The sequence below is a fragment of the Mauremys reevesii genome, linkage group 23 (assembly GCF_016161935.1).
Source record: "Mauremys reevesii isolate NIE-2019 linkage group 23, ASM1616193v1, whole genome shotgun sequence".
In the NCBI taxonomy this organism is placed as follows: domain Eukaryota; kingdom Metazoa; phylum Chordata; order Testudines; family Geoemydidae; genus Mauremys; species Mauremys reevesii.
The window spans coordinates 14966481-15109686 of record NC_052645.1 but is presented as its reverse complement, the minus strand read 5'-3'; the positions used below and the strand labels follow the sequence as shown (position 1 = coordinate 15109686).

Genomic DNA, 143206 nt, shown 5'->3' with positions numbered 1-143206 from the left:
CTCCTGCCTTCCTTGGACTCAATGGGAGTTCTGTGTGAGTAAAGACTTCAGGATTTGGTCCCCGCATGTCTTAGCCAAACCCAGCTTTCCTGCACTGCTGCAGCCGTCTGCCCGTCCCTTTCACCAGAGCTCTGCCATATTGAGCAGCTGAACTGTGTCAAAAGCCATTAAAAATGGTTCTAATTATAACCAGGAAGTTTTAAAGTGGGTGGGTGGAAAGGAATGCAGCAGATTAATTTAATAGCAGTTACCACAGCACAATAGTCCTTCAATTAAGAGTTCTGGGTGATTTCCCGCCTCCGTTAATAATAAATGTGACAAATCAGAATAGGCATTTACCTCATGAGATGTGTAGGCCTATCTAATTGCTGAAATCTTATACACAGAAATAGTAACTGAACGGGTAATTTTATAGGACAAAAATACTTAGCACTCATGTAACACTTGACAGGTCCAATAAAGGTCTTAGTATAAATCTATTGGGGAGATGCATCTGCTTAGACCAGATTTGAATTTGACTCTCTTGCTACAAAAAAACCTAGGAGTATAGGAATTGCCATTGTGGGCCCATCCAATCCAACATCCAACCTCCCACAGTTGCTAGTACCAGCTGCTCCAGAGGAAGGAGCAAGAAACCCGACAGTAGGTAGTTATGGGATAACCGCCCCCCAGAGAAAACTTCCTCCAGACCTCACTAGTTAGAGGTCATCTTAAACCCTGATGCAGGAGCATTTATAACCATTCCAGAATTCTTCTCTTTTTTTAATTTTTAACTGTATTGCTTTATTGTTTGAAGGGCTGATAAAATAGGGGAAGATTCTGATTTCAGTTACACTGGTATGAATCCAGAGTAACTCTGATTCTGTTCCCCCTTGCTGGAGGTTTACATTGCTGTAACTCTACAGGAGTTACTTCAGATTTACATTGATGTAGCCAAGACCAGAATCCAGCCCACGGCGTTAAAGTCCTTGTGCAATTAGCCAATTATTTCTGCGGGAAGCACGGATGGATTCCTACAGGATATTTAACAGGGCATGTCAGTGATGCTGCGTAGATAACTAATTGACCCGTCTCTTTCCTGACAGGCAGCACTACACTTTTATCTAACTGGGAAGTGCCGATGAAGTCGTGGAGGGTTTGGGGAGTGATTAATCCAGCTTGCTCTGCAATTAATCCATTCAGCCACATCACACGCTGCTTCTGAAGATGAAAACAGCCCACAAAAAAGAGTCACTGAACGGATGAGGATGGAGGGGGAGCACAGTGAATACTCCTCCTCAGGTAGACCGGAGATGACATGGGAATCCACCAGCCTTTTTCCTCTCTCCCGCTCTGTGAGCAGCTTGACGTGTATGTCTTGGGCGCAGCTCTATTTTTCCAGCACTACAGATGGCTCCTACCAGGTTGCTGCTTAACCCTGCCGGGTGAGTTTTAGAGGCATTTGATGAACAATCCTCTAGACGGCAGACGAATGGTGTAGGCAGCCATGTAGGGCCTGGTTTGCAAGAGAATTCAGCTCCCATTTCAGCCCCTAAATGAGGACAGATCTTCAATGTCCTCAGCTCTCAGGAGCTCCTGTTGTGACACCTAGGGACAGATTTTCAAGAGAACCCAGGAAGGACCCACAGTCAGAGCCGGATTTTCAAGGCAGCACAGTATGTTGGATGCTCGTTTGAAAAATCTGACCAAATTGTCCACCTGAAGTTCACTTCTTAAGTGGAGGGAAAACCTGACAACGTCCTGTTAGCAGGGGCCTGCAAAGGAGAAAAGGAATTGATCTTCTGCCCTTTTTGACATTCTGTTTGATGAATAAAGACAGTCTGTAAAGCTTTGGGTGGGTTGGTTTTTAAAGGTTTTTTTTGTTTTTTTTCCCCCTGCTTGTGTTTTACCCTAAAAATATCAAGCCTTGTTTTCCCTGCTTGCCCTGGAGGTCTCCTGAGAGAGCCAGAGACCTGGAGCAAGACCTTTGTCCAGCCATAAATGAAGGGCTGGGGGTGGGGGTCTGGAATCTTAAAGAAAATGTTCCCAGTGGCATAGCCACAATGGTGCAAGAGATTGGGGGGACTAACCAGACGGGACAAGATGAAGATTAAGGGGCAGATTCTATTCTTATTTACGCCAGTGAAGTCAATGGAGTTACGCCAGGGTTACCGCACTGTACGGGCCAGATCCAAAAGCCATTGAACGATCCCATTGACTTCAGGCCCTAGATGAGGGAAGAATTCAGCCTTATTATTTCACCTAGGGATACTCAGAAGCTAATATCTCGTCCTTTCACAGAGTTTAAAGCCAGAGGGGACCATTTGATTATCTAGCCATTCCATTTCAGCCAAATACCCCGCTGTTGTAGCCAATGGTTTCGGTCAGACTGAAGCACCAATGCCCACAGCCCCTGCGAAGGCAGGGGATTGATTAGGCAAGATATGCTCTGATGCCCCTAGCAGACAATCTCAGTTGCTCCCTCACTTCACACCCAGAGCCAACTGCTAGAGTCCCTACTCTGGTTTTACTCAGGAAAGAAAAAACGGTTTTGCCTGCGAAGATGGTTTCTGTGTTGAAATGCACCTCGACTGACAAACGCCAGGTGTTCTGACGTGAAAGCAGCCATTTCCTGAACACTGGCTAAGCCTGGAACAAAATAAGGAAACATTTCTACTAGATTTTGTGGCAGAACAGTGGGTAGAGAAATCACACGCTTCACCCTGCACCGTTCACGATCAGCTCGTCTACACTGGAAACCAGCATTGTGTTCGAACACGTTCATTCACATGATGTTAATCACACTTAGGGCAGGCCAAGAATGTTGTGCTTCACGTCCTGCCCGCTAGTTGTGGTTAGCGCTGGGGGTCCACACTTAAGTCATGTTTAGCGCTGTGTTAGTTAACGTGTTCTAACTAGGGCCGGGGGTTCTGGATTAATAGTTTATTCCATGGAAAATGTTGTTTTGGCCATTCACAAAAGGAGGTGGTGCTGCCCCCTACCCTCACCTCCAAAACCTTTAAGCCAGTGGTTATGACAGTCACCTAGGAGGTAGGAGACGCAGGTTTGAATCCCTGCTCTGGAACAGACCTGAAAAAATTCAGATTTGATTAAACCTGCACTGAATTTTATTTTTTTCAGAACTGCCATCGAATCAAAAAATTAGTTATTGACCCAGCTCTAGTTCTAACCCCCTGGAGACTTTCCCAGTAGAGACAAGCCCCTTGGACAGCACAACATGGATTTTGCTGTAACTTTAGTGTCTGTCACCACTGTATTACTCCAGTGCTACCCCAGGGTAAATCAGTCAGGAATCAGGTCCTGAGAGTTTACAAGTTGCTGAAACCCCAGGCTGTAATAACCTGTATCAGGCTTGATGCTTTTCTGTGGTGGGCAGTAAAATGCAGCCCACATTCCCCTGGAAAAGGCAGGTAAATGGCTCCATCTTTCCTCTTTGAGCTTCATAAAAGCTGGCAAACCTCAAGCCTGATTGCTGTGCAACCAAAAGGCAAGCTTGGTTTCTGGCATTCTTTCCCCGTGGTATTTAACCCACTGGAATGAGCCCCCCTGCATTCAAACAACTGGCCACCAAAAGCCAGCTTCGTATTGACTTTCTCCTCCCAAGTTCTTCGCACGCCTCATGAAGAGCTCAGAAAATCTCCAAGCTCCCTAATGCCTTATGGCCAGAGGTGGGCAAAAAATCCCACCCGTCAGGCTCTAATTGTGCAAACCCCAAACTCCGAGTCCTGGTGCAGTTCAGCTCTGAGATCCCTTTTATGCAACATCCTCCTCGACGGTCCAATCTGGTGCAGGGAAAGTCAGGTCCCAGCTTCTGTCCCCTCCAAATGAGGGTTTAACCTGACATCATCCCAAGCACATCCTACAGGTGCAGAGCAGCCTCAATCCCCACTGAAATCAGAGGGAGTCCAGGATGCTCCCCACCTGGCAGGATCAGGCCCTTCTCCTTTGCACCTTTCTCGTGGTCACTGGGACTCTAGATTTGCACCACTGTCTAGACAAGCACAGTGCAAGTCCTTTCCACGGGGATAACTGCTTTGCTTGAAGTATTTTAATGCCAGCTCAGATGGGGGCAGGGATCTGCTTTCTGCTGCACCGCAGAGCCTCCCAGAGGCTAGCACAGCGAGGTTCAGGTCCACGATCAAGGCTCCTGGGTGCTGTGATAATGCCAATAATAAAACAATACATCAATAAATAATAATAATAGAACCGACTGCATTTCCTGCTGCAGTTTCAGGCACCACCGAAAGAGGGGAAGAAAAACAAAACAAAAAGCCGTATTTTAACTTTCATTTTTCTTCTCAATTGAATTTTTCCCTCGGCGAGGGGAACCCTCTGGTCCCAAACACACACTCATGAGACTCCAGCTCTGCTGCAGTCAGGGAAGCACCTGGCTATTTCGAAATAGCCTTGGGCTCTTCGTCAGGCTGAGTCTGGTAGCTAGCTGGGAAGTTGGGGGGAGGCCGTTGGACGAGGGGAAAACCACTGAGAAACCAAACTCCGTCATTTAATGATGACAGAGGATACGGCGGCTGAGACAAGGAGACAAAAATACTGGGAAGAGAGACCAGAAGTGTCTTTAAAAAGAAAATGTGCGGCTTGTGGGAGGCGCAGAGCTGTTAGGAAGGAATCGGGAAGACACAAAACTCAAATCAAAGGCTTCTCTTTTCCCTGCTGTGCACATGTGAGCACGTACATACAGAAACCGGGGGCAGGGGAGGGCTGTGGGGGATTGTCAAGGGAGCAGGCATGACAGCGCCGGGAAATGAAATTTGCTATTTATCTGCAGATCAGGTACAGCGCAGGTAATCCCCAGCCCAGCCTCCCCCAGGCTGCCTCTCCAGCACGGGCCTGGCTGGAGGGACCCCTCCGAGATGCAAGAGGAGAGGTCAGGCTTCACGGTTATGGCTCATTTACTTCCAACGTGCAGGACAAAGGGACGTCTTCTTTGCTTCATCTACTTAAATCCCCAAAGTGCCTTGTCTGCTGTCCCTGTGGCTTATTTTTCCTGTCTGTTGCTTCCCTGTTGCTTTCACATCTCGCCATTGGCAGCGTATGTAAATGGCTATCCACCCTGTTCAGTGTACATCTCAACACAGAGCCAAGGGAGGGACATCTCGTGTCGGACCGAAAACCTGGTTTCAAATCTGCACCGAGGCAGAGTCGACAAACCATATTTTTTCCGTGTGCGCACATAACTCCTTACACGCACCTGTGCGTACGCAGCACGACAACATTAATGGCCGGTTTTTAAGGAAGACCTCCCACAACAGTCTCTGGTGCACTAGAATGGACACACCAGAATCAGGCCCTTCCTATCACTCCCTCGCCAGTGGACACTGAGGGGGTTCTTGGGTCAGAGAGTTTACAGTCTAAACAGACAAGACTGTCGAAGGGTGAACGAAAAGAAGTGCCCCCATTTTAACCCATCTATAAAAGGGAGAGAACATTTCCCTCTTTTACAGGGGCCTTAGGTGGATAAACTCCTGGACAGGAGTCAGGAGGAGATTTCCCTTGAGGGCAGGTATCCCCCAGGTGCCCACTGCAGTCTCTGTCGCCTTCCCCTGAAGGAGCTGGGGCTGGTAACTACTGGGGACAGGATAATAGCCTAGATGAATCCCTGTGGCTGATTTACTCTGGCAATTCCCACATTCTTAGTGTAGGGGAGGGGCTGTGCTTGGAGGCTGCAACCGCAGGAGCCAGAGAAGAACACAGGTAAATGCCAGACCCCATTTCTCCTCCCTGTTTGGAAACACTTGCCAATTAGAAGAAATTTAGCTTCTTTTTTAAAAAAAAAAGAGGTAACATGCCTGCCGATTACCAGCCCCCAGCTCTCCTTTAATATTTAATGACTGCTAAAGTGAGCTTCCCAAGCAGAAGGCAGCGGGAGGAGAGGCTAACACCAGGGTTACAAGAAAGCAATAATTGGACTGGAAGGCTCAATCTTGTGGCAACTAAAATGCCTTTTTTTTTTTTTTTTTTGCTACTTTCTCCCCTAGTTTCAGTAAAGTCTGGGCTGCGGCCTGGCGGGAAGATAAATCACATGATCTTAACCCCCAGGCAAGGGGCGGATTCCACACGGCCGTCATTAAACCCAGCCCTGCACCACCAAGAAACAAGACCCTGAAAAGTGGGCCCACCATACAACGTGTGTGGGCCTCCTCAGTGACCCATTGGTGTCACTTTGCCCAGCCACTCCCCACCCCACCACAAATTAGTCAATGTCTGAAAGATAGAGCCCCAGTGATGGGGGGGGGGGGTTACTCAATAACTCAAGGAGGACCCAGTTTCACATTTCAACAGCTGGCTCCCTCACACAAGCCGTATTTTGGGGAGGAAGGGGGTGATGTGCCCTCCCAATCCAGCACTGCTTTTCAGCCCCGGCACAGACAGCTCTGGGGGCTTGTCTAAAGTCTGAAGCTTTCCTGGGACTGCCCTACGGGTTTCAGCACAGCCCAGACGTACCCCGTCCCCGGCATCCGCCCTCTTGTAAGTGACACCGGATGCAAAGCAGTGGAGCATCAGGCCTATGTGCAGGGCCAGATGCTCAGCTGGCGTAAACCGGCAATGTTCCATCGACGGCAATGGAGGGTGGCCAGTGACGCATCTCCAAAATACTGGACATTCCGGTATTTCCAGGAGCAGCGTGGCCCCGCCCCTGCCAGTGTGACGTCACACGGTGCACACGAGGTCACACCACACAGAGGACGCCCCCTTGAAGAGTCCTTCGCCTCCACGCAGCATTACTTTGCACATAGAATGCGTGCACGGTCACACCAGCAGCTCGTGCCAGATTTTCACAATGGCATCCTCCGTGCGCAACACTGGACAAAACCACGTTCGGTTTTGTCTCATGACAAATGGCTAAAAACCGGATTGTCGGGCTTCAAACCGGACGAACGGCCTGCCTACTTCAATGGAGCTCTAGGGCTCTGGCCCTCAGGGCGGTGACCAGCATGGAAAAGCTCGGTGAAAGAAATGGGTTTTAAGGAGGGAATTGAAGGCAGCAGGCCTTCGGGTTAGTAAATCACTAGAGAGCCCGCTCTGCGTTTTCACACCAGAACAAGGCACCCTGAATGAAGGATAATGCTTCAAATTTAACTCTAGAGCAGGCTATTACAGACTGAACACGCCGGGCCCAATTCTCCTATCAAGCATCACCAGCATCATGTCAGGGGACTTGCTCTCGATTTACAGTGGGGTAAGAAGAGACTGCGGTCACTGAATAACCATGTACTTGTGGCACGTAGGTCAGCAAACTCTCCCCAGGTGCTAAAACAAAAGGAACCAAGGGGGAATTTCTGCTGCCCTTGAAGAATGCAGCGCTCTAAAGGTTGGTGCTGTAGAACTGTTTATTCCAACGGGCAAGCGGTTGGTACCTTTGAACATCCACATTTCTCCACAGACATAACAGAGACTGTGTCGTTCACGTCCATATAAATAGGGGCCACAGGATGCAAACGTTTATACAGGCAAGACCAGGGAAAGGTCTGAGATGGACAGAACTATTACACCATTCAGTCCCCCTGCAAACTCTCGGTACCATTCCCAGCAGACTGCGGATCAGAGGGTAATAGCAGGGATAATATACAACAGGACCAATTTGCCATTGCTCCGAACCTCCTGCAGTCATTTACACAGTGCCAGGAGGGTGGGACATGCTGATTTGGTGGCATGTCACTCCTACTTTGCCGTGGCATCAGTGATCACACGAGGTGCAAGGAACCAGAGAATAAGGCCCATCACCTCTAAGCTCACTGGTTACAATGGATGCCTTGAGTTCCTTTCCTCCAACACCATGCTGGACCCCTCTGGTCCAGTTCCCAGCCCCTCCACACACATGTATCCTCATAAAGAAAAAAACATCATTAGAAACAGTTAACGTCATTTCAAGGAAACATCCACGCATGCACATGAACCTTTCACAGCAAGGAAAATCCAGTGGGGGGCTTCTTCTGTAACACACCTGAACTCATTTACTAGCCATTTGCATTACAGTAGCACCTATAGTCCCCAGCCCCAGTCAGCACCCCCTGTGCTAGGTGCTGCACAAACATACAGTAACAGGCAGTCCCTGCCCCAAAGAGCTTACAGTCTCAATACACAAACCAGACACAAGGTGGGAGGAGAAACAGGCACAGAGAAGGGAAGTGATTTGCCCAAGGTCACAACAGCAGAGCAGTGGCAGGGGCAGGAATAGAAGCCAGGTCTCTGGATTCTCAGTCCGTTGGACCGCAGCGCTTCTCAACATTCATCCCTCTCACTGATAGACTGGTGAACTGTCCAAAGTGTCGTTTCTCTCCTAGGAAGAATGGAAGGCGGACGGGCATAGAATCATAGAATATTAGAGTTGGAAGAGACCTCAGGAGGTCATCTAGTCCAACTCCCTGCTCAAAGCAGGACCAATTCCCAACTAAATCATCCCAGCCAGGGCTTTGTCAAGCCTGACCTTAAAAACCTCAAAGGAAGGAGATTCCAACACCTCCCTAGGTAACCCATTCCAGTGCTTCACCACCCTCCTAGTGAAAAAGTTCTTCCTAATATCCAACCTAGACCTCCTCCACTGCAACTTGAGACCATTACTCTTCATTCTGTCATCTGCACCACTGAGAACAGCCGAGCTCCATCCTCTTTGGAACCCTCCTTCAGGTAGTTGAAGGCTACTATCAAATCCCACCTCACTCTTCTCTTCTGCAGACTAAATAAGCCCAGTTCCCTCAGCCTCTCCTTGTAAGTCATGTGCCCCAGCCCCCTAATAATTTTCATTGCCCTCCGCTGAACTTTCTCCAATTTATCCACATCTCTTCTGTAGTGGGGGGACCAAAACTGGACGCAGTACTCCAGGTGTGGCCTCACCAGTGCCGAATAGAGGAGAATAATCACTTCTCTCGATCTGCTGGCAATGCTCCTACTAATACAGCCCAATACGCCATTGGCCTTCTTGGCAACAAGGGCACCCTGCTGACTCATATCCAGCTTCTCATCCACTATAATCCCCAGGTCCTTTTCTGCAGAACTGCTGCTTAGCCAGGCATGAAGGCTGGGTGATGGGGAGGGATGTGGTGTGCGTAACATGTTCGTGCATATTTGTTTATTCAAAACTAAAAGCAAGGATGTTCAGCCAGCCACGGGCTTGTCTTTGCCGAACAGCCGCGTAACTTCACTCACACCACAACTGCCACCCGTCCCTACTCTCCTGTTTGGTTGCTCTTCCACTGCATTGGGGTGAAATTAGGCCCTGCTCCTATAATTTGTTGCTGGACTGCACTGGACTGTGGTGACTTCAGCGGGGATCCAGAAAGGGGCAGCAATTCTGCAATATATGGCAGGACTGGGGCCTGAGGCAGTAATCTCTTCCAGACAGTGACCTCGTGCAATTCACTGCAAGGCACCTCATGCAATTTGGGGTGCAGTAAGAACCACCACATAATAAGGCTTATCAGTATTCACAAAATTCCAGCAGCCTCACCATAATTTGCATAAGAGCTGTGGCATATGCAATATTTAACAGATGCCCAATGATGCTTTGGTACTTTAAAAAAAAAATGTGCACAGGAGGTAAACAGGGAGATTTATTATTTTATTTTACTTTTGTGGTTTCAGAGATAGTTTATGACACTGGCCTAATAACTCACAAACCAAAATCCACATTGATCCAAGGGAAATGTTACGTTATCCTTCCCCCATGCGCCTGGAGAGTTTGTTCCCCTCTCGCTCGTTTCCTGTGGCATGATGCCCCCAGCTGGGAGGGCCCAGTGGCTGCTCTCAGAGGGGAGGAAGTTTTGATCACATGGATTCCGTCAAGATTATTTAAAGATGGGGGGGGGGGTCCAGCTACACACTGACTGGGATTAAGGGCTATTTCCCAAGCCTGGGTTCTCAGACAATGACAAGATCATAAAAAATCTGAGGTGGAAAAAATGCAGATTAGGTCACGTCCAGTCTATTTCCCAACACCTGGATCCTTGATCTGCTCACAGCGCTGGAGTCTCTTGCTGTATTGTGTTGAACACTGAACTAATAAGAATGAGCAGACTGGGTCAAACCAGTGGTCCATCTAGCCCAGGATCCTGTCTTTAACATTGGCCAATGCCAGGTGCTTTACAGGGAATTAACAGAAAAAGGCAATTTCAAGTGATCCACCACCTGTAATCCAGTCCCAGCTTCTGGCAGCTGGAGGTTTAGGGACACCCGGAGCATAGGGCTGTGTCTCTGGCTAATAGCCATTGATGGACCTATCCTCCATGAATGTATGTCATTCTCTTTTGAACCCACTTATACTTTTGGCCTTCACAATATCCCCTGGCAATGAGTTCCACAGGTTGACAGTGCACTGTGTGAAGAAGTACTGCCTTATGTTTGTTTTAAACCCGCTGCCTACTCGACCCTTTTAAAATTAGGCACACTTCATGTCAGTGCCACCATCTGGCATCAGGATTTGTGGGGTTTGATCTCCTGCAGTTCCTTGTGTGTGGCACAATGACATTGTCACAACAGCATCCTCTACTCCTAAACCAAGCAAGGGTCACTGACGTAACCGGGAGTTTGTGGCTGCATTCAGAGCACAGGAAAGGCAAAGGAACTCAGGTTCCTAAGTCATCGAGTGCTTTTGAAAATGTTACCCAAGTTCCATTTCCTAAAGTCACCCAGGCATTTAGGGACCAGGGCCTCATTGACAGACAATGGGATTTAGGCTCTTAAATGACTTAGGTGCTTTAGAAAAATGTATCCTTTGCCCATCGTAGCACTAGAAATAGAGGGGGATAGTCAGAGCTTCTAAACAACTTCAGCAGCTGTCAATCGGAGCTGGGAATGCTCCCCACGCCTGAAAATCAGCCATCATTGCCTCGCTTTCTCTCCCATCTGCAAAACTTCCCTCCTTCCCTCGCGGGGTGTGGATTTTGAGGCTTAATTCATTCCCATTTGTAAAGTGCTTTGAGATGCTCAGATGGAAGGTGTTCTGTACAAGGACTAACACAGACATGGTCAGTGATTTCACGTGCCAGCTATAGCCGGATTCTCAGGTGGGCTTGGGTGGACACCCACAGCTTTCATTGGTTTCTGCTAGAATTGTGAGCGCTCAGCAGTTCTCAAAGCACTTCTGAGGGATTAGTATCAAACCGGGCACCCACACAGAGGGATTTTGGGGGGAAAAGGTTGGCTAAATGGGCCCAGTTCTGCTCTGAGTTACGCCAGTGTAAATCAGGAGTTACTGCATTGAAGAGAGAGCTATTCTGATTTATACTGGTATAAGCAAGAGAGGGACCAGACCCAGCCAGTTATCAGCATTCCATGACAAGATCTGGGCAGGAGGGAGGGGCAGAGGTAAATACATCCCCAGGTCTCTAATCTAAAGCTAAGCTAGTGTTTTTAAAGGGAAAAGACTCAGAACCTATCTACTTGGAAACTGAAACCTAATGACTAACTCAGTTGTAGTTCACACCTTTAGATATTTCGGGGTCAGACTGTGTGCGCGCACTGTTATTTCAGATTAAGAGTGTTCCATTTGATTTTACTGGATGTATTTAAACCCAAACAAACCATCTAAATTCAAACAAAGTGGGGCCTTCTTAACAAGGGATTCCACCCACAGAGATACACCCAAATAATTAAAGGTGTGAACCAAACGTGACTGAGTTATTTCAGATCCTGTTAGTGGTCAGACAGGCCTGCAGAGATGCACCTGTGATGAAAATGACCATCTTCTTCACCCACTCTTCCCCATGCTCTGAATCCTTTGATCGCCTCACTCAGGGGGAGAGACTGTGGGTCTGTCGGCCGCTGCTGTCTAGCACCAACATATTTCTGTGATATATACTGTAAATCTGCTTCATTTGAAATTCAGAGTTAATGACTTAGTCCCTCTTCTTCAGGAAACTCTGCGAGGTTCCGGCTTTTAAAGGAGAAGAATTTACCAGCCAGAAGATGACAAGTATTGCAAAGTATAATCCTGCTCTCAAACCACTTAAGTCTCCAAGAGAAATTTCAAGAATACCTTTAAAATGTCATAATTTATCAGCGGAGAGGGGGCTGGGATGGCCAAAGGGAGGTGCAAGGAAGAAGGAGTTGATCAAATCCAGGCTCTTTTGCTCACAGACAATTACGTATGAAAGACATACAGATGGGGCAAAAAGGGCTGGGGCTGCTTATTAGTTATTGGTCTTGTTATAATTTCTATGGTCCCATGGGCACAAGGTGCTTTTTAGGCATAAATAGAGAGAGACTGGGCCTGATTCTCCTCTCGCACTGCTGTGAGGGCCTGAAGTCAACAGATGTCTTTCCATTGACTTCAAGGGCTGTTGGGCTGGGCCCATAACTAGAAGCCAATGGAGTTACAAGATGGGAGTAAGTGAGGGACAAATCAGCCCTTATGAAACCAGTTTCTATTCTCATTTATACTGATGTAAATCCAGAGTAACTCCATGGCATCCAGTGTGGTAGTTCTGGATTTATAACATTGTAACTGAGATTAGAATTTGACCCTGTCCCTGTCCTAAAGAGTTTAAAATGTAAAGAAAGTTCTTTTGCAGGACCTTGCCTGTGTTTTATTTTGCCAACCCTTCAGGATTGTCCTGGAGTCTCCAGGAATTAAAGATTAATCTTTCATTAAATATTATGTCATGTGATGAAACCTCCAGGAATACCGCCAGCCAAAATTGGTGACTGTAGATGGTTCTGATCTGCTTTCTCCTAAAGTTGGGAGCAGTGGAGGGATGTTTGGATAAGCAGTTCTGGTTCTGGCCTGTAAACACCTCCGAGGCGATATGTGGATGCATTTTCCATTTCGTTCACCCACTCATTGCGAGCATCAAAGACGAAATGTTACCATCATCTGAACTATATGATCAGGGGCCTAATTTAATACAATTAGGATCATTGTTTGAGGGTTTGACCATTTAGCTGAAATTCAAAGCCAGCCCTAGAGTAATTTGGCTGTGGAGGAATTGATTTTGACCATCAGCACTTTCTCATTTTCAATAGAGTAAGAACTTAACCAGGTTAATTTCTGTTAAGCACATTACTCAGGTACTCTCTGCTCTCCAGTCCAATGATTATGTGTCTGAACTGAAAGATTATAATTGCAACCTAACAGGACACAAACGATAGTCTATGATTTAAAGAGATATTACCGAAAGAAAATCATCTTTTCTCCTACCTGGAATACTACCAAGCTTCACTTTTTTCCCCTGGAAATTTCCTTGTGATTAATGAGGGCAATGAGAGGAATAAAGGCCTGTAATAGATCTGATCTAATAGGTAAATATGCTGCTACTGGGTCTGGTAATTCTTGATTATCTTTCAACAGGCCAACAATTTTTCCACCTCCCAGGAGTTGCACCTCCTTACTCCAGGTCTGAATTTGGTCCCCGTGAGTTCAGGGGTCCGGTTCTCCTCTCGCTTACACTAATCCCAATGTAATTCTGATGGGGAGAGGAGAATCGGGCCCTATTTATTTAATGTCTGTAACCCTTCCGCCAGGTGGAGCCAACAGCAACAAGGGCCGGGTTCAGTATCTAGGGGTTCCTTTTCACAAAACCAGCTCGAGCCCCCACTTGTAATGCTGACAGACCCCAGTCAGCGGCAGACGCGTTCAAACCAGGGACCTCTGGAGCTTAGTGCATGAGCCTCTACTGCATGAGCTAAAAGCCAACTGGCTGTTCATTAAGGCTGTAGAGCAAACTCATTGAACTCTCTCTCTCTCTCTAAGTGGTCTCGGTGCCACTAGATGGGACAGAGCACCACACTTAGGAGGTGTGAGGCTTACATGTAAATGGTGAGGAACCCTGGAACCCTGGAAGCTACAGCGTTCTGCTAGGGAAGGCTGGGAAAATCTCTCCCCGACTTTGTCCCTTGCGAAGTCACTTACTGCGCTGCAAACGAAATGCTGAATGTTTCCATTCTGACTCTGTACGTTCTACACGAGGGCAGATGACTATGGAGGCCCTGGGAGCGGCACGCGGAGCTGGATTAAGGCGCAGACATTACAGACCCATACCTAGGCCCCAGCTCCTGGCGTTATGTGATTATGACCTCAGAGTCTCAGCTTGCACCTAAAAAAGAAACAAGTGTCTCGCCCTCACGTTTGTGAAGAAAAGCTTCGAAATGTCACCGAAGCTGTGACATCTTGCCGGAGTCTGCTGAGAGCCTGAAGCAAAGGGAGAACTTCCCCATGCGTGTCAATGCAGTGTTAACGCCCAAACCCACGGCTATGGAAGGCCCAGACAACTCCTGCCCAGGAGAGAATACGGTGGAGCAGAAAGTGACAAGTGTAACGAGTCCAGCTCTCAGCTACCCACGCAGGCAGATACCTCCGCAGCCAGAGTGTAAGTGCCTCTCTGCAGGGGGAGAGGGGGGACACGAATGCTCCTCAGAGAAGGAGGGGCCCTTGCTGTTGTTCCTGGAGGAACGAAAGAGGCCCCTTATCATTGCTTTTCTGGGAGGAGACGGGGGGGCCCTGCCACTCCATGTGGGGTGGCAGGGTCAGGGCGCAGGGATTGTGTGATGGTGCAGGAGTTGTGCTGTGATTGCCTAGGGTGCAGACTGCATTCATCCAGCCCTGACTGTACGTTAATTCCCGTTGTAATAACGATAATGTTCTTCCGCTAACAAAGCGCCTTTCCTCATGAGACAGGCGGGACCGCGACAGCCGTCGGACAGCACAGAGCAGCTCTAAGCGGCAGTGAAGAGCAGGAAGCGGGAAACGCTCCACCAGCGTCATCACGTGCTGGGGCCTTGTTAGATCTCACAGGGCCAATCTTTGGCTGGTGCTTCGGGAAGGGACGCCGATGATCCCGTAGACACCACTCTTCCCTCAGAGTCATGACCGGAGCAGTGCCCCAGTGTGGTGCCAAGGACCTTCCATGCAGCTAGAGGTTTTGGTCTTTACCATTTGTGGTCATTAAGGATCCCACGGCGCTTTCAGCAAGAGCAGGCTTGGTTACCTACAGCTTTACTCAAATTCCAACTTGGTTTCATTCTTCCTACCTGAGATTTGCCTGTAGTTTGAATTCGTGGGACCCTTCACTTCCTGTCCTAAACAGCTGAGTTGTTAAACACCGGGAGGTTTCACACCAGAGGTGACTGCACCGCGGTGTGCGAAGTGAACCCTGTATACACCCAGTTTACGTAGCTAGCAGGGGGAGCCTGAGGGCTCCATCTGGATTAAATGTGATATAATTATTGCTCGTGCTATTGTTACCTCCTTGCCAGAGCATTTTTCTTACCAAACTGCAAGCGGCGTGGGCAGAAATGCAGTCAGATTTTTTCCCTTTGGTGCAGTAGGCCCTGTAACCCAACCCACTAATTACCAGCACGGCTCAAAACAGGCCAAGTTCATTTCTGAGCTAACCCACCACATATCAAAAGCTCTTTGCTCCCAGTCAAGATTCATCCTCTCCAAAGGTCTCCCATGTGACGTGTGCACCTTCACACATCAGTTTCACCCACGGGGGCTACCCACAGAGCCCACTGCTTGCTGTAAAAGGCCTGGCTTCACGGTGACCAAATATAAATCACCCTTTATGCACGTCACACACACAAACACACACACCATGCCAGTCACAGCAATGTTGGCCTGATGAGGCAGGACAGAGGCAGGGACATGTCCCTAGCCTCTGTTTGCCAGAAGCTGGGAGTGAGCGACATGGGATAAGAACATAAGCACGGCCAGACTGGGTCAGTCCAAAGGTCCATCCAGCCCAGTATCCTGTTTACCGACAGTGACCAATGCCAGGTGCCCCAGAGTGAACCTAACAGGCAATGATCAAGTGATCTTCCTCCTGCCGTCCATCTCCATCCTCTGACAAACAGAGGCTAGGGACACCATTCCTTACCCATCCTGGCTAATAGCCATTAATGGACTTAACCTCCATGAATTTATCTAGTTCTCTTTTAAACCCTGTTATAGTCCTAGCCTTCACAGCCTCCTCAGGCAAGGAGTTCCACAGGTTGACTGTGCGCTGTGTGAAGAAGAACTTCCTTTTGTTTGTTTTAAACCTGCTGCCTATTAATTTCATTTGGTGGCCCCTACTTCTTATATTATGGGAACAAGTAAATAACTTTTCCTTATTCACTTTCTCAACACCACTCATGATTTTATAGACCTCTATCCTATCCCCCCTTAGTCTCCTCTTTTCCAAGCTGAAAAGTCCTAGCCTCCTTAATCTCTCCTCATATGGGACCCATTCCAAACCCCTAATCGTTTTAGGGGATGGATCACTTGATGATTCCCTGTTCTGTTCATTCCCTCTGGGGCACCTGGCACTGGCCACTGTCTGAAGACAGGAGACTGGGCTGGATGGACCTTTGGTCTGACCCAGTAGGGCCATTCTTATGAGCTGGGTTTCACGCCTGGTCCGAGGCCCTGCCCGCAGCAGTGCTTGTAACCATAGGAAGAGGGGTGGTCTCAGCATAAGCCAGGGAGTCAGGCATTCCTAAACGCTAATCCGGTCTCGGACATTGCATGAGTTGGCAAGTCGCTTAACCTCTCGGCCCCAGTTGCCCCTTGTGTGAAGTGGGAAAGACAGTACTTCCCAGGCATGAGGCAGGGCCGGCTCCAGGCACCAGCTAAAGAAGCAGGGGCTTGGGGAGGCCAATACTAAGAGGCAGCACTCCGGCTGCTATTGGGGTGGCAGGTCCGGGTCTTCGGCGGCAATTCAGTGGTGGGTCCATCACTCCCTCTCGGAGCGAAGGACCAGCCGCCGAATTGCCGCTGAAGAGTGGAGCGGCGCGATCACGCTGACGCGGCTTTTTTTTTTTTTTTGCACGCCGCTTGGGGCGGAAGAAAACCTGGAGCCGGCCCTGCATGAGGAAAAGCACTTCTTAAAGTGCTAGCATTAATAAAAGCACAGCGTGTGTAATTCTGCCTAAACACGGCAGGACACAGTTTATATCCATGCTCAATACGTTTGCAATCCTGGTGCTGTTAGCAGGCATAGCACTGTTTTGAGCATGAGAGCCGTTTGCTAGTGGAGACAGGAAGTCCCCAACAAAGTCAGCAGGGCTGCGTTGTGGTCTCCCATTCTCTCTGGTTCTGAATACCTAACTTGTTTCAGAAACAGCATTTATTTCATGCTGCAGCATCATATGAAAGTGCCACGGGCATCACAAACTGGGGCCAGCACATTGCAACGGCCTGGCTGATGGATATGCGCACTGCTCAATGGAATAACCGCTCGGTTTACAAGCCCAGTATTATGTCATCTCGCAGTGGCTGCTGCCTGCAAAGGATAGAAATCCTGCTACTGCTGCAGTAAATGGAGATTCTCCTTTCGTTCCAGTAGTGGAGACCTGTGGTGTTGGAATAGAAGGTCGTAAATTCTATCCCCAGAGTGAGCTGACGAGACCACACCTGCACCATGTGTGAAACAGCTGATGACCATAATGTCCTCTATGCCAGGGGAATCGTTACAGTTTTTCCATTTATTGCACAAACTCCGTCCACTGCCACACCAGTCTTAACTCTGCTCCACTGCTCAGACGTTGCCGGAGCCAACCTGTGAGATTTTCAAAGCAGGCAGGCCTGCGACTTCTCAAATGGGCACGTAGTGCCGAGCACATCGCTGGCGCTCGATAAATACGTTACGTTTCCCGTGCTGGTCGTGGGATGACCAATGCCATCTTCCCGCCACTCCCTGGGTCAACCCATTGGAAAAGGACAAAGATAGCCAAGATGAGTCAGTTCCTCCAAGCTGCATGTAATGCCGACCCCAGCGAGCAGCGGGCGGGATCAAACCTGGCACCTCCAGAGCTAAATGCATGAACCTCTACTGCAGGAGTGGCCAACCTGAGCCTGAGAAGGAGCCAGAATTTGCCAATGTACATTGCCAAAGAGCCACAGTAATAGGTCAGCAGCCCCCCATCAGCTCTCCCATGCTGCTCCCAGCGCCTGCCACCCACTGGCAGCCCCGCTGATCAGCGCTACTAGAGGGGGACAAAAAGCGAACACAGCGGTGCCCATTGTGGGTGCGCGTGAGAAATAAAACCATTTTTCTCTAAAACCAACAGTTCACTGTAAAAGGCAGCAGGATTCACCAGCGCTCACTGGTTATACACAGTGACCCGCCCTGCGTTGCTCAGCTATTTCTTGCTCTTTTGAGGACAAGACGTCGCTCGCAATAGTGCCAGGATGTGCGTGAGGGTCGCCAGGGTGCATGTACTGGGAAGAGGGTTCATCAGCCTGTCAGGCCGGCACGAAATCTCCTGGGCTTATTTTACTATTTATAATTGTATTGCTGAACAAGGAGCCACAACTGAGATCACAGGCCCAGGGTGCCAGGCACTGTACAATCAGTCCAAGCTCCAAGAGCTTACGATCTAATCCAAACAGACAAGAGAGGCCAATGAATGGCCAGAATCCCCATTTTATCAAAGGAAAACTGAGGCACAGGGGGCAAACGGACCTGCCTGAGGGCACTTCAGAAATCTGTAACAGAACCAGGGACTGACCCCAGATGTCCGGCATCCCACTCCACTGCCTTACTCAGCCAAAAGCTCGTCCCACCTTTCTGTTTATTCTACCCTCTATTCTGCTCCTTTACTCTTGAGTTTGTAGCAGGACTGAGCTCACCCAATGCTCAGCGGTCCTAGGAGACCTCCTCCCGTCAGCCACAAGCCCCAGCCTCGATGCCCCGGAGAAGTGAGAACGGCGGAGGAAACCAACCGACAGATTTGGAAAGGTGTGGGGCACGTCGGCTGATCATGCGGGCGCGCTGCACCTTTCCAAGTCAAACTCCCTCACTGTCAGTCCCGTTAACTCGTTCCAGTGGTCAGGCTCCTCAGGTGCCGGTGAGAGGCAGGCCCCTCTCAGGGCACAGGGTGTGAACAAAGGCCTGATTCTGCAAAATTCAGTCACACCAGACTCCTAGCGGCTTGACTGGACATTTTGCTGTGATTAGGGCTGGCAAAGTAGGGCCCTAGGGCAGAGGCAGCAAGAGGTTTCTGTCAGTTTGTCTTCATCACCATGACTACCACGAAGACCCTTTGGTACAAACAACCCCTAAAAATCCACTACGCCGTGCTGGACAATTGCACGCCACCGTGTACCGCCGCTGCCCCCAAAGAGCTGAGTCAAAATCAGACAGGACAAAAGCCAAGGCTCAGAAAGATGCCCCTGGAAAGGGGGCAGGAGGGAATTATTGGTGAGGAGAAGATGATGACGCCTGGAAGGTAACTGGGGTCTGATCCTCACACCAGTTTTACAGCATGTAACTTCCTTGCATAGGTGCCAACTCTGTGGGTGCTCTGGGGCTAGAGCACCCGTGGGAAAAAAAGCAGTGGGTGCTCAGCACCCACTGGCAGCCTCGCGGATCAGCTCCTCCCCATTCCCCCTCCAGCCTTCCTGCCGGTGGGTCCCGCCGATCAGCTCCTCCCCCTGCCTCCAGCCCCTCGCGGATCAGCTGTTCAGTGGCATGCAGGAGGCACTGGAGGGGAGGAGGAAGAATGGGGGAAGGAGGAGGTGGGGGGAGAGGGCGGAATGGGGCGGGAAGGGGGTGGAGCAGGGGCAGGATGAGGCGGAGCAGGGTGGGTGTTTGGGGGAAGGGGTGGAGTGGGGGCAGGGCCTGGGGCAAAGCGGGGGTCGAGCACCCCCCTGGAAGTCAGCATCTCTGCTGCCTTGACTTCAATGGAGTCCCTCCTGATTGACACCAGGGCAAGAGCAGCATCAGAGCGATGGTCCCTTAGGGTTTCATGTGTCGCTTGTTTCGATAAGTAACCAGCGACTGTCCCTGCACAATGTAATGCATACGGATTCCTTATTGCCCTGCCAAGCCATGGGAAGTCAAAGGAGGCAGGAGCCAGATGAAATCCCATAAAGCAAACCATTTCCGGACAAAGGAGCAAACCCTTCCCTCTTCCTCGGGATGCTGTATATAGACCGAGCTATGTCAAACCCACGAATCGCCCATCCTCTGCCCAAAGCTGATCTGTATTACAGGGCTTGGTTCTTCAGACGTGAAGCCAGCTTGTGGAACATTGAAACCTGAGGACCATTTGATATTTTTAATCACGCAGTGAGCATCAGGACTTGGCAGGGGAATAAAGCCAAGTTAAAAGAGAACAGAGATAGTTTGTGTTTGCCACGGCTGCCTGCCATTTCCACAAAGGCTCATCGCTCGCACTGAATCTCCCTCCTCTGGCAATTCACAATCGAAAACTGACAAGGTCAATAAAAAATAAATGCCTTTGGGTCAGTGAGCCTCAGTCTTTTCAAGTTGGCGACCCGCTTATTCAAAGTAAAAAAAAAAAAAAATTACCGCTTCTTTACGTTTACTGTAAAAGAGCAAAAGCCGGTATCACTACAACAACGGCTGTATTTGACCTCCCGAACCTGGACAGTTATTTTCTTTGCTGAAGAAATGCAATAGCATTTTCAACATCTCACAACCCCTCGCGACTGCCTTTCATGACCCCGCTGTTGAGAAACACGGGTTTAGGCCTGTGGGGTGCAAACTGTGGGGCGTGCCCCCTTCGGGGGCCATGGAGGAACATTCGGGGGAGGGCGAGTGGCGACGCCAGGTGGCGGGCGGCCCGGGCCAGCCCCCACCGGGATTGGGAGGGAGCGCCACCTCCACCCCGACTCACCTCAGCAGGCCACCCAGCCTGCAGGTCAGCGTATTGCGCCGATTTCCGCTCCTGCCAGCGCTGGCTCTGCCCCCAACGACCGTCACACGTGACGTGACTCCCCCCCCCAAAACCCATGGGGGAGGGGCAAAGGGGCAAGTATTGGCCCTGCCCTAGCTGCAAGGTAGAAGCAGCTGGCTGCTGAGGCAGCCTCAGCCAGGCAGCGATGGAAGGGGCGCAGACAGATTCCGTTCACTGTAAGGGTGGGCGCGACTGGAAAAGTTTGCACGTCACTGGTCTAGGTGTCCGGTCCCTCTGCCTAGGCATGTCCAGCGAGATCTGGAGACTGGCTGTAACAGTCTTTGCCAAAATGTTGGCACAATGTGTAGGAAAAATAAGTCTGAAGGCGTTTTGTTTTGTGTTTAAGGTTAGCTGAATTGACTAACACCACCCCTGCATTTATCCCACATGGCAGCTTCTGTGCAAGGGCCTCCACGTGCTTGCCAAACAGAGGTAACGTATTACTGCTCCAACAGATGAAGGGATTTGCACAGAGAAAACAGAGCTGGAAGAGAACCTAGGTGGCAAATCCCCAGCTGAGATATGCTCCCCCGGCTGCAGCCTCACAGCCCCTGCTCATATCGCCCGTTTCTGTGCCTCGCCATAACTTTCCAGCCGCCCATCCTCATGGGCGAGGTCACACATTACCTCCTGCCGGCGTACGGTACTTGGTTACAACACAGGCGCGGTGGACAGAAAAGGAATAAAAGGAGGAGGAAATTGTGTCCGGGCTGTATGTGACGCAAAAGCAGAGACATCACAGAGCAGCGTAGGAATAGTAAGGCCCATCAGGGGTCGGTGTGATGGTTCTATGGACCATACATGGAGAGCTCAAAGCTTTCGCACACATATGTCTGTCCACACAGGGCATCGTCGGGCCTGACCCAAAGCCCATTAAAGTCAATGGGTTTTTTTTCCATTGACTTCAATAGGCTTTTGATTAGGTCTCTTCTGCGGCATGTAAGGGACATAAAGGATCTCTTCACCCATCACTAGAAGGCAACCAACCACCTCTGGGATGCAACAACCCCGCACAGCTGCTTGGCAGGGTCTATTATTATAACCCAGAAAGACTGGGTGTTGTTTGCCATCTAATCCTGAATCGGATTTCTACTGCGATCTTTTAGCAAACGCCTCCCAGGACATACACCCAGAGTACACAGGGACGACACAGCGGACTCGGTTAAAGTACTAGTTAACGTGCTGTCACCTTGCAAAGCCGGGCCCAGCCACCCAACCAGACTGGTTGGAAAAAGAGATTTGATAAACAGAGCTTGTTAGGCCCGGCACCTATTTCAGGCCCTCGGCAGCTTGTCCACCAAGATGTTTATGACTGGGTAACAGAGACTTTAAAAAGCACTTTATTGACGAATCCACAGCAAAGTAATGAGGCTTTAAATCTGTCTCCAAAGAGAAAAGGGGGAGTCACGTCTTTTCATCTATTTTCTTCCCTTGGCAGAAAAAGTTAGACTATAAAGTCAAAACCACACATGCAGAACACTGACTCCAGAGTATGGGAGAGTGACAGCTACTGGATTTTCCAGCCCATGTCTGCGCCTCTGTAACAATAGCCTATTGTGATCCAGAGTGCCTTTTAAAATCGGAAAACACAAAAGGGGAGGAGAAGACAAGAGGCCGCTGTGCCAAACCCAGGCGCTGCAGACAAAACCGACAATTACTAGAGGAACCACACACACACACACACCTTCAGCTCCAGAAAACTCAGGCCAGTATCACCTGAGCTAAAAGAGATCCTGCTTAGCTTGTGGCAATGATAGTAAATCCCTTATCCTCTCTGTGGACTCTCGCACAAAGCCAACGGTGTTGAGCTGAATGGGTAAAGCAGCGACTCCTAGATTCTACTCCACACACTGCCTCTGAGCTCGGGCAAGTCACTTGCCTTTCTCTGTGCATCAGTTCCCACTATGCAAGATGGAGATGGTGATACGCACCTAACTCGCAAGGCTGTTGGGAGGCAGCCAGAGAGGACTTGAAGTTCCTTAGATGAAAAATGCAAAAGGGGAAGCATTAAAATGAACGGCAGTATCACGGGAGAGACTGAAGGGGACGGAAATAATGCACCGATGAGATGAATCAATCCACGCACCGACTGAACCCAGGACCTCTGGATATAAAAGCATCAGCCTCTATTGCCTGAGCTACAGAACCCAGGTTCCAGAGCTCGACCCACAAACCTCTCTATGTGGCCTTGCCACTAGAGGGCGACAGAGAGCAGCACGACCTCAGCTCGAGTTTCACGAGCAAAGCAGACCAGCGAACAAGACACAGGCAGCCCAGGAGTGTGTCAGAGACAGGGTGAGCAAGAGTCTCCTTTGTGGCCTTACAAATCTCAAGGAACTTGGCCCAAATGGAATGGGCCTTAGAGGCATCCTCCTTTACTGGAATCTAAGCACCGCACCCAAATCCTAGTGGGTCGAGGCTCCCGAGAGACCCAGACAGGTTCCTCGGTGGCGGCGCATCAGTGTAAATTTGGGTCCATATTCAAGTCGAACTTTAATTTTCTAAGGAGGAGGAAAACTGCTCACTGGGGTTCAATCTTTAGACTCAGCTGCATGCACTTAAGTACAAATGAGAAAAAAAGACTCTGGATATATACTGCCATCTGCTGGCTAAATCAAACACATGCAATGAGTTGACAGTCACATTTTCTCACAAATTTTAGAAATCCCAACTTATCCAGTTCATTCCCATTTTGATTCACTGAGAAACTGCATTTGAATTGAGTCCATTGTATTTTGGTAAGAGAAACCTAAAATATGACACACACAAATAGCAAAACTCTCCAGTGTCTCCTCCCCAGCAACCACAGGCAGTCGAGTGCCTGGGAAAGTCCACCATCCAGATCATTTTTGGATGGTGCAGAAGGACTAGAAAGGGAAGAAGACACCCAAGGTTCTTGCTAACATGCCCTGGGGAAAAATTCCTCCCTGATCCCAGATCTGGAGATTGGTTCATCTAAGTGAAAGTGAGCAAGAATCCCCACTGTAAAATCACTAATCCCATATATACCCCTAAACTAGCGTTGATGTTTTTGTGAATTTCAGTAATGTGGATCCCATTATCTTTTTAAAACGTGACCTTGGAAATGCTCCTACTTCAAAAGGAAACAGATTGCAAGTGCAATATGTTTTAAATTGATAGCAAAATCTCTGCTCCCAACTGGCTCTGATTAAGAGATGCATCGAAAAATGAGCCCCAAATTGACACCAAAGCACCACAGCATGTTTCGTCCTAGGATCTCACAATATGTGACAAGAAAGGAACTCACGTCATACCACCGCTGGAAAGTTGCAATAATTAACCCCATTTTACAACTGGGACGACTGAGGCATACAGAGAGTCAGTATCTTATCCAAGATTAAATAGCAAAAGCCAGGAATATTATCTCGTTTCCCTGGTTCTCAGTCCTGCGCTTGAACCATGAGACCACCCCTCCTCCATATCACACAGATCTGCTATTGGTATCTCACTTTTTTCCCCAGTGTGTAATTCACATCAGAAATGTGACACTGGCACAATTTAAGCAGCATAAAAGGGTCAATCAACCCCCCAGAAGTTTCTAGTTCACTGGTTTTCAAACTTTTGTACTGGTGACCCCTTTCACATAGCAAGCCTCTGAGTGCGACACCCCCCCTTATAAAAACTCTTTTTTATATATTTGACACCATTATAAATGCTGGATGCAAAGCGGAGTTTGGGGTGGAGGCTGACAGCTCATGACCCCCCCATGTAATAACCTCGCGACCCCCTGAGGGGTCCCAAGTCCGTTTGAGAACCCCTGTTCTAGTTACAGAGCCCTGCCCTGGAAGTATAATTACCCAATCAGAATCAGTTCTGATGATGTAATGCTTATGACCTAATAGCCACACTGGAGTTTGAGTAGATGGTGTTTCCAATCTGTTCCCTGCTTACTCGTGTAGTGGAATTGATCTTAATCTAGTAGCAGGGGTTTTTTTAATAATTGCCCTCCTGGTCTTTAATTCTAATGACTTGAAACATAATAATGAGCAACTATTGCTGCGAGGTCATTATGTAAAGACTGAGATGTGTTCTCCTTAAAAGGACACCCCCTTTCTGCCTAGATTCCCTGAGCAGATTCACAAGCCCTGGGGATGCAGGAGTTGTGTGTGTGATTCTTCTAATATATTACATTCAACATCTGCTGTGTTTAACCCCCGAGGTGGCTGCATTGCTGTAGTAGGTTGAAAAGATCCTAGCCCCACACAGACTGTAAAGTGCTTGAGGGCCCTTCGGAATCAAAGGTGCCATATAAGTGCAAGTTATGATCATTAACGACTTTGTGACTGGAAAACGGGAATGACAGGCCTGGTAATTAAGGAAATTGAATTATTTTATAAACTAGAATTTTGCATTTGATCTCCAGATGTGATGCAGCTGAGCGCTAATTAGTCTGTCAGATCTTAGCAGGCCTCTTTCCCCCCCCGTCTGTGCTGTGGTTCAAAAATGCATCTCTTTCGTCCCCAGCCAGGGAATCTCCCCAAATCAGCCAACACGTGGCCCTGCTGAAATTACTGGATAGTCTTTAACTGGCTCGTGAAATAACGTCTCTTATGAAAATCAGTGACCCCCACACTAGTGTCTAATAATTAAAGGGGAGCCATCTGGATTTCTCTCTTTTTCCTTGCTGTGCACAAGACTCTGATCAGCTGTAGAACTTCATGCTTAGACACCATGAACTCTGCGGCTGGTAGTGGAGATGCAGTTATAGTGCGTTAGGTCACTGATCCCAGGTGCTAGTCATAGATGGGGTGTCAAAGGGAGGGGGCAAGGGATATGCTGATGCCCTTCCAACGTGCACCATCTTTTGTGGGGAGATCCCCCACCCCCGCCTCTCCTTTAATCCATTTGATCCCAGGGGAGAACACACTGGACTGGTTCAAGAACCCTGAACCGTGTCAGAGGCGAACAATCCCACCCCCATTCTCCCCGTGACGTTGCCCCTGGGTGCAGCGTCCACAGTTCATGCGCCCTATTTATTTTCCAGGCAAGCAGCAGACTTTAGAAAATGTGATTTGTGTGCAGTAATCCAATCTCCACACTGGGATCGGCCTCTCTTGGCTCCCAGCACATCTGGAACGTATGCAGCACATTAGGGGTATTGGCAACGGCACCGATGGAGCTGGATGTGCCCACAGGAACAGCCGAGTCACTCACTCACACACACACAAGTTCCCTCACGCCAGGCTGCATGGGTGTCCCTCAAACACCACTTCTCTCCCACATCAGTCCAACTATGTGCTCCAGTAAGAGACCAAAAAATAACAAGAGCTGCTAACAAAATGGTCAGCATAGAATTATTCAGCCACTCAGACACCAGTGAAACCTGGCCTGCTCGCTGGGCCGCTAGAAGCGGTGCTTTTTTAAAGACAAGTCGATGGTGCAACCTCCCTAACCAAACCCTGGTTATATTCCCCAAGGCTTTACCGCACTCTGGCGTCCCCACGTCCAGCCACCACCAGGGAAGGGGCGGAGAGAGGCTGCAGGCTGGCTGCCCCTGATTAATGAAGGTTTCAAGTCTCCCCTGGAGACTTTTGGATAACAAGGGTTCTGCTGTAGAATCTCCTCTGCAACGAAAGGCGAGTCCTAAAGTTCTGTGCAAGGCCGCACTTCCTATTATTATGCGTCACAATTAAAAGATGTGATCAGCTTGATTAACAATAGCCCATTCAAACACTGGGTAAAATGCCAACAAGCCCCAAAATAGCTATTCAGAGTAAATTCTGGGTTAAAAAGAAATGTAGGTCACCAAAAATAAAAATTGGTCTGGATGAATGGTCAACTTAGCAGCTATGGGCATGTTTTTTAAATTCCTCTCACCTAGGCCCTCTCCCTTAGCTACTTTCATTAATAATCAGGAGCTTATCCCTAGGAAATATCACAGTGGCTATTTGTTGCGGGTGAGAGCTGTGATTACTCAATCTGGACAGTCGTTCCTGGGTCTTGATTTGAAATTACACCAAGAGCTATGAAACAATGTAAATCCGTGGTTCTCAAGCTTTCCAGCTGACTGTACACCTCCCAGGAGCCTGATTTGTCTTCTGTCTTTTCACCTCACTTAAAAACTACATGCTAACAAAATCAGACATAAAACTACACATGTGTCACACCACATTATTACTGAACAATTGCTGACTCTCTCATTTTTACCATATCATCATAAAATAATTAAATTGGAATATAAATATTGTACTTACATTTCAGTGTATAGTGTATAGAGCAGTATAAAGAAGTCATTGTCTGTATGAAGTTTTAGCTTGTACTGACTTTGCTAGTGATCTTTATGTAGCCTGCTATAACACTAGGCAAATCTCTCAATGAGCTGATGTACCCCCTGGAAGACCTGTGTGTACTCCCAGGGGTACGTGTACCCCCGGTTGAGAACCACTGATGTAAATAACATCATGTTCCCGTACTTTCAGTATTTACAAGTCAAACATCTGATTGTGAAAGATGGATACAAGGCAGCTCTAGCTAGATGCTTAAGCACAGTTGAGGAGTTGATCCTGGAGCAAACTTGAACGAAAGATTTCTCCAATATGTACAATTGTGACTGAAAAAAGATGCTGATAAGAAAACAACCCAGATTAAAAGATGGGGGAGGGATTTGGACAAATGAATTGAACTGGATGAGTGGGTCTCTATACAGGAAAGGGACTATACATCTATTTGTGTAGATCAAAGACTTTTTTTTATATATAAATTACTGGGTAGATGGCTTTTGACTCCAGTTAAGATCCATCGTATTTTTGCTACTAAGGAGATGCTCTGCTGGTGGAGTTGAAGGGAAGAAGGAACATACTTGCACATGTGGTGGTTGACTCCAGGAAATAGATGGTTTTGAGAGGAAATTATTTAAGACATTCATTTGAGGACACTTCCTAGAGATCCCCCTGAACTGTTGATTTAATGCTTCAGTAAATGATCTACATTTTAAACAGAGCAACAAATTAATTTACTTTGTATTGTCATTGCACACTACTGGAAATATGACAGCGACTCCTCTGGAATTGTGGTACAGTAAAATATGGACTGTCCTTGTAATGGAGAAAGCTTTCACACCAAGTACGTACACAAGAACTGTGCCAAAAAGAAGAGAGGTATTTAGAAATGTGGTCACCCTTTGTAGCATGCTCAGAGGAGAGGGGGCTTCCCAGGCAGCAACCCAGACAGTGACATACCATGTGGCATAGATTTCTAGTTCCCTATAAGCAAAGAGTTTGCATCCAAACATTCAGAATCCCCATATTGTATACTCAGTTTTCTGTTAAGGACTGGCCGCTGTGGATGTGTTGCACTGCCCACTGTTGGACAGACTCAGAACTGCTCCGCTTAGCCTGCACAGGGAGAGTCACCACTAGGGTGTTGGGAGGCTTAATTAATGTGTGTATAATTAGGGCATGTCTTCACTGCAAAGTTAACCTGGGCTCTTACCCACACCTGCTCCTGTCCACACACAAAAACCTTTAACCTCAGTTGGAAGTGCTCTAAACCTAGGCTAGCTTACTCAGCTGGGCATCTGGGTTAAAACCCAGGGTCTGTTTTAACTTGGGCTGGGACCCACCCACTTTGCAGCGAGGACTCAGACTAAACCTCAAGGGCTGATAGACCTCCAATACCTTCCCACAATTCCCACTCCCCCAAAGGCCAGTGAGTTTTCCCACAACTGACTAAGAAGGAATCCTAGAGCCTCTCAGCCCAAAGAACCATGGGATATACTCCCCAACACGCACAGGTGCCCAGGTACACCCTGCAGTGAAAACATACCCTCTGTTTCACAAATTAACTGGCACTTTTAATCAAAGGATCACAAAGCACTTGACAAACATGAAGTAAGTTAGCTTCACCATATCCACGGGGGGGCTGAGAGCATTGTCCTGGTTTGAACAGAAATAGGCCAAACTTGACCAATGCCCTTGGATGTTGAGAATGTTCAGATCCATCTAAACTTCTCTTCTCAGGCTTCTCTATAACAGGCTAAACTGGACCCACTTATGGGAACACCTTCCCCTGGCACTGTGGAGCTGTTCAGACCCATTGAAGACAATGAAGCAATAATAATTTACACTAGCTGAAGAGCTACCCCCAATCTAGCCATGCATTCCTAATAAGCCTATCACCGTAGGATCTACAGCACACAGGCACCAATACTAAATTAAACAGACTAATATTTCTATCCAATAAGGCCAAGCCTCTCCCCCCAGCCCTTGTTTTATGCTACTCACCTCCATGAGGATGATTCTTAGTGGTCATCTTCCAGGAGCCATGTGGCTCTCTGAATGCAGCATGACCAAAGCAATCATCTCAAACAGGAATCACCTGTAGCAAATCCCTCATTTTCTCTTTCTCAGGCCTACCTTGTGCTGCAATCACTTACTTTCCAAGGGGGCTTTGGGGCTTGTTCCAGGAAGAGCTGCAGCTGCTGTAATGGTTTTCTGGCACCATGCAGGTCTTGTGTGATTTACTGCAGGGGAGAGCTCATGGCACTGCTCATTTAAGAGGATTTGTGAAGGGAGTAGTGGGCTGGGGCTAACTTGATGTGTGGCCTTGGGCTGGACACTTAGGGTCAGTTGTTCAAAAGTATTCAAGTGCCGAGCTGGATTTTCAAATCCACCTAAGGAGGGTAGATGGCTAATTCCTATTGGAACTCATGGGATTTAGGTGCTTAAACACTTTTGTAAATCCCACTAGGTACTACTCTGCATCTTTAAGTGCCTAAATACCTTTGAAAAACTGGCCTTTCACCTACCTGTACCTGGACCTTCCCCACCTGTAAAATGGAGATAAATGCTATTGCTTGCTGCCCACACCAGCAAGTGCAGTAGGGGTTTAATGGAGTGGTTGTAAAGCACTGTACCTAAGCCACGTGGTATTGAAATGTATTTTTAAGCCTTCCCTGCTGTGACTGGAGCAATAACTCCACCCACAGAGGTGAGTTATTAAAACTCAGTTATTCTCCTAAGAGCTTAGCTGAGCTGTACATGGTGGAGGGAAAGGTCTTCACTATCACACAACTTGGAACAAACTCCCAGTGACTGATCACTCCCCAGGGAGAGGGGGCTTTTTTAGATAGCTTTCTGTGTTGCCTTGGGAATTTTTAAAAGGAAACTTATTTCCTTGCTAAGCGGTTCTCTCCTTTGGTTGGGTAATACTTGTTTGTTTTTGTAGGGTTACTCCTGACCACCGGGCTGGGCATGTCGGGCTTTTGTAGAGTTCTTTGTGAGCTGCGTGCACTCATTGAGTGGCGGTGAGACTCCTTAGTACGCTGGCCAGTGCATGCTGATTTATCGTATTGCTGTTTGCGGGTGCTGGAGTTGGCATGCTGGCTTGTTAAAGGGTTGCCTAAGATGCTAACCATGAATGTTTATCTAAAGATAAAGGGTAGCTAGGTATTAATTGGCTCTGCTGATTTGAAGCCTGTGTCTGCTGAGCAGATCGTGGGTATGGATCCTCCTGATACAGCACCGAGTTGTTGCTAGTCCTTAGGAAGGTTGAGCTGTTTGGATGAGCCATCTGATTTTGAAAAGCTTTTTGCACAGGTTTCTTTGGGGCAGAACCATTCCCTAGAGGAGTTAATACATCTCTTTGGGGCTGTATTTTCAGAGTTAAAATATTGCCAGCGCCTGGAGACTAACAAAAAGCAAACACTTCCAGAATAGCAGCGGTCGGGCCATTGTATAAAAATTAGCATTAAAGGCTGCTGTGAGTTTTTGTCACTTTCCCCCACCAGGGACTTGGAAAGCGGCTCTTGCCTCTAACCACCACTAGAGGGGCCTAAAACAGCTGTTAAATAGTAATACTGGACAATTCTGTTGAAACCAGTGGGAAATTGAAGGATTTCTCTTTGCTTGCCAGGACCCAACTTTGTCATCTTTCTACTGCCATGACCCATTTTCTCCCTCCTAGGGTGACCAGATGTCCCGATTTTATAGGGACAGTCCCAATATCTGGGGCTTTTTCTTATATAGGCACCTATTACCCCCAACCCCCTGTCCCAATTTTTTCACACTTGCTGTCTGGTCACCCTGCTCCCTCCTTCAACCTGTACCTTGGCTTCAGAGTCCATTTCTCCCCTCCCTGATAAAGCTGATCTACAGACTGCAATAAACACTACAGTTCACAGTAGTATATAGCTCCTTTGTAAGAACTAAGTATTGCTATAGCAATGATAATCTGGAACAATTACTATGAAAATTACGGTATTTTTTCACATGGGCCATTTCTCTCTTTAGGTTCTTATAACTGTGCTGATCACTATCGTATCTAAGCTACCATTCTCTCCTCCCTAACTTTGTGCTGGTTATTCTCTGTTTTCCATAAACTTGCACAGTTCTCTAAGTTATTGACTATTTATCATAAAGGGTCTTGCATTTACGGGCCAGAGTCTCCGCTGCTATAAATCAAGGAAGCTACACTGATCTCCACCAGTTGAGAATTTTGCCCTAAGTATTTAACAGGTGTTTACATTTTAGATGAGTTGCAAACCAAAACAAGCCAGAGTAGCTATATCAAGTGTTGTTTAGGTTTACAGCCAGGATGGGTTAGGCAGTGTTTGTAATGGGATACAGAGGCTTTCACGGGAGCTGCTGGTACAAAAGAGGTACTATGTGGTGGCTGTTCTGTGGGTCTAATGAGTTGATGGGCTTCAGCCTAGTCTCAGGCAGACAAGTGTCTATGCCACAGAATCCACCTCTGCTACTGGCATTGATTAGTGCCCTTGTTAGCACTCTTAGGGGAAAGGCCAATGAGTGAATGTGCTATGAAGACTGAAAACAAGCTCTTACCTTTAGATATGATACTTCTATAGTTGGGCTAAGGCCCAATGGCAGGACAGTGCAAACTTGCATTACCGCTGTATCTGATCTATGGATAAACAGAGGATTGCATTCTCCAAGACTTTCGGCCAGCACCATTCAGGAGCATTAAAATTCACATGGGAAAAAATGTTTAATAATGGTTTTCAGTCTCCAGCAAAATCCTTAAGTTGGAAAACCAACACCACTGATTTTTCCATAATATCACCCACATCTGCATGTTCATCAACCTGAATAAACATGTCATTTCCAGAAACTGGCTCTTGATTCTCCCTCTCTAAATGCATGAGGTTCCAGAGGCATGCAGAGAATTCATCCCATGCAACCAGTCTGCTCAACTGTCCCCTGTGGGCAAGTCTATAGTTGTAATACATCAATTAGTCACTAATACCTGGTAGAGTACTGTCAAGGGGAAGCTTGCTGATGGATTCCCTCACAGCCTTAAAAGCTACAGGACTTAAAGTCTCTTCAGAATATCAGGCAGGCAGTTATAAGGATGGATGCTTTCCCGGTACTATTGGAAATGACATTTTTATGGTTCAAAGTGGAATTCAATTCTATTTTAATGGTACTTTTTCATTAGGTCACTTAGGTTGTTTCAAGTCATTTGTCCTGGCTAAAGCTTGCACAGAAGAGAAGGCTGGTCATCTTGTTTGTTTGTAAAGTGTTACTCAACTGCAAACGTGCTGCGTATTCAAATCAGGCTGTCTGATAGGTGTGTGCAGCGCTACATGCGATTTGCCATCTCCAACAGGGACCTGCCCGCAAGAAGAAACCCGCTGATGAGATGCGAAAGTCACTGCTCCGCAAGAAGGAAGCAGGACCTCACGTGTGACGTGTCTGGGCAGCTGATTGCATCTATTGCGAGCAAGACTCCATCTCTAATGGGCTGGAGCAGGAATTGCCACATTCTGGCCCTGGATCTCCCATTCCCTTGCTGTGCGACCTTGGACAAGTCTCCCAGGCCCAAACTTCCAAGCGCGGCCTGTGGTTCTGACGGCCGCCGTTGAGGTGCGCCCAGCTTCACGGGGCGCCATGGGATTGGATGGTGGCGCGTTTCCCCTGTACGAGTGGGGGGCTTGCCCTGGTTGGTTTGGGAGTGCCAGGGTCACCCCCTCCAACAGGGGACGGCTCTTCCAGCCATTATGAACAGCATGGGAGGGAGTCTCCCGGCCCCCCTGTCCCTAGGTTCTTTCCTGCTCTGCCTCCTCCCTTCCCACCACCTCCTCTCCTCCCATCCCTGGCTTCAGTCCCTGCCCGCCTAGCCCCTGCCCTGCCCTTAATCCCTCCTGGCTGCAGAGGGCGCTCTGAGCGCAAGCAGGGGGCTCTAGCATTGCACGCAGCCCTCGGGCAGGGCATAACGTCACTTCCTCCGTGTGTGGTGCGTGGGCCGGAAGTGACTTGAGAAAGCCGGAAGTTAAGCGGGGGCTGCCTGTTTGTGTTGACTACGTAGGCGGGGATGGCGGCGGAGGGGGATGGAGCCCCGCGCGGAGGGGTGAGGCGCCTGACAGCGCTTCCTAGGGGCTAGAGAGCGAGAAGGCCGCTGTAGGGGGCAGGGCAGATAGGGGAGTGGTCTGGAGAGGGAGCGGGGATATCGTTGGGGTGGAGGCTGTGGTGGGTCGGGGCTGTATTGGGGGAATGAGTGGGCTGGGGAGGGTAGGTGTGGGATAGAGTCTGGGGGTAGGTTGGAGGGAGGTGGTGGCACCGTCTCTGATACCCTGGTTCAAAACATTGTGCTGTCGAGCCCTGGATGCAAACCTCCCTCCTTTAAATCAAATCAAATAACTCACGTTTGTTGTTCTAGGCCTCTTCTGCCAGCTCCGACGAGGAATCTGCGCCCACTGCAGCTGAGGAGTTGGCCGCCCAGAAGAGGGAGGAGAGGTTGAGGAAATTCAGAGAGCTCCATATGAAAAGGGTAATAGAGCCTGTGCTGCCAAATGGCCAGGACTGTAGGCCAGTTATGCTCATAGCCAGGTTTTGTTTGCAGTTTGGGGTAACTGAGTCACAGACTTCTTTTTGCAGCAATTATTTGAAGAAGGTACCTTGAAAACCAAAAAAGGTAACAGGTCCTTAAAGTTCTAAATTATAAGGTAGGGGAGAGGAGGGGGAATCCTAATCATCCCCATGCAAAATTCCACAAACAAAAATACATTCTAGCATTTAATTCCTTTGAATTCTCACCTGGAAAATCATATACTGGAGGAGACAACAAGGGTTTTCTCAGGGTAGACAAAAATGCTTTTTCAGAGGACCTAAGCCAGTTTTACAAAATGTTCTAAATGTTCCTTTTCTGTGTGCCAAGAAGGTCAATGGGACAGTTATCTTGTCACTTTCTGTTATACAAAATTCACTGGGGGCGGGGGGGATAAAGTAATTTCAAACTCTTCTAAAATAACTGCTTTAATTTAAATATCAGTGGGTGGAAATCACGTTTAATCTCATACCAGCCTTTTGGCTAAAATCACGAGTAGACCCCCCACAACGAGCTGGTACTGAGAGCGTGCGGAGTCAGTCGATGGTACACCTGGCTCATGAGACAGCTCATGGTGTCCGACACAATCAGGTGGTCCAGAGACACATACATGGAGCTCATCACGGGACACGGCCAGTACCGGGTCGAGTAATTGAGACCGCCAGCCAGGAAAATAACCCACTTCCATCCCTGACAAACCAAGGGACGCACCCCACCCATGTACTTATGCGCTACACCACTACTGACTTGGACTCTAAATACATTCCATGGGTGGCATACCTAAGCCCACTTATCCACTGATGTTTTAAAAACTCCCACACCCCAATTCGGCTCTATGATGGTTACGTGTCATGTATGTTTCTCGTGAACCTTGTAACGGATACTTGTAATCCCTCATAACCCAAGCCTGACCCCAGGTGTACAGTACCTTCCTTTTTAACTTGTGTAAATTTGACTTTAAATATTAACTTTAATAACTGATGCATTTTCAGTGTGGGGGAATATGAGAACCTGCCGCTGCAAGTGGTTGGAGTAAATTATTTAATAGGCTTCTGCTTTCTGACTTTTATGATTGTATATTGCCATTTTCTGTGAATTCAGTGACAAACTTTTACTCCTAGAATGAAGCTCGCAAGCTAAATCACCAGGAAGTTGTGGAAGAAGATAAAAGACTTAAGTTGCCTGCAAACTGGGAAGCAAAAAAGGCTCGACTGGAATGGGAACTGAAGGTTGAGGAAAAGAAGAAGGTATAACACATGTAAATGTTGATTGCAACAATAACCTTCCATTTTAGGACACTATCCTGCAAAGATTTTAACACTATGTGCTGTGAATAGTTGCATTGGCTTCAGTACAACTACCAGTAGTGCATTCCATTAAGCATGTGCATAAGTCTCTGCAGGATCAGTTTAGTACCCCTTGGGTAGGGACTGTATCTTCTTGGATGGGTGTAGCTATATATATTTAAAAAAATCATCCATCATCAGACTGGGATCCTGGGTGAGATTGTCTGTCTGGTATTATCAAATTTACAGTGTAAATAAAATTAGGAAAATATCTCTAATCTTGTCTATTGCTTTTTTGTTATGTTTTAAAAACTTAAGAATTGCTTGTATTTATATTAGGAATGTGCTGCTAAAGGAGAAGATTATGAGCGGGTGAAGTTGTTAGAAATCAGTGCTGAGGATGCAGAAAGATGGGAAAGGAAAAAGAAGAGAAAAAATCCAGACCTAGGATTTTCAGGTAAGCAGCTTATTTATTTTTCAGGGCGTGGCTAGGGGAATACAAATATTTAATCTTTTTAAATATGTTTTCACTAAAACTTGAGCCACACAGAAACAGTCTTCTGTTAATTGCAATCCATTTTATTCTAAAGATTATGCAGCTGCTCAGGTGCGCCAGTATCAGAGGTTAACCAAGCAGATCAAACCTGACATGGAAAAATATGAAAAGCTAAGAGAAGAAAAGTAAGTTTCTCTTTTTGGCAGACCCATGTATTTTTTAAATGACATTACCTGTAAATATGAATTTTTGATGAACTAGTTTCTAAAAAGGCTGAAAACTCTTTTCAGTTCATGTAATTCAAACATATTTCATCTTGTCTATTCTTTTATGTGCATTGCAATCCAAATGGCCTTCTGTCATGGTCCCATAACAGTTATATCCTGGATGATACTGTAGATGTGTAACTTGTAATATGCTAGTTCATGTTCGCTATCATGTCCCTGTTCTATTTTGATAAAACAGTTGTTACGTTCAAAAAATTAGTAATTTGACAAAGTTTGATTTTTAATGTTTACCTTTTTCTCATTCAGCGGAGAAGAATTGTATCCAACAGCAAACAGTCTTCTTCATGGAACTCATGTACCATGTAAAGAAGGGGTTGATAGAATGGTAACAGATCTTGAAAAACAGTAAGTAATAAGATGGTCCTAATTACCTCAAACCGTTGCATTCATAACATGCGGTGCTTTTGCTATTTTGTTTGCTGTAGTATGAGCATAACTTGTGGTGTCTGGTAGCTTCTGCATAAAGACATGTATTTAAGTATAGTCAGTACAGCCTGCCCTATTTAAGAATCTGTACACTAGTCTCTATACAGGATTTTTATGCAATTCTGTACACATCGGAAGAACGTGTTGCTGCACAATAGATGCCCATGCTTATTTTATTTTACATGTTGATTTTCATTGGGTACATCAGAAAGTATTTTGAAGCAAAATCCTGGCACCAATCAGTAGCCAGTTAGAAAATATCAATGATGTCCAACAATTGTACTTTATAAGACTAAAAGGATAATGGAACGCCTTGGTATATTTATCCTAATATGTACATTTGTTCAATCAAAGTTAGTGTTCATGATTACTATAATAGGGCATGGTTACTAGACATCAGATTCCAATAAAATGTAAGGAAAATGTGTTTTCTCATCATAATGGGAACAAAAAATAGTGCTCTTTCCCATCAACTTTTCTCCTGTCATCTCTTAATCATAGAAAAAAAGCAGTATCCCCACTTATTTCCTTTAAAACTACAGCAACTTTAATATTCTCTGACCAAGTACCTAAAATTCATCTGAAGATAACATCTAAAATTTCTTGTAAGATTGACTGAAGTAGGCACTCACCTCTTCATTTCACTTTTTAAGAACCGCAATTTAAGCTTTAAATTTTTTCTGAGTACTTATGCTTCGATTTCACATTTTGTGTGGGTATATAGCTTTGCAAGTATAAAAATTCAAGGATGGCCTAATTCTGGCCCAATTCTGTTAGGTGTTGAGTGGCTTCAATAATAGGAGTTAGGGGTGTTCAGCATCCTGCAAGATTAGACCCCAAAGGGGAAAAATTACATGTACAGGCATAAGCAACATCTAACCCCCCTTCTATTAACCTGTAGTTTCCAGTGGGAACAAAACAGGCAATCAATACAAATACCAATCATTTTCATCACTGAGGAAATACATCCAGTGGTGTATGTAATTTCCACTTAGTTTGAATAGTGATGGCTTTTACTGTAGATAGGAATGTATTCATTCTAAGAACTGGTTTTCTGTACATCAGGGGTCTGAAAATTAATGTAATTCTCTTACAGAATTGAAAAACGTGAAAAATACAGTCGGCGACGTGCTTATAATGATGATGCGGATATTGATTACATCAATGAGAGAAATGCCAAATTCAATAAGAAGGCAGAAAGGTTCTATGGGAAATATACAGCAGAAATTAAACAGAACTTGGAGAGAGGAACAGCTGTCTAATCTTTCACATCCCAAGAGGCACAACTCTACAAAGAAATTGTTCAGTATAAACTAGGCATGTTTTGCAGAAAGGCCTAAACTGTATTAACATGCTATATTTGTGCAAATATAAACTTTGCCATAGACTTTTAATATTAAATGCAACTTATAAAAGCTTTTTTTAAATCCAATGTGTATTGCACAAATGCTTGAATGACATTGGGTATTATAGCTGTACATAGCTTGCCCTTCTAATGGTGGCTAGTTTTTGTAAATTTAGCAAACCTCAAAAGGATTGTTATTCAGATCATACCCTGCAGTTACATAAGTGTAGTTTTTGTTTGATTCAGATTCTGTAAAGTAGTGGTGACTATTAAACAAGTGAACACAACTACATGCCTGACTTTTGTTGTTTCTTCCACACTAGTAGTAAATGTGTGGAAGTTTGTTTGGGAGAGAAGTCATTAAGAGTGTAAAAAACAGACAATTGATATCCTTATTGTGGAGCAAATATGTAACCTTGAATTTTGATAGTCTTACTGAACAGAGTTGCATTAAAATTGAGAGATATTCCCAGTGCGACAAAGGGCAAGTTTAACTTTGCACTTTTCCCCATCTTTATAAGAGCAAAGCTAATTAAAATTGTATCTTCTCACCTACCATGCTATAATTAAAATGTGGGAGCATAGAAAGCTCTTCAGCTAGGCATAAACCTCTGCAGGCTGCCAAAGCAGCAAGACTTCACATCTTTATGGGGGAGGTGGCTGTTTCTTTTGACTTGTTGGCTCAGAGGCAGAACTTGAATTCTCCTTGGAAAGAATTTGATAAGGGGAGGGCAGCTCTAGAGGTAAGACTGTGTACTCTGCAACAAGATAGTGGAAATCTGCTACTTGCCAGAGTGGCTGTTTCAGACAAAAATATTTTAAGTTTGTATGATAATAGCAATTGTACAGTAATGTTTCAAATATGCTGCAGGTTTGACCTGTCTGAGGTTGTCTAAACTGATGTTGATTTACACTCAAATTACCTTTTGGATACTGTTCTTGCAAACATGAAGGGGCAAAGTTTGGGGAATGTGGGTCCATGGTATGAGAAATATCAGGGTCCAATTCACCTCTGTAGGCCTGAGGGAACCTAAACTCTAACCTTAGTGTTGAGGAACCTGTAGTGGAATATGGAACAGAGGGCTTGAGAAAATACCCACATTAATTAGCAAAAGGTTGGGGGCTGGTTAAGCCCTTATGGTTGCTCTGTACTCAAAAGTTTTACTATCAGCCCCTTTCTGTGCAGTTAATCCCAGAAAGACCTTTTGCTTGCAAAGCTTGTTTTGTACAGGGAACTGATATAAGTTATGGAGCAAAAATAACTTTCTAGGCTAGACAAGGCCTGTGTGTGCCTGGATCATTTTCAGCAGCTACATTCCTCAGTGGATGTTTAAGGCAGAGCATCAGGTGCGGAGTTTATGCCTCTAGCTGCAATCACAGGAAACTAGCTTCCCCCCCCCCCCCAAAAAAAAAGTGAGGGGAGGTAAGTGACTGCAGTAACCCCTTATGAGGAACTGGACTTTGTTTCCAAATGCTGCATCATTTATTATAAACATACTACACAACAGCAGTGGAGCAATCCACCCACTCTTGACAGCCTTTCCCTCTTTGCTTTTTACCATTCTATTGTAGTTAGCAAAAGCTGATGACCAATAAATTCTCCACAAGAGGGGGAAGAACCCTTAAAGCTTGAGGGTGATAGGCTCCTGTTAGATGTTTTCACCTCTGTTCAAGTGTTGCTCTTGAGGGGTTTTTTTGGCACACCCATAGAGGAGTAGGTAGTGGGCACATCTACACCCTGCTGTAATAAGGTCCAAACTCCAGAGAAACTGCCCGAAAAACAGACTACCCCTGCCTAAGGTGTGAATAGCAGTGATCCCTAAACTGCTGCACTAACACCCCCCTCTGCCCCCCCCCCCACAGAAACAATGGAGGTATGAATTTAAAGGCCACTTTAAGTTCACATCTTTAGTACTCACAGGGGGAGTTACACTTCAGCACTTTAGTGAGCACTGCTATTCATACAACCTTTAGGTTACACTGCAGTGCTCACTAGTACTATGCTAAAATCCCCCCTTGTTGGACACTAAAGATGTGGACTTATGGGGACCTTTAAGATGCTCCTGTGCAAACAGACATGTTTACACTGCAGCACTTTAGCAGTGCTCCCCATTCACACCCCTTTAGGCCACACTGCAGCACTGGCTAAACTTTTTTTTTAAATGAATGATTAGTTCTGCCTTCACAGCAGTAGGTAGGGTGAACACTACGTTAACTTGGTTTTTGCTATTCACCTTACTACTTTTGCTTGTTTTAAAAATTCAGAGTGGAGGCCAAAATTACCTAGTCCAACCTCCTAGAAAGAGGATAGCCTGTATTAAGTTGCACAACTTTAAAGCAATGACTGATTTTGCCATTGTTCTTACATTCTGAATTTTCTATTTCTGTGGCTTCCACAGGTGGGAGGTGCAGTAAAGCTGCTCCTCCCCACACTGTATGCAGAAGTTAAGCATTCTTTCCTCTGGCTATTCACTGTAGAATGTGAGTGACAGCATCCTGTTTTGTTCCATACTGAACTGGTATTTTTTGAAAATATTTCTTCCCCAACCAAGACAACAGTACTGGGATCTCTCTCCTTGTATAACACATCTTTCCATAGACTAAGCATTGGTCAGCCAAGGGAAATACAACTAAGACTACAACTTGTTTGCACTACCTAGATAAAGCAACAGCTACTACTACTTAGGGAAAGAGTACATTAAAAAAGTTTCCACACCAGAATATTCAATACAAATTTTATTGTGCAAACCCTTTACATGAATTCAAGTTTAGTCAGTCCCCCCTATCCTCCCCCCCACAAAAAAATCACAGTAAGTGTTATGAAATACCCATAAGCCCTAGGAAGTAATACTTGATCACACTTTATACATCAATGCTTCAAATGTCAAGCTGGCACATGTAGATCACTGGTATAGGATCAGGACTGGAAACAAAGTAAGATAATGTAAACTTCCTCACATCAATATATCCTTACTGCTTTGAAGTCCAGGGGATCTGAGTAAATTTTATTACCACCATTTTAGATCTGAGTAGTGGTGATTTAGTCAAGGCTTGTTTTAAAGACTTATCACCAACAACAAGAACTGTGATTAAATGTCAATTTTAGAAGTCCAAATAGAAAGCAATATATAGTGGGACTGATTCCTTAAGATTAAACATGAACGACTGGGCCATAACTGAATAAGGATTCCTGCATGGCAATCATACAATTGTAATGCAAATATCTGCAGAGAGATTTAAGAAAGTGTATTCCAGAGAATCACTCAGAGCAGGATATGCATTTAACATTGTCAACTTGAAATCAAGTTGCTCCAACACCTGAAGTCTATTGAGGGCATCTGATTATTTCCTATTTGCTCTTTAGTACTTCACCATTCACTCAAAGCTAATTACATAATGCCAATTTACATCTACAGAGCTCAGACTAGAAACAAAGAGGGCAACTTCACAGTTCAACTGAATTATATAGGGCCTTAAAGAACAAAACAGAGGTTTTACTTAAACAATGCATTACAATTGTTCAGAACAGTGGCTGCTAAAGTAACATTGAGAAGAAGTTACCCACCTGTAATTTCTACTCCATTCTAGTGATACAAAAAAGTATTTACAAATATATACCTAAGATTCCCACTTGTAGTTTCTGGGCCATTGTGCTGTGTTTTCAGATCTGGAAAAAAAAATCTAACATGTCAAAATTAACATCTTTAAATACTTAAAAATATTCAACCAGATAAGAGGATTTCAGACCTCATTTCTGGAAGTAATGCATAATGCCAATAGTTCACAGGGCAGTGAGTGAAAGGTGCTAGCGTGCTCGGAAGGGTGCACTTTTAGGTGAAATGTTAAATAAGCCGTTTTCCTCCTTCATTGGAGCCCATTGCCCATAGGAATTTCTCTTTGTATCTTCTTTAACCAAGGATACAGCTGTCTCTTTAACAGAGAGACTTCCTGGTTTCTGGAGTACTGGCTTTGCCATTGTGTTCTGGGGGAAAAAAGTTACTTGTTAGAATATACTTTTTTTAAGAGTGAAATATGAAAAAAAGTGTCCACAATTGTTACCTACAGCTTTGCAAGACTATTTGTAGTTTCAGAGAAAAAAGCTTCACTGAAGCTTGCACTTGTAATTTTAAATTGCCATAACAAGGCTTTGTATTTATGAAGATGAGAATGATGCTTGCTATATAATCCAGATTTAATGAAGCCAAACTTGCTTTTTCACTAACTTCTGGTTTCTTGAGTGACCAGTTGTACAAGTTGGAAGGTCCACAACATTACAGCTTACAAATGTATTGCTTCCTTCTAAATGCTTTTGCCTCCGGAGAGCTTAAACTCAGGGTACGTCTACACTACCTGCTAGATCAGCGGGTAGTGATCAATCTATCGGGGATTGATTTATCACATCTAGTGTATACGTGATAGAGCAATCCCCGATAGCCATCGACTCCTGTACTCCACCATGGCAAGAGGCGGAAGCAGAGTCGACGGGGGAGCAGCAGCAGTCGACCGTGTGCCATGAGGACACAAGGCAAGTCAACCTGAGATATGAAACTTCAGCTATGAGAATAGCATAGCTGAAGCTGTATATCTTAGGTTGATCCCCCTCCCTAGTGTAGACCAGGCCTCAGTAATTATATCCCTACATTCCACATTTCTCTTGAATTACTTAACTATATTATGCATGGAGGGCTACTAAAGAGGGTAGTGAATTGAACTCAACTGACTTCCAAGGTTAGGTAGAATATACTACATAGGTGAAAGAATAAGTTGGAAATCAATATTGCCTATCTTAGAAATATGCACTTACATTAGGGCTGAAAGATAAGCCTTTCACTGCAGGAGCTCTCTCAGTTCCACTTTTGGTTAAGTCTGCTGTTAGTCTTCTGGATTGCTAGAGGAGAAGGCACACAGTTTAAACAGGATCACATTCTATGTGAATTAAGGAAACTCACTAGAGTATGAATATTCTAGTACAAGTTTTGTCTCAACTATTTAGATCAATAGTGGCTTTAAACTGTAAAGTACTAGAATGCACATACAGATCTGTGTTGAAAACTCAACTTGGGCATGTTTGGTATTTCTATCCACATAATTGTGTCAATGTACAACCTTATATCCATGCTCATGTTTTAGCTTTAACTAGGGAATTTATTTTAAGCATGGACTTCATAAACTGAAATGGAATGTTACAGCAAGTTGTGGATAAACTCTGCATATCCACCCTGCAGAGCTTTGGAGAAGGACAATAAACTTATCTGCAAGTGATGCAGGCCTCTTCTTCTGTAATCTCTCAACATCTGGAATATATTACATACATTATGAAAGGGACACCTGTGCCATTTATTTAGTTGTCCAAGAAACCCTTACTAAGTTTACTTTCTTTCATTTTGAAATACAAGTTTGGTATACGCTACTGCTATGTCGTTACTACTGTAGGTGTGCATTTGACCAGATGTAACAAACATTAACAGCCTTCTAGTGCAAAACTAGTTTAACCTGATTAAGTTCTCTTTTCCCTCCCCTAATTCACAGCAGCTAGAGCCCACAAGTTCCTTAATTACCACCAGATTTTCTTCATCAATGTCTGGAGATCATATTCATGATTTCTATAAGACAGAAATACAGTATGTAAAATGCATTTGGGGTCTGGGCATGGGATTTCTGGGAACAATCTGATGCATATGAAAAGGCTATACGACAGTTATCAAGCACAAAGATTAATCTTTACAAACGCCTATGGAACAGGCTTTGGCAAATAAGCCTTTAATTGTTTTCGGGCAAAAGAGATCAGCCAACATAATGGGCACTTCCCTATTAGGCTTGACAATTCTCTCTCCTTCCTCACATATCACTACTGGAAAGTTGGTAGGCAAACAACAAGAACCACCATCTAAGATTCCAAGGTACTCTTCCAGCTTTGGCAGGTCTACAAAAGGTTTTCGGCAAGTTTAAAAACTTGGATGTTTCGTTTCATAATAAAATTAGTATTCAAAAATTTAAAGATACTTCGCAATGAAAAATTAAGGCTAGCACAGCTTTTCATGCATGTCATTTCAGTAGTGTAGTTTTGAAAAAAGTTTACCTTTAAATCAAGATTACTCCAGTTTATAATTACCTCAGTAGACTCAGCAGAATCTTCACTTCTGCATTTTCCACCATTTGTCTCTTTGGATAGGCTGTAGACTCTCAAGCTAGCTGGCAAGACTACGTTATCTGTTCCCAGGGCTTTTGCAGCATTAGCCTTTGCAATTTCTAAGAGCTCCCTCCTATCTACATAAAAAAGAAGAAACATCTTCTGTAACAGTAATCATGGCATACTGACTCACCCAAAAAGAAACACTGAGTCCAGTGCAAAGTCAGTTTACCCTGGAAAAAGTATGTTCCCAAACTAGTGTAAATTTAGAGAGATACCACCCCCTTTAAACTGTAGTTTATAAAGATGTCAATTACAAAATGTACAAGGGTAAGCAATCCAATTCAGATACTCAGTTGACATTCTAGGACAGAACTACACCCGAATTTTAAAATTCTATATAAATCTAACAGGAAAAGTCTACAAATGAGTCAGTCTTGAATTCTATTCCTTCCCACCCATGTTACGAAGCAGATATTTGTGTTCAGCGAGTAGCAGAATACCTTTTTCACTTAAGCGCAGAGGTGTTCTGCTACGAGATCTTGTTCTTGATCTGCTTCTCCAGCTTCTGTAAGCCTCAGGGTATATGGTTCTCCCAAATCCATAGTATCTTCGGCCTCTTGATCGTGATCTGCTTCTTGAAAAGGATCTTCTATAATATGGTCTTCCACGAGACCATGATCTTCCATGAGACCGGGACCTGCTGCGTGATCTATACCTTGGAGGAGAACGGTGGTATCTCCTGTAGGTTCTAGGATAGTACCTTCCTCTGTATCGAAGGCTACGTGATCTTGACCGACTTCTGGAATATGATCTTGAGTATCTTCTATGCCTTCTGGAACCATTTCTTCTAGCTCGTGATCTTGATCTGCTTCCAGATCTGCTCCAACTCCTTGAGGAAGTTGAAGAAGTGCTTGAACTGGATCGTGAACTGCAAGATGATCTGCTAGATGACCTTGAAGATGATCTGCCCCGACTAGTTTTGGACTTTGAGCGAGAATCTCTCTCTTTTGGTGAGCTGAGAGTTAAATCATCCATGTAATTTGTCATATCCTCTGTCTTTGTGTTTGCCTGCATTTTCTCTGTGACAGTGCCTTTAGAAATTATATCTGTTTTGACTGATGTTCTAGAACATCCCGTTTCAGTTCCTGTTTAGAAAAAAAATTGATTTACGATTTATTCTTTGCCAACACAAACCAAGGTCAACTTGAAACTTGTGTCTACTATACTCCCTTGGGATAGCTACAAGTGAAAAGTTCAATAGCTATTTTGCAATTTTTTACCTTCTGCCCTAGACAGTTCTATTTACTGCTTCTACTTTTTCCTTTTAGTCAATTTCTTCCTGGCTTTAATCACACACACTTCTCATAAATTAATGGTTTCAGAATGTGGCCAAATTCTCTCTCAAAAGCCTACTGCTGATATGCAAATATATTTGCACATGCAGACAATTTACATGGCATCAAGGCTAATGAAGTGCATATTTTCATTGTATGACTTGTGCAGATGTCCCAACAAACTATTTTCAGTTTACAATGGACCATTTTAAATGAAAGAAAAGCATTTCTGTTGTGAAATAGCAGTTTCTTCTGAAAGAAGTTGACTACAGTCAATTGTACTGTCATGAATACAATGCCAGTGAACAGATCAATTCATATGCCAAATACCAGAAATTTGATAGTATTTGTTATTTGAAAATTTAAAATACTAAATACGAATAGCTAAGATGGCTGCCATCATATACCAGCAGCCATTTTAGTTCTACAGTTATTAAAATGGTACTTATAAATACTTCTCTATCTCCACCTTCCAAATCCCCTCTTGGATAGGACTGTGCCACAGTCTTCTGATTAAAGGAACCCCATTCAAGCCTGGCATTTGTATTTAGTGTTCACCAAATACAGAAGTTATCCAGCAAATTTTAGGACTTTCTGGAATATATTACTGATAAGTATGAAATTTTTAATGTCAATTACATTTATTTCCTTTACTATACATATAGAGATGAAAAACTGAGTTTGCATATCCCACCTTGCCTTTAAATAAATGCCAAGCTCACAAGTCCCAGAACAGGACATACCTAAATCAGGAAGCCTGCAATGAAAGCTAAGCTCACTGTGCTGAGTGCTGTCTACAGAGAACAGCATATCTTCAAGCGCCAACAGGTTCTCTGCATTGTACAGAACACAGGCACAGTGCACCTGCCAGGAAAGCCGACCTGCTCCACTGCCTGACTTGGGTGCATCCGTTGGCAAGGAGCAAGGTACCAGCGCTGGCCCAAACTGGGCACAGTCACAGTCCATGACACGACAGACGCTAGTGCGCGGAGAGAGATCGAAGGCATTACGGACCAGGAAACGAGCCTACCTAACTGTGAGGTGAAAGGAGACACCGGCCACAGGCACTTACCGCTGGGGGCCGCGGGACTTCCCTGCTCCTGGCTCCCGTGGGGCACCACCCTGGGGCTCCTGCAAGAGACGGACACACGAACGTTCGTCACCCCCCGGCTCGAGCCGAGCCCCCCCCCCATACCCGCCACACACACACCCCGGCTCGAGCCGAGCCCCCCCCCATACCCGCCACACACACACCCCGGCTCGAGCCGAGCCCCCCCCCCATACCCGCCACACACACACCCGGCTCGAGCCGAGCCCCCATACCCGCCACACACACCCCGGCTCGAGCCGAGCCCCCCATACCCGCCACACACACCCGGCTCGAGCCGAGCCCCCATACCCGCCACACACACCCTGGCTCGAGCCGAGCCCCCATACCCGCCACACACACACCCCGGCTCGAGCCGAGCCCCCTACCCGCCACACACACACCCGGCTCGAGCCGAGAGCCCCCACCTGCCACACACACACCCCGGCTCGAGCCGAGAGCCCCATACCCGCCACACACACACCGGCTCGAGCCGAGCCCCCATACCCGCCACACACACACCCCGGCTCGAGCCGAGCCCCATACCCACACACACACCCCGGCTCGAGCCGAGCCCCATACCCGCCACACACACACCGGCTCGAGCCGAGCCCCCATACCCGCCACACACACCCCGGCTCGAGCCGAGCCCCCCCATACCCGCCACACACACACCGGCTCGAGCCGAGCCTCCCCATACCCGCCACACACACACCCGGCTCGAGCCGAGCCCCCATACCCGCCACACACACACCCCGGCTCGAGCCGAGCCCCCCCCCCCATACCCGCCACACACACACCCCGGCTCGAGCCGAGCCCTCCCCCCCATACCCGCCACACACACACCCCGGCTCGAGCCGAGCCCCCCACCCGCCACACACACACCCCGGCTCGAGCCGAGTTCCCCCTCCCGCCACACACACACCCCGGCTCGAGCCGAGTTCCCCCTCCCGCCACACACACCCCGGCTCGAGCCGAGCCCCTTCCCATTTCCCCCAACCGCCACTCCCGCGGCACAAGCAGCCCTTCGACGACGCCCCTCCCTCGGTAACTCACTGGCTCCAGGTGGCCTGGTCTCCCCCACACGGATCCTGGGCCTGTGGCGGCGCCTGGGGGGACAGCCCTGTTTCATGGGTCACCGCCATAGCGGGAATAGAGAGGTCGCCGGACCAGCCCAGCCGCCACCTAGCCGCCTCCCCACACCGAGAGCTGGGAACCCGAACTGCTTTTCGCGGCGCAGCCTCCCCTCAGGGGCAGAAGCCCGATCCGCCTCTCAGCGCGAGCCGAGAGCGAGGGCGCGCGAGCCGCTACAGACCAGTCACCCCGCGCGCAGGAGCCTCAACACCAACTAACCAACTGCCAGAGTAACCCACACTGAGAAGGTTCGAGAACCACCACCCAGTTATGTAACCTGGAGAGTGGGGCGCATGCGCGGGCAGGACGAGAACTTTCTCCCCCACCCAGGCCAGAAGAACCTGAAGCGCATGCGCCAACTAGAAACGCCCGCGCATTGGGGAGTGCTGCCTTCCCCGACCCTTCTACGTACCATATCCTGGGGGCGCATGCGCAAGAAAAATCTTCCCCGTCGCGTTGCTGGCTTTTACAGCGCATGCGGGGGGGGGGAGAGGGGGGCAGCATATGGAGTTCCTGTTCCTCCTCCCGCTGAGCTTGTGATGGTCACACACCTGATCAGGGCTGGCGGCTGCGCATGCGCGGTGTGATAGACGGCGGTCGAGGCGGTGTGACGTCTTTCTCGGTTCTCCTCCATCCGGGTCCCGAGAGCTCAGGTTGTTTGTTTATTGCGTTGAGGGGGGCGGCGGCGGGTCCCCGCTGAGGGAGAAAAGAGCGCGCGCGCTGCCAGCCGCCAAGCCAACGGCTGCACCGTCTTGCTGCCCACGCGCTGGGGTAAGTGGGGACCGCTGGGGGGTCCCCAGAGAGCCCCATAGACATCCCTCCCCCCCCCCCGGGGCTGAGCTGCTGGGCTGGGAGCCCGGGGGGTGCTCATAGGCTGCTTGCTCGCCATTGGCTACTCTCAGGGCAGTGCTGGTGGGCATTGACTACTGGGGGTAGACAAGCCACTGGCTCCCCCCGCCCCCCATGTCATTGGCCATTGGTGCCACTAGCCATTGGCTCCCTGGGGGTTATCCATCACTGGCCTTCTCATCCTATTGGCTACCAGAGGGGTGATGGCGCTGGCCATTGGTCATCCCCATGCAGACAGTGGTTGGCAGGAGTGCGGGGGAACCATATTATGTCCCCAGACACTGGCATATTGTACTGTCATCCGTTGGCTGCATCAGGAGCTATGCTGATGGTCACTGGGTCTGCCGAGGGCAGCTGTCCACCACTGACACTGGCATGATTCTCTACATTCACTTGGGGCGGGGGAAGGATTGTCACTGTGGCTCAGAGCTTTGTGGCCATGTGAGCCAAGGCCCCAGGTCTCTGGTACCTCTCCCCAGCTGTGCAGGGGAAGGTGAGGCAAGCCAGCAGGCCTTACCACAGCTGCAGAAGGATGGGGAGAGCATTGTCTAGAGACAGTCTAGCTGCAGTTCCTAAAGCGATGGGCAGCCACAGGATGCAGAAAGCCCCATGTTGCAGCCTGTGCTTGGGAGTCAAGTATTTCCTGGGCAGTGAACAAAGGAAGCTGAGGCACAGTCATCACTCAGCAAAACATCACTTGTTGCTGATAATCTAAAATAATTACTGATAATCTTCCCATCCAGTATCTAAGAATGTGTGGCAAGCCAGGCCTATCTAGGTGTGTCAGATCCCCTGTCTTTTATCAGTTTAGGGACAGGACCAATGTTTGTATTGGTAGATGATCTTCTGTCAATGGATAAGGATCAGGGATCCATGCTGAATTTTGTCAGCTGTCTCTGATACCGTTGATCGTTAGGTTTTGTTAACCTGACTGCAAACCCTTGAGGGAGTACACTGGTCTGCCTGATAGTGGTTTCATTCTTATCCCTCAGAAAGACCCTAGAGAGCAATTTTGGGCAATTGCTCTTTTGCCCTGAAGTGTTGCATTTTGTCTCCTGCCTTGTTCAACTGTGTGTAGGGCCATTGCCATGGTTAATGAGAAGATAGTTTTTGACATGCTGATGATTTCTAGCTCTTTTAACAGTCTTCATAATCTTTATAGCAACTCCATGTTACATTGCATTTGTTTCATAGAAGTATGAGAAGATGCTCTTTGTGGGGGGGGAAAATAAAAATTGCTTCATCTTCTAGTTTTTCAGAGAGCTGAAAAATGTCTGGATTTCTTGAGACCATGAGATGCTCAGAGTGTGTTGACTGGGGAGAAAAGCGAAATACAATTGCATCAGTTGCTGCTGGTGTGTTGGTGTGTATAACTAACCATTTTTATATTTTATATGTGCTTTTGGCCTGTATGCAACAAGTCAGTACTGCACTGAAAATCACTGCTTAAGATACAAAAAGAACAACCTGTTAGGGCACATTGTGAATGTATTGGATATTTTGTGATTGTCTTCGAAGTAAGTTATCCTGAAGAGGATTAGTTTACTTAAGGAAATGGTCTGCAGGACCAAATAATGTTACAGTCCTGTGACGATCAGTGCTAAAATTCAGTTTGGTCTAATCTACATATGTAAGACCATTTTTTAACACCATCAGACAGTATAAAACACAATTTTTTGGTTGTTCTTGGTACTGTAGAAAGCCCCACGAGCTGATGAGTTAGCATATTTATGCCTTATCACAATTTGCCTGGTCTTTAGTCACTGCCGTGTCATACTTCATCCTTTATTCTACCCCATGCAAGGAACTTCTGATGCACCACAAAGTTAGTTTACAGCAGGGCTTCATTTAAATGAATTACAATGACATACTTTAGACTAGCTGATATATCAGACCACTCCACGTTTTTAAGAGGCTATTGTAAAATGATCTTTCTCTAGAAATTGTAAGTATGTGCTACTTAAGTTTTTTTCAGTTTCTTCCAATTTAGTGCTGCATGTATAATGACGACCCCCACTGACTTTAATGAAAACTAAATTGGCTTTATATAGGGTACTAATGTTAATTTTTGCTAGGCAACGTTGTAATGATGTTGCACTTAATCATGTCTATATTTTAAGTTGTTGTATTTTAAATAGTTTTTTACAGGGTGGTGGATTATCATAGATGCAGCTGTTAAATATCCTCAGATGGAAGACTTCAACCATTCATACCATGCTTGTGGAGTTATAGCCACTATTGCATTCCTAATGTAGGTGTAATTTCTTTACCAGTACAACCAACGTACTTTATAGAACTTGCATCATGCAGTTAATTATTTTTAAAAGTGCAGACTTTTATTCTAAACTGCCACAGTCCTATTTTACAGTCATAGGCCTATGTTCAGCAGTTAAATGAACATTATTTCTGCTGTGTTGAAGGGCGAGAAGTTATTATGGATTACAGCGTGGAGTATTTTTTAGCCATTTCAAGTGATTTAGGCACAAATCAGCATTGAGAACCACCCAGATATAAATTTACACAAAGGAAGACCCCCCCGCATATTCACATGGGACCCTGTTGACCTCTTTTTAAATGGTATGGCTTTTTTTAATTGTGTAGATTTAATAATTCTTCATATTTTTCAAAATGCTTTAATGCTTTTTTCAAATTTGAGCAGCTAAATTAACTACCCCTCCTTTTCAGAGCAACAGTTGGAGAAAATATTTATAGAGTAATAAGATGTCACCATTTTCGTACATGAAAATAGAAGAAATTACTCAGAAGTGTGAATTTTCTGTATAGTTTCACCTGTATTTGTCAACTGTATTCTGTTTTATTCATGCAGGATCAATGCAGTATCCAATGGACAGGTCCGTGGTGACAGTTACAGTGAAGGCTGTCTTGGGCAAACAGGTAAAAATGTTATAAATAGCATTATTCATAGAGCTATAGCTGTATAGTCTGTCCTATAATACAGTGCATCGATGTAGTTTAATTTATAATGCAAATTTAAAAGTGTGGCATTTGTATGTTTCTTGTCGTGCTGCTGGTAACCATTTTTTACCAAGTGTAAACTTCAGTGAACTTTTTTTTTGAGATGTGTGAGAACAACTAGCCTTTTTACATGATCCTGTTAAATCTGCCGTATTGGTTGCCACAACTGGTTTTGCCTGTCACTCACATAACTGTATCTTTACCACACAATTTGCAAGAATGGTAGTAGAGTTTGGTTTCATTCTTCTGCCAGCTGACACAATCCAATGATCATTTATAACCAAACTGTAATTATTTTGGCTCTTGTGTACAAGTTAATAATTGGCTATTATATTTTCCAAATTATCACTGTGTAACTCTTGACTTCTGCTGCCTAGGACTTTAATGCAAGTTTACATGGCATCCAAATTAAAATACTCTCGATGCCATAAACAGCTATTCTAACCTTCTGTATATGCATTGGGAGTGAATTTCACTCGTTGTAGAGGATAAGCACAAGACCCTGGCACCACTGAGCAAATATTTCCTGTGGAGGGGAGCACAGCACTTATATGAGTGTGTGCAGCCCTGGAGATGCAATAGTGGCCTCAGTGTGATTCCACTGCTATTCTGCAGTCTGCAGGGAGGATTTCATTACACCGCCAACCCTGGCTAACTAGGACCTCTCTGTCACAAAGCCTGTTAGGTCAGGTTGTGCACTGGTGGGAGTATCTTGCCATTAGAGTTTAGTTTAGAGATGAGATATTTATAGAAAATGTTAATTGCTCTTTGAAATGTCAATGGTAGTAATTTATGCTGTCTCATGGATGAGAGCAGATAGAATTGGGTTGCGTGCAACCTCTCTTTTAATATGGATTTAAGATGTGTATTTGTATATTGTACACAATGCTAGTCTCAGTCTTGAAAGATGTGATAACTGTATAAAGTGTTTTGAAACAAGCAGATTGAAAGTCACATAATATATATGTGTATTTATAAGGTGCTCGCATCTGGCTGTTCATTGGTTTTATGATGGCTTTTGGATCTCTGATTGCTTCCATGTGGATCCTCTTTGGAGGCTATGTTGTTAAAGGTAAGATACAATACAGATCTTAATATCATCCTGCTTTGGTTTACTGTAATAATATTTTTAATGAATGAATGAGTGACTTCTTTCTGGATCAGCTCCAAGAAGGTCTATTTTTTAATATTTTTGGTGCCCTAAGCAGACTAACTGGAACAGGCCCATCCCATACTATCTGTACTTTATCCTCTTTCTGGCTTCTCTTTTCCTGTCCTCCTCCTTATCATCCGTGTTTCTTTCAGTATTTATCCTATTCTATTTTTCTCTTTTCTGAATTCCTTTTTCCTCTTGCAACTCTTTCTCTTCCTTTTTCACTCAACTTTTCCCAATGGTAATATTTTAGGAGATAAACTTTTCAAAGGGTCAGGGTTTTTTTTGTTATTTTTTAAGTATATGTTACTTTTAAAATGTCTTCTGTGTCATTAAGCCTTGAGTTGGCATCATTAAGAACTGAGGGCGTGTCTACAAAGGAAGTTACACTGGTGTCGTCATGCTGGTATAACTCCCTGTGTGGACGCTCTTATTCCAGCTTTCAGAGTAGCAGCTGTGTTAGTCTGTATCCGCAAAAAGATCAGGAGTAATTGTGGCACCTTAGAGATTAACACATTTATTTGAGAATAAGCTTTTGTGGGCTACAGCCCACTTCTTCGGATGCATAGAATGGAACATAAAGTGAGGAGATATATATATACATTCCAGCGTAAGAGTAGCTTTTTCCAGCATAGCTTAAACCACTTCCAAAGTGACACAAATGAAACTAGAAAAAGGCCCTCTTATGCCAGAACAGGTGTGTCTGCACAGGGGGTCATACCAGTATAACTATGGTCGTTTTAAATTTACACTTTACTTGATGTAACTTCTTATGTAGAGAAGCCTGGAGAAACCTGAGGGAATTGGAAAATGATACTGTTTGGGTCTTATATAGAGAAAAAATCATTTTATAAAATATAAACAAATAAAACCATGAGCCAGTTCCAGGCAGGAATAGCAGAGGTGAAGGTAATTCCAAACTTCAGCATCACAGTAGTTATTTTCTGTTAAGTAACCTTTATATTCTCTTCTTCTCTAGTATTGGTCACCCATCTGCTCCATGAATCATTTAGGCTGGGATTTCTGAAGGAGCCTTGGGGAGTTAGCTAGCCAGCTCCCTTCAGCACATTTGAAAACTCAGCCTTAAGATATAAGACCATTCCTAACTCTTTTGGTTCTGTTGTGTAGTTCTGTATATTGTACTGAGTTATTCCTCTAAGGTATTTGAGGCAGGGACAATGTTATTTGTTCAGCACAGTGCCATTTTTGTATGCCACTGTTCACATTTAAGGTGCTGTATAATCAGTTGATGATAGTCCCATGGGGTCACTGCATTTGTGATACATGTTTTGGTCTAGAAAGTGAGGTACGTCTGAGCTGGTAAACTAAATGTTTCTTCTGAACAGAAGGCTATTGTATATCTTGTGTGAAGTTGCCAGTGGGTTGGCTCTTATGCTTTCTCTTCTGTTGCACGCAACAGACAGATGGTCGGTGGAGGTTTATCATGTTAGCAAAGATAGAAATGGATACACTGAGACAAACTTCCATCTAATGTCATGATATAATAGCAAATGTGCCTAGGTGAGACTGCAATGACAGCAATGCCCTGAAGACCACTGTGCTCAGTTGGCTTGGATGTGGAATCCTGTTCATCCTACTGCTATTAAGCTATAAAATATTTTCTACACCTTTTTTTCCCAACTATTTTTTCCAAGTGTTTACAATGTTAACGGCCACGTTATAATTTTGCAGTCCTTATTGATTTTCCCCCAAGTACATTTCTTTTCCTGTTAGTTTGCCTCATCTAGTGTGTATCTATTAGTGTTCAGTTCTGGTAAGTACTTTCCTATCAAACTCAACTGGTTCCTTAAAGTTATTTGACAAAACCTAATCCAAGTCTCTCCAAACATGCTTTCTCTGCACTGAACTGATAATCTTTGAACGTGATACTGGAGTTGGGTGTTTCTAAAATACACCTCTACCCTGATATAACGCTGTCCTGGGGAGCCAAAAAATCTTACCGCGTTATATCGAACTTGCTTTGATCTGCTGGAGTGTGCAGCCCCGCCTCCCCGGAGCACTGCTTTACTGCGTTATATCCAAATTCATGTTATATTGAGTCGCGTTATATCGAGGTAGAGGTGTATCAGAAAGAGAGAAAAAGGATTTTGTTGAGAAAATAGAGTTCCGAAAATCTGATGGAAATTCTCTTTTCTTTTGTCAGAAAAACCACTAGTGTACCCAGGAATAGCTGTCTTTTTCCAGAATGCATTTATCTTTTTTGGGTAAGCCTGTTTTCCTTTGTTTATCCTTCTAAACTAGTGGTTTTCAAACTGTGGTATGTGAGAACAATCCTGTAATGGTGGACAACACATTTTATTTAGTAAGATTTGGCAATCTAATCAATTTAGAATCTCCTTTCAATTAAAACTGCAGCCATATTGGTATATGTTTCCTTTCTGTTGTGTGACTCAGAATCAAAGGTTTTCAAACGTGGGACACGCAGGAACGTTCAGGAGGGTGAGTGATGATGCCATCCCTGCGCAGTGGGAGTGGAGGTGTCACTCCTTTCCCGCACTCTCCCCCCGAACATTCCTTTGCACCTCCCAGTTTGAAAACCTAGATGCTGTTACTAAATGGAGGGCAGAAATCGGGGGGGGGGGGGGGTCATGTGACCCCATGTGCACCCCACCACTCACGTGTCACCTCTGCCTATCTCACATGGAGTTATGCAGTAAACTGCATTATTTGGAAAGGGGCATGCAGCCTAAAAAGTTTGAAAACAACTGCTCTAAACTAAATCTAGTTAGTTTTAATGGCCCACATTGAACATTAGGTATAAAATTAATCTATTCATAATTCCTTGTTACTGTTATTTCTAAGACAACCCCCACCCTCAAATCTTTTAATGATATGCATGTGGACAGACCTCCAGTGAAGTCAGTGGGGATCAGGGATCTTCCTATATGGATCTGCTTGCAGGATCAGAACCAAAATTTACTGACTACAAAAGTCTGGTTTATCTGAAATTTTATCTCCCAAAACTGGGAAATCTGAACCTGCTTCCTTTGAAGTTGATGGCCCTTGTATTCTTTGCAATAAGTTTACGTATTTATTCCTGTTTGTTTTATTTTTAAACAGAGGGCTGGTCTTTAAATTTGGCCGCACTGAAGACTTGTGGCAGTGAATATGTCCACAGAAGTGAATCAAGCCCTGTGATTTTTTTACGGCACACACCTGAGTTTGTTTTTTTTTGGCAATACGATTTTGTAAATGCTAGCTCGTAATTATTTCTGAGGATAAAAAGTAAAATATAAAATCAGGAGGCAATAAAATTTCCATTTTCTGTTTTGTTTAACTTTTTTTACTGTTCTTAGATGTTGGTTTTGTGTTCAAGCGTATTTGACTGAAATGTAAAACTAACAGGGAAAGTGTAACAATGGAAGACACTCTTGTGATATGTTTGTTACAAATAACTATAGAGGAATGATGGCTGTATTTAACCTGTATCTGAGGTCTAAAACTGCAATTAAAAGTACTTCAAAACATTTTTTATACTTATTTATTACAATATGGTATTTCCTGTATCTGACGATTGAACAATATAAACATATCTTGGATTTCAGAACTGTGTGGCACTTTTTCACAATGTATATTACACTGCCTCGTTTTGTTTTTATATGAAAATATTGGACCAGTCATATGAGACTATTCAAAAATTTACAATAAAAATAGTTATTGGTGTGTAAGAGTTCATAGAGATGCATGTTATTCTAGCAGCAGTACTCTCTGTGCTGTTATAGTTAATATTGATATTTGCTTTTTAAGTCCTTGTGTTAAACAAGAGCTGGACCAATAAGTGGTTGGGGGGGAGGGGTGTTGGGTTTGGTTCAAGGTCATTTCTGAAAAAATCAAAATGTCTTTGGGATAGGGAAAGAAGAGAGTGAATGACTCTGTATCTGGGTGATTATGACAGGCACCTGAGACTGGAGAGACCTCAGTTTAAGTCCCTGTTCCTATATTTATTTATAAAAAGTGCAACAGCTCCAATAGGAGAGACTTGCCCCAGGATATCAGTATCCAGGGGCTTGGCCAGGACACTCTCCTGATAGGTGGGAGAGAGAAGTTCAAATCCCTGCTCCACCTAAGGGGGAAGTGAACCTGCATCTCTGACATTCCAGGTGAGTAGCCTAAAACTTGGGCCAAAAGTTAAAAGGGAGGCAGCTGCCACCACTCCTCAAATTTTCTTTTCGCCAAAACTATTTGGCAAATTTGTGTCAAATTCACAAATAGTTTCAGGGCTACAAAGTGCATTTTTTTGGCATATAAACTATATGTCTGAAATTTTGCCTAGCGCTATTAAGTGATGCATAACTAGTCCATGAAACATAGTACAAGATACAATTTACCATGCAAGGAAGCAGAGTAAAATGCCTAATAGTAACTCTCAAACACAATAGCTTTTCAAACAGCCCAAGCACATCCTTCGGGGGGAGGTTTGTCAAGAAGCAGGGAACCCATTATCTGACCCAATTCTTACTTTATGGTTCCCTTAGGTTGTGCAGGTGTTTCTGGTGCCTTCAGATGTTGTTTAGGGCACAAACAAGGCTTCACAATCCCTGTCTATCCAAGGCTACTTTTGTGTGTTTTTTGTGTTAAGTACCGTAAATTCTCCCTTTAAGTATTGTTTGATCAAGGGATTCTAGTGGTTGGTCCCTATGACATGTTCCTCCAGCTGCCCAGGGGCAGGCCTGCTGTGGCAAATGCTCTGGCCTGATTTTTACCATCTATACCAGATACTACCATCTTTCTTTCTATATAATTCTGGGATAACAGATTGTTGAACTTTCTGATGAATCTCAGCATTTGTTTACAAATTTATTCCATTTAATACCTAGTATTTTTGTGAATCACAAAGACATTTAGATATCTGCCTATAGTTCTGGTGGTTTTTTAGCTTTCGCATATATATGTTTCAGTTGAGTATTTACATAGTTTAGTCTTTAATCACTGATTTTTGATGACCAAAACTTGTTTAAGTTGGTAAATGTACTTGCTGCCTTGTCAGTTTAAGTCTTAGTTCCTTCTGGATATATGCACGTTACTGTCAAGGTATGTGAACTGACTCACTCTTGTATTCCTTTGCCTTATAATGTAATACCAGAGTTTTCCTGGGGTTCTAATTTATTTTTTCATAATTGATTTTTTTACCTTAACATCCTTATAATGCTGAACAATCTTTTGGTCTTAGCTTTTTGAAATGACAGTTCAACTGATGCATATCAGCAGCAAAATCTAATTCTTCTAGTGTACTGCTATAGTCAGGCATCTTGGGGTTTAATACTTTTTCCTCATAATTACAATGCCAAAGAGAGGTGAGAGAATGTATTCTTGTTTAACATGAGTGTTAAACCATTCACTCAAGTCTGCATTTACTTTAACTGGCCAAGTCATACCTTGACATAAAGCCTTGATGATGCTGTTTTTGTTGGCATATCATTACACTTCACAGCGTTCCAGAGTGAATCAGGATGGAGGCTGTCAAATGCTTTGGGCCATGAGTATTCTCAATCCACTATCAATAAACCAAACACAAGCAATGCCCCAAGGAATAACTGAGAAATGCTGATCTAGTGCAGCTGTGAGGTTGAAGAGGCAGGAATCGGGTCCACAACCTTTCAGAAGTGGTGTGCCGAGTCTCCATTTATTCACTCTAATTTAAGGTTTCGCATGTCAGTAATACATTTTAAGAAGGTCTTTCTATAAGTCTATAATATATAACTATTGTTGTATGTAAAGTAAATAAGGTTTTTTAAATGTTTAAGCTTAATTTAAAATTAAATTAAAATGCAGAGCCCCCCGGACTGGTGGCCAGGACCCGGGCAGTGTGAGTGCCACTGAAAATCAGCTCACCATAGGTTGCCTACCCCTGGGCTACACCAACAGAGGCTTTCAAGGAAAGAAACTGCCACATTTTTCTTTATGGTGTAAAAGGAAGCCTTAACGGTTCTCCATCTAACAAAGTTGTACTCGGTTAAGTTAAGTTACTCCATTGAGTACTCTCCCCTAACTCTACTCTACAAAGACTTAATTTGTCACTAAGCTAACTTCTCATGATAGTTCACTACCTCCTGTGACTCCTAATATCTAATAGAAGCACTGATAGAGTTAAATGCCCTGTCTGTAGAAGAAAAGTCTGTTAAGCTTAATTCTTTCAAAGATGAGAAACACTTATAAATGGATTTAGTTTATAATCCAAATTTAATCAAGAATTAAGATTATCATTGCAATGGTGAACTAATGTATTTATCTTGTAAGCAGATAACACCTTGATCTTATACTCTAAGGGCTTTTTAAAAGATTTGATTATTGAATACTTAAACAGGCCAAGTTTTAAAGTTCTGTAGCTGTAGTAAGGATGAATTTGGCCCCTTTGCATTTTCCACAATTCCTAAATTCTGCTCTTCAGTTTAGTGAGCTCTATTCTCTCTTCTCTCCACCAGAAGCATATGTGTGTGTATGTATGTGTATATGTGTGTGTGTGTGTGTATATATATATATAATATATATACGGATGGGGGACAGGACTAGCCAAGCCCTCTGCATAAATCAGGACACTCTAAAGTAATTTTAGCTTGAATGTGCCTTTAGCAGGGGGTGTGCAAAATCCTTTGAGGGCTAGGCTGCAAATTTTGCCTATTCCCCGTCATTTACCGCTATTGCCCCATGTTACCTTGTGCTGTACACTAGTCTCAGGCACAGAACTACATTAAGTGATTCCTCCCAGCACTTACTGCATAGCAGAAGCCATTGAGGAACTGGCTCCTCTTTCTTTCAAGCCTCCCCTGCAAGTTCCCTGGGAAGGAGCTGGAGAAGTCTGCCTCAAACTGATGAACCATTTCTGTGGTTCTGGGACAGTTAATACAAACTAGATGAACAGTACAGACTGGAGCCTAGCTGTAAGTGGAATGTAGCCCCTAGCTCTCTGTCTCTGCTTTCCTGTACTCCTGGAACAGTGGACCACATGTAGAACTTTTATTCCATAACTATTCATGGCTCAAGTGATAATGCATGCAGATATACAAACAGCCCTTTTTCCTTCAGTATTTAAGGTTAGGACTATTGATTGAGCAATGGGGAAAGACATCTGAAAATTTGAGTTAGTGTAAGATGTGAAGTAACATTTAAAAAAGTGTCACTAAAAAAAATTAACACTGACTGCACCAGGTTCAACCTACTGCTGGAAAATTGTACTTAAAACTGGAATCTTGCAACGCTGTTATTAGGAGGGGAAAATAAGTATAACTGCTAGGTAACACTGAGATGGGGCAACTATATTGGTTATATTCTAAACCAAGCTTCATGGACTTAAGTAATTGCATAGATTCAGCTCCTATCTGTTTTGATGGGAGTTCTGTGAACGTTTGATGGAATTAGATAGAGCCCTGCAAATATCCACAGATATCTACATGCAGAGATGGCCGTATTGTTTACCATCTTTGCAGATTGCCGCTCAGATGTAGAGCCAAATTTCTGTAGCTGTGCCAGGCTCTAGAAATAAGCAGGTCAGCGATTATCTCGTGACTCAGAAACATAGAACAATAGCACTTCCTTTACCAGAAACACTTTTGATACTGCCAATGGAGTAATAGAGAGTTACCCACTAAGTAACATTCCATTTCCCTTTAGAGGTAATGGATCAAGGACAGTATAAGTTTCTTCTCATATCAAAGAATATATGTTATGGCAGATTATTGCCAGTTTGCTTTATTTTCAAGCAAGTGTACTGATTAAAGACAAACATTCTGAAATGAAGGAGAAACTCTACCCCAATGCTCAAAAGGTATCTAGTTGTCTAACTCATTGAAATCCAGGGTGGGCACATGCCTAAACACCTTTTGAGGAGCTAGAGATCAGTGACTAAGGCCTCAATCCTACAAGGAGCTCCATCTGGGTTCAGGAATCTGCTTGCACAGAGTCCATTACAGCATTAGGGCTAACTATATACTAAGACCCTGATCCTGAGTTCTATGCAGGCAGGCCCTTGTGGTTACCTATTGAAGTCGATGCAGAACTGGGGCGTTAAATGCCATCAGATGGCAATACTGTTAAGCATTACTTTTAACTATTGTATATACACAACATTTTCAGACCAACTGATTTTTTCATATTGACTGTGGCCCTTTAAAATACAAAATAAAGTTTGTTCATTAATATTCACTCACACAGCACCAGGTTTTTTACATTGTTTCCTTAAACAAGTGTTTAAAGGTAAAACATTTAAACAACATGAAACCAGGATAAAGCCCTTTAGAAACTGGTTTATAATTAAGCCTGTGATTAATACTGTTTGTGTTACACATTATGGGCACTATGCTTCAAGTCCCTTACTCACATAATTAGCCTCATTCAGGTAAATGGGATTATTTGTGCAAGGACTACTGATGTGAGCAAGAGGCTCAGTCACTGAAGTACAGTAAAGAGTGCTGCTCAAATAGCCACTGTGCACCTGACCCTTTGAAGAGCTGAGTATTTATAACTCCCAGGCACTCCCCACTTCTCAGGATTGAGTACTCTGGATCAGCTGCTGCAACCCTTGCACAAGTAATGCCATTGACTTCAGGGGCACTGATCACATGAGTAAGAGTTGTAGGGTCAAGCCTTTTATTTTCAATTCCACTTCACACTTCAGTTTCTTACCATTTGAATTTCCAGAGCAGCTGGCCTAAACCAAAGCAGCTACAGATTTTCTTTAACTAATGAACTAATTTAGGCTTTGATCTTGCAAGGTGCTGAGCATACTGGCCCCAATCCAGCAAAGCACTCAAGCATCTCCTTAACATGAACCTCAAAGGGATTACTTCAGCATGCACATATTTTTAAGCACGAGTGTTTTGCTAGATCAGAACTAGCATGCTCAGCACCTGCAGAATCAAGCCCTTAATGTTCATGATTTTTTGACTTTCAAAATAGGAGTTACAAAAATATCTTCCTTCATTAAAATCTGGAAGCATCTTAAAAGGATAAGCTATCAAAGCTGGATGGATCCATTGTATGTGATTTACGAAAGAAAATGTTGAAAGCAAGACTTTATCAAGGCAGAAAAGCTGAATAAACTATTTTACCTGTGACTTTACATACTGTATCATTTAAGAATTGAAAGCAGCCTAATGCAATAATGTTTCTTCATTTTGAAATTCAGGAGTGATATTTAACCTTTTCTTCCCCCCCATGCCAATTAGTTTTCTAAAAGCAGAGAATAGGAAATGTTTTCCTCATCTTGGTCTAATCTTCTGTAATTTTGGTCTGGTCCCTCTGTTCAAAATCCATAAGCCAAATGGGGAAACTGTGAATGCAGAAATATTTCTGTAACATAACATCTTACTCAAAATAAAATAAAAAAATCAAAAGCTATATAAAACAATGTGAAACCATATTCTAGCCGGTTCTCCTTTAGGACCCAGATTTAGGAAAGCGCTTTTATTCCGGACAGCATTTAATCACATGCTTAAAGTTGGTCATATGTTTAGGTGCTGTCCTGAATAGGGACTGATTTAAGCATATGCTTAAGAGCTTTTCTTATTTAATGCCAAACACATATAGGAGCTGACCCTGTTCTCATTGAACTCTGTGGGAGTTCTGCACATAAGCAAAGGTTAGGATTTTCAAAGCCACCCCCTAGGCTATTTGGACACCCAGTTTCCTTAGGGACTTCGAAATTCTATCCAAAGTCAGTATATATTTATACCGTCCAGTCTCAAAATAGTTAATCTATTTAGACCAGGACATTCAAGAACTATCATGAAATATGGTTCTTCTTTGTATTGTTTTAGCACCTAGAAATCCATATTGAGATTGGAGCTTCATGGTGGCATCGGCTGCATGCGCGCACGCACACCCCCCCACAAAAACTGAAAGCTTACCTCCCAATAAGCTTGGTCATCAAAGTACTTTGATGCAGGCAGTGTCTTCCATAGTTTGAAAGTTAAAATGAAACCTGTGTTTAAAAATGATACATGTGGGTGGGAGGGGCTTTTTGTAAATATATTTATTAGCCACATATCACAATATAATGCAGAACTAAATATGGACTCAGAATCACAACCATGCCCCCACATGTGTGGAAATCTTTCTGTAGGGGTGAATGTCAGATTAAAAAGACGACAAGTGGTATTACTTTTAATGCTTTTGAACCTCTTTATGTTGCTAATGAATAGACTAAAATCTATTGGCAAAATAGAATTATCTGGATTGTCCTCCAGCCTTGCTGCTGCCTCTAATATGTATAATGGGCCTAACCAAAACCTTGGGTTGGAAACCAGCCCACAAACTTTGGAGATACTCAGGTCTGGATTTGAATGTGGGGTTCACGTGCATCTCTATACAGGACATATCTGGTTCAGAATAATTTGATACACAATTTCAACCAATCTAGAAAGATTTCCTAATCCTGTACAAATTATTGTAAAATGTTCCCCAGATTGACATAATTTGGGGAGAAAACCATGTTTCCAGAAAAGCCAGCTCTTATTTTCTTTCTGTAGGATTACCTGGACCCTTCCCCAGCCTTCAGTCATCTTCAAACAGTGAACGGATGAGATCCAAAGCAAAGCATGTAAAAAAATGTCTTGGGTTCCGATCCTGCAAACTGATTAGTCTGGGCCAACCCTACAAACACAGAGCCCCTTTGAATTTCAGGTGGCCTCCATGGGGGCAAGAGATTTTGCCTGCAGAAGTGAGGCCTTAATTATTGGAAACTAACACTTATTAAAGCCAACTGAACAGCTTGCCAGATTTTCAGGATAAACTAAATGATCATTAACTTTTTATATGAAAAGCTACCCAGGCACATTAAGCAAACAGGCTTATGAGCACTGTTAACTTGAGATTTCAGATGTAAACACCCAGCTCATTAAATGATTGGATCAACACAGACTGTTTGTTTACTTTTGCTGTTTATTCCCCCCCCCACCGCCATGTCTTTCAGTGAGATGAAGTAGATACTTAAAGTTTGCTTGATTAGCCCAACCTCTTAATTACATTTGAGCAAGCACAGGAGTTACATATTAATTATAAGCTGAAACACTCTTTTTAGAGAATGGTATTGGAACAGAGGTTCCAATATGCAGTTTCTTTCACTGAACTGAAGCAGGAGCAAATAGCTGTAGAAAATATCGCAACTGCCATAATCCCACCAGAGACAGAGATTATCTAAGATCTAGAACCAGATGACTAGATCCTCAACTAATGTAAAATCTACTATTGCCTTCAGGGGAGCTATGCTGATTTACAGCAACTGAAGATCTTACCCAGTGAGTGGAAAACAAACAGTCTCAATATATTTTTACTGCCACTAAGGCAATATTCCACATATAAAGATATCTATCCTATCCTTTCTCCTATCTGAAACCTGGAGGCTGCTGGTGAAGCATCAGTTAAAAATAACCTTGGCAAGCATAAGAATGATGCTATTGTTTTGGCCCTGCTGAACAAACCCCTTTCTGCTGCAACTGAAAGAAGCCTCACCACTCAGTATTTCCTACAGCTTTTTCTACAGTAGCAAGTCATCTACCTACATGTATATTTTTAGTGCATCAATCACCAAAGTATCTAGGTGCCAAGAGATGCAATAAGCCAGTGAACACTGATGTTAGAGCTGATGTAATATAATCGCATACCACCTACTCTTAAAAAAAATCAGAACAAAGCTATTGCAAAGAGCTTTCCCATACTGACCGGTAATGAAACCTGTTCCCAAACCGATAGCAGTGGTCAACATGAAAGAGCCAACTTCAATCAAGGCTAGATAACCCAGGCTGAAAATGAAAAACAAAACAAAAAAAACTTTCACACAAAGCAAAGGACTGTAGTGAAAAATATTCCTAGAATTTTTGCCACTTACAGATTCTGAGTTACACATTAAGGTTATGCACGTGTCTGCTTGAATATATGCATCATGGCAACTTTTCGCTAACTGAAGAATCACATAATTCAAATTTATTTTTAATCATTAAATTATTGTACAGTTTCATTTGAAGGGTTCAACACACCCTACCGGACCAAAGACGAATACAGAAACCTCAGGCCAAATTTTGCCTGCTACATGCTTGCAAAGCCCAGCAACTTGAATAGAAGTTGAGTGCATACATTAGAGGGCAGATTTTGACCATGTACAGCCCCAATCCTGTAATCTGATCTACCCACACAGCGTCCTAATGAAGCCAGGGGACTCTGTGAAGGAATAAAGGTTAGTCTGACTGGATGAATTGTGGATCAGATCTAAAAGAGCTACTGGACCCCCTAATGGTGCACAGTGGTCCAGCAAGTACGTTCTCCAGGACTCTGTCCTGTCTAGTTTTACCCCTGAATTGGCACTCTTTCCTCTGATGTGGGTCTACTACATTGCAGTCAGAGCCCGATCCTGAGAGGTGCTGAGCACCCACATATATGTATTACCTCTTCAAAAAAATATTTTGTCTTTTACTGCCAGTTTTAATATACAAGATTCCCTGACACATGCAGTGTCAATCAAAAGTCACCATTTGGAAGGATCCACATCACCTGAACCCTCATTCCTCTTCAATGGCTTCCTGTCTTTATCATCAATTCAAAACTGCTCATGGCTCACCTTCAGATCCCAGTTCAGTCTCACTTCCACTTAATCTCTGCTCTCATTTCCGCTCCCCCAGTGCAGTCTACATCACCCGCTTAGCAATCCAGCACTAAAAATTAATTTTTGAGGGCCTGAGCCAAAGCCCACCGAAGTCAATGAGAGCCTTTCCATTGACTTTAATGGGCTTTGGGATCTGGTCCTTGATTGTTATTAACGCGGTTAATCTAGAGGGGCCATGCAGAGTTATCTGCATACTGCATGTGTGTTCTAAAACGGAGTTCTAGCACAATACGTTAATGATTAGCTGAACATGATACTTACTAAAAAGGATCAACCTACCTTGATAAACTGGCCCGCTTGATTATTATGAAGAGAATGACATTGACTATCGCTCCAAGCAATCCAGGCAACCCAAACATGTAATGGACGCCACAGGTGTCATGAATCTTGAGCACCGAATTCAAATATGTCTGGGGAGGGAAATGTTTAATAAATACAGAGATGAACATATTTACTGAGCAGAAAAGTTCTTCAGCCACACATCCCAAAATAGAATGCAGGTCTTTTCACTCTCAGTCCCACATACTAGGCAACAGAACCCAGGAGTCCTGGCTGTAATCTCTCTACATGTGCCATTTCTTTGTGTGTAAAACCTCACACAAATGTGCGTGACAGGATTTGGGGTTTCAGACATTACCTGTAAACAGTGAGATCCCAGTACTGCAACCATGCTGGCAAGCAGACCCAACATCATGGCAATCCAAGGATGTGGAATAATGGGAGCTGAGAAACCAAGAGCAACCCCTCCTGCTAGTGCTGCATGGTGGATGTGGATCTGTGGATTAACATCACCAAAGTCAGTTCACACACACAATGATATGGCACCCATTGGATTAAATTCACCCTCCTGCAACACATCTATGCACTACTTAAGACCTATTTTGAGGGCTTAAGTGGGATCTAATTGGAGTATAACTGGCCCTGTGCATAGGGGGTGAATTTCACCCTTGCCGCACTATAGTATTGAAGATGTTAACTGGCTATTTGCTTGGGGACAAGAGATCATCATCCTGTTGAGGCGCTAGTGTTGTTTTAGCTTATTAGCCGTTTTACTTTCAATGTATTGCTAAAGAGATTAACAAAAATCTAGGTCTCTCAGCAAAGCGACCTTTGCTCTCCTCTTACCATCCTGATTTTTCCATTCCTGCTGCTCAAGGATGACAGTGCAAAAGCAGCCACAGCACTCACACCTATGGCATAGTAAGTGTTGCAGATTGCGTTCCTCTTTTCCGTCAGATCCACGATTAGCACAGAGTTGAAGCTTGGCCAGAACATCCACAGAAAGAGAGTGCCTTGCAGACAAAGAGAAGCAGTCTTCATTAGAATGCTCACAAACCCAGTGGGTCCATCCCATACTGTTTCTGCTGGCAGGTTCTAAATCACACAGTGCATCCACTGCAATACCCACATTGTGAACCAGCTCCATCATTCTGACCATCACTACATTTTGAGCCTCCCCAGCAGTCCTGCATTGCACATCTCAACAGTAGCCATGGAATAAACGTGCACCCAGAAAGGTGACTTAGCTGGGAAGGGCCTGATCCTTCAAAGAGCCAAGAGCCTCCTGAAAAGAGCTGAGGGCCTCAATGCAGGAGATACTCATCATCTTTCATGGTCCTTAAGCATCAGCTTTGCAATACCTGTGCTCCCTGGAAACTCAGATTCAAATATCAATGGGAATGATTCTGCCTCTCATCCCTAAGAAGTATGTTTGTGCAGCACGCAATTTACTGTGCGTGGTCCTTTCAGATGAGATCTTTAAAACCAACACCCTGTCTGCTTTGCATGGGCATTAGGGGCCTGGTTTCTGAAGTACACAGTAACCACAACTACAGTGAAGTCAATGGGAGCATTCAGCACCTCTGAACATGAGGCCCGAAAGGGTCCAGGACCTTTGCTGAAACAGCAGGGATTTGCACTGATGTCCTTGGCCAAAACCTCCCAAGTCCTCTTACTGTTGTACAGCATGCTGGTCACACAGCTGATGTGGTACTGACCAAAATAAAGAACATGGCTATGTTCAGAATGCCTTTCATGTAGGGGTATCAGAACACCAGCACAAGTGATACTAGCTGGCTCCCTTTCTGACAGGTTCAGCAGAGATGCGGAAAACTACCTGAACCATGGAGCCTGAACTCCCCTCTCCCCCCAGTGGTGGTTCTTCTAGGCTAGCACAGGGAAGCTTGCACTTCTGTTGTCTTGCTTTGTCCGCTTGGTGGAGAAATGGGGTTTCTGTCTTGTTAATTAAATTAATTAATTAACAATTATTTTAATTAATTTAATTTAACTTTTCAGTAGATAGTGAGGCTGGACGTTGGGTCCTTCTGCTCCAATAAACTACTCCTGCGGGAATTCTGTGCCGGTGCGCAATGCAGAATTAATGTTTCCCACAGAACTTTCTTTTTTCCCCTGCAGAATCTGTGATTTCCCCCAGCACTCCCGCCCACACCTGGCATGGGCAGCTGGGGCTCCCACTGTCAGCCCCCGGGCAGCTGCGACTGTCAGCAGAAGCATGATTATATTGTGTTATGTAGACAAAATATGCTGAATTTTGCAGAACTTTAAAATATTGTAGGCAGAATTTTTAAATTTTGGTGCAGAATTCCCCCAGGAGTAAATAACAGGCCCCAATCACCAGCAAAGAGGGGTCTTGTCCTCTGTGGGCCAGCCACCAGAGGACAACATAAACTCTCTCTCTCTCTCTCATACACAGGCAGATCTGAATCCATCCAGTAGAGGGCAGCAGGTGCACTCACACTAGTTTATATATTGAACATGTCAGGGCACAGCTTTGCTCCCAGGAGTTCTGTATCTATGATGGACTATTTAAGGATATAGGCTGTATTAAAAATAAGCTATGATTTATCTTCTCTTCCCCCACCTCTACTGCAGAGGGGACTCCGAGGCAGACTCGATAATTAATGTTCTACTGGGTGCCTGAATTATATAGAGTTAATTCCACAGGCTATTCACCTCACAGCAACATTTCAAGTGCTCTCACTACAATCAATCACTAAAACACGCAGGTTTCCAGGGCGCGGTATGTCCCTATAAAAACACGCTGGTTAGTCCCTGCTCCCAGCAACACTGACAGCCATCACCTTTGCAAGAGCTTGGGTCTCCAAGGCCCTTTAAAGTCCCTAGATGCTTTTGTTGCTCACTTTAGGCCCTCCGGCCTGTTGAACGACTGAAAGGACGATCCCATGGCGCGCACAGAGGATTTCAGGCACAGTGACCTTGATATGCTCTGAAAAACTAACAGGCTTCCCACAAAGTGATATTATCTGGGCAGATCATGTTCCAAGCTGCTTTTTTTCCATAAGCGCAGTATAATTTCCATTTGGCATATCCCTTGGGAAACTGACATAAGCTGCACTTATCACTGAGTTCACCCCTACAGAGACCTCCTGATCTATTCTAGTCTGTATAGTCAGGACATGTTTCTTTCATTTTCTTTAGCAGGGCTGTCAGTTGCAGGATGGCTTTTTGCCCTTAATCTTGAGCCCTGGAACCTTCCCCTTGTACAAGCGGCAAGGCAGATGATGGTTGCAGTTTGTTACAGTCTGTGCTTTGAGCATATCCCTAAAAACACATTTGGGATGCCGTCAATCACCCACTGGTAACTAACATTTGCAGTCAAGTGGATGCGTTATTTTATCTCACATCCCAGTACTCTTATTTCTCAGAGACGACAGGTGCTGGGGCACTTATAATCTGCTACAGCCTGCATGCAAAAGACTGGCAAGATTATCTCTGAAGTGAAGTCAGCAGAGACTAGGCAACAGCATCACCCTTATGCCCATGAAATAACTAGAGTCTCGCTCAAGGTTGCTATTGGATATTCTGTGTCCAAAAGGTCCCAAGTTCCTCCGTCCCAATTATTTATCCCTTCTCCCATTTCCTCCCTCTCTCCTCCCATTTGTATCTTTCCCCCTTCCCACTTTTCGGTTCTCCAGGCACCAGTAAATAATGTAAATGTTTAGAGCAGTGGTTCCCAAACTTTAACAACCCGTGAACCCCTTTCACTAAACTGTCAGGTCTCGTGAACCCCCTCCTAAAAATGAATATTTCCAGGGAGTTTCTCCTTTACCTGAGGATAAAGTATAAAAGCAGTGATCTTGGAAGTAAAACATTTGTTTTTATGACAAGCTTATTACACACTATTATTTATCATTACAGTGTTTTATTACATTATGAAAACGGCAACACTCGTCCAAGATCTCACTTTTGCAACTTGTATCACTTTGATTAAGCCTGATAAGACAAGGCTCCTAGGTTTCATCAAGGAGTATCAGATGTGAAACAGCATAAAGGGATTTAAGAAGCCAACTCAACGAGTTCCTCCTACACAGCATTCAGGTCTTGAGCATTCCAGGCAAACAACACACGTTACACAAAGCTTAAACTTGTTCTTCATAATAATTTAAAAAACAATACTAGCAGCCTATTTCATTTTAAAAACAGCAAAAAAAAATCCACCTCCCTTTCCATTTCTTATAAGGCATCTTGAAGTTTAAATCTCAGCGTGATAGATATGCTTGCTTTGATCTGCTTAGCTCTTGGAAGTCCCCGGGGCTCTTCGCTGCTGGCCCTGTGGTGCCTGGGGTCCCTAGGGACAGCTCTGTCTGCCATTAGAGAATTCCCCCCCACCTCAATAACTCCCTGTAACATTTCGTGAACCCCCAGGGGTTCATGAACCCCAGTTTGGGAACCACTGTTTAGAGGGATCTTACGGCTTCAAGGTTACCCCCTCCATTCTCCCCATGCCACTCTAGGTGGCGATACTCATATCATTTACCTATGGAACTCACAAATGCAGAAGATTGGTTAATATTTCTACAGTGCTTTGAAAACAAAGTGCTGTATTATTACAGAAGCAAATCATGTGTGTGTGCCATTCACCCTTGTGCAGCCCACAACCTACAACGTTTATGTCCCACTTAAGCTCTATTTTGAAAGCTTATGTGAAACTTACGTGGCGTACAGGTTTTATGGAGGGTTGAATTTCATTCATATATGAATAAGAATCATATCTGCAGATACACTGTCAAGGATAAAGATTATCAGTCTTCATGCTTCAGGGTATAAATTAATCACCAGCTGGGGCTCAGGAAGAAACAAACATCCTTTTCCAGCACAATGTTGCACAATAGGAGGTTTTACATCTTCCTTAGGCAGATCTAGCACAGGTCACTGTCATAGACAAGACACAGGACTAGAGGTCCCACTGGTATTTCCCACTATGGCAATTCATGGTCTGTGGCAGGAGTGGAGCTGGAAAGAAGGATCCAGATTGTGAATCCCTTATTCCCACTGGCAATGTAGTTACTTGCAAGAGTAATCCCAGGAACTGAAATGAGGCTCTTCTTATGAGTTGGAAGTGTTCATAATCCAGCCATGAATTTCTGGGGGGACCCAGGCACTGGGTAGCCTTGGACACATTATGAAATCGCTTGTTTGGTCGTTCATTTGTGAGCATCTGCACTACCTCGGAGTTGCTTTCAGGAATTATTCATGAAGACATAATTACTTTAGATAGCGAGCACTTGGGGGTAGCGAGCTGGCACTAAAATTATAATGAAGACTTAACAATGTCTTGATGAGTTAGATTAAAATACCAATTGCTTTGAATTATACAGCGGAGCAAGAGCTCTGGGGACTCAGCAAGATGAGCATTTAATTTTTCCTTTTTTACATTGGGTGAAGGCTGCCAGATTTCATTAGACATGTGCCAATGAGCCCTGGTCAGGTTCCAGCAAACACCCAGAATCAGCCCCTCCCACCGACAGTAGATCTTGGGATGTACAGCCAAAAGTAGCGAGCGCCATAACCAGTGCCATCTACTGGGATCAGAGGAGACATTCGGCATAGCTCACTCACTCCATTCGGGCAGAACTTAGCTCCTAATAAAGGCCTCGGGTGCTCCCCTGTCACAGTGATAGGTTAGATACGTATTCACTCGATTTTAGCCACAGAAATCAATGCCTCTATTTCAATGTCGTTTCTTTTAAATGTTAAATTAAATTCAGTGCTGGCACAAGGTGCCAAATTGACAGACCTGGGAACTTACATTCTTTGTGGAGACAAGGGCACAGCACAGATCATGGCAGGACCAGCTTTGTAATATAATATAGAAACAAGATCATTTCTTTAAAAAAAGGCCAAAAAAAAAAAAGACACCTATCCTTACCCTGAGCATTTTGCCTGTGTGATGTATCTTCCCCCCACCCTTTATCTGCTTCTTCTCTTTTGATTCTTGTCTTTGTAAGTGTTTATACAGTACCTAGGACAATGCAGCCTTGATCCTGCTTGGGGCCTCTGGCCCCTGTGGCAATACAAATATTAATTGTAACACTGCCCCTGCCAATATGGTTAAATCAGTGCAAAACAGCCACCTGTAGTGGTGAGAGAACAGTTTACCCGCCTTGGCCTTTCTGCTGCATCTGCCAAGAAGGGACCTGCTCGGTGCCACTGCAGTGGTGGTTTACATGATGGGGCCCATCAGCCTAAGAACAGAGCTGAGACTCACCAACTCATTACCATCCGACGGTAACAACTTTTGGTCACCGGGCTGTATTCGAACCTCCAACTTTGCGGTAAAAGGTTCTATGCCCCATTCCCCATCCCCAAAGTCATTCATCCCCCTGGCCACCACAGACTGAGACGTTCAAGTAAAGGTCTTACCCAGCATAGAAAACAAATCAGATATCGGATTAGACTTTTCCTTTTCAACCCTTTCACTCAGTGAAGAATGGTACAGCCACCAGGAGACTGCCAAGCCAAAGTAGGTCCCAAATATGTGAACGTGCATCAAGCTTGTGTGTTCCTCAACCTGCAGGCAACAAAGATATTCCAAAGATGTCATTGGGTCCCCTTGATGTGTACAGAGACTTGGAGCTCAGTTACTTATATAGTGTCCTTCGTAGGCACCCTCTCATATTCAGTGTTCATGAGCACTCAGTGCACACAGTGCTTTTTGCAGCTCAGAAAAAGACATGATCCCTGCTCCAAGGAACCTGCAGTCTAATTCAGACAAATAAAAGACACTGGTCCCAGTTCTAGTGCAAGGAGATGTGTAGATACCCTCAGCTGGAAAAATGCTGCCCAGAAGATGGTTAGAAGGAAGAAGGGCTTGGTGGATGGGGTGTGGAAGGCTGCTCCAAGCAACATGAATGAGGGAGCAAAGGGGACAATTAATTATGATGATTACTATTATTTATTTGATGGCCGAAGGGGCCAAAGGCTCCCTCCTGGCCTTCATGAAAAGATATGGAACCAAAGGGAGGGCTAGGCAGGAACTTGCAGCGGGAGTAAGAAGGGCCACGTGGAACTTGGGGCAGAGCCTTGAAGGTGAGGACAAGGAGCATTAACTTAATGCAAAAGGAAAGAAGCCAGTGAAGAGACTGGAAGAAGCTGTGATCAGAGCAGCAGGAAAGAAAGCAGGAGCATGTTGGCTGGGAGAGAGAGGAGAAGAGGTGAGGCGCAGAAGGCCAGAGAGAAGGTGCTGTAAACAGAGTGAGACACAAGTAGAATCCCCAGCCACGTAGCCCTTCCACATGCAAAACTCCCTTTCATTTCAGTGGCAGCTGCATGCATGCAATAAACTGCAGGATCAGGCCCAGAGCGAACCAGCTTAGAGCTGACTATCTGTATAGCGTCAATATCAGACCAGCAAAGGAAAACAAAGGTTTGTTTAAACCCTCCAAAGCCTTTTCCCGCGCATAGGATAACATGGTTACCTACCTTCAGGAATTTTACATTGATCCATCTGCTCGTACTGAAAGCTGCCACCTCCACCATCGCCATCCAAATCAACTGAATAGGGTTAGCTTTGCCCAGAAGAGCTCCAGCTGAGATTAAAACAGCAGTTACACTTATACTGGCCTTTAATACGCTTTAAAAAAAAAAGGAGAAAGTTAATTGTGAAACGAACTGAACCAAAAAAAAAAAAAAAGTCATTAGTAGTCAGCACTGTTCCAGACATTCATTATGGAATGTTCATGCTTGTGAGGTAGCTCCCCATTTTACAGCTGGGTAAACCAAGACACAGAGATTTAAGGGCAGCATTTTCAAAAGTGGCCTCCCATTTGGGGTGCCAACATGAGATACTTTGGGCCCAATTTTCAAAAGTACTAAGCACACATAACTCTGACAGAAGTCAACAGAAGTCGCAGGTGCTTAGCACTACTGACCACCAACCCCAAGGTGCCTCAAGCTGAACTGAGACACCTTAAATCAGAAGTCACTTTTGGAAAATGTGGCCTTAGTGGCTTGTTGAAAGCCACAGAGGGAGCGAATGTCAGAGCTAGGATTGGAGCTCTGGAATTTCTGGCTCCCCATCCTATGCCCCAACCACTAGATCACACCGGTCTCTCTGCACAAGGTGTTCTGAAGTTCCTACAGTCCTCACACAAAATTATTTCTTTCCTTTTCCCCACTTCTCAAAAGGCTGTCCACCATTTTGTCCTCCATCAAGGAAACAAGGGATGTTAATGACTCAGACACACTGTAATTTATAGATGTGTTCTGGGCTGTTCTTGACCTTTACAATATTCCGGAATTTCAATTAGCTGCTTCTCCTGCCTCTTGCCATGAGAAAGAACGTGCTGAAAATCCTCAAAATTGTTCCCGCGAAGGTAAAGATTTTGTCTTACTTCCGATAGGAAAATCATCTACGAGCATATTGCTCTGTAGTTGCAGACAATTTTCTTGTGTGTGCAGCATGCACAGCTGGGGCAGGAGATGATTTTTATTTAAGGAAACTGAGTGCTTCTGAAAGGTACTGGCCTGAGAGCTGCGCAGACCAAACTGTATCAATTCAGTTGCTTTCACATCACCCTGCCAATGCGTCAACCCTGACCAGAAGAGGTCACCTGTAGGGGTTAAGGGGCGTTCAGTCTCTGTGGCCTTGGTCTCTCTGCTGGGTCTGCCATTAAAGTTGTCATTTGCGAGGATGATTTTTGTGAATGTGGACGCCTCTCAAACTACCAGTCTCATTTCACATGGGGACCCCCAAATGACCGTCACATGATGATAACTTCAGTCGCTACAGACCTAGGCCAGAGCTGCACCAGCAGTAGAGCTGGGTGGGAAACGGTTTTCTCATCCTGCGAATATTTTCAAGAGTTCAAAAAAATGTCCTGTCTCAAACTGGGGAAAGGTCAAAATCTCAAGATATTCATGAACTGAAAACCCCCTTCTCTCTCCCCCGCCCCATTTCAGGCCAATCCAAACTTTTCGTTGTGATCACTTTGAAACATTTTGTTTCCATTTGAACCTTTTCTTCTTTTTTTCAGTCAAATTAGCTTGAATTTGTAAATGAAAAAAGTCATTTAAGTCCAAAAAAATGGGAATTTTTAAATTTTGATGATTTAGGAAAAAAATGCCCCAACATTTTTTAAGTCAGAAAATCCATCCAATTTAGCCCTGTTTTGCAAACAGCTTTGTTTTTGACAAATCTGCATTTTTCACCAAAAAAACTTCCAAAAAATTGTTGAAAAATTCCCCACCAGCCTAGCACTTCAGATCTTGTGAACCAATCCCCTGAGCAATCAGCATGAGTCTTGTGATGACACCTTTTGGCCAACTTTTTGCAAGATCTTCCAGCAGGTCATAGCCCACAAAATCCCACTTTAGTTAGCACCTGTCAGAAACTCTTGTTGTACTGCCACACAGTAGTTATTGCTACATATCTAATGTCGGGGCAGTAATTAATTCAGCAAAGCCAAAAACCAAGACGAAGGCATTGAGTAAATGAGAACAGTTAGGAAAGGTCTCAGCAGTTTGTTGTGCTTCACATTTTTAGATACGCATAACAAAATTTATGCTTGCCTCTTCTGCAGCACATTCCATCCTAAGACCTCAAAGCATTTTACAAACATTCATGAATTAAGCCTCCCAACTGAGTTGGGTATAGATGGGGAAACTGAGGCACAGGATGGGGGTTAAATGATTTGCTCAGGATCACACAGAATGGCTGGGGCAGAAATGGGGATGAACCACAAATCTCCTGACTCCCAATTGGGTGACTCAGGCACGAAACCATTCCTTTCCTGTCTAGGAAAGAGGGAAGGAGGAAGAGAGGGAGATCCCTGTAGTTCCATAGTTAATCTACCCAATCAGTACCAGTTAGTATCTGACATTTTGCTTGTATCCCAGCCGTGTTGTGATTGCCAATGGAGTCTTCTTACACTTAACAGTAGATGAGAGGTTGGAACTGTAAATGCCTTTGCCATATACCGGGGTGGCCAGCCTGAGAAGGAGCCAGAATTTACCAATGTACATTGCCAAACAGCCACAGTAATACGTCAGCAACTCCCCCGCCTCAGCTCCCCCACCCCCGGCTCCCAGCACCTCCCACCCACCAGCAGTCCTGCTGACCAGCCCCTCCCCGCACCTCCTGATCTGCTGTTTCGTGGCATGCAGGAGGGGGGGAGAAGCGAGGGCACTGCAGGCTCAGGGGAGGGCGTGGGAAGGCGTGGAGACGGGGTAGGGCCTGTGGCAGAGCCAGGGGTTGAGCAGTGAGCAACCCCCCTGCCCATTGGAAAGTTGGCCGGAGCCACAGGTTGGCCACCCCTGCCATATACTATATGTGTAAACAGCAGTAGCATTCCATAATTCAATCAATGCTCAATAACTAGCTAATGGATGCAGGATTTTGTTTTGTTTTGTTTGGGGGAGGGGGAGGAAAAGGGAGAGGATATCCATTAAGAAAAAGAGCAGAGGTCATGAATTCTAGGACCATTAACAACATATGTAGCTACAAGTTAAAACAATGATACACAGTTAGCAAACACCACGTCTCATGATATAAACTGAGCTCCTCAAGGAACTGGGAGGAATATTTCCCTTGAATGTACAACGTGCAGTATGATGGTATTGGCCACTGCTAGAGGTAAGACAATGGAGTATATGGACAAGCTGTGTGATTGCTTATGGGTAGGACAGGAAGTAGGATAGCAGGTCAGCTGGACCAGTGGATTTGATGCAATCACTCTGTGCCTCAGTTCCCCATCCATAAAATGGGGATAAGACCACACCTCTCTATCTCACAGGGGTGTTGTGAGGGTAAAGACTCTGAGGCACTCGGATACTATGGTAATGGAGCCATAGAAGGAAGGGAGCTAGAACAACAGATGGCAAAATGCAGTTAAAATTACAAAGCCAACCATGAAATAACAAAAAGTCCTGCCAGTGTGACGGTGCTGCTGGGTAAATATACTAAAAAACAGGAAAAATTACCTTAGCCACAGCACTCAGAGATGCTACGTTAAGAGTAAATGATCCATTCTAGGATGTACGAATTACCTGTGCAGGCTGATTTTCATTTTTCCTGCTGAGGAACTAAACAAAAATCCTTCCACGAGCACAGCCCACTGAACTCCAAGTGCGGCAATTAGCAGGTTGAATCCAGTGCTGCTAAATCCATATCTTTTCAAGAAGGCCAGGAGGAAGCCAAATCCCAAAATCACCAGGACGTTGACATCTTGAAATGCTGCATGGCAGAGGAACCGAGAAATCTGTCAAGTTTTCAATGCAGACCAGACTCCACGTTAACACCACAGCAGTGATCAATAAACCTGCTGACAATTAATAACTGTCTCAGAGTTATCCTCAGACATTCTGGTGGAAAAGGAGGGTGGTGCAAGACCATGCATTTCAAGAGCACTATTTATCAGGGAGCAAAACCTTTTATATTAATCCATACTGCCCCCCACCCTCTGTGAGGGAGGTCTTATTATCCTAATTTTCCAGATGAGGAGGTGAGACACAAGAAGGTTTAGTGTCTTGCCCAAGATCAGAAGAGCTGGGAACGGAGGATAAGCGGTAGTACAGTCTAAATCAGGGGTAGGCAACCTGTGGCACGCAAGCTGGTTTTCAGTTGCACTCACATGCCCGGGTCCTGCCTGCCAGTCTGAGGCGGGGGGGGGGGGTTCCTCTGCATTTTAATTTAATTTTAAATGAAGCTTCTTAAACATTTTTTAAACCTTATTTACTTTACATACAACAATCATTTAGTTATATATTATAGACCTAGAAAGAGACCATCTAAAAACATTAAAACATATTACTGACACGCAAAACCTTAAATCAGAGTGAATAAATGAAGACTCGGCACACCACTTCTGAAAGGTTGCCGACCCCTGGACTAAACAATGAGGCACTGGACTGGGACTCGGGAGTTCTGGGTTTTACTGACTGTCTTTGACCTGCCGTGTGACCTTAGGCTTCCACTTCCCCACTCTGTGCCTTTGTTTCCCCTCCCATCTTCTCTCTGTCTTGTCTATTTAGATTGCAAACAAAGTGTTACAAAAATGTGAAGCTGTTTATAAGCACAATGAAAGACAGAGGCAGTAATAGGTTTATGAGAGCACTGGTAATTGCTTTCAAATGATCCCGTGCAGTCAGTCAGTAAAAACAAAGGACCACATCCTGTTCTCCATTACACAAAACCAAATCAGCAGGATTGGCACAGAAGTAACCAAGAACCAATTTGGGATGAGATCTGTAGAGAGTCTTGTCTTGTTTCATTTTGAAAACACTGACATTCTCCTTTTCAAAGTGGGCCACGAGCCCTATTTTCACCATTCCAGGGGGAGTACTGTATTTGAGATAATATTCAGCTAAGCAGTACTTCTCTCTACTGCAACTCTGTCTGCTAAGAAATGTTTCTTTGGAACAGAGTCCCCTTATCAAGGCACAGGCAGTGTGTCTGCTCCTTGTTGATTTTAAACCCCACCTTACACACACACACCCCAACTACACACACCCAGCCCCCTTCGTCTTCCCTGCAACATCTCAAGCCTGTTTTTTTGATGTACAAATTCAGAGTGACTATTAAAAGGGGCCAAACACGTTATGCCATAGAGTTTGTAATATTCCCGTGAAAGGGCCTCACAAAAAGATTCGTTAGTCTCTAAGGTGCCCCAAGGACTCCTCGTTGTTTTTGCTGATACAGACTAACACGGCTACCACTCTGAAACAAAAAGATCTGAAACCCTTGATTCTGCAGACACCTACACAAATGAGTAGTTTCATCAAAGCCAGGGGGACTGCTTCCAATGCATCAAATTATTCAGACACATAAATGTCTGCTGCATCAGGCCTTAGATTGCTCTTTCTGTGCCATAATTTTACAGCATCCAAGAACATTCTAGGCACTTCACCAGAAAGACATGGTGCCTACTCTGAAGAATTTACAATGTTATTTTAGATGGGACGCAGTGAATGAGAGAAGCTAACATGGAGGGGGGAAAGGACTAGGGTTACAAGAGTGTTGTGACTGTGTCAGCCCCAGGATATTAGAGAGACAAGGTGGGTGAGGGAATATCTTATTGGACCAACTTCTGTTGAGGAAAGGGACAAGCTTTCGAATGACAGAGAGGTCTTCTTCAGGCCTGGGAAAGGTACTCAGAGCGTCACAGCTAACAGCAATAAGATCACATGGCATGTGCATCTTCTGGGCAGTGAATTGAAAGTGTTTGGTTTTTTAACGAATAATTATTATTAACTCGCTTATTGTGAACACCAGGGAAGAAGTGGGTCATAAGGACTGTGAATGAGCAGAAGGTGGTAGTTTGGTGAAGTGCATGGGCCATGTGTAGGATGGCTAAAGAAGAGAATGAACACTGAGGCTGGAACCACTGGAGAAGTGGAAGGAGATCTACTGTGTATAAATCTCTGTATCCCTAGGCCTAGTAGCCCCAGCATATGTGCTAATAGGTATATTCTTATGTCATGTGCAGGTTTCTACACTTCATAGCAAGGATTAAAGCAAACGTATGGGGGTGGGGGTGCAAGTTTCTGGCTTTTGAGTAACTCACATACAAAATATTAAATGAACCCAACTCAGTGCATCACCATGGGCAAGTCACATCCCCTTTCTGCACTTCAGTTTTCCCCCATCTGTAAAATGGGAGTAATAAGACTTGCCTATCTACCTTACGAGGAAGTCATGAGGATTAATGGGTTAATATTTGTACAGCACTTTAGACAGGTTACACGCTATATATGTTTTATCATAATTGCTAATATACATCTTCAGTAAATATAGAAAAAAACACATTTCTCAGATGCAGGATTCAATGCTTACAACATAGAAGCAAAGTTTGCTACCATAAGACAATCCTCAGCATATTATTAAATAAGAAAAAGGGCTACTTTTGCCTGCCAATACACATGTGATAACCAATATAAGGCCTAATACAGAGCCCATTATTTAATAGTTTCACCTAGTAAGGGGCAGAAACCAAGACCCAGCTCAGAACAGCCCAAGATCCTTGGGGAAGGTTGGATCCAGGTTCTGAACTTCACTGCTCAGACTCACCACTAATTTTAATCCATTCCTACTAGCTGTCACACTATTTCAGTCATAGAATATCAGGGTTGGAAGGGACCTCAGTAGGTCATCTAGTCCAACCCCCTGCTCAAAGCAGGACCAATCCCCAACTAAATCATCCCAGCCAGGGCTTTGCCAAGCCTGACCTTAAAAACCTCTAAGGAAGGAGATTCCACCACCTCCCTAGGTAACCCTTAAGCCTGATTCTTTGTTGCTCTGCACATTGTGCATTCATTTGTCCCAGGCTTTCATCCATCTAGATTTTTTATTATTATTTTGTATGATCATGGTTCCAAGATCCCCAGTCTTGGACCTGAACCCATTGTGCTAGGTATTGTACTAACACAGAACAGGATGGTCTTTTCCCCCCAAAGAGCTTACAATGTACATATGAGAGACAACTGGTGGATACAGACCAGTGAGGGAGCACAAGGACACAATTTAGTAGTATCTGACACCCACTCTGGGCTGGTGTAAATGACTGCAGCAGGTGCACGCCACCAGAGTATTTAAAGGGAAGTACCCATACTGTATTTGTCAGATGTACAGCACTGTTCAAAACAAGCTCAAACGCACTCAAATAAAAGCACACCCTGAACCCTACCTTTAACAACAGGCTTGCAAACTTACCAGGATAGATGTCAAGGTCTTTTGGTGTATTTCCACTTTCGTTTGAAAAGCAAAACCAAAATACGAGGATAAAGGCAGTTTCCAAAGAGAGTATGAGCCCCGGCAGACCACATCGGAGACTGGGAGGATAGTCAGAACCCATTGTACGTTAGCTCGAGTGTTAAAAACACACACAGGAATATTTTTCTTCTATAAGAACGTTCCACCAACCTCAAACCAAAAGAAGGTGGGGGGTGAGGAGGGAATAAAAACTTCAATGCGATAAGAAAGCCCAAGAGGCGTTAGCAAGGAATAGCTCCTTATCTAAGGCAGGTCAGGAGTGCAAGCCCACAGCGACGAACATCAGCTGAGTCAAGTAGATCTGTGACATGCAAGAGAATGTATATTTAAATGGTAAAATTCTGGCGTGTCAGAGCCCTCTTCACCAGCTACACCAACTGCTGGTGGGCCTTATCGGTTAGCTGGGCTATAATTAAAGACAAGCATGAACTGGAACGTGGGAGTTTTGCCATTGATTTCAATGGAGCCAGGATGTCACCTTGAATCTGAACCCCTCCCCATATTGAGGAAGGACGTATTCTAATCCAGGGGCCTAATTCGTGAGTCAGTTAGGGTTGCTTTGTGCCAATATTCCAGCAAACAGCCTCCTTAAAAGCTGGTGGATCTAACCAGCGTATGGGAATCTCTGGTGGTATAGAGCTACCATAGCACCTCTTATGCCATCCCCTCTCCATGGCTGTGGAAATGGGGACATGGCTGAAGCATTGCTAAACCCTGGTGATCCCCAGCTGCTGGGAGCCTTTGGCAGAGCCAGCATTATTTAGAGCTGCCATGTGCCTATGTAATCTATGCCAGGAACCAGGCCAGTCCCAAGCTACCCAACATCCTTCCACAGCTGTGGCCTAGGGCTCCTTGGGTACAGCTGAGAATCTGACCTCAGATCTAGGTCCAAACCCCAGATCCAAACACTATGGATCTTTTGAAATTCAGATTCAGTCTGGATCCAGCTCTAGATGAGAATTGGCTTAAATGTGACTGAAGGCAGGAGCGCTCAATGCCTTGGACGATGGGCCTGTTGTAGTCATAGAAAAGAGGTCTTGGATTCCCAGCTCCCTTTCAGTCCCTATAGGAAGAGTGGTCTTTAAAGGCATATTGGCGAGGCCATGTGGGGGAAGCTTCCCCGATGTTGTTTATGAAGTACCCTCTCTGGGGACAGATACAAGAAGGACTTCAGGGCTCGACTGCTAAATTCCCACTACAAAGCTTTAAATGAAACCTTATAAAAATTAGGCCATTAAAAAAAACAGTGAGGAAAGAGATGAAATGCACCCTCCATTCACAAGGGATATAAAATCCTATCCTGGGGAAAAGACGGGCTAATACAGTGGTTCTCAGCCTTTTGTTATGATTTTATTACCATTGTGCCTAGGAGCCCATCCTGGACCAGGATCTCACTGGGCGAGGCACAGAACAAACAGAACAAAAAAGAGGGTTGCTGCCCCCAAATGCTTACAACTTGAGTAATATTTTTCATATTGCAACTGCTTTTCCACAGTGGGACCACCTCAAAGCCCCTGCATTCCCATCTAGCTGGGACCCCCTTTGCTTTTAGCAATATATCAAGGCAAAGGGGCCCCCAGGTGGAGAACACCAGGGTTAGCAGACAGCATTTCATGCAATCTGGGGCATTCCAAAAGCAACATACTGTTGCTGCTCTACCTCTGCCCGCTGCAGTTTGGCTCAGATAAGCAGAATGATGAAGATTGCCAGACTCCAGATGTCGAGATCTGTTCAGCCTCTGCTCCCCAAACACCACTCCTGATTGATGTGTTTACCAGCTGGCTGAAAGGCAGGACATTTCACTACCAGCTGGCTAACTGTAAAATAAACGCTTATGCTTTGTGATCTGATCCCATCCAGGGACTTGCTCACTGCCTTCCCTAGACCAACAAGCCACTGTTAGTATTGGCAAGAGGAATACTTTAGAAATGAGGGTCATTATTGCCTATTTTAGAAATAAAATTTCTATAAGCTCTCGACTGACTTTAATATATTCCTTTTCACAAAGAAGCACTATACCTTGCTTGATTGAAGACTGGGTGTGATGGATGGACAAATCGACTAGTCTGGAATCAGAACATGCTTTTCACATCTTTCAGTAACCTGCACCTTATTATGCACAACTAGTCCAAAAGCCAATCGTAATAATGCACCGTGAAATAACGACTTCCAAAAGGTGCGAGTCCACTGACTGTCATTCATCCTAAACGATCCCACCATTGGTTTACACACTGTTTAAGAATCTAGTGGCACACAGACGCAAATCAATTCTCCCACCACTAAAATGCAGCCACCTCTAGGAAGAAACGCGGCAACTGTTGAACAGAGCACAGCAATGTTCCACAAGAGCTTAGGGTGGGAAGCGAAGAACAATACTAGTAGTCAATGGTGCTACAGGGGAATGTAAGGAAACTTAACATAATAATTATCCAAGTTGAAGTTTGGCTGAGCTAACACCCCTTATGCTGTGGGTTGGGTGAAACCATGTTGAAGCTGGTGGGCAGCAACAATTAATTAAGCTCCCCTATGGAATAGTTGAAACAATAGGAGCCACTACCCAAAACACAGATGACCTGCAAAACCAGTGAGGAATGTGAATGATCTGCGTGGAAGTTTTTCCACTGGTGACTAGATATTGTTTGCTGGAGAGGTTTGAGAGTGAGAGTGGCGGAGGCAGCTGAAACACCACAGAAGGCAGCAGGGAAGCACTTGTAGCATGACCCTGAGATAAAGCTAAGAGAGAGCTTTGAGGTCAAGTGCTTGCTGAAAAGGGGCTTGGAACTGTGAGCAAAGAAATGGTCCCCTGTTGGATTCTTACTCGGACCAGGAAAATCGGACTTAGTGTACACTCTTTACAAATAATCGGGAGTGCATCAAAAAAATACTAACTCTGTCATCAATTTCTTCTCCCAACAGAAACAACCTGCAAGACCCCTAATACTGGCCAAGTGCTCAGGTCAAACAGGGGAGCAACATTATGTACTGAGTGCCATCAGCGCGCTCAGTGCTGTAGAATGAGGTGGATGAGACGGACCCTGCCTCGAGGATTTTACAATCAAAGTTAAGCAGACAATGCCTCTTAGCCACATAATTAGGATGACCAGACTAGGACCCTATTGTGCTAGGCACCGTACAAACTCAGAACAAAAACATGGTCCCTGCCACAAAGACCTTACAATTGAATTAATACTTGACCCAATTCATTGGGAAGTAGCTATCAGAGAAACCGAGACTTCAAGAGGAACTGAGAGCACTCAGAACCTTGCAAGATCAGACCCTATGCATCTCATTGCTACACATGAGCTGCTGAAAGAGACTGAAAAGCAGCACAAAAATGGCATCTGCAAAGTTTCTGAGAAGATCAGCTTGGAATAGCATCTCCGAAGGTAGATGCAGTGGTAGTGTGCAGCGTGAGGGTATTTTGGAGGTGTGTAAAGTTCTTCTTTGATGAAATTGGTGCAGGTGATAATATTGCATACCTATGCCCAAGAGACAGAAGCAGTGTATATGAATGGGGAGAAAGCCACCTATTGGCAAAGAAAAGAATACCAGGCAGGCAAATGTACATTGTAAATTGTAGGAAATAGCAGGGGTAGAGCCACCACCTGACGCACCTTTGGCAGGTGATCCAGGCAAATTCACGGACATCCACAAATCCTCCCAAAGTGCTCTCATAAGCCACCTTTGGCAGGACAGAGGATCCAGGCACACTCTAGACCCATCAAAACAGAATGGGAGTAGAAGTGGCAGCAGGGAGAGACAAGAGAAGAAAGGACAAAGAATACAAAAAACGAAACAAAACAGTGAAGAGAAAAAGATGGAGGGGAGGTCAAATCAGAGAAGAAAAGTATCTAGGATGTAAAAGTGAAGAAACAGGAAGGGAAAGACAAGGGGGAAGGAAAGGCAACATTTTGAATGTATGATCTAAAATTGATTTGGCTAGTATGTGAACATTTTCCCAGCTCAAAGGGGAAGGAGGTGACAGTCTCTCTGCAGACTGAGCTCACATTGTATACTGATCACTTTCCTATAGTCTGTGAAAGGTTCACAGGGAAGGTGATGCTTTGCACTTCTCTCTCTTGCAAGGATACCAAAGTCAACATGCCTGAGTGCCTAGGCAAATGTCATTATCATCTCCATTTTAGTGATGGAGAAACTGAGGCACAACATTTAAGAGATTCACACAAAATGCACAGGACAGCCCCTGTCCTGCAAGGAGCTCCATAGCGAGAGCCGCCTTCACCCAGCCACCTGCCCAGACAGATCTCAGGGCAGCGTCTGGACTTCAGTTAGGTCTTGACCGCACAAGAAAGTTGTGAGATTAGAGACTGATTTAGTTAAATTGGTACACCCCCTTGTGTGGACACTTATTTTGCTTTAGAAGTCTTTTGTATCAATTGAATTTAAGTCCATTCTTACTTCAGTCAAGGCCTTAGAATTAGACCCAGACCAAGGAACAGAACCCAGTAATCCCAACTCCCAGTCTTTTTGCTCTAACCAAACAGACATTTGCTAGTATCTTTGACAATGGAATGGCCAAGAGGGAAAGACATATGCACTGAGCAAAGGGGACTGGGAATTTACCCATCTGAAAAGTAATGCATCACATCCTACATGCTGCTGCTTGGGTCTGGTATAACTTCCTTCTCATCTCATTCTTATCAGCTTTATTCAGTATAGACATACTACCCAAGCTGCTAGTGAACGCCCCAAATCCTGTCAACAGCCCAGTGTAAATCCTGGGAAAGTCCCAGTGATTTCCAAATCCTGATCAAGACTGTGCCGAGAAATCAGGATATTGTGGTGCACAGATGTTACCGTGAGGAAGCACTAGAAATGCTTGTACAGAAGGTGTAGCCGTGCCAGTCCCAGGATATTAGAGAGATAAAATAGGTGAGGTAGTTATCCCCCTTGTCTCTGCACACATAATAACTGGAGTATGCGGGCCAGGCCCATCCCAGGGGACACCATATTGCTCCATTCGCTTGGCCTGTCACCGTTATCTGAGCCTCTCCAGCCTCAGAGCGAGCCTGACTCCGCCACGCCCAGCGCCCCCAAAGGGGCTAGAGGGTTCCCTCAGCACCAGCGTCGACCTCCCCGGCCTGTCCATGGATGGGGTCACCACACGTCCGGGTTCTTCTGGACATTGGCTCTTTTCTGAGCCTCCTTTCTCCGTCCGGGCAGGTTTTTCCAAGGACAGGAAAGGCCCCCGGGGGCTTTGCAGAGTAGACAAGGCTGATCCGCTTCCCCAGGCTGGCGGGGTCCCTCAGCACCGGCTGGGTGCCCAGGAGCAGCTCACACCTGGCCCTGGTGGCTCTACTGGCTGGGCAGGCAGCAGCATCCCTCGGAGGCCACCCTAGTGCCAGGCCCACTCCTGCCGACCTCCCATTGGCCAGGCAATTGCCACCCTTTCAAGGCTCGTCCTATGGCCCAACAAGCCTAGGGAGGTAACCTCTGATTGGCCAGGCCCTGGTCCCCGTCCCTTTTTGATTGGCCTGTTATGAGCCATGGGCCCCAATTTGGTCCGACCGTTGGAACGGGCTGGATGCGCCCCCTTCCCTGTTCAGGGATTGGGCGGCTCAGCTGCCATTCTCCAGTTCTTTCTCTTCTCGCTGATTGGCGAAGCTGTCTGTCAGTCACTCTAGAGGCAGGGCTACGCGGCGTCCTGGGCGGCTGCGTTATGAGAGAGACGGAGCGGGACAAAGGACCTTGTGTCCTCTTACTTTTGGACACTGGGATTTCGCTCTCGCGTTCCTGGTAGCCTATTAGTCAATGAGGCTGTCAATCAAAACGTGAGGGGGTGGGACTATAATGTCAGTCAAAGATAGACTAATCCCTCTTTTTGTGCGTTTCCGAATGGATAATGTCCCGCCCACTCTTGTTTTTATCTCTGATTGGTCAACCTTGCTATCACTCATAATGTGGGGCGCGTGCCTGGTGCGAACGCCCGGGTGGAACAAAATCCCTTCAAGTAATTGGAGGGTGTGCTGTCAGTTCACCCTTCTTTCTCTCTGCGAGACGTCACTCAGAGTTTGGGGCGGGCCTGCGACCAGAACGTCGTGGGAGGGGCGGGACAAACTGTTTGATCGGCTCTCTTACCCGTCCGTCCGACTCGCGCTGTCGTTGATTGGTTTGACCTCCCGTCGATCCCATTCTGTCTTCCTCGGATTGGATGTTGTCGGCCGAGGCGGGGCGGGGGCGCGGCGTCAGCGCGCGGGGACGCGGCGGGGAGGGAGGGACGGACCTGAAATTATTTTTATTTCTTTGTTTCCAAGGGGAGGGGGGAGAAAGCGGAGAAAAAAAAAATCTCCCCGGCCTCGAATGGTGGTGCCGTGAGCCGGGCGGGGCCGAGCGCGCGCGGGGCCGGGCCGGCGGCGGCGCGGGGCCGGGAGGATGAAGCGGCGGAGCGCGGACTGCAGTAAACTCCGGCGGCCGCTAAAGCGGAACCGCATCACCGAGGGCATCTACGGCAGGTACGGGCCGAATCCCCTCCCCCTGCCGCGGGTCCTCCTGCCCCGCCCGGCGCCGCCTCCGCCCCCACTAGCCCCGGCAGGACCCGTCCCCCGGCCCCAGCGCCGCTCGCCCGCTCCCCCTCCCCTCGGGATCCCCATTCCCGGCCTGTCAGTGTCCGCCCCTCCCCCTGGCCCGAGGGACGCGGCCTGTCAGGACGGAACATCCCCTCCCTGCGCCCGGCTCGCGGCGCCTCGCACCCGCCGGCCTCGGCGCGGGCAGCTGGGTCCCGGCCGGCTCGGCAGCCGCCGCTAGGCCGCACTCTGGGCCCGGCCGGTTGGCGTCCTGGCGCTCCTGCCCCATGCCCAGCCCGAACGGCTCCGCCTCGCAGGCCGCCGCTGAGCCCTCGCGCCCGGTGTCTCCTGCGAGCCCCGCGCCGCCTCCCTTCAGCCTCCCGCCCATCGCCTCCCTTCAGCCCCCCCTACTGCCTCCTCCTAGCCCTCCCCCCATCGCCTCCCTTCAGCCCCCCAGCCCCCCCCCGCACTGCCTCCTCCCAGCCCCCCCCGCACTGCCTCCTCCCAGCCCCCATCGCCTCCCCACTGCCTCCCTTCAGCCCCCAGCCCTCCCCATCGCCTCCCTTCAGCCCCACTGCCTCCTCCCAGTCCTCCCCATCGCCTCCTTTCAGGGGTTCCCATACTTCGCCTCCTCCCAGCCCCCACACATACACATGGTCTCCTCGTGCCTGCCCCCCTCACACATTGTCTCCTCTCAGTGCCACGCTCCTCCCTTCCAGGCCCCTCTCTCTACACACATTGTCCCCTTGCCTCTCATAACTCCTCCCACCCCCCACACATAGACCCTTCTTAGAGCACCCCCAGTGTTTCCTCTCAGAGGTTCCCTTCCCCTCAAAGTCCCCCTCACATTGCCTCTTCTTCCTGTTCAGGGCCTGACCCCCTTTCCCTTCCTCAATAACTGCCTGAGACCTTTACCCGCCCCCTGTGCTTTTCATAGACTTAGTTGAGATGCTGTTTTGTTTCTGTGTAGTGGACGGTTCCCCACACCTTATCCTTTCTGTATAAATCCGGGTGTGGGTGAGTGGGGTGGGTGGGAGCTGCTGGCCAAGGTCCTGTTGGAGCTAATTGAAGGAAGCAGCTTGGGGAAGGGGTCAAGGGGATTTGTTCAGAGTTTTTCCACTCCTTTCCCCAACATTTATCCTCCCGGAACAATACATCTGTGGTTCTCAAACTTTTGTACTGGTGCCCCCTTTCACATAGCAAGCCTCTGAGTGTGACCCCCCATATAAATTAAAAACACATTTTTATATATTTAACACCATTATAAATGCTGGAGGCAAAGCAGGTATTGGGGTGGAGGCTGACAGCGCGTGATACCCTGAGGGGTCCCAAACCCCAGTTTGAGAACTCCTGCATTACATGATGTAGTGAGGGGCTTAGCAGAATATGCGCATCTTGAGGGCTGCCTGGTTCAGAAATAACAATTTGGGAGAGTTCTCCACATACCTCAAACAGAGCAGAATAATGTGAGTTCAAGAGGTGTAACATTGTAGATAACTTGCCATAGCAGTTTGACAGCATGAATTTGCATGAGTGGCATTGTGGATGCAAAGTTTTGGCGGACAGCAGCATCTAACATGTTATCAAGGTTAAGGAGTTAGGTTTTTATGTAGGGTATAAAACCTCAGCTAGAAAGAAGTGAAATTGACATAACACCTACTATAATAATCTTATACTCAGAGAAGTTTATAGGACTTTTAAAGAAGAGTAAATTGGCTTATTTTAATCAGAATTAGTGCAAATTGTTTTCTTTAAAGGGACTGTCAATTTAAAAACATAATACTATGTGAAATCTTATAAGAAACACCTAAATTTAGTGTAACTGAAAAAGATGAGAAATATTTTTCTTTTTCAGCTTATTTGTGCTTTTGATAAGCTTTTATAGTCAGTTTCACTGTTTCTTCTGCTTGTGTGTTGTTGTTTTTTCCCCCACAACAGGGCAGATAGACATTTTTTAAATATAAGAAGGTATGACTGGGTAAATTTAAAAAAAAATGGTAGCAGCCTCAGGTACAGTCCATGACACTGACTTTTAACTCATTTAAAAAAAAAATTACTAGATTGCAAGTTCATGTGTCCCTTTAAACTCAGAGTTTTTTGGTGATAAACATGGGTCATATATAAAAACAAGAGCAAGAAAATCTCAGATTGAGAGACCAGTTGATGGTGTTTTACTGTAAACAGTGACATATTTTGGCTTTTATTCATTAGTATGTGTGTGCGTGTGTGTGTGCACGCTAGAAATATGATTTTACAGAGAGAATGGTGAATAGGTAGAATGGGTTTCCACCTGAGATAGAGTCAAGTACTATCAATATATTCGGGCAAAAATTGAATGATCAGAGAATTTGGTTAGAGTATTAGATATTGTGGTTGTTGGGTGTAACTGATGGACGCTCTTTTTTTAGGGTGAGGGGGTTGTCAGGAGGTATTTTTTGCCCATGGTACTTCCCCCTCCCCCACAAATTATGTATTGGTCCCCCTTCCTCCCTGATAAGGGTGTGTCTGCCCTCCTTTGGCATAACCCATGTATACTAAAGAGCTGTGTCTGCACAGAACTTTTTTATTAAAATTGTGGAGCTGCACCACTAGTAGAAAAAATTGGAACGTTTTTCATATGCAGTTATGTAATTACTGCTGAGAGTAAATCTAGATGACTTGGTGGTAAAAAAATGCCAGCAACTGCCAGCACCTTGTCCACATTAGAACTTCTGACTGTGGAGCTGAAACAGTGAGAAACTCTAAGAAAAAGACTTGCTAAATAAATAAAGGTAGATAATTTGGTCAAGAACGGTTCTGAATATGCTTGCATTCTGTATAATGGCATGAGTCTTGCCTTGTTAAATAAAGGGCACTAGTTTTATTTTAAACTTTAAATAATTCATTTATAAAGATGGAAATTACAAGAATATCTGTACTACTGAGATGGCAAAAGGCACCTGACTTTTATGTTGTGTGAAATAACTGCATGCATTGACATGTTCCATATATGGTACACATCAAAACACCATAGAACATCTTTTTGAACAGCTGTTTTGTAAAAACATGTTTTAATCTTAAAAGTGTTTTAAAGAGCACAGTTAATTTTGAGTATTAAACTTGGTTGCTTCCTTAGTGGACAAGACACTGTCAACTAAAGCCGTAAACAATTAGGAGAAAACAACGTTTTTGAGCTAATAAGAGAGGGCTGTCCAATTCAGGTACACAGTAATTATACAATTCTTGAGTAAGAGAGAAATTGGTAGTCTTGAAACACTGATTGTTGAAGATCATGAGCTGTGATAATATCTCACTTCTATTTCTAGTTCAGTTGAGGTCTATACTGGCACTTGTTTGCTAATTTAATAATTTCTTAAACAAAATTTTCAGAAAAATATAGATTTGTTACTGCTTACTTCCTTGGATTCTTTTGATCCATTCTCCGTTCAGTCTCTTGTTCATGTCAAATTGATGGAAAATCTAAGGACAATGTTAAATGTAGTAGAATAACAAAATATTTATTAATTGCTTCAGAGTGTCTATTCTTGAGTAAAATACCATTTGGAAGTTACAAAGTAATTTCATCTTCTGTTTATAAGATAATATTTAGGGAGCACAGTCTCTTGGAAAATAGTTTATATGTAGGCAGACCCTTCTGGAATCCTACGATCAGTTGCTTTTAAACAGAGATTCAACATTATATACCTTCTCTTACATCTGAACAGATTGGGGGTGGGGGAGATGGGATGTATTATTAGGTGGGTGGTTGCTTTTTCAAAAGACTCATACATAACTATGCTAGCTGTAGGTATATCTCCGATACAGAGCATCACATTTCTTGTAGTAATTGTTTCTGGTGGAATTCTTTGTTTTCATTTCATATTGACATATTCTGTTCTGAAAATTCAGACAGCTTCAAAGTACTATTCCAGGAAGAGGTAGGGGTAAGCTAGTGTGGAGGGTTTGCTTCTTTGGTAACCTAATCAGCAAGAAGTGCTTTATATGGAATGTTCTTTCTTTTTTCCTTATCCCTTCTCTTGTCTCCCTTCCCTCTTACCATTTTCACTCATAGTTCAGTATATCATGATATTATGTAAGTAGTCTCTGATGTGATTTGACTGGGTTCTTAAACTTTCAAGATTGATAAGCAATATCTGTGACCCACCTAAAAATGGCAATAATCATTTTATAATATCCAGATGATAACTTAGTAGGTTTTGTGTTTGATGAAATGAAGCCCCCAAAGCTGATAGGTGAAACAAACAGACCAATGAATGCATCCTGACTCTTAAAAACAAAAAACCTCCATAACACAATGTTGTCTCCTTGATTTTGTATGGCAGCCAAGTGGTGATTATAAGACTCCTGCTCACCTAAGTGCTCAGAGCAGCTTTTTTGGTGAAGTGAAGTTTACCCTTGTATGCAAAGAGAACATACTCACACAAAGGAAGAAGAGAGACCATTATTGTTCAAAAGGCAAAATTGTTGCTTTTAATCTGTTTGACTATGTCTACACCAGTTCAGCAACCCAAGATTGTGCAAAATTATTAATGAATTTAGCAATTGTTGCACACTACAAATATTTCTCCATTTGGCTACTGTTCATGGTTTAACCTCTCTGAGCTCATTGGCAAGGCCCCTTACTGTGTTCACACTTAAATTCCCCTTAAAGACCCACTTCTGCCCTGTTGCCTATGCTGAATCTAGTTGACTTTTATTAAAAATCTCTATTTGTTGTTCCCCTTCCACTAACCACTATCTGTATCTGTTAGACTGAGTTATTTGAGACAGGACTCTGCCTTGGTAGTTTGGCATGTGCCTTGCACTATTATTAATATTTTAATTTATTATACCAGTGGCATCTGAAGGCTCCCAACCAGGGTCAGGACCCCTTGGCACTAGACATTACCAAAAACAAACAATGATAGCTTATGGTTATTCCTGGATTTGGTGGTTGAACATTAATAATAATAATACCGAACTGTTAAATATCTGGGATAAAATTGGAGAAGACTAAACTAAAAGTAAAATTAAGTAATGATCTAATGGAAAGTTTTGAGGAGATGAGTACAATGGTCCCTATGTTTGTTTTTATAAAGAGATTCAGATAAACCCAACCTTTTATGATAACACTCAGACAGGTATTAGATTTCAATATGAAATTTCATCTGGAATGCATTTGAATTTTTGTTAAAGATTTAACATAAAATGATACTGTTTATCCTTCCAAATTTCTGAAGCGGACATGGTGGTTAGTACTTATGTTCCTAAATTTCAAGTAGTTTAAGGTACTGATTGGAAGCTGTAAAGTTTAGTGAGTACATACTAGACCAGGGGTCAGCAACCTCTGGCATGCGGCTCACCAGGGTAAGCACCCTAGCAGGCCGGGCCAGTTTGTTTACTTGCCGCATCAGCAGGTTTGGCTGACTGCGGCTCCCACTGGCCGCGGTTCGCCGTCCCAGGCCAATGGGGGCAACGGGAAGCAGCGCAGGCGAGGGATGTGCTGGCCGTGGCTTCCTGCCACCCCCATCGGCCTGGGATGGCGAATCGTGGCCAGTGGGAGCCGCAATTGGCCGAACCTGCCGACACGGCAGGTAAACAAACTGGCCTGACCTGCCAGGGTGCTTACCCTGGCAAGCTGCGTGCCAGAGGTTGCCGACCCCTGTGCTAGACAGTTGGAACAATTTAAAATTTGGTGATTCATCTCTCCACAGTGACCGTTTCTCAGTTTTACAGATGTTGTGGAGCCCCATGATCAGTATATTTTAGGCAACAGGAACGGAATTTATTTCTGCATAATTACCTTGTAGAACAGACCATCAGAACTGTCAAATCGTAATTTACATGTGAAAATGTAACCTTCCTGTCTCATTGACTGAATACTATGTTTGCACACTAAAACTTGTGCAATATTCTTTTACTTAACTAATTAGTTTCAACGTTTAAGGCCTTTAAAATATGGAATTAGTGATATGTAACTGTACTACATACAGTGCTTTTTCTAGTGTTCATTCCATACATTAAATTGCTATTTGTGCCTCAGGCCTTCAAGAAAGGGCCATTAAACTCTCGGTCTTTGAGCTGATCTCCTCTTGTTTTTTCCCTCTTCCCAATTTTCAGCAGTTGCTCTCATGCTTCTTCCTTTTCCTTTTTTCCCCCATTTAGTCTGGTTCCTCATGTCCGATTTGAAGGTACTTCAGGCCATGATTAAGTGCTGTGTAGCGTGGCGTGCTGGCACAGTTGCTGGCAGCTTTGTGCTTGTGTACTGCAACTGAAGCTTCAGATGCCAATGGTGCAATCTCACAGTCTAAAATGATCATTGCTTCTGAAGTATTGTGATAACCTGGATAGGCTAGGACTCCATCAGTACTATGTGCAAGTGTGATAGTTCTGTGCTGTATTGCAGGATTTACTGTACATTTTAAAAGAACATCATTACAATTTAAGCGTACTGTTTGCCCCTAAATCTTCCGGTCAACTTTCTAGAGAAGCACTTGCTCTTTTATTTTTCTATGAAATACAGTCAAAAGTGGGTATCGAGAGCTCCACATGTGGAGTGAGGGACAGTATGATTGTCCAATACTTTTTGTGCTGCTTTTCTTGGTGGTATGATCACTTTTTGATAAAATATTCACTAGATTCTGTGTTCTACCTAACTTCTGATTTGGCTTATATCCAAGTGTTAAGCCTTTGACTATGCTGACAGCTCAATAAACTGTAAGGAAAAATGGTACATTCTAACTCAAGGAATATGGTCTCTTTTTAGGCTTTTTTAATCCATAAAGATTCTTCCCAATGATGATTTAATCTGACACTTTTTAATCATCTTCCTTTAACAGGAAAAACATTTTCTGCTCACCCTTCTCAAGCTGCCCTATAGGTTTGTAACAAACCAACAGTACTACCTTTTTTTACCTTAACTCAAATCCAGGTCTCAAATATAATTTGGCTTAAATTTAAATGTTCTACTTTGTCATCCCCAATACTCCAGGTAATATTACTTCCCTCTGCATATGTGTCTCATTCTGCACACATTGCAGTTCCTCTGCCTGCTTTACTTTTACCTATTCTGTACTTTGGTATTTTCAGCTAGGTTATTTTGTGGTTCTGACTGTGTCTGTTTTTCCAATAACATCATACTCATTGCTGAATGCAGGCCTCCAGTTCAGCCATTGTATAACATTTGCTTCCAGAATTTCTGTAAAATATATGTAACTTTTTCATTTCATCTTCCCTTACTCTAATTCTTATACACAGGCTTTCTCCATATGATGCACTGATTTAGTACCGGGGCAAATCCCTCTCTGGATTTTTCAAATATCTCTTCCTTATTGTAAAATATTTTCCATATATATGTCCATATTAGCATCGTTCTGTTTACTTCATGCCATTTATATGTATTCTGTCCTGTATTCTTGTTTCCTGCTGTTCTGCTTATACACATCTTGTCCCTCCCCATTCTGTATCCCTTCTCTCCCCAAATCATCTTTACACATATAAAGCACCTTTTTCATCTGAGAATCTCCATTCATATTTTCTAACTATTCAAAGTGTTTTGACTAGACTCAGCTAGACAGGCTTGAGATCTTGCTGACAGACTGTGTGAGCTCTGTAGTAATTCTGCATGGGTGCTACACTTCACCTCTCTGAAGCCTACCTCTACATTTGGCACTTTGCCAGTCTCAAGATGCCTTCCAGTCCATTGTGTTGTGTGAGTCAGACTGCAAAATGAAACATGCTATCAATTCTGGTAAGATTCACTTTGCTGCCTTTGGGACTCACAGATCATGAAAGAATAGAGTACCAGTGTAGCTTGCTACTGCTTTGGACTTTGCGTGCACTGCAGATTGTAAATATAGTTCTCACCAATTATTTTGGACATTTTTTACCTTGCAGCATCCACCCAATGCAGTGGTGTAGAGTAGTAAGGAGAAAATAAAGAATGAGCAAATAAGGGAGCAGCTCTGGCACTTAGGAAAAAATGCAGAAGAATTAACCTTTTGAAAATCCAAAGGGGGAGAGACAATTAATGTGGGGTTTGGAGTAAAATTGCATGTTCATTGCATGAGTATACTAGTAATCAACCTTTTTATTGGGTTTGCTCTACTGGATCAAGTCACTGGTCCTTTCTGGTCAACACTTCCATCTTTTGTCTTTACCCCCTCTGGCCTTCCATTGTATAATTAGATCCTATGTCACTTTTATAGAGAGAGCCCTGCCCTTGTTAGTTCTTGAGCAGATCACTGATTTCAGATTTTTGTATGATGTAACAGACCAGAAAATTGAATATCTGAAATGAAGGGTAATTATCTACAACCAATTTGAGCGTAAGGATTTTTCTCTTCTATATTAAGAACTAACTTGGGGAATTAAAATGGGTGCAGGGTGATGCATTTGAGTCTAAGGTTAGAGAGCATTTTTCTGTGTGATAAATATTATCTGTAAGCGAGGATACTGACACAGCAGCTATCAAAATTGGAGAGACGTGTGGATGTGCTTAGAAAGATCAATGAATATGAGAGGGTCGTAGATAATAAATGGCTGATGCTAGACACCAAAGGAATACCAGCTGTTTGAATTGCAGGATGAGCATATTGGAGGTGAGGCACAGTAGGGATAGGGACTAAAACAATGAGAGAATGTAATGAAGAATAGTGTCCAGAAAATATCAGAGCTTGAAGAGTACAAAAGTTAAGGCAGTAAAGGGAAATAGTACAAAGCCAAGGAAAGGAAAAGAGCAATTGAGAAATATTGTTAATAACGCCATAATGGAATATTATTTTTGTCATAAAGAACAAGCGAACAGAATTGTGATTCGCCTACCAGAACAAGAGGTCTTCGCATGTTTTTTTCTAATAGAGCTTAATTTTACATGTACATCCATAGCTATTTGAGACATTTAAAGTGTACGGGCACACCAGCATAGGGGAGAGCACTGTTTGTCTACTTAGCCCCTCTGATTTGGGTGACAAAAACTGTGAAGTAGACAATAGAATTTGTCAGGAATAGCAAACATAGGTACACCATATCTGGGTAGAACAAGGGCATGCAGGGGTTCAGGTACTCTCTTCTTACTCCTAAGGATCACTGCCCTCTGGCCTACTAACTGGAAGAAATCACCAGTGTCAAAAACAGGATTAGGATTAGTCAGGTACTTCTTGAGGCCCATACAAATGTATAGCGTCCCTTTTTAAAATAATAACCCTGCTGAATTCCAGTCTTATTTGATGAAGCTCTTAATTATCTTGAGTCCCTTGAACAACAACATACATCTGAAAAAATAGGCTTTTTAATATTGGTGTGAGCAACCTTAGTGTATGTGTTACATTGTAAGAGGGCCTCTTAAAAAGATGGGGAAAGTCAGCATGGCTTTCAAGAGTTAAATGAGTTTTAATGGCTGTATTCCAAAGCTCTGCATCAGAAAGAGTTTTCACTAAATAATTATTAGATTTGCATTACATTTGGCAAAACTAATTTGTTAGAGAACATGTCCATTATTATGGACTTCAGCTGCAGAAAAGTGCACACTGGTTCAAGTATCTTTGTTTCCCAAACAGTGCTATGATGGAGCAGTTAGGTACACTTGGATTGGCAATGGATATTTTTGTATGTCGTCATCTTTCTTGACTGAAAAATAAAAGTATCTAGGGATGGAATTCACAAATAACACACTTAACCTGAGCACTTACGTTTGTGTCCACCCTGCACATACAGGTGTGCGTCTCTCACACACACTCACTCTCACACTCCCTAACCCCAAGTGCAGTGCATGCCTGCCTAGTAGCTATAATATCATCTGCATGAGGGTTCCTGGCTGTTGGATCTGCTTATGTGCAAATCCATTGGTGTATTCAGAACTGACATGGATGGAATCTGCTTCCCTGGCACGTAAAGTTTAGAGGTTCTACTACACAACCACAACACCTGTCCCCCCTCATACCTGAGTATTGCAGATGTTCTGTGTCATGGAGGGTCTTTGTACAGGTCCTGTGTCAAAGGTTGAATTTAACCCCAAAAGAATACAACATAGTGTACAACCAAAACCCATCTTACCACATACTTTTTTTTTTTAAGTTGAAGTTATGAGATTTTTATGGTCATGCTGCTGTTTTGATATCCTCTGAGGGCATTATTTGAGTGCAAGGCTATTGGCAATGCTGCAATCACCTTCTCCTAGGATAATGTACTAGCATTTCTGATTACTTTATCAGGATCTTTTTAAAGTTTGTATTTAAAATGTACGCAAATATTTTCATTCTGTTGAGTAAACACTTCAACCATAGATACAGGAAAATGTTTTTGAAATTGTACTATAAAAACAATATTTTAAAAACAAAGTTGCATTGCAAATTGACTTAGTCCAGGGGTAGACAGTGTTTTGGGTCATGAAGCTTCTTACCTCATTGCCTATTAGATTTCTTGTATATCTTGTTTATAAATTTCTTGTTAATTTGTTTGAATGGGACTAGTTGCTGTGAGTCAGGGTTGCAGAACTGGACCTTTAGTAGGTAATCTAATAACACATTAGGTGAGAAGGGAATATCCACTGTTCCTCTGCTCTCCAGGGACAGTGGAGTGAAACAGAAAAGACCGTGAGGGTCCACAAATGTCACTTTCTCATACCATATAGTAATTTGATTTAACCATATGAACCCAACCATTACAAGAAATTAAGGTGGAAGTATAGTGTTTTCCTAGTCTTAAATCTTGGAATCTGACCTAATTGTATAGATAGACTATATGATGTTTCACAGGAATGCACAATGTACATATCCGTTCCTGACATCTTTCACTTTAACTCAGGGGTGGGAAAACTTTTTGGCCTGAGGGCCACATCTGGGCATGGAAATTGTATGGCGGGCCAGGAGTGCTCATGAAATTAACAATTCAGAGATATTCTAATAAAATGTATTTAATAAAGATACATTTTAGTGAAAATAAACAGAAAACCTTATGTACTATTATAAATATACCATCATAACAATGTATTACAATAATTAAACCAAATTAACCCCCTTTCCACACTTGGATGTTCCAGGCTCTGATGGCACGTGAGGTGCGATTGGGTTATGCAGCTGGAGTAACATGCATGCCCTCACGCCCCTCATGCAGGTCCTGAACACGCGGGAGCGCAGGGCGGAGCGGGGAAAGCCCCTGACCCTGCTCCCCGGCAGGAGCGCCGGAGCAGGGCAGTGGAGCTCAAGGGCCGGATTAAAAGGTCTGATGGGCTGGGTGTGGCCGACGAGACGTAGTTTGCCCACCCCTGCTTTAACTGATTTGGACCCCATGGGTACAAAAGGGAGTATTCCTCTTGTAACTTGCACTAACTTACTACTGGAGTATCTTTACACTCATTCATAGTGCAGAGAATCCATCTCTTCATTCATATAAAAGGGGGTGAATTACATAATGTATTTCTTTGTATAGTACCAGCTGAGTACTAGGCACTTTACAGACAAGTGTGAGTGTATGGATGTGGGAATCTGATTACTGCATACTTGTTTGCAAGCTAGCATTTCCTACCAGTACCACTATAATCACTTCCAAAATACATTAGTATTTTTGTTATGATTAGTAGATTAAAAATAAAAGTGCCACTCTGCCTCCACACCACAGTCATTCAGTGGCTGCATATATTTGAAACTTCAGCATTGCTATTTAAAGAATTACTGAAATGGTTACAGGTTGGAAGTTTCTGAGATGCACGGAGGATTGTCTTGTTTAAAATAGTTGCTAATAGAGGCCATCCAGAGCATCATCATCTTTGATGTACATAGCAAAAAGGTGTGCAATTGCTCAGTAATTCGCCCAGTAAAAACCGTAGGTGGTACCGTGCTCTAGAAAAGAATAGTTCTCAGAGAATTGGTAAGCGATAATGGCTTCTCTTTCTGTGATAATTTGCTTCATCATCCTGAGATAAGAACATTGTTGAATTTTAATGAAACGGAATGAAGTAATCTACCTGATAGGCAACAAGCTCAGTAATTTCCACCACTAACTCTTCAGAGCTAACCGGTATTCAGTTGCTTGTAACCCACTGCTTATGTGTAAATTTGTTCTTCGCAGAAGCTTTCTTCTCTGTATCTTTTATCAAGACTTATGTAACTTTCCAGATAATATGGATGGCTATGCACAGTACAGAAACTTGAGACAGACGGTCCTACACAACATTGCACATGTTAATTCTTGGCAGTTTGTCAGTAGACATCCCAGGGCAAAGTTCCATTGAGCTTGCTGATAGTATGATACAGAGAAAGTGACTGCTTGAGGATATCATGGTGGAGCAGCTCTTGGTTTAAAAACATTGTTTGTTTTATATATATTTATACAAACAATTTATTACACAAGTTAACATAATGCAGTAAGAGGTCATATTCTGAAGTATTGAAGCAAGATAATAGAGCTCTGATTTTCTTTGCCTCTGGTACTCTTCACCTTTCTTTCTGCCAGCTTCATTGATGTAGCAGAACATATTAATTAACATGGTAAGAATGACCTAAATAAGCACTTGAGAGACCGTTCGGTGTTTGTCTCAGTATTTTGAGACCTGTGTTGTCCAGTACTTAAAGTGTTGGACTGAGAGTCAGGAAATATGGTTTCTTTTTCTGGCTCTTCCAAAACCTGTGTGATTGTGCCTCCATATTCCCATTTTTAAAATGGACATCTTTATTTTAAAGAGTATTATGAAAAACAACACTTTGGCAGTTTGAAATTGCAACAGACTTCCTTATTGGTTGCCTGTCTTTAATTTGTATGATGCCATGTGAGTTCTAAGTTGCTAACATTATAACTGTGTATGTGCATGAGAGAGAGAGAGAGAGAGGGGCCCAAACTTCTGCAGCACTTTCTTGGGGAAAACACAGAAAACTACATGGCATTTGCAAGCAAATATATGAGAGAGAGAGAGAGAGAGAGAGAGAAAATGTGGAGCCTTTCAGCCATGACAATGTGCATTTGAATGATAAACCAGCTGCTTACAAAACTTCACTTTATAAAAAATATAATGGAGTGGTAAAGAAAGAGGTTGGCCTAAAGCATTTTGTAACAGCAATAAAAGTTTCCTTTTGTAAAAACAAAAATTCAAAAGCATTTTATGTAATTTTAAAGATTCCATTAGCCCAAGCCAGCTTGTGTTTGAACAAACCTCTATTTTGTGTTATAGGTGATCAATCTCATTATAGGAAAACCTTTATAAGAAAAAAGCATATGGTACATTTCTTTTGTTCAGAACAATATGTTCTCTTGTTGGCATCCCACTCTTCACCAGAAGCGTTGAAATTAATGTCAGTTGTCTTTTTTTCTTTACAGTACGTTTCTGTACCTGAAATTCCTGGTGGTGTGGGCACTAGTATTGCTGGCAGACTTTGTCCTGGAGTTCAGATTTGAATATCTGTGGCCGTTTTGGCTTTTCATCAGGAGCGTTTATGATTCGTTCAGATACCAGGGTTTGGTAAGTATAAAAGAAAACACTTGAAAACTGATTTTTCTGGTTGTGATAGCAAATACCTGTAACAGTGGGAGAGTTCTAGGGCTCATAGCAATGGAAAAGTTCCAAGGCTTTATAGAACCCTCATACAACCAACTCAGCATCCGTTTACTGATCATTGCTCTTGAGAGAAACAATGTTCTAGCAGGTAGGGCGCAAGCACAGGACTTCAGAGACCTGGGTTCAGGTTCCTTCTTTGCCACAGATTTTGTATTTGGCCTTGGGCAAATCATTTAGCCGCTCCGTACCTCAGTTTCCCATCAGTAAAATAAGAATAATGGTGCTTTCCTACCTCACAGGGGTGTTGCGAGTATAAGTGCATTAAAAAGATTGTGAGGACCTCAGGTACCATGGTATTGGGGGGCATGTAAGTACCAAAAAAAAAGTTAGTAATACTGGTAGGTGCCAACAAGAAAACAACAAAGAAGCTCAGTTTATTGGAAATAGCTTTTAGATACTGGTGGTAGAGTGAAAGTTAGCTTTGTTAAAATGATACAGTATTTAGATTTAATGTGTGGCTAGTCTTTTGTTTTGTACTTTGTCTCTCTCTTCCTCCTCCCTATCCCCTCCCTGAAAAGTTGCAGGCCTCGTAATTGTGCTGCAACTGCCTCAAGTTTATTCCACCTTTGTAGGAATCTGGCAGCCATTTAAAAATTGAAAATAAATAGTGAAACCTAAATTCTTTGTTTAAATAATCTGTGATGTTCCTTACTTGTGTACAGAATGTGGTGTTTAAAAATATGGGCTAGGGTTTTACAAGACGCCTTAGGGAGTTAAGTGCCCAGCTCTAATGAATTCCAATAAAAGTTGCGTGCTAACTCCTTGGGAAATATCAGCCATGGCTCCTAATTTGACACTGTCCCTTTAAATTAAATTGGCTCAAAATCCAGGTTTACTTTACTTGACCTTCCCTAACAGAAAAAGTATAACAATATGTAGGATATTAATCACAATTATTAAAAATAAGTAATAGCCACTCACTAATAACATTAACTCACAGTTGAAAGTGAGGGAAATAATTATGAAGTATAATATGTTTTTATGTGAACAAAAGTTATAAAGATTCATGTTTTTTTCCCCTAAGGATTATATATTTTAAAAGTAGCTGAAAACTATTCTTTTAATGCAAATTGTCACTCAACACTGGTTAATCTTTATCTCAAAAATTTTAGGAGCATATTTCACCTTTTTTAATCCCAACAGCACCTGTTAAAGGGGCAGTTATGCCCATGGGAAGAGAATATATTCCTTTAAATTATAATTTGGTATTTATAAATCACTTAATGGCTTTAACATCTTTATTTCCCAAAATGCTAACAAGAGTTTTTGCTGGTTCATGTGAGAAACAAAGTCTTGCTGGTCTTGCAGTTGTAGTCAAATAACTGCACACCTCAACTGTAATGAGGCATGAAAACAAAAGCCAAGTGTCTCCAGCACCTCAGAATAAGAATGATCTCACAATTCTGAGCCCCGGAATGCAGGAAGCATCATACCATATCAGACTAGTGGTCCATCTAGACCAGTGTCCTATCTAGCAGTGGAAACAAGGAAAGTTTCTTCAGAACTGCTATCGGTGATTTGGCTTATGTGCTGAAGCATCAGGATTTATATCCTTACATATTTTTATCCCATTAATATAATCTGGATGTTCTCATCCGTTTACGTACCTAATCCTTTTTTGTAAGTGTGTTTATCACAAAATGGCATTGTTGACATCAAGAGGATAATGTAGTAATGCCAAGACCTGTCAACAGTACAGTTGAAGTCCTACCTGCAGCTATGTTCACACACAGTGATTTTGTTTGAAGACCAGCTAGCAGAGTGGATAGGACCTGCACAGTTCTGAGTTGTGTGCTGTTTTGTCGCATATATGTATTGGTTAGAACCTTCATTAGCTAATCAGATTGTTATAAATAGTAGTAACCTTTTAATGTTGACATAACCCTGATGTCATCTATGCTGTACTTCATATTTAGCATATAAAGCGGTAGTTTCCTCTGGAATATAATTGAACCATTAAGATGCTTTCTTTTTTCCCTTTTCTCAGGCCTTTTCAGTATTTTTTGTTTGTGTAGCATTCACATCAAATATAATATGTCTGCTCTTCATACCAATACAATGGCTATTTTTTGCTGCCAGCACGTATGTATGGGTACAGTATGTCTGGCACACAGGTAGGTCAACATTCTTTTAGTTACAACTTATTAGTTAAATATAAATCTTATCATTGCATAGCAAAATTCAGAAATATAGTTTCTGATATTTATTAAAACTTGTTTTTTCAGCTAGAGTTGTGCCTTCCGTTTGTTTCACAGATCTGTTGTGTGTCCCTTTTTTATGGGAATGAATTAATTTAGTTTCAAAATAACCTTAACCCAATATTTATTTGTATGCACTTTTTTTGTAAACAGTAACATCTTAACTAGTGGCATGAAAATGTACCTAGGGGAGTCCCCAGAACAGCAAAAACTAGCTATGAATGCCTGACCTTGCTGCATAACTGTTTAAATAAGGAAATTTGGAGCACTAATACAAAAAGAACTGGAGTTTTGTGAGACAATACTAGCACTGTTCTTTCTATTTGGGTTAGAGTTGTTTAACTGAGAGATTAATGATGAAGCAAACCCTTCGCTGGTTTAAAAAAAAAATTCTTCCAGAACATGTTGTGTACCTCTTTATTTAAAAGATTACTTTAGCTAGCATTATGGATATTTACAGGTTAAAGCACTTGTCACAATAACTATTTTTATTGCAAGGACAGTGTTGCTGACTCCAAGCGTTTAAAGAAGTCAGACCGCAAAAAATCATGATTGGTTTAAAAATCCTAAGAATATTTTAAAAATACATTTCGGGGAAGGGAGTGGTTATTTGGCTTCTAATCCTTTAGGATGCACTCAGGTTATGTCTTCAAAATTTTCTCTATAACCATGAGGGCTAGAAACTCTTTTTTTTTTAATGAAAGTGGAGATTCTCACCTAATCACATACCTCAAAAAGTTGGGGCTTTAAGCAAAACACTAAATAGCACAAGATGACTTAAAATCATAAGAGTTAGCAACACTGCAATGAGCATTTCTCAGCCCACTGGTGGAGGCAGCATCTTGCCAACAATTTTAATCATTTGTAATAATAGCATGTGGAGCCCAGTGGAAGAAACTGAGAACCAGAACTTTCTTCAACCAGTTGCTGCTCATTTTTAATGTTTTAAACAATCCTAAAATAACTCTAGGATTTAAAATGATTGCCCAAAGTTTTTCTTGTCAAATGATGTCACTTCAGGAAGATGGTTGCCTCTGCCAGTAGACTTGGGAACCCTAAAGCAGTAACTTAAAGGATAGTGTTAGCTTTCCCTACTGAGATCACTTAAAATGTTCCAAGAGTTGCGTGGAATTAATTCATAAAACACTTGCAAAGTCAATGGGAGTTCTGTGCTTAAATCCCATGCAGCAGAATAAATCATTAGTATTCTTACTGGTGATTGCTGAGTCAGACCGTCCATCAATACTGCTGTATTCAGCAGGTCTGGATAACCCTAAAGTAGTGGCTCTTCCCTGGTCAAATCTAGCTGGAATTCCCTTCACATTTAGCAGTGTGGGCAGGCAGGATGGAGACAACTCCCTGGAAGTTCCTGACCTCCAGGTTGAGAATCCATGCCCTGAAGTTGCATTCATGTAGATGGAAAGTTGTGTAGTAAATTACTGCTGCATGATATGGATGGACGTCAAAGAACCAAATTATTATTTAAGGTAACAGATTACAACTTAAATTGGCCCACAATTTAATCACTTCATATCAGATTAATAACATTTACAAGTGGCCAGTTCTGTTTTCTACTGTCCAAGGAAAGTTATCTCCCTCACTTTGTATGACTCCTAATTGCACTAATGAAAGAGTATGAGACTTGTGCAGAAAAAAGTCAGCATGGGCTCCCAAATGCTCAGCTAGTCTAAAATGTGTCTCAAGGAGACTGTTGCCTGCATTTGGGGAAGGAGCTTGGTCTGTTGAGTAACAAGTGTTCCGCTTACCACTCGTGTCTTCTCAGCTACCAAATTTGCTCACATGTATTATTTTAGCCATATTCATATCAGGTACTAAGAGGTACCTAAATGGGTATTACTAGTTCAATCTAATTTAACCTTTCCTTGATACAAAGATCATAAACTGTAACATGGCCCCAAAGTTCTGCAGTTTCTCTCACTTGGGCTCACCCATATTGTAGGGGTTTGGGCAAAGGTATCTCCTCAGATATGTCTCTTTCTGTTTTATTTTTCTGAGATACCTAGCATTTGAGTCTAGATGATAAAGCAGAGCTTTAGAGCTAAACTCTTAATTAAAACATCTTTAGTTTTTTTGTTTTGCAAGAGCTAGTCTTTATTTAATTCCATATTTACATCTGACTTGACTATCTTCCTTTTATTTGAGTCTTCTAAAAGAATAACTTAAAAGTACTTGCTGTCTTTAATGTATTGCTGATGCTTGTATTTGTCTTTTCTCCATAGAGAGGGGTGTGTGTTTGCCAACAGTATCGCTGTGGATACTTTTTGTTTATATTGAAGCAGCAATTAGATTTAAAGATCTCAAAAACTTTCATGTAGACCTTTGTCGTCCTTTTGCTGCACACTGGTAAGTGTTCCTTCCCTTCTCTTATTTGTATTGATTTTTTTATATAACAGCACAATATTAATAAAATCAGCTAAACGTTATAGCAAAAATTACCATTGAGAGGAAAAAACTGTCAATCACATTAAAGACACAGAAATGAGATACAGATGACATAAAAGGCAATAAAAATAGAGACTAAGAAGATGAAAGAAATAAACAGAGGAATGGATTCACTCTAGGACTTAGACACCTAACTGCCACTTCAGGCACCTGAATCTGAGAATCAGGTCCCACTGGAATTCACAGAGCCCCTGCTCAGCTGCCACTGAATCTTGTAGGCACCTAAACTTGCTCAGCACATTTTTTTTTCTCAATAAAATTTCCCTAGGTGACTGTTTCTTCCTCTCAGTATGTGCACTGCAGCCCTGCTCCAAGCATCAGGATGCCTAAGCCTCAGTGCAGTGCATGAACCAGGGAAAGATAGGCATTTGGCTGTCTAACTTGTCTATGGGGCTCAATCCAGTAGGTGTGCTCAGGTGAGAAAAGAAAGGGAGGGGAGAGAGCACCAGAAGATCCTTCTCTTATTAGTAAACTTGATGCCATCATACAAATTCATGGTAAAAAAAAAATTATCACCGTTAGCTGTCATTTGAATATTCTAGACGTAAAGTGAGATGAAACTTTAACCAGGTGCAACCAACACATTTGGAGACAGTTTGCTTGTGAGATGGAGAGAATTACAATATTACAAAGAGATATACCATTTCTTGAAACTTTTTTATAAACATACAATATTCTTATTTACAGAAAGAGCATATTGGGAAAAAATTGTACACAAATTTTAGCTTGATGTGGGCAAAAGTTTATTGGTGGTACCTTGGTTAATTAATACATTTTTCTCCCTTGTGAATATCCTGAAGTATCTTTTTGCACAAATAAGGTCTTCAACTTCTTCCAGGAAGAAGGAAGTAAATTTAAATTAAGCCAAATTAAGGTCCCATTAATTCGGAATGAGTTTCCACACATGGATTTAATGCAGTTTAATCTACTTTAAATTCACACCTTTAGTTAATTTGGATTAATTATCCTGAGTGTCCCCATGTAGACAACCCCTAACGTGGAGGGAGGGATAGCTTAGTGGTTTAAGCATTGGCCTGCTAAACCCAGGGTTGTGAGTTCAATCCTTGAGGGGGCCACTTAAGGATTTGGGGCAAAATCAGTACTTGGTCCTGCTAGTGAAGTCAGGGGGCTGGACTTGATGACCTTTCGGGATCCCTTCTAGTTCTATGAGACAGTTGTATCTCCATATTGTATATTGTCCACACTATGCAATAAATTCTGGGGGTGCTGGAATGGGGGGGAGAGGGGGAGGGCCATGGGGGTCCTATCAGGTTTTATCAGCCATAAGGGCGAGCAGTAGGGGGTAGGGGGCAGAGAGGAGCAAGCAGTGGCCAGGGCCTGGGGGAATGGGCAGGGAGCAGGACCTTGGGAGGAAAGGGCAGCATGGGAGGCTGGGGCCTCAGGAGGAAGGGGCAGCACGGAGGCGAGGGCCATGATTCAGGTGCTGGTGGGCCCTCCCCCCGCCACACACACTTTTAGGGAGCTTCCAAGGCTGCTGGGTTACAGAAGCTCTTGAGAGGTTTTTTTGCCTTGTGAATTGGATTAAAACATTCCAGTTTGTCATCAGAGTTTTAGAATTGTAGCTACAGATAGCTTTACACAGTATCACAAAAGAAACATTAGCAGAGATAACATCAGATACTTATGCAAATAATCATTGCATTCTGGCAGTATGTTTGCAACTCAAATTTATTTACATAGTGTGTCATTACTAAGCAGAAAATAAAAATATTGTATAATGGTTAATAGTCACCTGCTGCAAGTGAATTTGTTTCTGATCTAGGACACCTGAAGCATGTAAAAAGCTGAGTTCCTAGTGAATGTATGTTTAATCCTAGAAAGTCATATGGCACTGATCATTGCTGGTAGCTCTATTTCAGGGTCTGTTAAGTACTTGTATTGGGATAAAGAAATTGATGGGAAGCCTAAAACAAATATTAGAAATCCTATAAATATAAAAACTTGTATGAATCTAGTTTATCAGCCTTGGTCAGCAGAGTTATACTTTTTGGAAGCCGAGCTATAGATATAGGCTTCTACACATTCTTCAAGACCTCTTTGTTAGAGTATTAACCTAAATCAATTTAATATGGTTTTATTTGCTAGCAGGTTCCTTTTTTTTGCTAGTGGATGAGACTTTTTTTCCATTCTCAAATTAAAATAAACACCTTTGGCATATACTTGCACCAATGGACAATTTCCCACTGGTTAAATGTCCTTGTTAGCACAGTTAATGGCATGATCTGCTAGCATTCTGTATTGCTCAAATTCCTATTAGCTAATAACAGTATTTAGGTCTTACATGCTTTACCCCAAGGATATGTAAGTAGTAGTATCTCCAGTTTACCGATGTGTGCACTGAAGCATGAAATAATGTGCCAAAGCCCATATATAAAATAAGTGGAAAGCTAGGTTTAGAAATCTGAAGTTCCTGGCTCATAGCCCCAGGCTCAATCCTCTAGACCATGTTGTGTCTCTTATCTCCTTAAGTGATGTATGTTGCCCTGTCTGACAGTTGTCTAAAAGCTGTCTTTGCTTACCAAAATAAACAAGTCATTACATCTTTAATGCTGAATATCAGTATGACAAAAGACCTTTTACCGCTGTAGATCGTGTCTTTTGTAACAGGTGTAATCCAGATATATTTATAGCATGCTGTACATCTTATTAACTCGGTAATATGGTCTTCTTTCTAGTATTGGCTATCCTGTTGTGACTTTGGGCTTTGGCTTCAAAAGTTATGTCAGCTACAAAATGCGATTAAGAAAACAAAAAGAAGTGCAGAAAGAGAATGAATTTTACATGCAGCTTCTCCAGCAAGCTCTACCCCCAGAGCAACAGATGCTACAAAGGCAAGAGAGAGAGGCAGAGGAAGGTAGGTTATACTGACTAAATAGTATTTTGCTGCCACCGTCAGTAATTAAAAGAAATACTGTGTGTTGTCAGTTGTTGGCTGCGCGTGTGCGCTCTGTATGTTGCACTGGCTCGGCCAGATAGCCTGTACAGCAGGCTTCGATCGAACTTCCCAAGAAGACCACAGACTCAATTTAGTGGCGAAGGCACTTGGCCAGGTTTATTGCCAACAAAGCACAGTACTAGTCCCCTATATGTGCTACTTGTACTTAATACATGTATGCCTATGACGATGGATCAGCTCAGTGAGTGGTGGGACTTCCCGTGCTCCCAGCCAGAAAAAGACACTCGTCCTGCTTACTCCTCCTTTATACACTGATACAAACAAGTTATGCCTTACCCCTCTGACGTGGTTAGTTACCACCCTATACCTTATACCTGCTGGTTTGATCAAAACATCTCCATCCATTACCCTGTCTTCCTGACCTTATCTAGGAGGGGTCAGTGTGTCCCTGTACCAACTTTGGGCAGTGTGTTTATACCATAACTTCGTATTGGGGTGTTCTGGTATTACCCTTCTGGAATCTGCTTATGTGAATACATAATGCCTAGTACCTGTTACAAGTGTCTGTGTTTTTGCAACACCAGCATGTTCTTGCTAAGTTTATATACTGGACAGTGAACCTGCAAGCAGGCATTTGTTTTGTAACAGGGCCTGACTTTTGCTCAGAGCCTGACTCTTGCTGACTCTGCTTTGTATCAGCAGGGCCTGATTTTAGTTTGGGCCTTAGGCCCCTCATGTCTCAGGCTCTCTTTCTATTACATTGTGCATGCTAAAGCAGACCTTCGCTGATCCACGTAGTTTCTATAATTCACACCAAAAATCCCAGACTCTTCCCATTCAGATTTAATAACAATATGCCGTAATGAGTGTATTACTCAGATTTCATTATTTTTACCAAATAGACTATAATAGAAGTACTAGTACAATATGAAGATCTATTCATTACAGTTGAAAAAATGGTGAAATAAAGTACATGTTGTGATAATTATCCTTGCTCTTTTAATTTGTTTGCTAATTCCCCAGAGATTTTTTTTTAAACAGGCCTCTCTGACATTAATCAGAATTAGCAAAGTCTTTCTGTGTTTATTTAAAACACTTGCATCATTGCCTTGCAGAGAAAAAAGGAGTCTCAATTTTAGGAATAGTTTAATAATTCTCATATACCTGGTCTTTTCTGTTCTGGTAAATGTAGACGTTTAAAACTTGGCCTTTCTTCTCTGATTAGCTTGCTTAGAATAACCTTAGGATGGCAACAGTTAGTTACTTTTTTATTATGTTTTTAAACATAAATGTTCATGACAAAACACCAGGTGAAATGTACCAGATTCACGGTCCATTTTGGTCAATTTCATGGTCATAAAATTTATAATTTTTTTAAATCCTGTGGTTTCAGCTATCTAAATCTGAAATTTCACAGTGTTGTAATTGTAAGGGTCTTGACCCAAAAAGAAGTTGTGGAGGGGTCGGAAGGTTATTGTAGGGGGGGTTGCAGTACCTCTACCCTTACTTCTGCACTGCTGCTGACGGTGGTGCTACCTTCAGAGCTGGGCAGCTGGAGAGCGACGGCTGCTGGCCGGGATCCCAGCTGTGAAGGCAGAGCTGCACTGCTGCTGGCGGCAGAAGTAAGGATGGCATGGTATGGTATTGCCACCCTTACTTTTGCACTGCTGCTGGTGGGGCACTGCCTTCAGAGCTGGGCGCCTGGCCAACAGCTGCCGCTCTCCAGCTGCCCAGCTCTGAAGGCAGCGCAGAAGTAAGGGTGGCAATACTGTTAGCCAAAAGGGCCCGTTTCCCCCTGGAGCTTACCTAATTACACCAAGGAGGCACGGAGACAGGAAGACGAGTACCACACCCTTTATTGATCATCGGGCTGCGCGGGGTCTCCTCTCGGCCCAGAGAAAGAGAAAAGAGACACACTTTTCATGGCCAAGCTGCCTACCTTATACAAAACACAAAACAACTTAGCCCGTCGCTTGGTTGACCTATTGACTGACCTATAGACCCTGTATTGTATATATTTGATAATATTATATATATATCATTTACATATATCACAAGATGGGGCTGTTGAGATACATCTGTTGAGGATGTCATTCTTCTGAAGGGACACACACAAGACTTGTACTAGATACTTTGGAGATACTTTACATGCATGCATGCATACAGCACATACATACATATTAGGGGGGCCAAATATACTTGGGGGAAAAAAAAAAACTGCTGATAGCTGACTGACTTCTTAGTCTACTGAGTTCTGTAAGCTTTCCAACACAGTTTCTTCCACACACAAGACAAACATTTTAAACATTACTTTGGTTTACTTCTAGGCCTCGGAAAGCACTATTTTTTTTATTTTTTACAATACTGTGACCCCCCTAATATATCCTTGCAACCCCTCTGCAATTCCCTTTTGGGTCCGGACCCCCGGTTTCAAGAAACACTGGTGTCCCCCTGTAAATCTGTATAATATAGGGTAAAAGCACACAAAAGGCCAGATTTCACAGTCCATGATGCGTTTTTCATGGCCATGAATTTGGTAGGGCCCTAACCTTTTCCAAAAACAATGTGAAACTAATTTTACAAAATGGAAAAAACAATTTTATAACAATTTTTTTTTTTAAGAAAGCCTTCACATGAAGTTTCACCTTTTTATTTAGTGTTTTGTATATTGGTCTAGAAGCTTTATGTACAAAAGGTGCATTACATTAGTGAGTATCCACTGCCTGACTCTGTTGATGGTATTGGGTATGAAGTAGAACAGAGTTTCTAACTACCAAGAATAACTATCATGCTGAAATACACTTCTTGGGCTGTCTAACTGCCGTAATAAAATGGAGATCAATTAGACCAGTATACTTACTGGGAATGTTAGACTTGGATATTATGACCATGAACGTTCATCTTAAAGCTCTGGAGATCTGTAGACATTTCATATTCTTAAGATATGTTAGTAAAATCCCCCTTTTCCTAGATAAAGATTAAAATCTTGTCCTCTTTTTAAAAACAAGTCTATTAACTTTCAGACTCTTGTCTGACTTTTTTTTTTTCCCCTGGCATCATTCCAAGTAATAAGTAGAATTGGGGGAAAATCTTTGCTTTTGACAAATCTTTGTGTGTAGTCAGTTTTGCAGTTTCCCTTGTTGATTATGTAGGTCTTTCACACAGTAACAAAGGACAGAAATACTTTAAAATTATAAAAATTTTGTAAAACCACACAAAGTAGCAGGGATTGGAGGAGACTTAAAGGCAGAGGAATTAAAAGTACTGTAGTTTTATATCCCACAGGTCTTTTAAAATTGATTAGATTTCAAGTTAATTGTCTCTCTAAATATAGCCTCTTAACTTTCATCAGTTTATTAGCAACTTTTATAATCTGCTCAGTTAGTAGTATTTATTACTTACTTTAGAGTAAGTATCTACAACTGAACTTGTTCTTATAGAATTGTCAATACCCAAAAATTAGTGAGTTTGTTAAAATTAGTTTTTTAATATCTAAGTGTATTTGATGTTTCTTCCTAAATATAACGTTGATGGTGGTTGTCACTAAAACGGTTTGCCATGATATATTTATTTAAAAAAAATACCCAGTTTCTTAAAGCCACAGAACAGACTGATTTAATAATCTTGGTTTCTTGCTATTGCAGCAGCCAAAGGATTATCTGATATGGATTCCTCAGTACTTTTGCAACACAATGGAGGCATTCCAGCCAATAAAAAATTATCCGCAACATTGCCGGAGCTAGAATATAGAGAAAAGGGGAAAGAAAAAGACAAGGATGCCAAGAAACACAACCTTGGAATAAATAACAATATTTTACAACCAGTAGACTCTAAAATACAAGAAATTGAATATATGGAAAACCATATCAATAGTAAAAGATTAAATAATGATCTTGTTGGAAGTACAGAAAATCTCTTAAAAGAGGACTCATGCACTGCCTCATCCAAAAATTACAAAAATGCCAGTGGAGTTGTGAACTCCTCACCTCGCAGTCACAGTGCAACCAATGGGAGCATCCCTTCCTCATCTACTAAAAATGAGAAAAAACAGAAATGCACTAGCAAGAGCCCAAGCACACACAAGGACTTAATGGAAAACTGTATTCCTAATAACCAGCTAAGCAAACCAGATGCACTGGTAAGGTAAGTTTGATATGTTCATTGCGTAACAAACTCTTTATCTCATCATGCTTGTTTTTCAGTAGATTAGGAATCCTTTTTTAGGAAACCATTAACAAACCAATTTATGGCTTTGTTAGAAAGGCAGCATGGACTAGTGATTAGAAAAAAATGGACTGGGAGGTGGGTATCTTGTTTCTGTTGCTAACTCTGCTATTGATTTCCTATATGAGCATAAGCAAATCACTTTTACCGTGCCATGCCTCAGTTTATCCATCTGTAAAATGGGTATCCTTACCTACCTCACAGGGTTGTTGTGAGGCATAATAAAGTGTTTTAACAATCCTTTGATTAAAGGCACTATAGAAGTACAAAGTAACATTACAAATTTATTGAACACTTTTAATCAAGTTCTGCCCCATATGACTTTTACTTCTCCATGTAGAAAGGGTGGCATGGTACTTGAAAGTCTAATATTGGAAATGCTTGCTTTTTTAAAAAAAAAAATCTTCAGTTCACAGGTATGAATGCAAGTCATGAGCTGCTACATTATCGAAGGACTATATTCACACTCCACCTGCAAGTCTGTTTTACCTTGTTGGTCTGGATATAGTACACAGAAATTTAATTTCACTGTGTTCTGGACTATAATGATTTGAAAAGTTACATGTCCTTATGGTTGCTAATCTGAGAATTAAATAAAGATGGAAAGCTGTTGGGTACTTACAGTGCTATCAGTTGGGGTAGAAATGGGAAGTTTCCAACTTCTCATAGAAAATGAACGTGAACCTCTCAAATTCCTGCCCCAAAGGGGAAAAATAGCTCTTCAGCAGTTAACATTGTGCAGCCTGGTGGTGGTATTTTCTACTGGAGTACCTGTGTGTACCTTTCGGGAATTTGCATGGTAAATGACATAAGCTGTCTTTGATCAAAAAGATTCTATTTTACTACACAGTGATACAAGCTAATAACAGAACTGAATTGTGTTTTGCCCGTGTGTATGTTTTCACTGATGTTTCCTGTTTCCACCCACCTGACTGACAGTCTGGGGAAATAACTAAGTCTAACCATACTACAAGGGTTCTCAGACTTTCATAGCATGAAGTATATTTGAATACAGTAATTGTCTTATGGATAGTCTGTTCATTTGTGTTTCTTGCCTCCGATTTGCAGTCGAATAACATCTCTCTGGCAGTTGTCAACATGGAAAAGTAATATTAGGAGAGCATTTGATGTATTTTTAGTTTTTAGTGCTATTTAACAGCTGGAACAAGGAAAGACGGCAAGTGCCTTGCAAACCACTGGTGATCCATGGAGCGCAGTTCAGGAATCACTGCTGTAAAATATAATGGAAAAAGTGAATGTTAAAAAAAGTGAACTGCTACAGTTGGGTCCCACTGCCTATTTGATATCAGCCATAGCTGAGTCATGTTGTTGCTATATTTGCAGACATATCAATTACTTCTGTTGCACTGTTTATCAGAACACTTCTAGGAAAAAAAAAAAAGGCAAGAGGTCCATGTTTGCTGTTGATCTGTAAAAAGTGATCCTACTATTGAACAACAAAGATCTTCTTCCCCTTAAAAAAATAAACAAAAATAAAAAGACCAAAACCTAATGTAAAGATAACACCTGCTGCAAGCTCTTTCCATATTATGTGTAAGCACTGAGGCCTAGGATGATGGTCAGTTATAATTAAGCCAAAACAAGCAGAGAGCAGCAAATTTGGTATCCTGTAGTAGGCAAAAGAGTAGTAAGTGATTCCTCTTCAAACACTGACTGCTTTGTGGTAAAGGATTAGTACCAGAAGACCCTCTCTGTGTAGCTTCTGTAGGAAATCCATCTAAATATCTTATTGTTGCCTTGTTAGCAAATAGAAAATCAGAGTTCCTTGTGTGAGCTCTGTGTGCCACTGCAGATCCATCTGAAGGAAAGAAAACAGCATGTAATTGGGATGGAACAGAGATAGGGACCTGTTAGAATAAGTCTCTGTAGCACCTTTATGCCTTCTCCCTTGCCTCTCCCTCCCTCCCCCTTCCCCCATCTCACTATTAGCATCTCCTTTTTCTTTTCTGCAGTGTTGCATGCTCACTGGTCTAACTTCAGCAAGTCCTTGTTCGGTAATTTAATTGGCAAGTCAGGCTGACACTTTCCCTGCAGGAACCTTTAGGTAATTGGAATTTTGACTCTAGTTTGTCTCTGAAGATTCACTGTATGTGGATACAATTAATTCTATGAAAATACTCTTTTCACTTCTGATAATGATTATATTTACTAATTGGCATCCTTCTGCCGATTCCTATTGCTGCTGCTTATTTCTTTACTTGAAATATTCAGATCAATTCTAACTTATAGTATCTGCAGAATAACTGCATGAACTAGCTAGCTTCTAGCTTGCTTAACCTTACCTGGAAACCAAATTCAGCCGTGTGTTAATGGAATGCAGATGGCAATGCTATCAGTAGAAGTTGTGCCTATATAGTCCAGGCAAAATAAGATAACTTTTCCTCTCGCTGAGGAAAAGAGGAGAGTTGGTTAGTGAATTAGAGCTGAGTGAAGAATTTTTTTTCTCCCTTGCTGAAACAAAAACACTGAAAAAAAATTTGCTAGGGTCAAATGAAACATTTCAAATGTTGATTTGAACTGTTTTGAAACATTTCACTTTGACGCTTCTGAAATTGTTGTTTTCTTGGAGAGAGAGGTTGGCCAAAATTCAACCCAAATTTGCAAATAATTTCAGTGCCACAAAAATGCCTTTTTTTCTTTTTCTTTTTTCTTTTCTTTTTTTTTTGGTGGTGGTGGGGATTTACTGTTTGCTGAAAAAAAATGTTCCTAATGGCTACCAGAGCAAGCTAGTTTAGCATCCTGTATCATCTCAAAACCTGCCTGTCCCCTAGAATGGATAGTCTTTCCAGTTTATGGATTTCAACTGTGTTACAAGTACAAATCATGATCATAGCGAAAGCTGTCGTTCTTCTGTAGTGCAAAAAGTACCAGAAAAGCTGGGTTTTCCCACAGCAAGATGCCTCTTTGTAATGATCACAACTTGCTGCTGGCTATTTGCATGCCAAAAGAGAGCATCTAAAAGCGCAGCTAGACAAAAGTGTTGACATCCACTGAAGTGCTGTCTCCGGCTTATGAAGTATTGAACCCAGAGAAGCAGCTTACTCTTGCATTAGTTATCCTAATTCTTCAAGTAATTGGGCTACATTTGTACATAGGGGAATATTTGTGGAGCAGGGCATGGCTCATGGCCTTTCTTCCTCCTCGCTCTCAAGACTTGGGGTTACCCTCAGAGCAAAACTTGAAGGTGTTACGGTAAATATATTTTCCTGTATTTTAGCTCTAGTTATTTTCCATTTTCTATAGCACAATAATGTCCCCAGAGCTCCTGAGTCTATTTTTTCCAATCCGCTGCCTGTCTGAAGTAGCTTTAACATAACCCAGAAGGCTTTTAGCCCATCAGTTACAATAGGGGACATCCTCAAAGCCTACTGAGGTAGAATAGGACTAAGGCAGGCAAGAAAGATAAACAGGCTCAGGAGCTCTGGGAACATGCATTGGAAATCAGGGAACGGAAGGAGGTAATTCGATCGGGAATAAGGTGAAGAGTTTATAGCTGGGAGTAGAGTCGGGGTCCAAATGTTAGGTTGCCGCATTTGTGGAGCCAGGTGCTGGCTGACACACAAGCTGTTTACAGTTGTGTCATCCTTTCCTTTCAACTCCCATATGTTCAAATGTTGTAGCCAGAGGGATGGTCTGGATCCTGTGACTGGCCTAACATTGCCTTCCTGCCTTTCCATTTTTACAAGTTACTGCAATAGGCACAGTTTCTCCCCCCAAAATGGGATTTGACCCACTTGGTCCTGTAGTCTTTTTATATTTGGGAGGGGACTGTCCTAATATGTAAATAAAATAGGTCAAAACCCATCTAACAATGCCATAGGTCTGCAGTTCTCAAGCTTCATTGCACCGTGACCCCCTTCTGACAACAAAATTTACTACACGACCACAGTAGGGGGGATCGAAGACTGAGCCCCACTGCCCCGGGTGGGGGCCAAAGCTGAAGCCCCAGGGCTTCTGCCCTGGACGGGAGTAGGTAACCTTAGCCCTGGGTGGTGGGACTTGGGCTTCGGCTTCAGCCCTGGGAAGTTGGGCTTGAGCTTCAGACTTCCAGGGCCAACACCAGCCTTGGCAACCCCATTAAAATGGGGTCCCGACCCACAGTTTGAGAGCCCGTGCCATAGGTAGGAAGAGGGCTATCATTGCCTCTTCTTTTTTTTTTTTTTTTTTTTTTTTTTAAATATGACCTCCTTTGCTCCAACTGGTATTGGAGTGGAGCTTTTACTCAGGGCCACCTGGGGGGGGGCAAGTGGGGCAACTTGCCCCGGGCCCCTCAGGGGCCCCACGAGCCCTGGCCCGGCAGCGCTCCGGGTCTTCAGCCAGCATTTCGGCAGCGGGGGGGCCCTTCAGTGCTGCTGAAGACCAGGAGCAACTGAAGGGCCACCCACCATCGCCGAAATGCCCCGCGAGCCCCGGCCTTGCGGCGGTCCGGGTCTTCAGTGGCATTTCGGCAGCGGGGGGCCCTTCAGTCACTCCAGCTCTTCGGCGGCATTTCCACACTTTGAGAAGACACAAATGGGAATGGGAGACATCTGTGTGAGTTCATACAGAGGCAGAAAAGAGTAGGGGTGGGAGGGAGTAGGTAGATGGGAAGGAATTGAGGGAACTTCTTTCCATATCTTATTATATTAAATAAACAGTATAGTGCTGAAGTGTTGTTGTTCTTGCCTGACATTTTGAATACTTGATCATTTGCACTTACTCCAGATTTGTCAGTCTCAGAGAGTTAGGCAGGGAATAAGCCATGATGAAGTTTAAGATTTTCTTTCTGATGTTTCTCCCGGGTGGGGGGGGGTATACACACGTTCGTGCACCACTTGGGAAAGGAAGACAAATCCTAGTAGACTGTTCCACATCAAGAGACCTGACAGATTCTTGATTGTTAGCCAAAGGTTGAAATTACTTACAACACAGGTAAAAAATCTGTTTGTATTTGTTCATAAATATTACATTCAAATGTTTAATTAAAAAATCCATTTAACAGTCCAAAGATGGTTTGGTAACAAATTTCACTTCTGAATTACATTTTATGCATAATATCTTAGCTTGGCTGACTAGCTGAGGGTTTTTTTTATTAAAGGTATTCCTAGGATCCTTTTATATAACTTCCTTGACACTCTTTCTGCCAAACCATTTCTTAGGGTCAGTGCAGCCCTTGGACTATTCAGAAACAGCACAACCTTTTGAATTGCTGACCCCTTAGAGCAATTCTGTTTAGAACAGCAGGTAAGTCAGAGCTAAGCTTTCTATCTCAATTCTATCTGGAACTTTTTGGTATATAGAAAATGCTCAAAGAAACCACTTATGACAGCATATTACTTGTAGTGGGGGAACTTCAACTTAGTGTAATCACACTGGGTGTTTTAAAGTGATAGCATCACTGCAGGGGATATTTATGATGACAGGTTAGGCAAGAAAAGGAACAGAATAAAAAGTCTCGTAACAGTAGCTAGAAGAGCATTTCAGAGTTTGTCATGGTCTTTATTTTTTACATAGTATTAATTAGGGCAAGATGCCCAGGTGCTTGGAGATTTTGGTAATGTGTAAAGCGAGTAAATAAACTAAGCAAGGAGGGATTTTATACAGTAAATGGGTTTACATATCCAGGAGCCTTTGTCTGAAACAGTGTTATTTTTCAGATTATCCTCTTTTATTTGAAATAAGTATGGAAAGATATTTAATGTTATTTTAGTATGTGGGATCAAGAAATTGTATCTTGCAGGATCAGGCCTCTACACAAGGAACCCAGAGTGGTAACCAATCTTCAATTAAGCCCTTATTTTAAAAGTCATTATGTTTCAAGATTATTTGCTGCTTGTACAGCAACAAAAGGAATTGTGCTCTATACGTCACTTTATTTTTCTTGTTGATTTCCAGGTTTCCTGGGAAAACACAATAGGGAAAAAAAGTGCAAGGGACCTAAGCAGAAACTAGTACAGTAGGAAAAATAATGCTGCCTTATTGGGTCATTCATCATTGTAACAATAGTACAAAGTACTTTGGGGAATAGAGACAGAGCACAAGTCACACTTCTAAGAACAAAAATACCTCTCTGCTATTGGTTTACCTTGCTAATGTGTTTTATTTTGGGGATGGGGTAGCGGAGGGAGAATTTTTAAAATCTTGTATTCCCCTGAAAATGTTTTATTCCCCCTGTACATAGGGAAGAACTTTATATACTGGCTCTCCATGAGACAATCTCTCAGCTAGAAATGTTTGTTTGACTGGACGTTATAAGATGGATGGGCCCACAGTTGATTCAGGGAAAACACGGCATATATTTGGGAGGGGGGAGGGTGTCTGGTAGCTAAATATTCAACTGATAAGTTTTTAAAATGAAACATTTTTCTTTTGTACTGATGTTGGTTTTATTATTCCAGGTTTCTTAGTATGGTGATTTTCTCACATTGTGACACAATATTAACTTTCCATTATAATGAGATTTTAATTGTACGTTTTAGATGCTATTGTAACTGCTATAGCAAGTTTTTATTTTCTCTATAAAGTGCACTAATAGAGCTTTCTTAGTTTTTAAAACTAGAGCTGAGGTTACAAAAAAATACAGTGTAATGAAAGGGGATAGTTGAAATCTGTTTTTAAAATGTTGCCCAGATTATTTTTTTAAATAGTTTGTCAATCAATTTTTTTTAATAGATTCATTCCCCTGGGATTGTATCAGCCATTGACTTTAAAGAAGCTTGCCTTCCTCTTTGTACTGTTTTGTTCTAACCATTCCAGATTCCTGCATTACTGATTTTTATCTGCCATGTTTCAAGTCTGTGGCCATGACCTTTGGACGCTTTGATCAGAATAATGTTGTCAATATTGATAATTCTGTTTCATGAATGAATACTCTCCATAGCTTTCTGGAATTCCGAATTTGTGCTTGGAGGTTTCCATTACATGGCAATCCATTACATTAAAAACACATAATGAGGCAATTTTTCAGAAGCATTTTAAGTCTCTTGATTAGAGCAGGAACTGAGAGTTAAGGACTCCTAGATTCTATTCCTGACAATACCATAGGCTCAATGAGCTATGTCTGGCAAATCATTGAACCCTTTGTGTTTCAACTTTCTAACTGTAAAATGGGTTTAATAATCTAATTGGCTTACATGGAATTTACATGACTTTGTTGTTTAAACTGTTTGAATCGCAGATGGTGGGTACTCAAGACAATAAAAATATTTTAATTTGTCTCCATGAGAGTGGGAGAGGTTAGTCATCTAATCTAATTATTTGGGCACATGTGATTGCTGAGAGAGGAAACAATTTTTCTGAGTAAGAATAAATAAAGTGCTATATCACCAGTTCTTGGGGAGAGTTGGTATACCCTATTCTAGCCCAAGAATTGTTAGTGGGATTTCAGTATTTGCTATGAATTTCCTGATTTTTATGCAGTTATAGTTAAGATGAACTCTTAATGTTCTGGTATAATGAAACATTTGCTTACACATGTATACAAGGTAAAGAGTGAGATTCTTTCAGGGTTCATAATTGCTGCTTTTAGAGGCTGTGTATTGCATACCAGTCTGTTCCTCTTAATAACTTCAAAGCAGTAGAAGAGGAAGGTAGCTGATCAGAATTTTTACTGAATTTTTTTCTGCTCAAATAATTATCCAATCATTAAGGTGTTTTCCAAATGGGATTTACCAAATTTACCCAACCATTAATTTGTCTGCATTATTCATTTCACATCTTCAGTTAAAAATCCTGAATATATTTAGATAATCTAGTTTAATATAGGCATCAAAAGATCAACTGAGAAAATAGGATGGAAGTCTTGAAATGTCTTTCACTTCTAATTTACACTTTTCATTGGTTAAAACTAATTTGTTTGCATTTTATACTTTAACAAATTATGGGAGAGTGACAGAAGGGACTTTGTAATACGGTTTTATTAAGTAATCAGTGCAGCGTGTTTATTTCTGGATGTTTTCACATTCTAAGCAACCATAGTAAACACAGTAAAACTTAATACAACTCAGTCGAGGCATTCTCAATGCATATGGTTTTAGGAAACTAATAGGAATGGCTTAATGTCTTTAAAGAAAGTTATCGTATTTGGAATGGCTATTTGGGGTCCTTATTCAGGATGTATGTGCTCTATTTTCACTTTCTCTTGGATATTTACAAAAAGAATTGTCTACTTATTACAAACTCCTAAAAGAGGAGACAGTACAGTCCATCTTGTTGGAACAAGTTAGGCAGAGGAGTTTCATTTATGAAAAAAATCTTTCTGAAAATACTTGTATGCAGATTAAAGCAGTCCCTGACCAAGTATTGTTTTCATGATTATTGCTTGCTTTGGAGAGCTCTAATGGAATTACTTTGGGTACTTATCAATGTAAAGCCTGTGAATTTAATTCATTATATACACAGTCTCTTCCCATACCTTACTCCATCAGCCACTGTTTAGGTTAAAATAAAACGTCTGTCAAAACCAGTTAAGTGTTGATATACTATAGGCTGTTAATCTCTGTTATCTCCTGCTCGTCACATTGTTCATCTCTGATAGTTAAGGCCACAGCTCACCAAAGAGCTGATCATAGGACAGCAGAGGAAGAGGGTGAAATACCAATGCCGCAGTTCAAGTCTACTAGCTAATATTATATTAGACCTAATGAAAATGCACATATAACAAAACCATTTTGTAGTGTTTTGTCCAGTCTGACTTTAAATGTGCTTTAAATAACAATCCTGCACTGAATAAGCCATTAATTGGCCAATCTTTCAGTTCCTGTGTTTGGGGTTTTGTTTGTTTGTTAAACCAGTACAGGATGCTGAAATACTTTGTGGGTTTGTGATAGGCTGGTAGTAAGCAGGCAGGACAGGTTGAGGGGGGGGAGGGTGCACATGTGTTTATCTGGGTCGGGGGTGGGTACTGTTTTTTGCTGTTAAACTATGAATGGCTTGATTTAGTCAACAAGTAAGTTCGTCTTAGTACAATACCAAATGCAGCCAGGAGTTTAGATCAGTACATCTAAAAAAAAGTGGAGAGTTGAGTCTTTTAATGGATTATCTCTGAAATTAATACATGTGTATGGTAGAGCCCACGCTTTCTTGTAGCATGCGATTTGCTATTAATTTACCAGCAGACCGCTTGGGCTCAGTTTCAGCCTTTAACATTTTTTATAACTTTCCATGAATACATTTCAGGATTCCCCATAAGCCTCCTAACACCTTGAATCAATCTTGTCTTATGCCTCCCACCAGTAAATTTTGCATTGGCACTTAGGTCTGGCTTTTTTGAACACTTATGGCCCAAAGGATTCAAATGAAAACAAATGGCTATTATTACCTTTAGTCTGTATAGTGGGGTCTGGTTGCTTCAGTTTTTGTTTACCAGTTATTGATTTTTCTACCTCTAAATACTTGAACGTCCATTAATTCTGCACACAACTTTTATTGAAACCACCTATACTACACTGTTCGGCCTTGTTTAAAGTTTTTTTTTAAACTAGCCATGTGTCACTGAGCACATGGGAATTACATGTGTGTAACTAAAAATCATATTTGGCTCCATCTTAACTGGTATATAATGCTTACACTTGTAAGAGATGATCTTTTATTTATCTATGCAATATGTTATTGTCTTAAGCACAAAGGATTTTTTTAAAATCTGAATAAATATAAATCCATAATCTGATGCTTCATTCATGTTAACCTAATGTGTGTGATTATTAGACAATTTTTAGTTTGTTTCAAATGCTTTAATTACAGTTTGGGCAATTCCTTATCAAATATTATTTATAAACATAAAATGTACAGCAGAAGGTCTCTGGTCAGGAAGGATTAAAAGTAAATTTCCGATTTCACAACCCTTGTATATCTCTTTGTGTGTATTTTCAGTGATTACATGCACAGAAAAATATAAAGCTGAATTACTTTTTTATCTGGAATGCAGATTAGTATTTTTATCCTTTACCAGATTTCGAGTAGATATTCCAGGCACTCTTTCTAATGGAACAGTTGGGATGTGAACCTGTTCTTTGTATAAAGCCTTTATGAAATACATCTTGTATTTTGGTTCTACAGATTACATGATTTAAGAAGAAATTAACTTTTAGATGAAAAGTACTAATATGCCATAGTTTGAGCCATTGGTAACTTCAAAGCAAACTCTTACTTGGCAAAAAGGGTAAACATTGGTTTATTTGTACATCTCAGTGTTGACACTTTTCAAACTTGTATGTTTCAGTTCTGCTGTGAGAAATCATAATTCCATAAGATTTGTGTTACAGCGTCACAATACTTTCTTTGTGTATGAGGAAACTGGAATATACATGCTCCTTTTTTTTGCAGAATAAATATAAAATTGAAAAAGTTATGAATGTTTATACTGTTTGGGAAGGGAAAAGGAGATTTGTTTATTTTGGAAAAAAAATAGGTATATTTATTACAGTGCATTTTGAAGATGTAATTCCTGAACATGGTCCTCTGTATCTGTCAATATAAAAATGTCATACAGTACCCCTGTCATGTAGTATGTGGACTGTACTTAATAAGGATACTTATATTTTTGTTCGGTATCATAGGTGTGCAATGGTGGTTTATAGGAAAATAAAATTGACAGATTCTTGCTTGCAACCTAAATTACACATAAAATAGCAAGGGATGACAAAGTATAGGGAAGAGAGGGTATGGCGGGACAAGGGTTACACACAATGGAATATCAGGAGGTATGTTTACTGTGTTTCGTTTCTTTTTTTTATGTGTAAAAAACTTAATATAAAAAATTGGGCCTTGGGAAGGTTGGGGAGTTACAGTTGAAATTCTTTTTTTTTTTTTTAATGCTTCTCCTTATCTTAGGTTGGAACAAGATATTAAAAAGTTAAAGGCTGACCTGCAGGCAAGCAGGCAAACTGAACAGGAGCTACGTAGTCAGATCAGTTCTCTGACTAGCACGGAGCGGGGAATTCGATCTGAAATTGGACAGCTCCGACAAGAAAATGAGCTGCTTCAGAACAAGTATGTTTTGCTACAGAACTGTGTATAGACTATGAACTGAGCAAATGCAGCATGTTGTCTTTGATTAAAGACTGGCAGCATACTGACCTGGATACTGGGGCAAATGCTATTTACCTTACTTTCTCACTGGTGGTCCCATGGTTCATATATGATACAGAATAAGGCAAGCGGGATTAGTCCCTTTTATCTTCAAGGCATCTGATTAAATAATCATAGGGCAATTTTATTAGTAAGTGGAAATGTCGCTTTCCAAATGTAGCCTAATCATTTTCAACTCTAGTTGAAGGTGACACATTTCTAAAACTCTATAAACTCTCTATCAAAACTTTTTTTCCTCAGTGAAATTGGTAACCTGTTTTCCTTGTTGTGCCCCCTCATGTTAGAATAGTCTTTCAGCATAAAGTAAGGTTGGGGGGAGGGGTTGGTGTTTTTATTTAAAAAACACGCTCAACCAAGAAGTCAAGTTTTTATACTGTTCAAAATTGGCCATCATATGAACATTTCTTGCCCTCACCTTAAAGGGTATTTCAAGCTCTTTGCAAGCAATATAGCTTACATGAGTTTTCTAAAGAATTAAAGAGCTTAATTTTGCCTTCACCATTGAAAATATATGTACAAAAATGTCTTAAGAGATTGCTTTAAAGGTCATACAACTCATTTTACTTCCTCTTTTGTAGTAGCCTCTTAGAAGTCTGAACATTTTTCCATACAGATGATATCGTTATTTATCAAATAAGAATCCCCTCCCCCTCCCCCGTCCCAGTGGTGATGAAATCAAACAGACCTTTTTCTTCCTTGATTTTTGTACTGGTGGTATTGGGTCCAATCATGCATCTATTCAAGTCAATGGAAATTTTGTCATTGACGAGTTTGGTGGCAGCAACCCTTTTACTGAAGTAGTAATAACAACCAAATACATGGTTTACGTTTTCAGCATCCCACTATAAAAATTATTCCAGCACTCCTGCCAATAGGAGTTTAGGATGCTCAGGATCTGCCAACAGACACAGAGCACCCCTAAGATAGGGCCCAATGTATGCTGCTGCAGAGACCATGGAGACAATTCTCAGCACTGTGGTGTTGCCTTGTGAATCTTGGGGTGCTGTTTCATTACATTTTGGTAAAGGTCTATATTGTTTTTAAAAGACGATTTGAAGTCTGGAGAGCACTGTCCAGTAGGTCCAGAAAGACAAATTTGTGGCCTAAACTTTGGAAGAATCTTTTCACACCTTAAAATAAAGGGCTAGAAGTTATTAAAAAAGCATATACTGTTACTCCTCAGATTACATAATGCCGTACAAATGAAACAAAAAGACAAGCAAACCATCAGCCAGTTGGAGAAAAAACTGAAAGCAGAGCAAGAGGCACGAGCCTTTGTAGAAAAACAGTTGATGGAGGAAAAGAAAAGAAAGAAGTTGGAAGAAGCAACTGCTGCACGTGCTGTTGCATTTGCTGCTGCTACCAGGTACTTACCTTTATTTTATTCTCTGGGCTTGTCTTCGCTTACTGTGGATCCACACTGTGGCGATTAATCCATCGGGGGTCGATTTTAGTGGGTCTAGTGAAGACCCGCTCAATCGACTGCAGATCGCCGCTCTCCCGTTGACTCCGGTACGCCACCGGAACGAGAAGCATAAGGTAAGTCGACGGGAGAAACCCAGCACAGTGTAGACACTGCAATAATTCGACCTAAGGTACGTTGAATGCAGGTACGTTATTCACGTAGCTGGAGTTGCATAACTTAGGTCGACTTAGCCTCGTAGTGTAGACCTGCTCTACCTTCTTGCTTTAATAGCCTTTTCTTTGGGATTGTTGAAACTGAAAAGGCTTTCGATCATTATCTATTCCATTTGCAAAAGCAAGGTGTTGTCCTTTGATAGAGAGTCAGACAGATATTAAAGGGACACCATCAACTTAAAGATCTCACTTTGTGTGCTTTTTTTTTCAGCAGTGACTAAAGTTAAAAATAATGTCTAAGGCCCCAATCCTGCAACTGGTTGCACAGCAGATCCCTGGAGCATGAAATCAGTGAGCCTCTGTGTAGACACAGGTGTCCACCCATGTAGAGCGACTTGCAAGATTGGGGCCAAAGATTCCTACAATTGCAAGATTAAGGAGCAAAATATTTCCCTTGATTTATTCGTTTTATTTATATGGTGTATTGAACAGCACTCGTGTGTGAGCATTTTTAGTTTCCTCTGAATATACAGTTTGCCCTGTCAGTTGTGGGCCCTTTCGCACAGCAAAAGGGAAGAGAAATACATAATTAAAAATAGGAAAATGTGATGTCACAGAAGATGGCTAGGGGACTTGGCATGTGGGATGACGAATGTAAAAACTGACTTTTTTTAGCTATTTTTAAGTAGAGCAGATTTCTTGTTGATGGTGCCCCTTTAAGTTGCAAAACATAACAAACTTGCTAGCTTATCACTATATTTTCTTTGTTTGAAGGGAATATATTTTGTTTTAGGATTTATATAGTTTATGAAAGGAAGAATATTTTTTTTGTAAGTTGATTCTGAAAATAATTAAAATATTTTAAGTAAACTCCACTGTGTTTTCACTTATTTTGATCTTAGTATATTTTAGGTGTTTAGAGTACTATCTTAATATAACTCTTACATGAGCTTTGGTTTGTATTTAAAAAGTAATTTACATATTGTCCTTTGGCATATGTTAATAGAGTATTTAATTGGGAAATAGTTTGCTTTTTTTCTGAAGGTAAAAAAACAAACCAAAGGGAATTGTGGCACACATTCAAGAAAGCACCATTGGTCAGAGGTTCAGTGGTGCTCTACTTGTGCTCCTATTAGTTTTTTTGAAGAACTATCTTACTAAATAGAAGCTGGCCTCTAGCTTGTTAAATGTCCAAGAAAAGTTTGGTGTGAAAAAGGTGATTCCCAAAGCAATTGACTGTAATTGCATGGGCTACTCCATCTTCACTTAAAATATAGAAAACGTGTTGTGTAGTGATCTGTCATGGAGGGATTGGTGAGTGGGAGGAAAGAAGTGGTAGTATATTGGCAGATTCTTTGAGATGCGCTAAAAGTAAATCTTTGATCACTTGGGACTGCTGCTCTCCGGGTTGGTGGCAATTGAGTGAGTCACTGAGATAATGCACTTAGTCTCTAAGGGCCTGATCCTGTAGGGCCCATTAAAGGATTTACGTGTTCAGCACTGGATTATGTTGTCAAGGGAGATGCTGACAGTATCATATAACCATTTGCTGCCATGAAATGGTATTGATAGCATCTCTGAGAGCGGCCACCTGGTCTACTCCTTCCAGGCTACCTTGCAAGGAGAATCCCGAAGTTAGTGAAGTGTTTCAGGGCAACTGGGTATACCTGAAAGATCATTGATACAAGCGACTTTTTAGAGGCAAAAGGCAGATCTGGGGATCTCCACAAGATGAGTTTTGCCTTAATTTAAATGTCTGGTACTGACATGAGCTACTAGCACAAAATTATTAGTTTGTACCATAAAACAGAATCATAAATTTCAGCAACTGTGTTTTTATCATTCTGGTAACTATCCAGTAGACATGTCTTAGTGAATTCAAGTGTCTGGAAATAAATTACTTTGTGTGCTGTATGCGCATATGAAAATGGGTATCATAAAAATCTTTCTCCCGGTAACTTAGCTTTGTGTTAGGGATGAAAGTCTAACGTTTAATGGGTGAAATAAAATTTTAAGACAAAGCAGTTATATTAGCATCCTCTATGTAATTTCTCTTCACCCATACTAGGAAACAACCTTTAAAGTCTACATTTTTCATGATGCTAGAGAATTAATCAAAATATCTAAGGCTTGAAAACGAGCCCTGTTAATGATATACTGTAGAATGGAGTTGAGTTATAGCTGTTGCCACTGAAACGCCTTTCTTCTTTTCTACATAAAGGGGGAATTTGCAGGAAGCTGACTTTGGTTTTGTGTGGGAGGAGAATCAAATATCTATCATGGTATAGAATCTTAGTTTATGTAATTTTTTTGCATAAAAGCAGTGGGAGGAAGTAGGAAATGTATCCTCGCGTAGTTCTGGGTGTTGAGTCTTAGCACCCACCTATAGTAAATTCACGAGATGGTGAATCCTGATAATGTATATGCTTTACATTGATCAGGTTCATGCAGAGTCATTGTACTATTTGTGTTATGTGCATCCCTAAAAAACAAAGGCCCTACCTGTTCTGTATGGATATTAACAGGGGCGGCTCTAGAGCCCAGCGGGGCAAGCACCCGCCTGGGGCGGCCCTTTCCCAGGGGGGCGGCAGGCTGGGCCGGCGGACCTGCCGCAGTCATGCCTGCGGGAGGTCCACCGGAGCCCGGGGACGACCAGACCTGCCGCAGGCATGACTGCGGACGGTTCGCTGGTCCCGCGGCTCGGCTGGACCTCCCGCAGGCATGACTGCGGCAGCTCAACCGGAGCCGCCGGACCAGCGAACCGCCCGCAGCTGCGGGAGGTCCAGCTGAGCCGCGCGACCAGCGGACCCTCCACAGTCATGCCCGCAGGAGGTCCGCTGCTTCCGCAGCTCGGGGGTGCCTCCCGGGCATGATTGCTTGGGGCGGCCAAATTTGTAGAGCCGCCCCTGGATATTAAAGACACTAAATTACTTTTTATATGAATCAAAGTTTGACCCAGCAACCTTGGACAAAATTTCTTCTCTATCTCAGACCTCCATTGTTGTACCCAAGGTGCCATGCTCTGGCTGATTACCACTCTTCATCCCAGAGGTGGCTGCATTCTGGTGATGCTATAGATAAATAGTTGGAAAGCATTTGGGGGATTCTTCAAAATGCATAAACATAGGATGTCTTTAATCCATGAAGCCCTCAAATAGCTGAAATACTAATTCCTACTGTTTCTTTTCTACATGGCTCACAAATGTCCCAAACTTCCTAATGTTTAAGGCATAACCTTGGGTAATGTTTTTACATCCTTTTGTCTTAACTTCATGAGAGAAATTCTTTCATTTAAAAAATCCCATTATTCTCTTTTCTCATTTTATTCAGCAATATTCATAGTAACTTGACTGATCTGAACCTTTCAGGGACAATAGCAGAAGAGTAATTTTTGTTTCACTCCCTTTTCTGATAACACTTCCTTCACAGAGGAGAATGCACTGAAACTTTACGGAATCGTATCAGAGAGCTGGAGACAGAATGCAAGAAGCTAACAATTGACATAAAGCTGAAAGAAGAACAGATACGAGAACTAGAAATGAAAGTTCAGGTAATGAGAAGGCACTCATGGCTCAGACCTGCAATGTGTTGAGTGCTTCAACCCTCAGTTAAGTTGATGGACCTTCCTAGGGGACTTCCAGCATCTTGCACAATTTTTTCATGCACGTCTGACATTAGGGTTTGGGGGTGAGGAAGATTGATAGTTTCTTACATCCTCACCACCTTGTTGTTTACTTGTAGGTTTTTTCCCCTAAACTAGCTGATCCAGATAAGTTAACTCATAATTCTAAACCTGCATGCCCCTATGTAGGAACACATTGCCAGCCCAGAAACCCTTGTAAGAGTCCTCTTCCCTGATGAGGAATAAGGTTCTTACTAACATAAAATAACTTTTGGTAAAAGTGGAAAAGTTGAAAGGAACAGATTGAAAGCAACTCAGTTTTAAAAATTTTGAAAGCAGAGTCTGAGGCTACATCTGTTCCTGAACCTATCTGGTATTTCTGTTGTTTTGCAGTCAATGGTTTCCCATTTTTAAAATGTTTTCCTCTCCCCTGTCGCTGCTAGAAAGCCCCACACAAACAGAAATGGAGTATAGAGGGGAAGCAGTGAAACTGCACTGATTAGACACAGTACAGCCAAAGTAAAACTAAAATAATATCTTTTTCTTTCATTTTTGTTATGCTCATTTATCTTGCTTGTAACAAGAGTAGGTAAAAAAGTTCAAATGAGTGTGATTTTTTTTTTCTTTAAAACACGCTTCTAAGGACAGAATCAGATAGTGAACTGAGAATTTGTATGTCAGATCCTTAACTTTGATATGTGGATATTTTTTTACTGTGTACTGTCTTCTGATCTTCATGATCTGAGAGTTTGTACAAATAGCGCATATATCCCAGCTTTCCATGGGATTGCCAAAATAGGTATTCTGAAAACAAGTACAGTCTGTTTTCCAAGAATGTTTGTTTTGAAAATAGGTTGTCATTACCAATCATGACTGTGGCTTTTTTTGCATTTTTCAAACTGTTACTTCTATGTAAGTTTTGTTGTCGCATTAATACCTTTTCTGCAGAGCCTTTCTCCACTATATTTTATTTTACACATTTTTCTGTTTAAAAATACTAGTTTTTTAATATTTTTTTAAATTGTGAAATATTAATATTTGTATTTCAAGGCTTATTGATTGATTGTCTTTGTGCAGAGTAATTAATTTTTTTTCTTTTAATTGAGTTGTGGATTTGTGGAATAGTTAGAAAGCCCAGAACACTCCCCAGCTGAATTTAGAAATGTGGTTACATCTTGGTTCTTCCTGAGCAACTGTAATAGCTCAATGTTTCACATTTACTCATTGTCACTTTAAATCAGTGGTTTTCAACCTTTTCAGACGACTGTACCCCTTTCAGGAGTCTGATTTGTCTTATACCCCCAAATTTCACCTCACTTAGAAACAACTTGCTTACAAAATCAGACATAAAAATACAAAAGTGTAACAGCACACTATTAGGGGGAAATTGCTTACTCTCTCATTTTTACCATATAATTATAAAACAGATCAATTGGAATATAATTATTGTACTTACATTTCAGTGTATAGTATACAGAGCAGTATAAACAAGTTATTGTCTGTATAAAATTTTAGTTTGTACTTGCTTTGCTAGTCAGTTGTAAAACTAGGCAAATATCTAGATGAGTTGATGAAGCCCCCTGGAATATCTCTGTGTACAGAACCATTGCTTTAAACGATATACAGTTGGAGCAGATCTTTTGTTGTCCATTTATACTACATCAGTTAAGATAACAATCTAAAGTTCTTTATATAAAATTCAGTGTTGGGGGTTCTGTTTCCCCATCCCAAACATCAGTTGTTCATGTTCCACAGTGAGCAACTCGTACTTCCCCCGCTGGCACTCCAAGGGTGGTGATGAGCTGCGGAGAGAGCAAGGGTTGCAGTAACATAGAGCTGAGGGGTTGGGTGGGGCGAGTAAATGGGTTTTTCTCACATCCTTGCATTATGTTTGTACAGTATTATTATTCACTTGTACAAAGCCATGTGTAATTAAGGGTACTATAATAATTAACTACCATCTGACAGCATACTAGGCCCAGTGGTGTGCTGAGGGGAAAAAAGAAAGACCTGTCTATACTCATGCTTGAAGTCCGCATGACTAACGTTTTTGTCTTAATTACTTCTGCAGGAGCTGCGGAAATACAAGGAAAATGAGAAGGATACTGAGGTGTTAATGTCAGCACTTTCAGCCATGCAAGATAAAACACAGCACTTAGAGAACAGCCTGAGTGCAGAGACAAGAATTAAGTTGGATCTGTTCTCTGCATTAGGAGATGCAAAACGGCAGCTTGAGATTGCCCAAGGTAAAGTACAGTAGTTTTATTCACCTACTACTATTAACTGAAACAGTAGAAAATATACTGTGGGGATTATGGGATGGATTAGATGTCCTAGAGGATTCACCTAATTTCCCCCTACTGTTGAATCAAAGACAATAAAATCATCTGTTAGTGGTTGTTAGTTAGGAACGTACGCATTCAGATATCGTACTGTAGAAATCTCTCTCTAACCAGAGCAACAAAAAGCTTTAAAAAAAGTTATGTTCAGGGTAGTTGTAGTCATGTCAGTCCCAGGATGCTAGAGAGACAAGGTAGGTGAGCTAATATCTCTTATTGGAGCAACTTCCATTGGTGAAAAGCAGTGAAGAGTCCTGTGGCATTGGTGTGGGAGACAAACTTTCGAGCCCCACAGCGCTCTTCGAAAGAAGTCATTACCCGAACCTGAAGAAGAGCTCAGTGTGGCGCGAAAGCTTCTCCTTCTCATGAACGGAAGTTGCTCCAATGAAAGAGAGCTCGTCCACCTTCTCTCTTTAAAAAAACAGTTAGAAAGTGTAAAAGGAATTTTGTCAAATACTTTAATAGCCAGTTCTCACATCTGTGTGGCAAATATTCTCTAGTTATTTAAAAAAAAAAAAAAAAAGCCACCATGATATCTTTGAAGAGTGGGAAAGAACACAGACTTTTTAGGATGTGTGCACTGTTGTAGTCTGCCACTGCAGCCAGAAGAGGGAGCAAAACATTAACTAACCAACCCATTCCCAGGCCTGTGCTAATATCTACTTGTCTCTGCTGTGCAAACAAGGAAGAAAAATGAATAGGGTTTTCCATTTAATATTCATCAGAGCATCCTTGCAGAAGTTTACTTGCCTGCAGCAAAAAAAAATTTTTTAACTAGTAAGGTAGATATGTTAGGTTTCTGTCATTGTGGAGTTATTTTTTTGCCTGGGCTTATAAATAGTCAGAATGGTCTTGCAAGGATGCATAAACATATTCTACACCTAAAATGGGAAAAACAATACCTTCACATTCCTCAAAGGGACTTATAAAAATGGAGAGTGGAAATAGGAAATTTTTTAAATAAAAAGTAAAGTACAGTCTTAATAGGTAGATAACTCTTGTTCTGTCTGGGTGCTAATGAAGTGTGGACATCAAGATAATAACATTGTGCTGAAAGATTATTTCTGCTACTGAATTCTAATAGTTTAAACTCTGACGGTAATTATGGAGGAGTACAAATCTACATTAACTTTTGTTCAATTGTAATAAACCAATATTTGTTTGGCTTGCCAAGATAGTGTTAGAACCGTGAACTTCCTTTTGACTGTTTTGCTCGGTCAGTTTCTCTGGGTGTGTCAACACTACGAAATTAGGTTGAATTTATAGAAGTCGTTTTTTAGAAATCGTTTTTGTAGTCGATTGTGTGTGTGTCCCCCACACACACAAAATGCTCTAAGTGCATTAAGTCGGCGGACTGCGTCCACAGTACCGAGGCTAGCATCGACTTCTGGAGCATTGCACTGGGGTAGCTGTAAGTAGCTATCCCACAGTTCCCGCAGTCTCCACTGCCCATTGGGATTCTGGGTTGAGATCCCAATGCCTGATGGGGCAAAAACAGTGTCGTGGGTGGTTCTGGGTACATGTCGTCAGGCCCCCCTCTCTCTCTCTCCCTCCCTCCATGAAAGCAACAGCAGACAATCGTTTTGCGCCTTTTTGCCTGGGTTACCTGAACAGACACCATACCACGGCAAGCATGGAGCCCACTCAGGTCACCATACGTCTCCTGGGTGCTAGGAGACGTGGGACTGCATTGCTACACAGCAGCAGCTCATTGCCTTTTGGCGGTAGACGGTGCATTATGATTGGTAGCCATCGTCGTCATGTTCCTGGGTGCTCTTTTAGCCAACCTCAGTGAGATCGGTCAGGGGCACCTGGGCAGACATGGGAGTGACTCAGCCAGGTCATTCCCATCTTCTGCTGAGCAGCCAGGAGATGACGATGGCTTGCAGTCGTACTGCACAGTCTGCTGCCAGCCTAAGATGTAAAAGATAGATGGATCAAAACAAGAAATTGACCCGATTGGGTTTAGCAGGCCGTTGATTTCACAAAACAAGAGTTTTGAGTTCAATCCTTGAGGGGGCCATTCTGTGTGACAGTTGTTTGTGTTTCTCCTTGATGCAAAGCCACCCCTTTTGTTGATTTTAATTCCCTGTAAGCCATGTCATCAGTCGCCCCTCCCTCCGTCAGAGCAACGGCAGACAATTGTTTCGTGCAAAACCAGGCAAGGAGGTGATGGCAGCGCGGTGACGAGAGGGACATGGTCATAGACTTCTCACAAAGTACGGCCCGGGCAATGTGCACATCATGCTGATGAGCTCTGCAAACACGCTGGCCAAACAGGAAATGAAATTCAAAAGTTCGTGGGCCTTTTCCTGTCTACCCTGGCCAATGCATCTGAGTTGAGATCACTGTCCAGAGCGGTCACAATGTAGCACTCTGGGATAGCTCCCGGAGGCCAATACCGTCGAATTGCGTCCACACGATCCTAAATTCGAGCCGGCAAGGCCAATTTCAGCGCTAATCCCCTTGTCGGAGGTGGAATAAAGAAATCGATTTTAAAGAGCCCTTTAAGTCGGGGGGAAAAAAGGGCTTCATTGTGTGGACGGGTCCAGGCTTAAATCGAGGTAACGCTGCTAAATTCGACCTAAAGTCGTAGTCTAGACCAGGCCTCTGTCTCAGCTTTTCTCAAACTGTAGTCTGGGGTGTGGGGGGGGGCTGCCAGTGCTGGATGAAAATATGCTGCTTGTTCTAAGTGACACTCTTTGCTGTTCCAGGGCAAATCATTCAAAAAGACCAGGAAATCAAGGACCTAAAACAGAGGATAGCAGAAGTTATGGCCGTGATGCCCAGCATAACATACAATGCAGCCACCAGCACTCTGAGTCCTGTTTCCCCACATTACTCTTCCAAATTTGTGGAGACCAGCCCTTCTGGACTTGATCCCAATGCCTCCGTTTATCAACCCTTGAAAAAATGAATGCCAACTTTCTTTTTGCCCAACAATTTTGTCAGACCGAAGGCATCGCACAGGAGTATCTCTTGCAGTCAAGATGAAATTGTATTGTGTGAGACTGTATTTGTCATTTAAAACAGAAAGGGGGGAAAAAAGATCAATATTTGACTAGAACTGCCCATCGGTTTTTCTTGTAAATTTTTAGAAAACCTCACAGAACTTTGCAATTTATTTTTCTTGGCCAATGCATTAAAAACAACTCTTGGTTTTCAAGTAGCCGATTTTGCCTTTTTATGTACTCTTGCATGGTTTCCTCTTGAAAAACACAGGGCTTTGCTTGATTCTGAACCCTTTCTTTTTTTTTTTTAAATAATCAAGCTAAAATTGCAAATCAGAGTCATAAGGGATAATGATGAAAATTCTTCACTTTTTAGAGTGAAAGGGTTAAATAATCCAACAAAGCTTTGATTTATAGCTGTATTAAATAAAGGTATGTAATGTTGCAGAAAATAATTTAATTACCCCTCAAAGGACCAAACAAATTTAAGGGGCATCATTTAAGGGAAAGAATAAGTAACGAGAATAGATGATGTGATGGTGGTTGTTGTGTGAAATATAAATATTCCCATTGGTGTTTTTAGTCATTGAGAATTGCTAACAGTCTTGTTCACAGTGCCTTGGGAGAAGACATTTCAAGAGGAAACTTGATAGTTAAACTATTTTTTCCCCCTTCACTGTCATCTAGCTTATATATCAAGCTCATTACAGAGTCTACTGCAAATTGTTCATGGTAATTTGGATGTTCATTACAAACCAGGGTTACATCTTCTGTTTATTTTGATACAAAATCAGCAGTGTTCTGTAACTTGCCTTGATTATAATACATCAGAGAAGGCACAATATTAATATAGGAAGCGTTATTGTGAAGGTGGAATTGTGCATTATATTGTATACAAGAGACTGCAAAGCTGGCTAATAAATCTGCAGTTCTGGGTTTTTTTATTTTATTCAGCTGTGATTTATATTTACAACATCTTGTATTTGACAATTTAAATGGAGTTGAATATTTCTCAGCTGTTGTGCCAAGGAGTTTTAAGAGTTTTTAAAAGCAACTCATAAATTGCACAAAGATTTCAGTAAAAATGTATATTATACATTGGTAGAAAGTGTTTGCACTGGCAACTTCTGAAGTGTTTAAGATTGGGGAGGGTGGGGGGAGGAAGCAAAATTGTATTGGAAACTAGCAAAATTACAAACCAAACATTATGATTTTGCAAACCTGCAGTGGACTCTGGAAGGACAAAGTTCTTCTTTTAAAAAAAAAAAAAAAGTAATAAAAAAAAGGAAAGGTTTCATGTTAATTGGCATGTTTGCCTCATTTCAAACATGAAGTAGGACAAGAAAATCAATCAAATAGAAGTATTAAAGATTCATCGTTTTAATCACAGATATTATTTTGGGATAAAACTTCTAGCTTTAGCCAGATGTGCATGTTGCTGTCATTTGCATTTTTGAATCATCTTGTGTAATTGTCACCATGAAAGTGTTACTCAGAAATGTCATAGGTTTTTCATCTTTGTGCAAAACATGAAATATTGTCACTGACTTTTTGTGTTGAGGTTCCCCCATTTTGCTGCCTTTTTGGCACTACTTTCGTTAAATACTTGGTCTTGGCTGCATTATTTTTTTCTGTGGGGTTTACAAAGAATAAACATTTTCTTGCAGATAAAAAAAAAAAAAAAAACAACTTTGCCTTTTTAACTGACCTGATTAGCCAGATCTGAGGAGTGCATTTTGTTTAAAGAGTTATCTAAAATTGGTAACTAATCTTTTTGCACAATATTTCTCTGCTACTCCAGGTAAGAATTCATCTGGGCAGTATGACTTCACTCTTATGAAGCAGAAAGAAGAGCATATGTTTCTTATATCCTGATATTCTATATAAACCCAGCATGTCATTTCTGTGTTGAAGTTTTTTTACCATTATCTCTAGAATCGTAACAACATGTTCTGTGAGGTTGGGTGGCAGATCCAAGCCTTTTCCTTCCCTGACATCAAACACATGGAGAAAACTTTGAAGTATAATCATTGTCCTTGTCTAGGACAAGATATGAAAGACAACCAACCCCAGCTTTTGGCTGTATCTGCTTGAGGGGATTCCTTTGCTATTGGATCTTCAGTTGCTTTCACCCATAGACTAGCTTCTTCTATCCTGAGATGTCTTCATCTGCCTTTGTTAGTTTATTAGGAAAGCCAGCTGTCTGTCAAGTACATCTTCCCGTTTTGGCTGCTGTTGTAGGTGGTCCTAGTTTGGAAATACTGCTTAGGCCCCTCAAACTTTGGGCTCCCGCTCTTGGTCCCATTTTGATTCTCAGCAGTTAGGTCTCCTCATAGAGACTTGCCTTGCTCCTTTACATTCTGCAATGCCAATACAACCCCCTTATTCCAGGGGGAAATTCTGATCCATTTTCCTTTTCATATGATAGGGGATGTGTCATTCCTTTAGGGCTTTTTCCGCCAAAGTGTGCAAAGAAAAGAAGTTTATAAATAAACTCTAGGTAAACTTGTGGTGATAAAAATCACATTGCACTGCAGTGGAAGTTGGATTCTCCACTATCTCCCTCTGGATGATTGGGAAGGATAATTTGCATTGTTCCAAGTATCAGAGGGGTAGCCGTGTTAGTCTGGATCTGTAAAAGCAACAAAGAATCCTGTGGCACCTTATAGACTAACAGACGTTCTGCAGCATGAGCTTTCGTGGGTGAATACCCACTTCTTCAGATGCAAGTCTGAAGAAGTGGGTATTCACCCACGAAAGCTCATGCTGCAGAACGTCTGTTAGTCTATAAGGTGCCACAGGATTCTTTGTTGCTTTTGCATTGCTCCAATTACTTAAGAAAGGTGAAATTGTTTGCAGAAGTCTGCCAGCTATATCATTTAACCAAGATAAGAGGTGTGAGTGGAATGAGATCATTTAAACAGTCAAAACTTACATTGACCAAACTTTGAGCTGTAAATATTTAATTGCTTGAAGTGGAGAATATCTTAATGATTGATCATAAATTGTAAGACCAACGTGCTAATGTGCAGTGGATTTAAGAAACCAAGAGTAGAGAAGGGGCTTAGATTCTGACAAGTCAGTTGGAAATTGCATTTGGTAAATAAATCTAAAGAGATCTGCTGAAGTAAAATGTAATTTCTCCAAAACCACTAACCACTTCCAAACAAACCTTTACCTGTACTTGAAAACCAAATCATGTGAAGAAAGAATCACTATCAACCTTATTTGTAACATTTAATTAAGTACTTCAGGATTGGATGAGCACCTCATTGATTGAATTTTTAAATTAAATCTGAACAAAATACATAATTTCTTTCAATATACAGTATAAAATTATCCTCCTTGATTCCTAGATGCCATTGTACTAATTTTATTAGGATAAATTATAGCTCCCTTTTTAAAACTCTTTTGGAATTAGGCATAGTGAATTCCGGTTTACTGCATTAAACAGCTTACCCTGAGGAATAAAAGAGAATCACCATTTATGGGCAGCTGAAAATGGGACTTAATTTGTGAACCTGGCAGTATGGAACCTCAGTGTGTGGCTGTAAGCAAACTTCTATCCAACTTAATGTCGGTGCCTCATGAAAATATTTAATGTTAAACTGGGGTTTCTTCTGATGGTCAAAGCAGGTCGGAAAGTTGCTTAGTCTCTGACACTTGATCTGGGCATTCTAAGGGGCCAGTCACATTAATATCTAGGTACAAGACCGTTTTTAAAGCCAAAAGGACCATGCTTTCCAACCATGCCTCATTAAACTGCTTTCTTCAATGGGATTGTTGTTGACCATCTCTGGCAGCTGGCTCTCCTGTATTTGCCACTGTTGGTGAAAGGGACTTTTGGCTTCAAGGTGATGAAAGTTGGGCTCATTCAGATCTCAGTTAGTAAGGAGATCCCCAGAAGGCCTTCCACTGGCCTCGAAGTTTAACCCAAAGTTCCTGTACCCAATACTGTAGTGCCTCTTTATTATTATTTTTATTGTGATTGCTATGGAGAATGAGACTTTCCAAGATTAGGACTAGCACCCTTAAACTTTATAGGGAGTCACTATAGGGTGGAAGAGGTTCTTACACCAAAAAACCCCACCTCATTTGACATCGCCCATACGGGCTTGCATACTGCCAGCATTCCAGTGGCATAACCTGGTAGCACGTAGCTTCATACCTTCAGCAGTAGGTTCATACCTGCTAGTCATAGTCCTGAAGTTCATTATCGAAATAGTGTCAGTTTATCACAGAGAAGTGCTTCTTGCCTAGTGCGTGGGAGAGGAAGCGGCTCTTTTCCTTTAAGACTGCACTTGCTTTTTATTAGTATTTCTAGAATCAAAGCCAAAAAAGAGAGAGAGAACTTACGCAAATTGTAATACTAATTAATGTATTATAGATTACAAAAAGGGAATCTGAGATGTCTTATATCTTAATTGAATCAGAGCTGCTATAATATGCTGTAGCAATACCACAAAAACATTCAAGCAAATCATTTCTAATAAAGGAGGGGGAAGGAGAGAACTCGATCCAATCAAATTGGAAGTTAAGTGGCTCATTTATGTATAATTTTCCCTGTGTGTGGCACTTGGACTCAGTTATAGGGGCATGTTGTCATGTTCTGGAAATCTTCATTACTGCTTACAGAAAATTCCTTTTCTCTTTAAATTGTGTCTACGATCTTTCTTGTATAATTAAAATACAGTTATTTCCCTTACAATTTATCTGGGTTTGGATAATGATGGCTCTATTACACAAAATAAAAGCTTCAGGCAGATAAATGCTTTCTTCTCCCTTTAGGTATCTGGAAATGCTCCAAGAATATTTTTTTTACCATGAATTCAGGTTTCCATGTAGTACCCCGAAGTATAAACCTAAGCTTCTGGTGTCTAATAAACGTATCTTTCTTACCCAACAAAAACCGACTTTGACATGATCAACTGCCTTGGTCTCTCAGAAAGATCCAGATTAATTCTCTTGTGCTTTCTCCTGAGTATGTCTATTGGGACAAAGTCCAATTCTGATGGTTCCTATGGCAAATGTCTGGGAAGCCTTTCAAATTCACCAGATCACCTCCTTCAACACCATAATGAAGCAAATGGATTCTTACAAGTACATTAATTAGCACTTTCAAAACCTCCCATTCTTTTTATAACCGCTGCCTTAAACTGGGCTGTGTTTTCTGCCATATTTGCTACTGTGTCCTAATTTTCAATAATCGGAATTAAACAATTGATCTCTTTATGCTCTTCTTTTCAGGCAGTCTTTCCAATTTTTTTAGACTCTTCAGGTGCATCTTAATTTTCCAAGCATTTGCTGATCCATAATTCCTTTGAAATAGCTTTGTTTCTGCTTAGATTCTCCTCCAAAAGAATTTAATGCAATATAGAATGCTTGCAAGCAATTTTAGCATTAAAAGACTTTTAAAGTCTGCTTGTAATTGCAGATATCAAAGAGCTTACCAAATTGACTAGGTAGAACACCTTACAGAGACTTATTCCCATGACTAAAGAGAGCTTCTGCTTCCAGAAAATGTTGATACATCCAGTGTACATTCAACATTTAGAGCATGGGTCAGCAACCTTTCAGAAGTGCTGTGCTGAGTCTTCATTTATACACTCTAATTTAAGGTTTCGCGTGCCAGTAATACATTGACGTTTTTAGAGGGTCTCTTTCTATAAGTCTATAATATATAACTAAACTATTGCTGTATGTAAAGTAAACAAGGTTTTTAAAATGTTTAAAGAAGCTTTATTTAAAATGCAGAGCCCCCTGGACTGGTGGCCAAGACCCGGGCAGTGTGAGTGCCACTGAAAATCAGCTCGCATGCCATAGGTTGCCGACCCCTTAGAGCATAACAGCCTGGGCTGCCCAGAGTGGTGGGGGAAGTGGGGCAATTTGCCCCAGGCTCTGGGCCCCATGAGCCCTGGCCCAGCGTCTTCGGCGACAGGGAGCCCTTCAGTGCTGCTGAAGACGGGGAGCGACTGAAGGGCCCCCGCCGCCAAAATGCTGCCAAAGACCTGGACTGTCGCCAGGTGAGTACAAGCGCTGCAGCTCCCCCGCTTTGCCCCAGGCCCCCTGAATCCTTTGGGCGGCCCTGCATACAGCTACCATATGGAACTCCAGCGTTATTCTGTTTCTTTCATGGGAATTGGTAGATTATTTCAGTGGGAAGGAAGGGTATTATACTTGGACCTAGTCCCAACCAATATCTAATTGCTTATCAAATTTTGAAGGGTCAAGACTAAGCAGAAGTAAGAGCAGGATAAATTTACCTGTAGATTTCGCGTCAGTGAGCTCCCCTGTCCAGCTGGACCTACGCACGTTTTCAAAGATGGAGGAAAAGGTGATGTCTTATAAAGTTTGTTTTTGTACCCTGTGTTTTAGAGAGTCACTGCTTTTGGGAAAAGTTGAAACTGATGTTGATACTAATGGACCGTTTGCCTCATGGTTATAGCCAACTGTGGGGATTCAGGACTCCTGTGTTCCCTTCTGATTCCCTGTGAGTCCTGGGCAGCGCCGGCTCCAGGCACCAGCTCAGCAAGCAGGTGCTTGGCGTGGCCAAGGGGAACGGGCAGCTCTTCGGCGGCGGGTCCCTCGGTCCCTCTCGGAGGGAAGGACCTGCTGCTGAATTGCCGCTGAAGAAGAAAGCGGCGCAGTAGAGTTGCCACCGAATTGCCGTCGATCGCGATCAGGGCTTTCTCGCCTTCCCTTCCTCTCCCCCCCCCACAGCTGCTTGGGGCGGCAAAAACCCTGGAGCCAGCCCTGGTCCTACGTCAGGTCATTTAAACTCGCTGCTTCAGTTTCCCTATCTGTAAAATGAGTCTAATACAGCTCTACATTATAGGGGAATTCTGAGGCTTAGTTGTCTGTAAAACCCTTTGAGATTTTCTGATTTAAAATTTTATAGAAGCGCTCAGTAGTAGTAGTAACTGGTTATCAGAGATTAGCACAAACCAAAACCTCAGATCTGAACACCTCTGAACTTGGAGTAAATTTGGATCTGGATCTAAATGTTACTGTTTGTACCTATCTCTGATTATCATGTCATGGAAACAACCTGGGATTTTACTGGAACTTTAAAGTTGCAGGAAGGAAATGTACTTTCTGCAGAAATAACCACAAGAGGGCCCATAACATCTATTGTAGACGAGACAGTCTGATTAAAATGTGAATCATGAACACTTATTCAATAGCTAAAATATTTTTAAAGCTCCCTTCTTTTTTTAAACCGGCATCTCAAAATTTTATTTCTCAGAAACTTTTGATACGACAGAGTGTCCAATTCAGTCCAGTAAACCCAGAATGTGCACATGCCTTGATTTGTGTATAGATTATACCTTTGTTACAAGTACATTTTCCTTTATGAATGAGGCATGTACTGATTTAAAAACTGCTTCCCCCTCTTAAGTCAGAAGCTTTCTTTTAAAGCAACGGAAGCAAATGTAGACTCTTGTTTGAAGCTTAGCATTAATGCTGGTAACTATATTGCTGTATATGTGTATGATTTTCAAACGCGGCTCCCATACATAGTGGTAGTATCCATATGATAAAGTACATTTATTTTGCACCTCTGCCCTTTTCAGCTGCACTCTGCTCATTATCTATCTCCCTCAGGACAACTTTTAGCAGGGCCGCCCAGAGGATTCAGGGGGCCTGGGGTCTTTGGCAGCGGGGGTCCTTCCGCTCCGGGTCTTCGGGGCACTTCGGTGGCGGGTCCGCCGCTGAACTGCCGCCGAAGACCTGAAGCGGAAGGAGCCCTCACCGCCGAATTCCGCTGAAGACCCGGAACAGAAGCAGCTCCGGGTCTTCGGCAGCGGGTCCTTCACTCGCTCTGAGTGTGTTCGGCAGCACTGAAGGACCTGCCGCTGAAGACCCACCGAAAACTCTCGTGGGGGGACCCTGAAAACTCTTGTGGGGGCCCCTGTGGAGCCTGGGGCAAATTGCCCCACTTGCGCCGGCCCCCCCCCCCCCCGGCAGCCTTGACTTGTAGCATTACAAACCCCTAGTCAGAGGCATCTTTCAAAGAGCTGCTGCTATTTTGAAACCCTCCAGCCTTAATGCTGTTTCCATAAAAATGTGGCCCCCTCCCCAGAAGGAAGTTACTGTTCCAAAGTGCAAATGGGCAAGATTTAATCCGGGATCAGTGACTAGATTTAAGGCCCAATAGCTCATGCATCATGAGGGCTAGAAAGGAGCTTGCAATGGGCTATAGCACTTTTTCTAGCTTTGAGGGATAATTGAGTTTAATCATATTTACTTATACTGAAAAGCTATTTTAGACCCATTTCAAACATTTGTCATGGTTAATTGATTTTCTTCCTACAAGGCCTGTACAGTTGGACTCGTGCTAATGAAGAGGATCAGCTTTCGAGGTGGAGCAGACAAAGTACAGAGATTTTTTTTAAAAAAGACAGTTCAAAAATAGTCTCCCTCCATAGCATTAAAAATACACAACGTTCTTGTATGATGATTTTATTGGCATTTATGAGGGTGATCTACATCTGCTCACTCCTGGCTTCTCCACTGCAATCGTGCAAAACTCAGGCCTCTCAAACCTTTTCAGTGCAACACCAACACAGCAGAGCATGCGTGATTAGGACCCAACCAATATCGGGGCCCCTTTGTGCTAAGTGTTGTATGTACACAGAGAGAGAGTGTCCCCTGCGTTGAAGAGTAAAACAGAAAAGACACATAAAAGAAGCAATAGTAATTCCCATTAGACACATTTGGAATTGAGGTACTGAGACACGGTCAGGTTTTTCTAAAGAGTTCTGCACAAAATTGCTACCAGGGTGGTCTGATTGTCAGAAGAGCCTCAGCATCTATTTGGGTGCTTGGATGTAAGTGGAGTTCTTCTGAAAATCTGGCCTTAAGTGACTTGCCCAGATTCACATAGGAAGTCTGTGACAGAGCTGAGTTTAATAGCATGTTTCACCATTGTCCAGCCGTCCTGCTGTTAAATGTTCTGTAATAGCAGGGCATGTACATATGTAAAAAATTGACTGATTTACGTTTGCAAAAATCTCTGAGCCCCAGCCTTGTGCTGTACAGAACCAGCAAGGTAAGGCCTTAAAAGCTGACATACTAAATACAAGCAGCTCTGTTAGTTTTCAGCGAGAATATTTTTCAAGTGCACGTTCAGCTATGCAGAATGCAGTCAAGGGTCATTCGTCTGTGTATATATAAACCTATATATTTCTAGGGCGTCAGTCACCATGGTATCCAGATACACTACAAATACGTAGATAAAGGGGATCTGCCTGCATTTTGCATAGCTACACAACACAGCTGTTTGAAATAGGGCCTTGTTTTTAAATATATATGAAAAGAATCCTTTGTAATTGTGGAACTGAGTGGTTCAACTAACAGGAATCTAGTCCTTACCATTATATCGTCTCATCCTATAGATTTATAATTAAAAATCCATTTTTATTATGTCCAATCTGTTCTGGATTTGTTACAATTCCGTTGTTACATATTGGGCTGCAGAGTGTTGAGTCCAACATTTAATAAGACCTAGGAGCCAGGAACTTCTGAAGTCTAATCCCAGCTCCCTCACTGACTGCTGGGTGACCTCAGGGAAAGCACTTAACCTTTCTGTATCTGTTTCCCCATCTACTGTACTTACCTGCCTTTCCTGGGGGGGATGCTGGGGATGTTAGGAAGATCAGTTCATGTTTCTGTCCAGCACTTTAAAGGTGCAGAACCCAGGGTAAGTACTAAGTGTTAATGAGGTGGTATTCTACTAAATCAGGCAGGGGGGATTGCATACTAGTCTACATGAGGGAATTTATCTCCCTTGAAGATGAAGACTATTTGGCTTTCCCATGTGATGCGACTTGACTTGCCTGCAGCGGCAAAAAATTTACTGAGAAGGAAAAAAAAACCTAAATGTGTATATTAGCAAAAGAGTTTGATGCCTTCTGGTGCCTCTATTTTAATTTGTTTTTGATTTACGATAGCTCAGAAGAAGGAGGGAAGGAAATGCAGCAATGTGATGGAGAGCAGCGGGAGTCCCACTTAGGTACTGACAGGGGAGAGGCTGGAGGAATTGAAACCATGAGTTTGACTACGTTTTTATAGCATGAAGTAATGCATTACCAATCTGATTCTCACGCTGTGATTCTAAATGGCAACAATTCTTAGAAAGACACAATGTTTCTCAACACAAAGGCAAAGGTTAGTTGCTGCTGAGGGA

General features: G+C 42.9%; 5 protein-coding genes and 1 long non-coding RNA gene across 12 annotated transcripts; 3 read left to right on the top strand and 3 right to left on the bottom strand.

Annotated features, from left to right (window-relative positions):
* The first annotated feature begins 32841 nt into the window (after positions 1-32841).
* SYF2 (SYF2 pre-mRNA splicing factor) lies at positions 32842-37739 on the top strand. The gene is made up of 7 exons (XM_039511114.1): positions 32842-32964; positions 33274-33384; positions 34563-34688; positions 35067-35184; positions 35318-35408; positions 35757-35855; positions 37033-37739. The coding sequence occupies exons 1-7, from the start codon at positions 32929-32931 to the stop codon at positions 37196-37198; spliced, it is 747 nt and encodes a 248-aa protein (XP_039367048.1). The 5' UTR covers positions 32842-32928; the 3' UTR covers positions 37199-37739.
* LOC120389002 lies at positions 33141-36694 on the bottom strand. Its single transcript, XR_005590704.1, has 3 exons — positions 36569-36694; positions 35882-35966; positions 33141-33511 (listed from the first exon to the last, which is right to left on the bottom strand). It is a non-coding gene; the product is annotated as an uncharacterized LOC120389002 (long non-coding RNA).
* A 2541-nt stretch (positions 37740-40280) lies between the features above and the next one.
* RSRP1 (arginine and serine rich protein 1) lies at positions 40281-47238 on the bottom strand. 3 transcript variants are annotated; one of them, XR_005590777.1, is made up of 7 exons: positions 46892-47228; positions 45821-45879; positions 43915-44559; positions 43394-43548; positions 42086-42169; positions 41029-41263; positions 40281-40948 (listed from the first exon to the last, which is right to left on the bottom strand). XR_005590777.1 is itself a non-coding variant. In XM_039511416.1 (6 exons), the coding sequence occupies exons 1-6, from the start codon at positions 46978-46980 to the stop codon at positions 41087-41089; spliced, it is 1209 nt and encodes a 402-aa protein (XP_039367350.1). In that variant the 5' UTR covers positions 46981-47227; the 3' UTR covers positions 40281-41086. The 3 variants fall into 3 exon arrangements, 2 of the variants coding, with proteins under 2 accessions (XP_039367350.1, XP_039367351.1); XM_039511416.1 differs by having other exon boundaries at positions 40281-41263; positions 46892-47227; XM_039511417.1 differs by lacking the exons at positions 40281-40948; positions 41029-41263; positions 42086-42169 and adding an exon at positions 42406-42575 and having other exon boundaries at positions 46892-47238.
* Positions 47239-47464: 226 nt separating this feature from the next.
* TMEM50A (transmembrane protein 50A) lies at positions 47465-55435 on the top strand. Of its 2 annotated transcripts, none has more exons than XM_039511419.1 (7): positions 47465-47622; positions 49070-49181; positions 49957-50069; positions 50646-50713; positions 51774-51866; positions 54112-54172; positions 55029-55109. In XM_039511419.1, exons 2-7 carry the CDS (start codon positions 49089-49091, stop codon positions 55072-55074), a joined length of 474 nt encoding a protein of 157 aa, XP_039367353.1. In that variant the 5' UTR covers positions 47465-47622; positions 49070-49088; the 3' UTR covers positions 55075-55109. The 2 variants fall into 2 exon arrangements, with proteins under 2 accessions (XP_039367353.1, XP_039367352.1); XM_039511418.1 differs by having other exon boundaries at positions 47473-47740; positions 55029-55435.
* A 3017-nt stretch (positions 55436-58452) lies between these two features.
* On the bottom strand, positions 58453-85365 carry LOC120389107 (RH-like protein). Of its 3 annotated transcripts, none has more exons than XM_039511346.1 (11): positions 83203-85365; positions 79529-79889; positions 75868-76054; positions 72304-72454; positions 71245-71392; positions 65686-65852; positions 65198-65335; positions 64840-64970; positions 63624-63703; positions 61811-61884; positions 58453-61233 (listed from the first exon to the last, which is right to left on the bottom strand). In XM_039511346.1, exons 2-11 carry the CDS (start codon positions 79668-79670, stop codon positions 61207-61209), a joined length of 1245 nt encoding a protein of 414 aa, XP_039367280.1. In that variant the 5' UTR covers positions 79671-79889; positions 83203-85365; the 3' UTR covers positions 58453-61206. The 3 variants fall into 3 exon arrangements, with proteins under 3 accessions (XP_039367280.1, XP_039367281.1, XP_039367282.1); XM_039511347.1 differs by having other exon boundaries at positions 84407-85365; XM_039511348.1 differs by having other exon boundaries at positions 84586-85365.
* Positions 85346-134302, top strand: MACO1 (macoilin 1). Of its 2 annotated transcripts, none has more exons than XM_039511344.1 (11): positions 85346-85380; positions 99400-99541; positions 101625-101751; positions 104076-104199; positions 106995-107173; positions 110860-111358; positions 122270-122428; positions 123711-123893; positions 127535-127655; positions 129799-129973; positions 132781-134302. In XM_039511344.1, the coding sequence occupies exons 1-11, from the start codon at positions 85361-85363 to the stop codon at positions 132981-132983; spliced, it is 1932 nt and encodes a 643-aa protein (XP_039367278.1). In that variant the 5' UTR covers positions 85346-85360; the 3' UTR covers positions 132984-134302. The 2 variants fall into 2 exon arrangements, with proteins under 2 accessions (XP_039367278.1, XP_039367277.1); XM_039511343.1 differs by lacking the exon at positions 85346-85380 and adding an exon at positions 85877-86061.
* The last annotated feature ends 8904 nt before the right edge of the window (positions 134303-143206 follow it).

Coding starts and splice junctions, on each gene's coding strand:
- SYF2 (XM_039511114.1), top strand. CDS start 32,929: ATGGCGGCGGAGGGGGATGGAGCCCCGCGCGGAGGG. Junction 34,689..35,066: donor AGGTTGAGGAAAAGAAGAAG/GTATAACACATG, acceptor TATTTATATTAG/GAATGTGCTGCTAAAGGAGA. Junction 35,856..37,032: donor GTAACAGATCTTGAAAAACA/GTAAGTAATAAG, acceptor ATTCTCTTACAG/AATTGAAAAACGTGAAAAAT.
- RSRP1 (XM_039511416.1), bottom strand. CDS start 46,980: ATGGCGGTGACCCATGAAACAGGGCTGTCCCCCCAGGCGCCGCCACAG. Junction 43,549..43,914: donor TCTGCGCTTAAGTGAAAAAG/GTATTCTGCTAC, acceptor TTTTTTATGTAG/ATAGGAGGGAGCTCTTAGAA. Junction 42,170..43,393: donor ATTCTGCTGAGTCTACTGAG/GTAATTATAAAC, acceptor CTTCTCCTCTAG/CAATCCAGAAGACTAACAGC.
- TMEM50A (XM_039511418.1), top strand. CDS start 49,089: ATGTCTGGATTTCTTGAGACCATGAGATGCTCAGAGTGTGTTGACTGG. Junction 50,070..50,645: donor GCCACTATTGCATTCCTAAT/GTAGGTGTAATT, acceptor TTATTCATGCAG/GATCAATGCAGTATCCAATG. Junction 50,714..51,773: donor AGGCTGTCTTGGGCAAACAG/GTAAAAATGTTA, acceptor TGTATTTATAAG/GTGCTCGCATCTGGCTGTTC.
- LOC120389107 (XM_039511346.1), bottom strand. CDS start 79,670: ATGGGTTCTGACTATCCTCCCAGTCTCCGATGTGGTCTGCCGGGGCTC. Junction 65,336..65,685: donor GGAATGGAAAAATCAGGATG/GTAAGAGGAGAG, acceptor GTTAATCCACAG/ATCCACATCCACCATGCAGC. Junction 64,971..65,197: donor TGGGATCTCACTGTTTACAG/GTAATGTCTGAA, acceptor TTCCCTCCCCAG/ACATATTTGAATTCGGTGCT.
- MACO1 (XM_039511343.1), top strand. CDS start 85,982: ATGAAGCGGCGGAGCGCGGACTGCAGTAAACTCCGGCGGCCGCTAAAG. Junction 101,752..104,075: donor ACAGTATGTCTGGCACACAG/GTAGGTCAACAT, acceptor TTTTCTCCATAG/AGAGGGGTGTGTGTTTGCCA. Junction 104,200..106,994: donor CGTCCTTTTGCTGCACACTG/GTAAGTGTTCCT, acceptor TCTTCTTTCTAG/TATTGGCTATCCTGTTGTGA.